The 120750-nt window shown below is 41.8% G+C and overlaps 4 non-coding genes and 5 pseudogenes across 4 annotated transcripts; 3 read left to right on the forward strand and 6 right to left on the reverse strand.

Annotated features, from left to right (window-relative positions):
- Positions 1 to 710: 710 nt before the first annotated feature.
- LOC140285401 (U2 spliceosomal RNA) lies at positions 711 to 887 on the reverse strand (annotated as a pseudogene).
- A 14918-nt stretch (positions 888 to 15805) lies between these two features.
- LOC140285393 (U2 spliceosomal RNA) lies at positions 15806 to 15982 on the reverse strand (annotated as a pseudogene).
- Positions 15983 to 41631: 25649 nt separating this feature from the next.
- On the forward strand, positions 41632 to 41822 carry LOC140285441 (U2 spliceosomal RNA). The gene has a single exon (XR_011910479.1). It is a non-coding gene; the product is annotated as a U2 spliceosomal RNA (small nuclear RNA).
- An 11405-nt stretch (positions 41823 to 53227) lies between these two features.
- On the reverse strand, positions 53228 to 53404 carry LOC140285394 (U2 spliceosomal RNA; annotated as a pseudogene).
- Positions 53405 to 58377: 4973 nt separating this feature from the next.
- LOC140285458 (U2 spliceosomal RNA) lies at positions 58378 to 58568 on the forward strand. The gene has a single exon (XR_011910495.1). It is a non-coding gene; the product is annotated as a U2 spliceosomal RNA (small nuclear RNA).
- Positions 58569 to 77794: 19226 nt separating this feature from the next.
- Positions 77795 to 77971, reverse strand: LOC140285402 (U2 spliceosomal RNA; annotated as a pseudogene).
- Positions 77972 to 82926: 4955 nt separating this feature from the next.
- Positions 82927 to 83117, forward strand: LOC140285466 (U2 spliceosomal RNA). The gene has a single exon (XR_011910502.1). It is a non-coding gene; the product is annotated as a U2 spliceosomal RNA (small nuclear RNA).
- An 8775-nt stretch (positions 83118 to 91892) lies between these two features.
- LOC140285397 (U2 spliceosomal RNA) lies at positions 91893 to 92069 on the reverse strand (annotated as a pseudogene).
- A 14072-nt stretch (positions 92070 to 106141) lies between these two features.
- Positions 106142 to 106332, reverse strand: LOC140285443 (U2 spliceosomal RNA). The gene has a single exon (XR_011910481.1). It is a non-coding gene; the product is annotated as a U2 spliceosomal RNA (small nuclear RNA).
- Positions 106333 to 120750: the final 14418 nt, after the last annotated feature.

Genomic DNA, 120750 nt, shown 5'->3' on the forward strand with positions numbered 1-120750 from the left:
TTGTAGCCGAACACATCCACTCCTGCTTTTGATGATGTATGGTATGGCATTCGAACCTACTTGTTGCCCGCTTTTCATTAATTATGGGTGGACATTCACACCTTGTCGCAGCCAAACACCCTGTTTCGATCATGTATGGTTGGACATTCGCACCTTTTCTCACCCGCTTTTTGCAAACTATGGTCGGCCATTCACAGCTTCCTCTCCACCATACTTGTATGGTGGGATATTCACACCCACTTGCATCCGAAGACCTCCGCCCCCACTTTTGTTGATATTTAGTCGGTCATTCGCACCTTACCCGCTTTTGGCAAACTATGGCCTTCTTGCAGCCAAAAACCTCTGATCTCGCTTTTGATGATGTAAGGTTGGGCATTCAGACCTTGCTTCACCTGCTTTTCACCAAATATAGTCGGACATTCACACCTTCTTGCAGCCGAACACTTCCGCTCCACCTTTTAGTTTTCTATGGGGCATTCACACCTTTATTTTCACCGCATTTTATAAAAACACCACAGGAACACCGTATTGAGGCTTTGTTCTGACCGCTCATTCGGTGTCGCGTTTCTTTCAAGCATTTCTCCTGGTTAGCCCGCACTCGGCTCGCTCCCAGAGCCGTGTTAAAGTCTACTTTGCATTCACTCTCTTTTCTCAGCAGACTAAAAGAAACTTCCATCCTGCACCGCTGTTAGCTTTTTCACAAGAGCAGAGGAGAGCGCACCGTTCCCAGCGGCACTGCAGCACCGGGTCGATGCTTGGAGTGAACGGAGCAAGCTCCTTTTTCAACTCCTATTGATAAAAATCCATTTAATATGTAGTCCTTGCATAGACATATCACATATTAAACTGATAAGTACAGATGGATTATGTGCAATTAGTAAAGAGAGTAGAGGACGATCTCTCTCGTTGGAAGTCCTTACCTATATCACTTATGGGGAGAGTTACAACCATTAAAATGATGATACTACCAAAAGTTAACTATTTATTCTCAATGATCCCCATAAAACCATCTGCTACTTGGTTTAAGTCACTAGATTCATGCATCTCCAAATTTCTGTGGAAAAACAAACCACCACGTATTAGTTTAAAAACCCTACAGAAGACCAAGGACAGTGGTGGATTAGATTTACCTCATTTTCAGCACTATTCCTTAGCCAATAGGTTACAATATATATAAAAATGGTTTAAACCTTGTTGTTGTCACAGTTCCCAGAGACGTTGTAATCGTTGAGGATTCTATATTCACCCCCTCATTAGAGGCACGTGTTGCAGATTGATGACACTGAATCTTCTTCTCTGTTCATTGCTGGCATCATTCCCAGCATCGTAAGTGTTCGTGGCATTGTTAGCCTCTTCTTCTGGATCTTGATATCGAGCATCCTTTTGTATTTCTGGTTTGTAAGTCCTCTCTCTTCGTTCACCGGAGTCTTCGTCTCTTTGTCCTTGAGTTTGGTGATTTTTTCTTCTTTTGAGGCCTTGACACAGTGTGACAGGTGATACCACATGGGAGATCCTTTAACTTGGACTGCTGTCCCTGTGCTGCGAAATGGCTGTGCTGCTCAAATGGTCTCTCCTTCATCATATACACAGTTATTTATACATCACCTTCCACCATGAAGCGTTGTCCCTTTTTGTTTCTCTCTTTGTTCTTAAAATGCTGTTATAAATGTCTAAACCAATCCATTAAACTAGATCATTTTGGCAGTAAAGCGATCTACGATGTGCTTGGTCGCAAAGCTGCTCATCTGTGGTAAACAGCTCTTCAGAAAGGCATTCTTCAATTGATTTCACTCATTTTATGTAATAATTTTGTGATTTCCTACAAAACTACACTTCTTCTCCCATCTGTCTGAGTATTTAATATTGTCTGGGTCCCGTTAAAACATGTATTTTTCCCATCTAATTCCTTGTTTGCTTTAAAACAAGTATTCCCCATTTTCTATCCCTTCAGTAGCCAACCAGTTTGTATGGAGTACACTGGAGCAACTTGACTGATCAGTAAAACACTGCTTTTGTTGTCAACGCAAGGCTTCCCCCGTCGGTTGTTTCACTGAGACACTACTGAGTAACTACAACTCAACACAGTTTATACACATAACATTCATATACATACTAACAAACAAACAAACAATAATTTATTGCAATTTTCTCATCTCTGTTTGAACGTACACCCAGGTAAATATTCCTGTAGTCTTCTCATACCGACTATGGACCCATTCATTGTTTAACTTCACTGTTTTGCAAATCCTAATTGAATATTACACATTGACATTGAACTTTACTGGATAAGCAGGTCTTCATTGCATTCAGCAGCCTATATGTGAGCATTTATGTGTAAGCTGTTCTTCTTTGCATTTATCAGCAGCAAGCAATTCTTCACTGCACATGCATATGTAAATAGTAAAACAATTCCAATGTGTTAGCGAAACCTTCTATATCACAGTGGTTTCTAAGGTCTATTTTAAGTTCTTTGCCATCAGTGAGATGACATTGTTTACAAAGTGTGTCAAATTATCACTGAAGATCTTTTCAGGAATTTCAAATCTAGAAATGAGTTATTTTACGCGTGATTTTGCTACTGAGAGTGCATCTGCTTGTGCACATGGAAATATTTCAGACCATTTGGTAAAAACCTCTGTTGTCACTGAGCAGAATCGTTTCCCTTAACATTAATTTAGTTCAATGAAATCTACAAAATAATGAAATAATGAAATCCAAACAAATATGTTGAAAAAGATACACTGGCTTAGGGAATTATCTTCGTTTTGGTCTTAGATTGCCCTGTGGAATGTATTTTGCACATATTTGACCTGCTAGACAAAACTTTATTCATTTATTTATTCTAAAAAAATGTTTTTAATAATTAGTAAAACCATATGCTGTAAAAACCTGGTTCATTATTGCTTCCATCCCTCCTGTTGAGACATGACATGGTCCGTGGCTCAATACTGCAGCATATTTAAACAAATTCTTTGGCAGTATGGTTTTCCTTCCGGTCATTCATACGAGTCTATTGTAGATGGCAATTGAATAACATCTAATAATGCTAAAATATTTGTAGTTTATACATTTAGCTGTGGATGTCAACATACCTGTTTTTCCAATGCTGTGTTAACACATGTACAGTTGAGAAGGCATACTGACTGTCAGTGTAAACGTTAACAACCTTTTTGTTATTTAATTTACAAGCTTCAGTTAAAGCTACCAATTCGACTGCTTGAACAGAGTAATTTTTTGTTAGTGGTTGTTTTAAGAAAACTTCAGTTTCTGTTACTACTGCAAATCCTGTAGCATTTGTGCCATCAGGGTTTTTTTCCTTGATCTGTTGAATAAATATAGTTATTTCTGCATTTTCATAATGTATATCAGTTAAGTCTGGCCTGGGTAAAACACTGATGGTTATTTCTGACATGCAATCATGAGGCTTTCCATCTGTGGGGTAGGTAGCAGTGTGGATGGATTAAGTGTAGCACATCTCTCGACAACAAGGTGTGGCTGTGAAAGAAGAACTGTTATGTAGGAGAGATGTCTGGTAAAGATATTTTGTTAAGTAACCATATCACAGCCACTGCATGAGGTACCTTAAGTGTTAATGGGTGAAATAACACCATTGTTGTTGATGCCTGCACTGCCAATGGCTTCTGGCCATTGATTCAAAAGTACGATCTCGTCCCTTTTTCCCCTTTCAGTGGACACTGGCCCCTAATTACCGCAATTCAGCAGGGGGTCTTTCATTAGGAGTACTGGACTCCCCCGTGCACGGTTTCAGCTCCGACCCTGGACAGCGGAAAAAACGTTGAGATCTGGTTTGAGGACCCAATTGTTGAGAAAAGTCTCTCAATGAGACTCAGAGTTGCTGGAGTCAGTTAATGCAAAGGTTTAATCTTGCAGCAAGTTCAAGAATGTGTGTGTGTATGGGTGTATGTGTGCGAACGTGTGTGAGTTTGTGTGTGTGAGAGTTTAAAGAACCTGTAATCCACAGGCAGGCCTTAACTAGTATGGCACGGGTCCAGCCTGTCTCATCTTTTTTGGAAGGTCCAGCGCTCGGCCGTAACCCTTCTGTCTGTTTGGACTCTCACATACATTCGGTTAATCATAGAAAAACGAGAACAAAACTTTTTAGCCCCTTAAATTCATAAAACAGACATGGTGCAGTTATTTCCATTCTAGAAAATAAGAGTAATCACCACCATTCCTATAAATTCTGGATATTCTAACAATCTGAATCTTTTTTGAATGTTCGATGAAGCCCTTTGCTGTTCTGTTTAGAGACTCAGCTGATCATAAACCAAGTTTTGCTCTTGAACCAAGCTTCTAAACTCTTCACCTTTTTCATTTCTCAGTTAGTATTCACTTTAAAACTGATTAAAAGAAAAATTAAATGAATGCCTATCAACAAATGTGGGATCTAAACTCTAGTGCTTCCTCTAAAATAATTTCCTTTCTCAATTCAGAAATGTGTGTGTGTAAGTCACAACACCCGTGACACCAAAACGGCTTTCTTTTCTCTCTTTTCTCTACACTCTGCACTGTGAGCACACACAACAAATCAGAAAGGCTTTTTTCTCTCTTTTCTACATTATGGACTGTGGGGACACAAAACCGCTCTCTCTTTTTTTTTTTTTGATTGTGTGCCAGGGCGTTGTCTCACGTATTAGATTATGCTTAAGATACGAATGAGTTTATCAGTCACATCAGAATCCATACATACTGATCCTCCCGTAATAAAATGGTCGGATCTTATCAAACACACTTTGTTTCTTGTGACAAGTCAGCGAAACAGCGTATACACGTCAAGACACTGAATCAAGTTTGCCACAAGAACTCATAAGTTTGGCAGTATTGCTCTGCCGTCAGCAATCATACACCCATTTTATTTTCATGAGACATGTGCAGGCACCTGTTCATCTACTGTTCTATCACTATGAATTAGTTTATCTATTATCAATAAGGATACTTCTACAACTACTATCAAAGTATGTCCGGACTTCTTATGTTGTCAGTTGCTATATATGAATAAGTGGGTTGCTACTGAAAAGCATTAAGCATGTCACACAGCCCAAACATGTAACATTCAACAGGACACTTACGCAACACATTCAAATCAAACAGTCAGACAACATACAAGAACCTATACCCCAGCCGGCATTGCTCCCTGCCTATTTTCCTACAACTCACTATGTGTGCGCACACCTTTATTCACAAACTCTTCAACTTATACTCTTTTACCGAAGCTGCTACAGCTCGATTGGACAAATACCCTTAGATCCTATTTCGGTGAATTTGACATCTGCCTTGCATGTAACAGATTAGCGGTTTAGCAGTTTTAATTTAGTTTGAGTGAAGGAATTCATTTTATAGCAAAATCCGAAATCGTGAAGAACTCATGGAAGTAAGCTTATTCTCGGATTCCTGAATCTTTAGATTTGCTCTTTGTTTTACTGCAAAGTACAACGTTGAGCAGCATTTAGTCGGTGCGAATGACCGACTAAATATCAACAAAAGTGGGGGCGGAGGTGTTTGGCTGCGACAAGGTGTGAATGTCCACCCATAATTAATGAAAAGCGGGCAACAAGTAGGTTCGAATGCCCAACCATACATCATCAAAAGAAGAAGTGGATGTGTTCGGCTACAAGAAGGTTTGAATGTCCGAGCATAGTTTGTAAAAAGCGGGTAAGAAAAGGTTCGAATGCCTGAACATACATCATCAAAAGCAGGACTGGATGTGTTCGGCTACAAGAAGGTTTGAATGTCCGACCATAGTTGGTAAAAAGTGGGTATGAAAAGGTTCGAATGCCCAAAATCGGCTGAAAAAAACTGTGTTCGGCTGCAAAAAGGTGTGAATGTTTGACTAAAGTTTGTAAGACAAGGTTCGAATGCCTGACAATGTATGGTCAAAAGCGGGAGCGGAGGTATTCAGCTGCAAGAAGGTCTAAATGTCCATCATTAATTGCTAGAAAACATGAAAGAAAATTTTCGAAAATCAATCTGCATATGATCATAAGTGGGAGAGGAGGTGTTCAGCTGCAAGAAGGTGTGAATGTCCTACCATAATTGCTGAAAAATGTGTTAGAAACGGTAGGAATGCCGGACCATACATCATCAAAAGCTAGAGAGGTGGTGTTCGGCTGCAAGTAGGTGTGAATGTCTGACTAAAGTTCAAATATATTAACAAAAGCGGGAGGAGAGGTCTTCGGATGAGTGGTTGAGAATTTCCAACCATAATCTATAAAATGCGGTGAAAAAAAAGGTGTGATAGAAACCTAAAAGGTGGAGCGGAAGTGTTCGGCTGCAAGAAGGTGTGAATGTCCGTCTATAGTTGGTGAAAAGCAGGAAAAGCAAGGTCTGAATGCCCAATCTTACATCATCAAAAGCGAGATCAGAGGTGTTTGGCTGCAAGAAAACGGGTAAGGTGTGAATGACCGACTAAATATCAACAAAAGTGGGGGCGGAGATCTTCGGATGCAAGTGGGTGTGAATATCCCACCATACAAGTATGGTGGAGAGGAAGCTGTGAATGTCCGACCATGGTTTGTAAAACGCGGGTAAGACAAGGTGCGAATGTCCGACAATGTATGATCAAAAGAGGGAGCGGAGGTGTTCGGCTGCAAGGTCTGAATTTCCAACCATAATTTGTAAACACCGTTGAAGAAAAGCCTCGAAAGCCCGACTATACACCATCAAAAGCGGGAGCAGAGGTGTTCAGCTGCAAGAAGGTCTGAATGTCCACCAATAATTACTGAAAAATGGGTAAGAAAAGGTGTGAATGCCCAACTATACATCATCAAAAGCAGAAGTGGATGTGTTCGGCCACAAGAAGGTTTGAATGTCCGACCATAGTTTGTAAAAGGCGGGTAAGAAAAGGTTTGAATGCCCGAACATACACAATCAAAAGAGGGAGCGGAGGTGTTTCGCTGCAAGAAGGTGTGAATGTCCGAGCATAGTTTGTAAAAAGTGGGTAAGAAAAGGTTCGAATGCCCGAACATACACCATCAAAAGAGGGAGCGGAGGTGTTCCGCTGTAAGAAGGTGTGAATGTCCAACCATAGTTGGTAAAAAGCGGGTAAGAAAAGGTTAAAATACCCGACTCTACACAATCAATAGCGGGAGCGGAGTTGTTCGGCTAAAAGAAGGTGTGAAAGTCCGACCATGGTTTGTAAAAAGCGGGTAAGAAAAGGTTCGAATGCAAAAATATACACCATCAAAAGCGGAAGCCGAGGTGTTCGGCTGCAAGTAGGTCTGAATGTCCACCCATAATTAATGAAAAGCGGGCAACAAGTAGGTTCGAATGCCCAACCATACATCAACAAAAGCAGGAGTGGATGTGTTTGGCTACAAGAAGGTTTGAATGTCCGAGCATTGTTTGTAGAAAGCGGGTAAGAAAAGGTGCGAATGCCCGACAATGTATGATCAAAAGAGGGAGTGGAGGTTTTCGGCTACAAGAAGGTTTGAATGTCCAACCATAGTTTGTAAAAAGCGGGTAAGAAAAGGTGCGAATGCCCGAAAATACACCATCAAAAGAGGGAGCGGAGGTGTTCCGCTGTAAGATGGTGCGAATGTCCGACCATAGTTGGTAAAAAGCGGGTAAGAAAAGGTTCGAATGCCTGAATATATACCATCAAAAGCGGAAATGGAGGTGTTCGGCTGCAAGAAGGTGTGAACGTCCGACAAAAGTTTGTAAAAAGCAGTTAAGAAAAGGTTAGAATATCCAACCAAACATAATCAAAAGTGGGAGCAGAGCTGTTCGACTGCAAATAGGTGTGAATGTCCACCCATAATTCCTGAAAAATGGGTAAGAAAAGGTGCGAATGCCCAACCATACATCATCAAAAGAAGAAGTGGATGTGTTCTGCTACAAGAAGGTTTGAATGTCCGACCATAGTTTGTAAAAAGTGGGTAAGAAAAAGTTCGAATGCCCGAACATACACCATCAAAAGAGGGAGCGGAGGTGTTCCGCTGTAAGACGGTGTGAAAGTCCGACCATAATTGGTAAAAAGCGGGTAAGAAAAGGTTAAAATACCCGACTGTACACAATCAATAGCAGGAGCGGAGTTGTTCGGCTACAAGAAGGTGTGAAAGTCCGACCATGGTTTGTAAAACGCGGGTAAGACAAGGTGCGAATGCCCGACAATGTATGATCAAAAGAGGGAGCGGAGGTGTTCGGCTGCAAGGTCTGAATTTCCAACCATAATTTGTAAACACCGTTGAAGAAAAGCCTCGAAAGCCCGACTATACACCATCAAAAGCGGGAGCAGAGGGGTTCAGCTGCAAGAAGGTCTGAATGTCCACCAATAATTACTGAAAAATGGGTAAGAAAAGGTGTGAATGCCCAACTATACATCATCAAAAGCAGAAGTGGATGTGTTCGGCCACAAGAAGGTTTGAATGTCCGACCATAGTTTGTAAAAAGCGGGTAAGAAAAGGTTCGAATGCCCGAACATACACAATCAAAAGAGGGAGCGGAGGGGTTTCGCTGCAAGAAGGTGTGAATGTCCGAGCATAGTTTGTAAAAAGTGGGTAAGAAAAGGTTCGAATGCCAAAATATACACCATCAAAAACGGAAGCCGAGGTGTTCGGCTGCAAGTAGGTGTGAATGTCAGATCATAATTTGCAAAAAGCTGATGAGAAAGGTGTGAATGACCGACAATAATTACTGAAAAATGTGTTAGAAAAGGTAAGAATGCCGGACTATTCATCATCAAAAGCAGAGAAGAGGTGTTCGGATGCAAGAAGCTGTGAATGTCCAGCCATAATTACTCAAAAACGGGTAAGAAAAGGTAGTATTGCCAGACCATAAATGATCAAAACAGCGAGCGGAGGTGTTCCGCTGTAAGAAGGTGTGAATGTCCGACCATAATTGGTAAAAAGCGGGTAAGAAAAGGTTAAAATACCCGACTGTACACAATCAATAGCGGGAGCGGAGTTGTTTGGCTACTAAAAGGTGTGAAAGTCCGACCATACATCCTCAAAAGCAGAACTGGATGTGTTCGGATACAAGAAGGTTTGAATGTCCGACCATAGTTTGTAAAAAGCGGGTAAGAAAAGGTTCGAATGCCCAAACATACACCATCAAAAGAGGGAGCGGAGGTGTTCCGCCATAAGAAGGTGTGAATGTCCGACCGTAGTTGGTAAAAAGTGGGTAAGAAAAGGTTAAAATACCCGACTGCACACAATCAATAGCGGGAGCGAATGTGTTCGGCTACAAGAAGGTGTGAAAGTCCGACCATGTATTGTAAAAAGCGGGTAAGAAAAGGTGCGAATGCCCGACAATGTATGATCAAAAGAGGGAGCGGAGGTTTTCGGCTAAAAGAAGGTCTGAATGTCCAACCATAATTTGTAAAAACCGGGGAAGAAAAGGCTTGAAAGCCCAACTATACACCATCAAAAGCGGGAGCAGAGGGGTTCAGCTGCAAGAAGGTCTGAATGTCCATCAATAATTGCTAGAAAACATGAAAGAAAATTTTCGAATATCAAACCGCACATGATCATAAGTGGGAGCGGAGGTGTTTAGCTGCAAGAAGGTGTGAATGTCCACCCATAATTCCTCAAAAATGGGTAAAAAAAAAGGTGCGAATGCCCAACCATACATCATCAAAAGCAGGTGTGAATGTCAGATCATAATTTGCAAAAACCTGATGAGAAATGGTGAGAATGCCCGACTATACACCATCAAATGCGGGAGCGGAGGTGTTCGGCTGTGAGTAGGTGTGAATGTCCGACCATACTTGCTGAAAAATATGACAAAGCAGTTTTCACTTGGTTTGAGTGAAGGATTTCATTTTATATCAAAATCCGAAATTGTGTAGAACTCGTGGAAATAAGTTTATTCTCGGATTCCTAAAGGTTTAGTGTTGTTCTTTGGTATACTGCAAAGTAATACTTTTTATTTTGTTGAAACCGATTCAGACATGGATAAATATCAAGGACAAAGCAGTTTTAACTTGGTTTGAGTGAAGGAATTCATTTTATATCAAAATCCGAAATTGTGTAGAACTCGTGGAAATAAGTTTATTCTCGGATTCCTAAAGGTTTAGTGTTGTTCTTTAGTATACTGCAAAGTAATACTTTCTATTTTGTTGAAACCGATTAAGTTAAAACTGCTTTGTCCTTCATATTTATCCATGTCATAATAGCTTTAAACAAAAAAGAACGTTGTACTTTGCAGGATAGGAAAGAACAACTCTAAACCTTTTCAGGAATCCGAGAATAAGCTTCTTATCACCAGTTCTACACAATTTCGGATTTTGATATAAAATGAATTCCTTCACTCAAACCAAGTTAAAACTGCTTTGTCCTTCATATTTATCCATGTCTGAATAGGTTTCAACAAAAAAGAAAGTATTAATTTGCAGTATACCAAAGAACAACACTAAACCTTTAGGAATCCGAGAATAAGCTTCTTATCACCAGTTCTACACAATTTCGGATTTTGATATAAAATGAATTCCTTCACTCAAACCAAGTTAAAACTGCTTTGTCCTTAATATTTATCCATGTCTGAATAGGTTTCAACAAAAAAGAAAGTATTACTTTGCAGTATACCAAAGAACAACACTAAACCTTTAGGAATCCGAGAATAAGCTTCTTATCACCAGTTCTACACAATTTCAGATTTTGATATAACATGAATTCCTTCACTCAAACCAAGTTAAAACTGCTTTGTCCTTAATATTTATCCATGTCTGAATAGGTTTCGACAAAAAAGAAAGTATTACTTTACAGTATACCAAAGAACAACACTAAACCTTTAGGAATCCGAGAATAAGCTTCTTATCACCAGTTCTACACAATTTCGGATTTTGATATAAAATGAATTCCTTCACTCAAACCAAGTTAAAACTGCTTTGTCCTTCATATTTATCCATGTCTGAATGGGTTTCAACAAAATAGAAAGTATTACTTTGCAGTATACCAAAGAACAACACTAAACCTTTAGGAATCCGAGAATAAGCTTCTTTTCACCAGTTCTACACAATTTCGGATTTTGATATAAAATGAATTCCTTCACTCAAACCAAGTGAAAACTGCTTTGTCATATTTTTCAGCAAGTATGGTCGGACATTCACACCTACTCACAGCCGAACACCTCCGCTCCCGCATTTGATGGTGTATAGTCGGGCATTCTCACCATTTCTCATCAGGTTTTTGCAAATTATGATGACATTCATACCTGCTTTTGATGTTGTATGGTTGGGCATTCGCACCTTTTTTTACCGATTTTTCAGGAATTATGGGTGGACATTCACACCATCTTACAGCTGAACACCTCCTCTCCCGCATATGATCATGTGCGGTTTGATATTCGAAAAATTTTCTTTCATGTTTTCTAGCAATTATTGATGGACATTGAGACCTTCTTGCAGCTGAACACCTCTGCTCCCGCTTTTGATGGTGTATAGTTGGGCTTTCGAGCCTTTTCTTCCCCGGTTTTTACAAATTATGGTTGGACATTCAGACCTTCTTGCAGCCGAAAACCTCCGCTACTTCTTTTGATCATACATTGTCGGGCATTCGCACCTTTTCTTAACCACTTTTTACAAAACATGGTTGGACTTTCACACTTTCTTGTAGCCGAACACATCCCTTCCCGCTATTGATTGTGTACAGTCGGGTATTTTAACCTTTTCTTACCCGCTTTTTACCAACTACGGTCGGACATTCACACCTTCTTATGGCGGAACACCTCCGCTCCCTCTTTTGATGGTGTAGGTTCGGGCATTCGAACCTTTTCTTACCCGCTTTTTACAAACTATGCTCGGACATTCAAACCTTCTTGTAGCCGAACACATCCAGTCCTGCTTTTGATGATGTATGGTTGGGCATTCGCACCTTTTTTTTTACCCATTTTTGAGGAATTATGGGTGGACATTCACACCTTCTTGCAGCTGAACACCTCCTCTCCCACTTATGATCATGTGCGGTTGGATATTCGAACATTTTTTTTCATGTTTTCTAGCAATTATTGATGGACATTCAGACCTTCTTGCAGCTGAACACCTCCACTCCCGCTTTTGATGCTGTATAGTCGGGCTTCCGAGCCTTTTCTTCCCCGGTTTTTACAAATTATGGTTGGACATTTGGACCTTCTTGCAGCCGAAAACCTCCGTTCCCTCTTTTGATCATATATTGTCGGGCATTCGCACCTTTTCTTACCCGCTTTTTACAAACCATGGTCGGACTTTCACACCTTTTAGTAGCCAAACAACTCCGCTCCCGCTATTGATTGTGTACAGTCAGGTATTTTAACCTTTTCTTACCCGCTTTTTACCAATTTTGGTGGGACATTCACACCTTCTTACAGCGGAACACCTCCGCTCCCTGTTTTGATCATTTATGGTCTGGCAATACTACCTTTTCTTACCCGTTTTTGAGTTATTATGGCTGGACATTCACAGCTTCTTGCAGCCGAACACCTCTTCTCCGGCTTTTGATGATGAATGGTCCGGCATTCTTACCTTTTCTAACACATTTTTCAGCAATTATTGTCGGTCATTCACACCTTTCTCATCAGCTTTTTACAAATTATGATCTGACATTCACACCTACTTGCAGCCGAACACCTCGGCTTCCGCTTTTGATGGTGTATATTTTGGCATTCAAACCTTTTCTTACCCGCTTTTTACAAACCATGGTCGGACTTTCATACCTTCTTTTAGCCGAACAACTCCGCTCCCGCTATTGATTGTGTAGAGTTGGGTATTTTAGCCTTTTCTTACCCGCTTTTTACCAACTATGGTCGGACATTCACACCTTCTTACAGCGGAACACCTCCGCTCCCTCTTTTGATGGTGTATGTTCTGGCATTCGAACCTTTTCTTACCCACTTTTTACAAACTATGCTCGGACATTTACACCTTCTTGCAGTGAAACACCTCCGCTCCCTCTTTTGATTGTGTATGTTCGGGCATTCGAACCTTTTCTTACCCGCCTTTTACAAACTATGGTCGGACATTTAAACCTTCTTGTGGCCGAACACATCCACTTCTGCTTGTGATGATGTATAGTTGGGCATTCACACCTTTTCTTACCCATTTTTCAGTAATTATTGGTGGACATTCAGACCTTCTTGCAGCTGAACACCTCCGCTCCCGCTTTTGATGGTGTATAGTCGGGCTTTCGAGCCTTTTCTTCAACGGTGTTTACAAATTATGGTTGGAAATTCAGACCTTGCAGCCGAACAACTCCGCTCCCTCTTTTGATCATACATTGTCGGGCATTCGCACCTTGTCTTACCCGCTTTTTACAAACCATGGTCTGACTTTCACACCTTCTTGTAGCCGAACAACTCCGCTCCCGCTATTGATTGTGTACAGTCCGTTTTTTTAACCTTTTCTTACCCGCTTTTTACCAACTATGGTCGGACATTCGCAGCATCTTACAGCGGAACACCTCCGCTCCCTCTTTTGATGGTGTATGTTCGGGCATTCGAACTTTTTCTTACCCGCTTTTTACAAACTATGGTTGGACATTCAAACCTTCTTGTAGCAGAACGCATCCACTTCTTCTTTTGATGATGTATGGTTGGGCATGCGCACCTTTTCTTACCCATTTTTCAGGAATTATGGGTGGATATTCACACCTACTTGCAGTCGAACAGCTCTGCTCCCACTTTTGATTATGTTTGGTTGGATATTCGAACCTTTTCTTAACTGCTTTTTACAAACTTTGGTCGGACGTTCACACCTTCTTGCAGCCGAACACCTCCGCTTCCGCTTTTGATGGTATATATTCGGGCATTCGAACCTTTTCTTACCCACTTTTTACCAACTATGGTCGGACATTCACACCGTCTTTCAAGTGTAACACCTCCACTCCCTCTTTTGATGGTGTATGTTCGGGCATTCGCACCTTTTCTTACCCGCTTTTTACAAACTATGGTCGTACATTCAAACCTTCTTGTAGCCGAAAACCTCCACTCCCTCTTTTGATCATACTTTGTCGGGCATTCGCACCTTTTCTTACCCGCTTTTTACAAACTATGCTCGGACATTCAAACCTTCTTGTAGCCAAACACATCTACTCCTGCTTTTGTTGATGTATGGTTGGGCATTCGAACCTACTTGTTGCCCGCTTTTCATTAATTATGGGTGGACATTCACACCTTGTCACAGCCAAACACCTCCGCTCCCTGTTTTGATCATGTATGGTTGGACATTCGCACCTTTTCTCACCCGCTTTTTGCAAACTATGGTCGGCCATTCACAGCTTCCTCTCCACCATACTTGTATGGTGAGATATTCACACCCACTTGCATCCGAAGATCTCCGCCCCCACTTTTGTTGATATTTAGTTGGTCATTCACACCTTACCCGTTTTCTTGCCGCCAAACACCTCTGATCTCGCTTTTGATGATGTAAGATTGGGCATTCAGACCTTGCTTTTCCTGCTTTTCACCAACTATAGATGGACATTCACACCTTCTTGCAGCCGAACACTTCCGCTCCACCTTTTAGGTTTCTATCACACCTTTTATTTCACCGCATTTTATAGATTATGGTTGGAAATTCTCAACCACTCATCCGAAGACCTCTCCTCCCGCTTTTGTTAATATATTTGAACTTTAGTCAGACATTCACACCTACTTGTAGCCGAACACCACCTCTCTAGCTTTTGATGAGGTATGGTCCGGGATTCTTACCGTTTCTAACACATTTTTCAGCAATTATGGTAGGATATTCACACCTTCTTGCAGCTGAACACCTCCTCTCCCACTTATGATCATGTGCGGATTGATTTTCGAAAATTTTCTTTCATGTTTTCTAGCAATTAATTATGGACATTTAGACCTTCTTGCAGCTGAACACCTCCGCTCCCGCTTTTGATCATACATTGTCAGGCATTCGCACCTTGTCTTACCCGCTTTTTACAAACTTTAGTCGAACATTCACACCTTTTTGCAGCCGAACACAGTTTTTTGCAGCCGAATTTGGGCATTCGCACCTTTTCATACCCACTTTTTACCAACTATGGTCGGACATTCACACCGTCTTAAAGCGGAACACCTCCGCTCCCTCTTTTGATGGTGTATGTTCGGGCATTCGAACCTTTTCTTACCCGCTTTTTACAAACTATGCTCGGACATTCAAACCTTCTTGTAGCCGAACACATCCACTCCTGCTTTTGATGATGTATGGTATGGCATTCGAACCTACTTGTTGCCCGCTTTTCATTAATTATGGGTGGACATTCACACCTTGTCGCAGCCAAACACCCTGTTTTGATCATGTATGGTTGGACATTCGCACCTTTTCTCACCCGCTTTTTGCAAACTATGGTCGGCCATTCACAGCTTCCTCTCCACCATACTTGTATGGTGGGATATTCACACCCACTTGCATCCGAAGACCTCCGCCCCCACTTTTGTTGATATTTAGTCGGTCATTCGCACCTTACCCGCTTTTGGCAAACTATGGCCTTCTTGCAGCCAAAAACCTCTGATCTCGCTTTTGATGATGTAAGGTTGGGCATTCAGACCTTGCTTCACCTGCTTTTCACCAAATATAGTCGGACATTCACACCTTCTTGCAGCCGAACACTTCCTTCCGCTCCACCTTTTAGTTTTCTATGGGGCATTCACACCTTTATTTTCACCGCATTTTATAAAAACACCACAGGAACACCGTATTGAGGCTTTGTTCTGACCGCTCATTCGGTGTCGCGTTTCTTTCAAGCATTTCTCCTGGTTAGCCCGCACTCGGCTCGCTCCCAGAGCCGTGTTAAAGTCTACTTCGCATTCACTCTCTTTTCTCAGCAGACTAAAAGAAACTTCCATCCTGCACCGCTGTTAGCTTTTTCACAAGAGCAGAGGAGAGCGCACCGTTCCCAGCGGCACTGCAGTACCGGGTCGATGCTTGGAGTGAACGGAGCAAGCTCCTTTTTCAACTCCTATTGATAAAAATCCATTTAATATGTAGTCCTTGCATAGACATATCACATATTAAACTGATAAGTACAGATGGATTATGTGCAATTAGTAAAGAGAGTAGAGGACGATCTCTCTCGTTGGAAGTCCTTACCTATATCACTTATGGGGAGAGTTACAACCATTAAAATGATGACACTACCAAAAGTTAACTATTTGTTCTCAATGATCCCCATAAAACTATCTGCTACTTGGTTTAAGTCACTAGATTCATGCATCTCCAAATTTCTGTGGAAAAACAAACCACCACGTATTAGTTTAAAAACCCTACAGAAGACCAAGGACAGTGGTGGATTAGATTTACCTAATTTTCAGCACTATTCCTTAGCCAATAGGTTACAATATATATCAAAATGGTTTAAACCTTGTTGTTGTCACAGTTCCCAGAGACGTTGTAATCGTTGAGGATTCTATATTCACCCCCTCATTAGAGGCACGTGTTGCAGATTGATGACACTGAATCTTCTTCTCTGTTCATTGCTGGCATCATTCCCAGCATCGTAAGTGTTCGTGGCATTGTTAGCCTCTTCTTCTGGATCTTGATATCGAGCATCCTTTTGTATTTCTGGTTTGTAAGTCCTCTCTCTTCGTTCACCGGAGTCTTCGTCTCTTTGTCCTTGAGTTTGGTGATTTTTTCTTCTTTTGATGCCTTGACACAGTGTGACAGGTGATACCACGTGGGAGATCCTTTAACTTGGACTGCTGTCCCTGTGCTGCGAAATGGCTGGGCTGCTCAAATGGTCTCTCCTTCATCATATACACAGTTATTTATACATCACCTTCCACCATGAAGCGTTGTCCCTTTTTGTTTCTCTCTTTGTTCTTAAAATGCTGTTATGCATGTCTAAACCAATCCATTAAACTAGATCATTTTGGCAGTAAAGCGATCTACAATGTGCTTGGTCGCAAAGCTGCTCATCTGTGGTAAACAGCTCTTCAGAAAGGCATTCTTCAATTGATTTCACTAATTTTATGTAATAATTTTGTGATTTCCTACAAAACTACACTTCTTCTCCCATCTGTCTGAGTATTTAATATTGTCTGGGTCCCGTTAAAACATGTATTTTTCCCATCTAATTCCTTGTTTGCTTTAAAACAAGTATTCCCCATTTTCTATCCCTTCAGTAGCCAACCAGTTTGTATGGAGTACACTGGAGCAACTTGACTGATCAGTAAAACACTGCTTTTGTTGTCACCGCAAGGCTTCCCCCGTCGGTTGTTTCACTGAGACACTACTGAGTAACTACAACTCAACACAGTTTATACACATAACATTCATATACATACTAACAAACAAACAAACAATAATTTATCGCAATTTTCTCATCTCTGTTTGAACGTACACCCAGGTAAATATTCCTGTAGTCTTCTCATACCGACTATGGACCCATTCATTGTTTAACTTCACTGTTTTGCAAATCCTAATTGAATATTACACATTGACATTGAACTTTACTGGATAAGCAGGTCTTCATTGCATTCAGCAGCCTATATGTGAGCATCTATGTGTAAGCTGTTCTTCTTTGCATTTATCAGCAGCAAGCAATTCTTCACTGCACATGCATATAAATAGTAAAACAATTCCAATGTGTTAGCGAAACCTTCTATATCACAGTGGTTTCTAAGATCTATTTTAAGTTCTTTGCCATCAGTGAGATGACATAGTTTACAAAGTGTGTCAAATTATCACTGAAGATCTTTTCAGGAATTTCAAATCTAGAAATGAGTTATTTTACGCGTGATTTTGCTACTGAGAGTGCATCTGCTTGTGCACATGGAAATATTTCAGACCATTTGGTAAAAACCTCTGTTGTCACTGAGCAGAATCGTTTCCCTTAACATTAATTTAGTTCAATGAAATCTACACAATAATGAAATAATGAAATCCAAACAAATATGTTGAAAAAGATACACTGGCTTAGGGAATTATCTTCGTTTTGGTCTTAGATTGCCCTGTGGAATGTATTTTGCACATATTTGACCTGCTAGACAAAACTTTATTCATTTATTTATTCTAAAAAAAAAATTCAATAATTAGTAAAACCATATGCTGTAAAAACCTTGTTCATTATTGCTTCCATCCCTCCTGTTGAGACATGACATGGTCCGTGGCTCAATACTGCAGCATATTTAAACAAATTCTTTGGCAGTATGGTTTTCCTTCCGGTCATTCATACGAGTCTATTGTAGATGGCAATTGAATAACATCTAATAATGCTAAAATATTTGTAGTTTATACATTTAGCTGTGGATGTCAACATACCTGTTTTTCCAATGCTGTGTTAACACATGTACAGTTGAGAAGGCATACTGACTGTCAGTGTAAACGTTAACAACCTTTTTGTTATTTAATTTACAAGCTTCAGTTAAAGCTACCAATTCGACTGCTTGAACAGAGTAATTTTTTGGTAGTGGTTGTTTTAAGAAAACTTCAGTTTCTGTTACTACTGCAAATCCTGTAGCATTTGTGCCATCAGGGTTTTTTGCTTGACCTGTTGAATAAATATAGTTATTTCTGCATTTTCATAACGTATATCAGTTAAGTCTGGCCTGGGTAAAACACTGATGGTTATTTCTGACATGCAATCATGAGGCTTTCCATCTGTGGGGTAGGTAGCAGTGTGGATGGATTAAGTGTAGCACATCTCTCGACAACAAGGTGTGGCTGTGAAAGAAGAACTGTTATGTAGGAGAGATGTCTGGTAAAGATATTTTGTTAAGTAACCATATCACAGCCACTGCATGAGGTACCTTAAGTGTTAATGGGTGAAATAACACCATTATTGTTGATGCCTGCACTGCCAATGGCTTCTGGCCATTGATTCAAAAGTACGATCTCGTCCCTGTTTCCCCCTTTCAGTGGACACTTGCCCCTAATTACCGCAATTCAGCAGGGGGTCTTTCATTAGGAGTACTGGACTCCCCCGTGCACGGTTTCAGCTCCGACCCTGGAAAGCGGAAAAAACGTTGAGATCTGGTTTGAGGACCCAATTGTTGAGAAAAGTCTCTCAATGAGACTCAGAGTTGCTGGAGTCAGTTAATGCAAATGTTTAATCTTGCAGCAAGTTCAAGAATGTGTGTGTGAATGGGTGTATGTGTGCGAACGTGTGTGAGTTTGTGTATGTGAGAGTTTAATGAACCTGTTATCCACAGGCAGGTCTTAACTAGTATGGCACAGGTCCAGCCTGTCTCATCTTTTTTGGAAGGTCCAGCGCTCGGCCGTAACCCTTCTGTCTGTTTGGACTCTCACATACATTCGGTTAATCATAGAAAAACGAGAACAAAACTTTTTAGCCCCTTAAATTCATAAAACAGACATGGTGCAGTTATTTCCATTCTAGAAAATAAGAGTAATCACCACCATTCCTATAAATTCTGGATATTCTAACAATCTGAATCTTTTTTAAATGTTCGATGAAGCCCTTTGCTGTTCTGTTTAGAGACTCAGCTGATCATAAACCAAGTTTTGCTCTTGAACCAAGCTTCTAAACTCTTCACCTTTTTCATTTCTCAGTTAGTATTCACTTTAAAACTGATTAAAAGAAAAATTAAATGAATGCCTATCAACAAATGTGGGATCTAAACTCTAGTGCTTTCTCTAAAATAATTTCCTTTCTCAATTCAGAAATGTGTGTGTGTAAGTCACAACACCCGTGACACCAAAACGGCTTTCTTTTCTCTCTTTTCTCTACACTCTGCACTGTGAGCACACACACCAAATCAGAAAGGCTTTTTTCTCTCTTTTCTACATTATGGACTGTGGGGACACAAAACCGCTCTCTCTCTTTTTTTTTTTGATTGTGTGCCAGGGCGTTGTCTCACGTATTAGATTATGCTTAAGATACGAATGGGTTTATCAGTCACATCAGAATCCGTACATACTGATCCTCCCGTAATAAAATGGTCGGATCTTATCAAACACACTTTGTTTCTTGTGACAAGTCAGCGAAACAGCGTATACACGTCAAGACACTGAATCAAGTTTGCCACAAGAACTCATAAGTTTGGCAGTATTGCTCTGCCGTCAGCAATCATACACCCATTTTATTTTCATGAGACATGTGCAGGCACCTGTTCATCTACTGTTCTATCACTATGAATTAGTTTATCTATTATCAATAAGGATACTTCTACAACTACTATCAAAGTATGTCTTCTTATGTTGTCAGTTGCTATATATGAATAAGTGGGTTGCTACTGAAAAGCATTAAGCATGTCACACAGCCCAAACATATAACATTTCAGGACACACCACACAGTTAACAACCACAGTGAAGCGTGTCAAAGCCCAAACATGTAACATTCAACAGGACACTTACACAACACATTCAAATCAAACAGTCAGACAACATACAAGAACATATACCCCAGCCGGGTAGGAAGGTCCAGCGCTCGGCCGTAACCCTTCTGTCTGTTTGGACTCTCACATACATTCGGTTAATCATAGAAAAACGAGAACAAAACTTTTTAGCCCCTTAAATTCATAAAACAGACATGATAGTCTGAGACGATAGGACTGCTTTTTAGTTTTTATTTGAATAAAAGAGGGTTTCCCGGTTGTGTCATTAGTGAGACAGAGATTTCATGGGTAAGTGAAACTTTTGAAGCAGTCCGAAGAAGTGTGAAGTACTCCGAAGAAGTGTGAGTACAGATTAAGGTCCTCATTGGAGACGTCCTTTGAGTGAAGGAATATATTTCCCCATTCCAAGTCTGAGAATGGGAAACAGTAGGTCTCAGACTTTTGACCCTACCGGGGGACCTAAGCATGATGAAATGAAAAAGACATATGGTCCAGAGGTTTTCCACCAGAAGGTTCTTTTAGTATGTTAGAAATAAGAAAATTAGAAGAAAAGTTTTGCAAATATGAGAAAGAGATGAAGCAAAAAAAAAGAAAATTAAGTTTAAATAAGAAGTAAGAAAGGTATAGAATTTTGGAAAAAATAAAGTGTATTAAGAGAAAGAAAGGAAAATGTTAAACAAATGCCATGACGGAATGATGATAATAATTTAGTATTAGCTGTGCCGGATCCAGACCTGGACTCCTGCCCTCCACAACGCCTGCAACAACAACAGCCAGCCCTGCCACAAGCCTCTGGCTCTCGGGAAGAAGGGACTTCTTCCATCCTCCCTCGGGAAGAAATTCCATCATTCTCACAACATCAGCTACATAGGTCTGATGATGAGGAAAAGGAAGACGTTTGGTTCTCCAGCGTACCTGCCCAAGAACTTTTAACGCAAGTGACAAAAATCCTTTACCCACAATCTGGACTTCAGAGATCTAAACGTGAGAAAAAACAAAACCAGATTCAAACCATGCCTATGGTTAAAGTTGCAGTTCCCACTGGACCATTACTGGTTTATCGACCCTGGACTGAGACTGACATCATGGAAGCATAACAATGCTTACCAGATCCAGAGATTTCTGGACCCCATTTTGCTGACGAGTTGCGAGATTTCTGCGCACAATTCTGCCCGACTGGGGTTGAATTGCGTCGCATATTGGCAAAAAAGTTCAAACCGTCCGACCTCTGCAAAATAGAGGCCAGTATGCTACAACTGGATTTGCGACCTACCAACAGTGAACGAGGACATAATGATAACGCTCAATATGAAGCAGCCAACCAAAGACTGTGTCAAGCCATCACCACTCAATTTCCAACTAAAATCAATATGTCCCACATTTACACCTGCAAACAGAAACCTGGTGAAGGGACTGATGATTTTGTACACCGCATCCTTGAGGAAGTCAGCAAGCACAGCGGTCATCAGAGACCAAGGGATTTGGGTAATGAATCAGGACCATGGGAGAGTATTGCATGCAATGCAATAATTAAAGGCCTCATGCCAGATGTCGCCACTGAAGTAAAGAACATTTACGTGGGATGGTGTGAGGGTCCTCGTTTGGCTGACGTTCGCCGATATGCTCGCCATGCTCATAACCAAATTGAGACGCGTAAGACAACCAAAAGGGACAAGTGTGAAAAGGAGCTGCATTTGGCAGCCATGACCATGTATTACGCAGTTGGTGTAAACAGAGGACGAGGCCGAAGTCGAAGACGTGGACGTGTGGGATCAGAGCTATGATCCGAATATTTGTTTTTACTGTGGCCAGACTGGACACTGGAAGAAGGACTGTCCACAGCTGAAAAGTGATGAAATTGGGCAAAAGGCTGACTGAGGGTGGGAGGCAGGTTCTGGACGTCACGCAGCAGCGGAGCCTCCACTAATGGGTGATAGCACAAACACACTCACACATTTTTCCTGCTCTGTGTAGTGAAGAAACGCTTGCCGACTGTGATTCACGTAGTAAAGTTTTGCATGCTATTTCCGTCCTAGAGCAAAGATATTTCTCTCAGAATATGGGAACTTATGTTCATCAGTAGTGACGTCAGGGGAGTTTTATTGTCCTCCAAAGTTAAGTGGAAACCACGTTTACTCTATGTCTGCCTCAGGCCAGGTTGTGAAGGAGAAAATGACAATGCCCATTGCGTGTTGTCACTCCCGATGAGCTCTCCTTCAAACACTCATTTTTGTTATCAGAGTTGTGTCCCATTAACCTGATGGGCTGTGATCTCATGTGTAAATTAGGCATTATTTTAACTTCTACACCAGAGGGTGTTAAGGTTATGTTACAGCCTGACAAAGTTTTCACAGCAGTGCAGTTTGATTCATCGGCACTTACATATGCTTATGAGTGGAAACTTCCCAGCTCTCCTTTTTCACAACAACTAGTGGAAGAAGCAAAAGTGTTAGTTTCACCCCTTTCTGATTTCATGCAACCTACTGATTTGCACTGCACATCACACATTTCTTTGGGGCCTGACAATGACTATGAGAAGAAGTGAAAAAATATGTGCGCCTACTTTATTGGCTGTGTCGCTCACTCCAGAGCACTTCGATTTTTTTAATGTTTGTGGTACTCGCCCTCACATTTCCTTGGCCAAAAGTACACACTGGCAGTGACAAGGTGTGGGAGAGTTTGTTGCTACATGTCAGAAATAAATGGAGTGGACTGTTTCACCTGCTGATCCAAATTTGATGTTTTCTGAACGATTGTCAGCATACAAAAAAACATTTTTGAGTACAATGCATTGTCAAAGAACTGTGGACTTAATTCCTACCACAGAATCACATTTTGAAGCATGTTTTTTATCTGAAACAGATTTGTCTTCGATACCCATGTTGGCTGAAGTGCCCAATGATCTTTGGGCTAAGAGCAAATATGATGTGGGGTTGATAAAAGGCTGTGAACCAGTAATTGTCACCCCTAAATCAGACTTTTGTCCATGTAAAAAACAGTACCCTTTTAAGCCTGAAGCAATTAAAGGGATTAAACCTGTTTTTCAATCTTTTCAGAAAACAGGCGTTATTGTTCCTTTTGAAAATTCACCTGTGCTTACTCCATTGTTTCCTGTTAAAAAGATTAAAGATGCTGGCCAGCCAGATGAATGGCGTTTTGTACAGGATCTCCAAGCGGTGAATGCTGCAGTTCAGCCACATGCTCCTACTGTGCCCAACCCACACACTATTTTGTCTCAAATTACATCAGATGCACAGTTTTTCTCAGTGGTTGACTTGTCGCCAGTGCACCCTGATAGCCCATTTTGGTTTGCTTTTTAGTTTGAAGGGAGATCTTGGACTTTTACCCGGTTATGCCAGGGGTACTGTGAAAGTCCCACTATTTACAATGCTGCCCTCAAAGCTAGTCTGGATTAACTTCAATCAACCACAGGCTCTGCTCTTTTGCAGTATGTGGATGACATCCTTTTATGTGGTCCATCTAAACAACAGTGTGAAAAAGACAGTGAATCTGTTGAAACATCTTCCTTCTTATGGCCATAAAGCCAGCCTTTCTAAATTACAGTTTGTACAGGACGAAGTCACCTTTTTGGGTCATGTGATTTCTAAGGATGGGCGCTCACTTTCTCCTAAACGTGTTGCTGCAGTTCAGATCATTCCTAAACCGGTTACTAAAAAACAGCTTATGTCATTCTTAGGTATAACATCTTACTGCAGGAACTTTATTCCTAACTACTCTTTTCTCGAAGCTCTCTTAGGTGCTCTTATCCATGGTAAAGGCAGCTGCAGTTCTGACATGCAGCTCCAGTCAGCTGATCGTGTTCCATGGACTCCTGAGGCTGAATCAGCCTTTAGTGAGCTTAAGCTGGCTCTTCAAACAGCACCGACACTTGGCATTCCAGATCCTCATAAACCTTTCATACAGGCAGTTGATGAGAAGCATGGTTGTATGACATCTGTTCTTATGCAGGAACATGGGGCAGGCAAAGGCCAGTGGCTCATTTCTCAGCAAAACTGGACTCTGTGGCTGCAGGCCTGCCTGGTTGTCTTCGTGCTGTTGCAGCTGCAGAGAAAGCTGTCCTGGCCTCCCAAGATATTGTGGGCTACGCTAATTTGACTGTTTTGGTTCCTCATACTGTTGCCATTATTCTTCTCGAGCAGAAAACTTCACATCTTTCAACTGCTTGTTGGCTCAGATACACCTCTGTGCTCCGTGATATGCCAAATGTCACTGTTAAACGTTGTACTGTTCTGAATCCTGCTACTTTGCTTCCGACTCCTGAGGATGGGGAGCCTCATGACTGTGAAGCTGTTTTGGAACAAGTTTGTACACCCCGACCTGAACTTTTAGAGACTCCTCTTCCAAACTCTGACATGATTCTTTTTGTAGATGGATCAGCTTTGCGTGATCCAGCCACAGGTACTAACTGTGTTTGGTTTGCAGTATGTTCTTCACATGACACTTTGTTGTCTGGTTCTCTTCCTAAACATTTCTCTGCTCAAACTACTGAGCTTATTGCACTTACTGAAGCTTGTAAGTTGGCAGCTGGTAAGTCTGTCACTATTTACACAGATTCCAGATATGCTTTTGGTGTTGTTCATGACTTTGGTGCGCTGTGGAAACACAGGCATTTCCTTAAATCAGATGGTAAAACTATTCTGAACTCCAAGCAGGTTTCTGATCTTCTTGATGCGATCCTTTTGCCTACAGCAATCTCGGTCTGTAAGTGTGCGGCTCACACTAACTCAGACAATCCTGTTGCTTGTGGCAATGCCAGAGCTGATGCTGCAGCTAAGCAAGCAGCTAAATCTTTTCCTGTTTTCGCTTCCCTCTCTTTGCAGGCAGAAGACTCCCTCACAGATCTCCATGCTTTGCAAACTTTTGCCTCTGCAGATGAAATTTGGTCCTCTGGACGCATTTGGTCCTCTGTGGGTGCAACTTATATGGATGGTGTTTGGATGGGACCTGATGGTAAACCCTGTCTACCTAAACATTTTTTTCCTCATTTTTCAAAATTGACACATGGGTTGGACCATGTGTCAAAAGGGGGGATGCTGAATGCACTCACTGCTCAGTGGTTCACAAAAGGGTTCAGTTCATATGCGCAAAAATACTGTCAGTCATGTATGGTTTGTGCCACACATAATGTAGGAAAGGCATTACACACATCGCAAGTTGCACACCCTCCATCAGAGAAACCTTTTGAACATTTGATGATGGATTTTGTTGAACTCACACCAGCTGAAGGAAAGAAATATGCACTAGTAATAGTGGACGTGTTTAGTAAATGGGTTGAAGTTTTCCCTGCAAAACATGCAAACAGTAATGCAGTGACTAAAGCACTGCTAAACAGAAATCATTCCTAGATGGGGCATTCCAGAGAAGATCAGCAGTGATAATGGCACACATTTTGTAAACACTGCATTGACTGAGGTTGGTAAATTCCTGGGAATAACCTTGCGCACACATTGTGCTTATCATCCACAGAGTGGAGGTGCTGTGGAAAGAGAAAATGGTACATTAAAGTCCAAGTTAGCCAAATGTTGTGAAGAAACAGGTCTGCCATGGACAAAAACATTACCTATTGTGCTTACCTACATGAGAATGAGAATCAGAGCTCAAGTGAATCTCAGCCCATTTGAAATTTTATTTGGCAGACCTCCTAACCTGGGATTGGGACCTGTAACCAGACCCCTCCCTTCCACAACTGTTTGTGATGATGCTATGTTGTCTTACTGTCGAAACCTTTCCACTGTTCTATCTCAAGTTTCACAGACAGTAAAAGCAGCCCTTCCAGCCACAGAAAACACACCACTCCAACCAGATGACAGGTGGTGAAGGAACTTCGCAGGAAACATTGGAAGTCCAAACGTTGGCAAGGCCCGTTCCAGGTGCTACTGGTCACTCATACAGCTGTTAAAGTTGCAGAGAGAGCAACCTGGATTCATGCCAGTCACTGTAAGAAGGTACCAGAACCAGTAGATGACTTCCACCCTGACATACATCAGCCTAACCAACACGCCTGGAAGGACAAAGATAAGAGTCAGCAGTAAAAGCTGTACTCCACCGGTGTGTTAAGTGCTAGTAACCTCTGACACCGAAGATTGAAACATCCTTACTGAGACCTGTGATGAAGATGATCATACACATGCTGTGAACCATGGAAGAAACTGTTTGTTGTTTGTATTTTCTTATTTGTAACCAGCATGTGCACCAGCATGTGCACATTTGTGTGTGGCACAAACCATACATGACTGACAGTATTTTTGCGCATATGAACTGAACCCTTTTGTGAACCACTGAGCAGTGAGTGCATTCAGCATCCCTCCTTTTGACACATGGTTCAACCCATGTGTCAATTTTGAAAAATGAGGAAAAAAATGTTTAGGTAGACAGGGTTTACCCTCAGGTCCCATCCAAACACCATCCATATAAGTTGCACCCACAGAGGACCAAATGCGTCCAGAGGACCAAATTTCATCTGCAGAGGCAAAAGTTTGCAAAGCATGGAGATCTGTGAGGGAGTCTTCTGCCTGCAAAGAGGGGGAAGCAAAAACAGGAAAAAAATTAGCTGCTTGCTTAGCTGCAGCATCAGCTCTGGCATTACCACAAGCAACAGGATCGTCTGAGTTAGTGTGAGCCGCACACTTACAGACCGAGATTGCTGTAGGCAAATGGATCGCATCAAGAAGATCAGAAACCTGCTTGGAGTTCAGAATAGGGCGGCTGTAGCTCAGGAGGAAGAGCAGTCGCCCACCAATCGGTGGTTCGACTCTGGCTTCCCCAGGATACATGTCGAAGCGTCCTTGGGCAAGACACTGAACCCCACGTTGCTCCCCCAGTGTATCATTGGGGGTATGAATGTGTGTGAATGCTTAGAAAGCACGTAGTTATCCCCTAAGACGTGCTGTATGAATGTGTGTGAGTGGGGTGAATGCGGCATGTAGTGAAGCGCTTTGAGTGGTCAGCTAGACTAGAAAAGCGCTATACAAGTACAAGTCCATTTACCATTTACCATTTACCATCTGATTTAAGGAAATGCCTCTGTTTCCACAGCGCACCAAAGTCATGAACAACACCAAAAGCATATCTGGAATCTGTGTAAATAGTGACAGACTTACCAGCTGCCAACTTACAAGCTTCAGTAAGTGCAATAAGTTCAGTAGTTTGAGCGGAGAAATGTTTAGGAAGAGAACCAGACAACAAAGTGTCATGTGAAGAACATACTGCAAACCAAACACAGTTAGTACCTGTGGCTGGATCACGCAAAGCTGATCCATCTACAAAAAGAATCATGTCAGAGTTTGGAAGAGGAGTCTCTAAAAGATCAGGTCGGGGTGTACAAACTTGTTCCAAAACAGCTGAGGCTCCCCATCCTCAGGAGTCGGAAGCAAAGTAGCAGGATTCAGAACAGTACAACGTTTAACAGTGACATTTGGCATATCACAGAGGTGTATCTGAGCCAACGAGCAGTTGAAAGATGTGAAGTTTTCTGCTCGAGAAGAATAAAGGCAACAGCATGAGGAACCAAAACAGTCAAATTAGCGTAGCCCACAATATCTTGGGAGGCCAGGACAGCTTTCTCTGCAGCTGCAACAGCACGAAGACAACCAGGCAGGCCTGCAGCCACAGAGTCCAGTTTTGCTGAGAAATGAGCCACTGGCCTTTGCCTGCCCCATGTTCCTGCATAAGAACAGATGTCATACAACCATGCTTCTCATCAACTGCCTGTATGAAAGGTTTATGAGGATCTGGAATGCCAAGTGTTGGTGCTGTTTGAAGAGCCAGCTTAAGCTGACTAAAGGCTGGAGCTGCATGTCAGAACTGCAGCTGCCTTTACCATGGATAAGAGCACCTAAGAGAGCTTCGAGAAAAGAGTAGTTAGGAATAAAGTTCCTGCAGTAAGATGTTATACCTAAGAATGACATAAGCTGTTTTTTAGTAACCGGTTTAGGAATGATCTGAACTGCAGCAACACGTTTAGGAGAAAGTGAGCGCCCATCCTTAGAAATCACATGACCCAAAAAGGTGACTTCGTCCTGTACATACTGTAACTTAGAAAGGCTGGCTTTATGGCCATAAGAAGGAAGATGTTTCAACAGATTCACTGTCTTTTTCACACTGTTGTTTAGATGGACCACATAAAAGGATGTCATCCACATACTGCAAAAGAGCAGAGCCTGTGGTTGATTGAAGTTAATCCAGACTAGCTTTGAGGGCAGCATTGTAAATAGTGGGACTTTCACAGTACCCCTGGCATAACCGGGTAAAAGTCCAAGATCTCCCTTCAAACTAAAAAGCAAACCAAAATGGGCTATCAGGGTGCACTGGCGACAAGTCAACCACTGAGAAAAACTGTGCATCTGATGTAATTTGAGACAAAATAGTGTGTGGGTTGGGCACAGTAGGAGCATGTGGCTGAACTGCAGCATTCACCGCTTGGAGGTCCTGTACAAAACGCCATTCATCTGGCTGGCCAGCATCTTTAATCTTTTTAACAGGAAACAATGGAGTAAGCACAGGTGAATTTTCAAAAGGAACAATAACGCCTGTTTTCTGAAAAGATTGAAAAACAGGTTTAATCCCTTTAATTGCTTCAGGCTTAAAAGGGTATTGTTTTTTACATGGACAAAAGTCTGATTTAGGGGTGACAATTACTGGTTCACAGCCTTTTATCAACCCCACATCATATTTGCTCTTAGCCCAAAGATCATTGGGCACTTCAGCCAACATGGGTATCGAAGACAAATCTGTTTCAGATAAAAAACATGCTTCAAAATGTGATTCTGTGGTAGGAATTAAGTCCACAGTTCTTTGACAATGCATTGTACTCAAAAATGTTTTTTTGTATGCTGACAATCGTTCAGAAAACATCAAATTTGGATCAGCAGGTGAAACGGTCCACTCCATTTCTTTCTGACATGTAGCAACAAACTCTCCCACACCTTGTCACTGCCAGTGTGTACATTTGGCCAAGGAAATGTGAGGGCGAGTACCACAAACATTAAAAAAATCGAAGTGCTCTGGAGTGAGCGACACAGCCAATAAAGTAGGCGCACATATTTTTTCACTTCTTCTCATAGTCATTGTCAGGCCCCGAAGAAATGTGTGATGTGCAGTGCAAATCAGTAGGTTGCATGAAATCAGAAAGGGGTGAAACTAACGCTTTTGCTTCTTCCACTAGTTGTTGTGAAAAAGGAGAGCTGGGAAGTTTCCACTCATAAGCATATGTAAGTGCCGATGAATCAAACTGCACTGCTGTGAAAACTTTGTCAGGCTGTAACATAACCTTAACACTCTCTGGTGTAGAAGTTAAAATAATGCCTAATTTACACATGAGATCACAGCCCATCAGGTTAATGGGACACAACTCTGATAACAAAAATGAGTGTTTGAAGGAGAGCTCATCGGGAGTGACAACACGCAATGGGCATTGTCATTTTCTCCTTCACAACCTGGCCTGAGGCAGACATACAGTAAACGTGGTTTCCACTTAACTTTTGAGGACAATCAAACTCCCCTGACGTCACTACTGATGAACATAAGTTCCTATATTCTGAAAGAAATATCTTTGCTCTAGGACGGAAATAGCATGCAAAACTTTACTACGTGAATCACAGTCGGCAAGCGTTTCTTCACTACACAGAGCAGGAAAAATGTGTGAGTGTGTTTGTGCTATCACCCATCAGTGGAGGCTCCGCTGCCGCGTGACGTCCAGAACCTGCCTCCCACCCTCAGTCAGCCTTTTGCCCAATTTCATCACTTTTCAGCTGTGGACAGTCCTTCTTCCAGTGTCCAGTCTGGCCACAGTAAAAACAAATATTCGGATCATAGCTCTGGCGTGGCCCATTTCGACCTCCTCTCCCACACGTCCACGTCTTCAACTTCGGCCTCGTCCTCTGTTTACACCAACTGCGTAATACATGGTCATGGCTGCCAAATGCAGCTCCTTTTCACACTTGTCCCTTTTGGTTGTCTTACGCGTCTCAACTTGGTTATGAGCATGGCAAACATATCGGCGAACGTCAGCCAAACGAGGACCCTCACACCATCCCACGTAAATGTTCTTTACTTCAGTGGCGACATCTGGCATGAGGCCTTTAATTATTGCATTGCATGCAATACTCTCCCATGGTCCTGATTCATTACCCAAATCCCTTGGTCTCTGATGACCGCTGTGCTTGCTGACTTCCTCAAGGATGCGGTGTACAAAATCATCAGTCCCTTCACCGGGTTTCTGTTTGCAGGTGTAAATGTGGGACATATTGATTTTGGTTGGAAATTGAGTGGTGATGGCTTGACACAGTCTTTGGATGGCTGCTTCATATTGAGCGTTATCATTATGTCCTCGTTCACTGTTGGTAGGTCGCAAATCCAGTTGTAGCATACTGGCCTCTATTTTGCAGAGGTCGGTCGGTTTGAACTTTTTTGCCAATGTGCGACGCAATTCAACCCCAGTCGGGCAGATTGTGCGCAGAAATCTCGCAACTCGTCAGCAAAATGGGGTCCAGAAATCTCTGGATCTGGTAAGCATTGTTATGCTTCCATGATGTCAGTCTCAGTCCAGGGTCGATAAACCAGTAATGGTCCAGTGGGAACTGCAACTTTAACCATAGGCATGGTTTGAATCTGGTTTTGTTTTTTCTCACGTTTAGATCTCTGAAGTCCAGATTGTGGGTAAAGGATTTTTGTCACTTGCGTTAAAAGTTCTTGGGCAGGTACGCTGGAGAACCAAACGTCTTCCTTTTCCTCATCATCAGACCTATGTAACTGATGTTGTGAGAATGATGGAATTTCTTCCAGAGGGAGGATGGAAGAAGTCCCTTCTTCCCGAGAGGCTTGTGGCAGGGCTGGCTGTTGTTGTTGCAGGGCAGGAGTCCAGGTCTGGATCCGGCACAGCTAATACTAAATTATTATCATCATTCCGTCATGGCATTTGTTTAACATTTTCCTTTCTTTCTCTTAATACACTTTATTTTTTCCAAAATTCTATACCTTTCTTACTTCTTATTTAAACTTAATTTTCTTTTTTTTGCTTCATCTCTTTCTCATATTTGCAAAACTTTTCTTCTAATTTTCTTATTTCTAACATACTAAAAGAACCTTCAGGTGGAAAACCTCTGGACCATATGTCTTTTTCATTTCATCATGCTTAGGTCCCCCGGTAGGGTCAAAAGTCTGAGACCTACTGTTTCCCATTCTCAGACTTGGAATGGGGAAATATATTCCTTCACTCAAAGGACGTCTCCAATGAGGACCTTAATCTGTACTCACACTTCTTCGGAGTACTTCACACTTCTTCGGACTGCTTCAAAAGTTTCACTTACTCATGAAATCTCTGTCTCACTGATGACACAACCGGGAAACACTCTTTTATTCAAATAAAAACTAAAAAGCAGTCCTATCGTCTCAGACTATCATATTTCAAAAATGATCCCAGCGCTGGTATTCAAGAAAAGGACCTGCCAGTCCTCTCTCTCAGAAAAGGCCTTGGAGGTATGAGGCTGGAACAGCTACTTCAGTCCAGGCTGGCCATGCACTGCGATCCGGTCCAGAGACACCAGTCGAGGGATCCTGTTCGTGACGCCAAAATTGTGGTGGAAATTTAGTAACGCACAGAGTCAGTTATTTTCTTCTGAGGAGATAAGAGGCTTTAATAATAATATCTTGAAAGAGAGAACAACACAGTACAGAATACAGAGTTGCTCTGACCACTGAAGCAAAAACACAGTTATATTGCCCGCTCATCACGTCATCTGTCTTTGGTTGATAGTTGATTGTTCTTCTAACTTTCCTCCCCAACCATCAGTTTAGGTTACCCAAAAGGAGTGTATTGCTCCATCACAAGTATGCTTCTTTCACATACAGGGTAATATGAAGAATTTTATGCCTGAAACCTATTTAGACATGCAAAAATATGAAGGACAAAGCAGTTTTAACTTGGTTTGAGTGAAGGAATTCATTTTATATCAAAATCCGGAATTGTGCATTATGGCAGCAGAATTGTAGTCTGAATACCTTTATGCCAAACAGATTTGCTTTGCCAAGGGAAGTTTTATAAATGTTTATTGTTTATGTTTACAATATATAAACTAGCAGAATAATTAATTCATCCTCCTGGTCCCTCCCACCCCGGAGAGGGCAGCCAGAGACTGGCTGCAATAGGCATCCCCGCTACCTGGGACCCAACACAGGGCAGGAGGGCCTGATGTCCACCAGGCTCGGGGCCTGCAGTCACCATATTCCGGGAGCTACTGTACCCCCAGAAGGAACCCATCCCGCCCCACCCCACTCAACCCAACCCCACCCCGGAGGACCTCTACAAAAACAAACAAACAACAACAAAAATCAAACAAACAAACAAACAAATCACCCGGTCACACCAGTCGCAGCAGCGAGACCCACCATCACCCAGGCCCCCCCCAACAGGGGAAAAGCACACCCCCACACAGACCCCCTCCCCCTCACCGCACGCCCCAACACCCTAAAAAAAATAACCACCTGCGGACACCTTGGAGTTCCCAGAGCAACAAGGCCGGCACCAGGATCTGCACCAACCCACGCATATTGTGGCATGTCCAGGGCAACCCAGACCCCCCAGGCACAGGCAGGGCCCCGCCCCGGGCGCAAGGCAGCGGCAAGCCACCAGGTCCAGGCCCAGCTCCACCACCCACGCCAGAGCGGCCCGGTCACCCGGTACAGAGCCAGCAGCCACCACCCCAAGGCCCCTAAGGGACCCCGCCCCACACCGCAAGACAGCCCCACCCGCAAGCCCCCAAAACTGCCCTCCAAGCCCGACACACAGTCCCCCCCAGCAATGAACAACCCGGTCCCCACGACCCGAGAGACCACCAGACGCCCGAAGCCACACAGCCCCCCCCAGCACACACCCAACCGCCCAGAGCGACGGGACAGCAACCCACCACCAACACTATGTGATCAAGCTAATCAGAGGGGACCAGAGAGAATTAAATTCAGCCAATTGATGTTTTGAGGAGGCAGACATTGTTTCCATGCTAATATAATCTAAAAGAAAATTTCTAAACTGGTTAATACACAGATTGTTCTTCGCTTTCCAGTTCATGAGAATAGTTTTCTTTGCTATACATAACACTGTGAGGATCATGTGTGCTAAGCTAAATTCCACGTTGATGTTGTCTAAGTCACCCAGTATGCACAGTGTGGGGCATGCAGGAATGCTACACTTTAGCCATGTTGATAGGTCCGCACAGACTTCAAGCCAGAACTTCTGGACAGGCACACAAAACCACAAAGCGTGTGCATAATCATCAGGTGTGTTATCTGTGCAATGTGAGCAGATGTTTGAGTGTGTTAGACCCATCCTGAACATCCTTTGTCCTGTATAGTGTGTTCTATGAAGAATTTTGTATTGTATGAGCTGTAAATTAGGATTTTGAGTCATTCTGAAGGTGTTCAAACATATTTGTGGCCAGAAGCTATGACTAGAACTGATGGATAAATCTGCCTCCCATTTTGAGGACGGTAGAGACATTGTGTCATCTATCTTAGACAATAATTTATATATTTTTGATAGTAGTTTTGGGGTGCAGATGCTTAGAAATTCTGCTACCCTAATCGGGAGTTGTAAGTCTGGTTGGTGGAGGATATATTTCTTTGTTATTATAGACTTAAGTTGTTGATATTCTAGGAATTTATTGCTGCCTATCTCATGTTGTGATATGAGCTCATCAAATGAAATAAAATGTCCATTTTGGATTATATGTTCCAGATGTTTGATTCCTTTGATCTTCCACAGAGTAAAGTTTAGCATTTTTTTGTTTTGCAGGATGTCAGGATTGTTCCAGATGGGTGTAAGCTTACACGGGACAAGTGAAGACTTTGTTATTTTAAGAAATTCCCACCAGGCTGTCAGAGAGGTGCTGATGTTAATGCTTTTGAAACATTTGTGATTTTTTACGTTTTGACTAATAAGTGGCAGGTCAGAGATTTCCAGATTATCACACAATGCTTGTTCTATATTTATCCATGTTCATCTATTGGGCTAGGTTTAAACCATTTTGATATATACTGTAACCTATTGGCTAAGGAATAGTGCTGAAAATTAGGTAAATCTAATCCACCACTGTCCTTGGTCTTCTGTAGGGTTTTTAAACTAATACGTGGTGGTTTGTTTTTCCACGGAAATTTGGAGATGCATGAATCTAGTGACTTAAACCAAGTAGCAGGTTGGTTTTATGGGGATCATTGAGAACAAATAGTTAACTTTTGGTAGTATCATCATTTTAATGGTTGTAACTCTCCCCATAAGTGATATAGGTAAGGACTTCCAACGAGAGAGATTGTCCTCTACTGTCTTTAATAATTGCACATAAATTAGCTTTGTTAGCTCTGAGAGCCTGGAGGAAATGTTTATGCCTAAATATCTAATCTTTCCTGACTGTAAAGTGATCGCAGGTATATTCTGGACCCTACAGTTAATGGGCAGAACTGTGGTCTTAGACCAATTGATAGAGTAGTCAGAAAGTGCTGAGAATTTATTTATGAGTGTGATCGTGAGTGAGAGACGTCTGTGAGTTCTGAAGGAAAAGTAATACATCATCAGCATAAAGACTTATTTTATGCTCAATATTTTGGGGTTGGATGTCTTTAATATTTCTATCTTGTCTGATAGCAGCTGCTAAAGGTTTGATGAAAATAGCAAAAAGTGAGGGAGAAAGTGAGCAACCCTGTCTTGTACTTCTCTGCAGACTGAAGCTTGGAGAAGTTTGATCATTTGTCCTGACACTTGCATTTGGGGAGTCAGTTATTTTCTTGTGAGGAGATAAGAGACTTTAATAATAATATATTGCAAGAGAGAACAACACAGTACAGAATACAGAGTTGCTCTGACCACTGAAGCAAAAACACACAGTTATATTGCCCGCTCATCACGTCATCTGTTTTTGGGTATAATTGATTGTTCTTCTAACTTTCCTCCCCAACCATCAGTTGAGGTTACCCAGACACACTCGTAAATACCAGCCTAACCCTGTCCCCCCTAAAGTGCAGCTATCTCATTATAACAAGCCCACCATTGTAAAGAGGAATTTAAGAAAACAGGGCAGGGTGGTACCTTGCAGCTCGGTCATTTGCAGGTTATACACAGTAACACTCAATACAATGCATATAAGAATTATTTTCCATTACATTCCTCCCTTTTGATTATAATAATACCATTATATTAATCAACCCAAAAGAAACAAGGAAAATAATAACTTTATCTGTAAAACATCAGCCTGCAGTTGCACACAACGTGAGTTTAAAATGCAGGCATCATAGTAATAAAGGGTCCAATGATAAACAATCAAAACATGAACAATTAAACATGATTATCTTCATCCCTCTCTAAGTCAGCGTCACTAGAGGAAAAATTTTGAAAGCAAGAAAGTTATTTGAGTCATTTGGTCTTTTTCACACTGTTGTTTAGATGGACTACATAAAATGATGTCATCCACATACTGCAAAAGAGCAGAGCCTGTGGTTGATTGAAGTTAATCCAGACTAGCTTTGAGGGCAGCATTGTAAATAGTGGGACTTTCACAGTACCCCTGGCATAACCGGGTAAAAGTCCAAGATCTCCCTTCAAACTAAAAAGCAAACCAAAATGGGCTATCAGGGTGCACTGGCGACAAGTCAACCACTGAGAAAAACTGTGCATCTGATGTAATTTGAGACAAAATAGTGTGTGGGTTGGGCACAGTAGGAGCATGTGGCTGAACTGCAGCATTCACCGCTTGGAGGTCCTGTACAAAACGCCATTCATCTGGCTGGCCAGCATCTTTAATCTTTTTAACAGGAAACAATGGAGTAAGCACAGGTGAATTTTCAAAAGGAACAATAACGCCTGTTTTCTGAAAAGATTGAAAAACAGGTTTAATCCCTTTAATTGCTTCAGGCTTAAAAGGGTATTGTTTTTTACATGGACAAAAGTCTGATTTAGGGGTGACAATTACTGGTTCACAGCCTTTTATCAACCCCACATCATATTTGCTCTTAGCCCAAAGATCATTGGGCACTTCAGCCAACATGGGTATCGAAGACAAATCTGTTTCAGATAAAAAACATGCTTCGAAATGTGATTCTGTGGTAGGAATTAAGTCCACAGTTCTTTGACAATGCATTGTACTCAAAAATGTTTTTTTGTATGCTGACAATCATTCAGAAAACATCAAATTTGGATCAGCAGGTGAAACAGTCCACTCCATTTCTTTCTGACATGTAGCAACAAACTCTCCCACACCTTGTCACTGCCAGTGTGTACGTTTGGCCAAGGAAATGTGAGGGCGAGTACCACAAACATTAAAAAAATCTAAATGCTCTGGAGTGAGCGACACAGCCAATAAAGTAGGCGCACATATTTTTTCACTTCTTCTCATAGTCATTGTCAGGCCCCAAAGAAATGTGTGATGTGCAGTGCAAATCAGTAGGTTGCATGAAATCAGAATGGGGTGAAACTAACGCTTTTGCTTCTTCCACTAGTTGTTGTGAAAAAGGAGAGCTGGGAAGTTTCCACTCATAAGCATATGTAAGTGCCGATGAATCAAACTGCACTGCTGTGAAAACTTTGTCAGGCTGTAACATAACCTTAACACCCTCTGGTGTAGAAGTTAAAATAATGCCTAATTTACACATGAGATCACAGCCCATCAGGTTAATGGGACACAACTCTGATAACAAAAATGAGTGTTTGAAGGAGAGCTCATCGGGAGTGACAACACGCAATGGGCATTGTCATTTTCTCCTTCACAACCTGGCCTGATGCAGACATACAGTAAACGTGGTTTCCACTTAACTTTGGAGGACAATCAAACTCCCCTGACGTCACTACTGATGAACATAAGTTCCTATATTCTGAGAGAAATATCTTTGCTCTAGGACGGAAATAGCATGCAAAACTTTACTACGTGAATCACAGTCGGCAAGCGTTGCTTCACTACACAGAGCAGGAAAAATGTGTGAGTGTGTTTGTGCTATCACCCATTAGTGGAGGCTCCGCTGCCGCGTGACGTCCAGAACCTGCCTCCCACCCTCAGTCAGCCTTTTGCCCAATTTCATCACTTTTTAGCTGTGGACAGTCCTTCTTCCAGTGTCCAGTCTGGCCACAGTAAAAACAAATATTCGGATCATAGCTCTGGCGTGGCTCCTCTCCCACACGTCCACGTCTTCGACTTCGGCCTCGTCCTCTGTTTACACCAACTGCGTAATACATGGTCATGGTTGCCACATGCAGCTCCTTTTCACACTTGTCCCTTTTGGTTGTCTTACGCGTCTCAACTTGGTTCTGAGCATGGCGAGCATATCGGCGAACGTCAGCCAAACGAGGACCCTCACACCATCCCACGTAAATGTTCTTTACTTCAGTGGCGACATCTATATAATATTGTCTGGGTCCCGTTAAAACATGTATTTTTCCCATCTAATTCCTTGTTTGCTTTAAAACAAGTATTCCCCATTTTCTATCCCTTCAGTAGCCAACCAGTTTGTATGGAGTACACTGGAGCAACTTGACTGATCAGTAAAACACTGCTTTTGTTGTCACCGCAAGGCTTCCCCCGTCGGTTGTGTCACTGAGACACTACTGAGTAACTACAACTCAACACAGTTTATACACATAACATTCATATACATACTAACAAACAAACAAACAATAATTTATCGCAATTTTCTCATCTCTGTTTGAACGTACACCCAGGTAAATATTCCTGTAGTCTTCTCATACCGACTATGGACCCATTCATTGTTTAACTTCACTGTTTTGCAAATCCTAATTGGATATTACACATTGACATTGAACTTTACTGGATAAGCAGGTCTTCATTGCATTCAGCAGCCTATATGTGAGCATTTATGTGTAAGCTGTTCTTCTTTGCATTTATCAGCAGCAAGCAATTCTTCACTGCACATGCATATGTAAATAGTAAAACAATTCCAATGTGTTAGCGAAACCTTCTATATCACAGTGGTTTCTAAGGTCTATTTTAAGTTCTTTGCCATCAGTGAGATGACATTGTTTACAAAGTGTGTCAAATTATCACTGAAGATCTTTTCAGGAATTTCAAATCTAGAAATGAGTTATTTTACGCGTGATTTTGCTACTGAGAGTGCATCTGCTTGTGCACATGGAAATATTTCAGACCATTTGGTAAAAACCTCTGTTGTCACTGAGCAGAATCGTTTCCCTTAACATTAATTTAGTTCAATGAAATCTACAAAATAATGAAATAATGAAATCCAAACAAATATGTTGAAAAAGATACACTGGCTTAGGGAATTATCTTCGTTTTGGTCTTAGATTGCCCTGTGGAATGTATTTTGCACATATTTGACCTGCTAGACAAAACTTTATTCATTTATTTATTCTAAAAAAATGTTTTTAATAATTAGTAAAACCATATGCTGTAAAAACCTGGTTCATTATTGCTTCCATCCCTCCTGTTGAGACATGACATGGTCCGTGGCTCAATACTGCAGCATATTTAAACAAATTCTTTGGCAGTATGGTTTTCCTTCCGGTCATTCATACGAGTCTATTGTAGATGGCAATTGAATAACATCTAATAATGCTAAAATATTTGTAGTTTATACATTTAGCTGTGGATGTCAACATACCTGTTTTTCCAATGCTGTGTTAACACATGTACAGTTGAGAAGGCATACTGACTGTCAGTGTAAACGTTAACAACCTTTTTGTTATTTAATTTACAAGCTTCAGTTAAAGCTACCAATTCGACTGCTTGAACAGAGTAATTTTTTGGTAGTGGTTGTTTTAAGAAAACTTCAGTTTCTGTTACTACTGCAAATCCTGTAGCATTTGTGCCATCAGGGTTTTTTGCTTTGATCTGTTGAATAAATATAGTTATTTCTGCATTTTCATAATGTATATCAGTTAAGTCTGGCCTGGGTAAAACACTGATGGTTATTTCTGACATGCAATCATGAGGCTTTCCATCTGTGGGGTAGGTAGCAGTGTGGATGGATTAAGTGTAGCACATCTCTCGACAACAAGGTGTGGCTGTGAAAGAAGAACTGTTATGTAGGAGAGATGTCTGGTAAAGATATTTTGTTAAGTAACCATATCACAGCCACTGCATGAGGTACCTTAAGTGTTAATGGGTGAAATAACACCATTATTGTTGATGCCTGCACTGCCAATGGCTTCTGGCCATTGATTCAAAAGTACGATCTCGTCCCTTTTTCCCCTTTCAGTGGACACTGGCCCCTAATTACCGCAATTCAGCAGGGGGTCTTTCATTAGGAGTACTGGACTCCCCCGTGCACGGTTTCAGCTCCGACCCTGGACAGCGGAAAAAACGTTGAGATCTGGTTTGAGGACCCAATTGTTGAGAAAAGTCTCTCAATGAGACTCAGAGTTGCTGGAGTCAGTTAATGCAAAGGTTTAATCTTGCAGCAAGTTCAAGAATGTGTGTGTGTATGGGTGTATGTGTGCGAACGTGTGTGAGTTTGTGTGTGTGAGAGTTTAAAGAACCTGTAATCCACAGGCAGGCCTTAACTAGTATGGCACGGGTCCAGCCTGTCTCATCTTTTTTGGAAGGTCCAGCGCTCGGCCGTAACCCTTCTGTCTGTTTGGACTCTCACATACATTCGGTTAATCATAGAAAAACGAGAACAAAACTTTTTAGCCCCTTAAATTCATAAAACAGACATGGTGCAGTTATTTCCATTGTAGAAAATAAGAGTAATCACCACCATTCCTATAAATTCTGGATATTCTAACAATCTGAATCTTTTTTAAATGTTCGATGAAGCCCTTTGCTGTTCTGTTTAGAGACTCAGCTGATCATAAACCAAGTTTTGCTCTTGAACCAAGCTTCTAAACTCTTCACCTTTTTCATTTCTCAGTTAGTATTCACTTTAAAACTGATTAAAAGAAAAATTAAATGAATGCCTATCAACAAATGTGGGATCTAAACTCTAGTGCTTCCTCTAAAATAATTTCCTTTCTCAATTCAGAAATGTGTGTGTGTAAGTCACAACACCCGTGACACCAAAACGGCTTTCTTTTCTCTCTTTTCTCTACACTCTGCACTGTGAGCACACACAACAAATCAGAAAGGCTTTTTTCTCTCTTTTCTACATTATGGACTGTGGGGACACAAAACCGCTCTCTCTTTTTTTTTTTTTGATTGTGTGCCAGGGCGTTGTCTCACGTATTAGATTATGCTTAAGATACGAATGAGTTTATCAGTCACATCAGAATCCATATATACTGATCCTCCCGTAATAAAATGGTCGGATCTTATCAAACACACTTTGTTTCTTGTGACAAGTCAGCGAAACAGCGTATACACGTCAAGACACTGAATCAAGTTTGCCACAAGAACTCATAAGTTTGGCAGTATTGCTCTGCCGTCAGCAATCATACACCCATTTTATTTTCATGAGACATGTGCAGGCACCTGTTCATCTACTGTTCTATCACTATGAATTAGTTTATCTATTATCAATAAGGATACTTCTACAACTACTATCAAAGTATGTCCGGACTTCTTATGTTGTCAGTTGCTATATATGAATAAGTGGGTTGCTACTGAAAAGCATTAAGCATGTCACACAGCCCAAACATATAACATTTCAGGACACACCACACAGTTAACAACCACAGTGAAGCGTGTCAAAGCCCAAACATGTAACATTCAACAGGACACTTACATAACACATTCAAATCAAACAGTCAGACAACATACAAGAACCTATACCCCAGCCGGCATTGCTCCCTGCCTATTTTCCTACAACTCACTATGTGTGTGCACACCTTTATTCACAAACTCTTCAACTTATACTCTTTTACCGAAGCTGCTACAGCTCGATTGGCCAAATACCCTTAGATCCTATTTCGGTGAATTTGACATCTGCCTTGCATGTAACAGATTAGCGGTTTAGCAGTTTTAATTTAGTTTGAGTGAAGGAATTCATTTTATAGCAAAATCCGAAATCGTGAAGAACTCATGGAAGTAAGCTTATTCTCGGATTCCTGAATCTTTAGATTTGCTCTTTGTTTTACTGCAAAGTACAACGTTGAGCAGCACTAATGAGTTGTTTCTATTTTTGGCAGGCTTTACCTTTGCGGATAAAGCCCTTTCTGTCTGTGCAAAAGAAATCTTGTTACTGTGCAGAGTGACTTCTCTGAGTAGAGTCGCCTTACTTGTTGCGACTGTGCCAATGTTCGAAGCTGGAGTGCAAAGTTGTTGCTTGAATGGTGCTCGCTGGAGCGTGCGGTAGTGTAAAGTTATACCATTTAAAAGGGCTGAAGAGTGCTCAGTGCAGCGGGTGGGCCGAGGTGCAAAGTGACACTATGGCCATAAAAAGAACACCGCTACAAGTGCGCATTGTGCCAGGAAGGGCCCTCGGACGTGAACCAGTGGACAGTTATCGCTTCTCGGCCTTTTGGCTAAGATCAAGTGTAGTATCTGTTCTTATCAGTTTAATGTCTGATGTGTCCTCTATGCGAGGACTACATATTAAATGGATTTGTATCAATAGGAGTTGAAAAAGGAGCTTGCTCCGTTCACTCCAAGCATCGACCCGGTACTGTAGTGCCCCTGGGAACGGTGCGCTCTCCTCTGCTCTTGTGAAAAAGCAAACAGCGGTGCAGGATGGAGGTTTCAGGGAGCCCAAGATGAAACTTTCTTTTAGTCTGCTAAGAAAAGAGAGTGAATGCGAAGTAGACTTTAACACGGCCCTGGGAGCGAGCCGAGTGCGGGCTAACCAGGCGAATTGCTTGAAAGAAACGCGACACCGAATGAGCGGTCAGAACAAAGCCTCAATACGGTGTTCCTGTGGTGTTTTTATAAAATGCGGTGAAAAAAAAGGTGTGAATGCCCCATAGAAAACTAAAAGGTGGAGCGGAAGTGTTCGGCTGCAAGAAGGTGTGAATGTCCGACTATATTTGGTGAAAAGCAGGTGAAGCAAGGTCTGAATGCCCAACCTTACATCATCAAAAGCGAGATCAGAGGTTTTTGGCTGCAAGAAGGCCATAGTTTGCCAAAAGTGGGTAAGGTGCGAATGACCGACTAAATATCAACAAAAGTGGGGGCGGAGGTCTTCGGATGCAAGTGGGTGTGAATATCCCACCATAGAAGTATGGTGGAGAGGAAGCTGTGAATGGCCGACCATAGTTTGCAAAAAGCGGGTGAGAAAAGGTGCGAATGTCCAACCATACATGATCAAAACAGGGAGCGGAGGTGTTTGGCTGCGACAAGGTGTGAATGTCCACCCATAATTAATGAAAAGCGGGCAACAAGTAGGTTCGAATGCCATACCATACATCATCAAAAGCAGGAGTGGATGTGTTCGGCTACAAGAAGGTTTGAATGTCCGAGCATAGTTTGTAAAAAGCTGGTAAGAAAAGGTTCGAATGCCTGAACATACATCATCAAAAGCAGGACTGGATGTGTTCGGCTACAAGAAGGTTTGAATGTCCGACCATAGTTGGTAAAAAGTGGGTATGAAAAGGTTCGAATGCCCAAGTTCGGCTGAAAAAAACTGTGTTCGGCTGCAAAAAGGTGTGAATGTTTGACTAAAGTTTGTAAGACAAGGTTCGAATGCCTGACAATGTATGATCAAAAGCTGGAGCGGAGGTGTTCAGCTGCAAGAAGGTCTAAATGTCCATCATTAATTGCTAGAAAACATGAAAGAAAATTTTCGAAAATCAATCTGCACATGATCATAAGTGGGAGAGGAGGTGTTCAGCTGCAAGAAGGTGTGAATGTCCTACCATAATTGCTGAAAAATGTGTTAGAAACGGTAAGAATGCCGGACCATACATCATCAAAAGCTAGAGAGGTGGTGTTCGGCTGCAAGTAGGTGTGAATGTCTGACTAAAGTTCAAATATATTAACAAAAGCGGGAGGAGAGGTCTTCCGATGAGTGGTTGAGAATTTCCAACCATAATCTATAAAATGCGGTGAAAAAAAAGGTGTGATAGAAAACTAAAAGGTGGAGCGGAAGTGTTCGGCTGCAAGAAGGTGTGAATGTCCGTCTATAGTTGGTGAAAAGCAGGAAAAGCAAGGTCTGAATGCCCAATCTTACATCATCAAAAGCGAGATCAGAGGTGTTTGGCTGCAAGAAAACGGGTAAGGTGTGAATGACCGACTAAATATCAACAAAAGTGGGGGCAGAGGTCTTCGGATGCAAGTGGGTGTGATTATCCCACCATACAAGTATGGTGGAGAGGAAGCTGTGAATGTCCGACCATGGTTTGTAAAACGCGGGTAAGACAAGGTGCGAATGTCCGACAATGTATGATCAAAAGAGGGAGCGGAGGTGTTCGGCTGCAAGGTCTGAATTTCCAACCATAATTTGTAAACACCGTTGAAGAAAAGCCTCGAAAGCCCGACTATACACCATCAAAAGCGGGAGCAGAGGTGTTCAGCTGCAAGAAGGTCTGAATGTCCACCAATAATTACTGAAAAATGGGTAAGAAGAGGTGTGAATGCCCAACTATACATCATCAAAAGCAGAAGTGGATGTGTTCGGCCACAAGAAGGTTTGAATGTCCGAGCATAGTTTGTAAAAGGCGGGTAAGAAAAGGTTTGAATGCCCGAACATACACCATCAAAAGAGGGAGCGGAGGTGTTCCGCTGTAAGAAGGTGTGAATGTCCAACCATAGTTGGTAAAAAGCGGGTAAGAAAAGGTTAAAATACCCGACTCTACACAATCAATAGCGGGAGCGGAGTTGTTCGGCTAAAAGAAGGTGTGAAAGTCCGACCATGGTTTGTAAAAAGCGGGTAAGAAAAGGTTCGAATGCAAAAATATACACCATCAAAAGCGGAAGCCGAGGTGTTCGGCTGCAAGTAGGTCTGAATGTCCACCCATAATTAATGAAAAGCGGGCAACAAGTAGGTTCGAATGCCCAACCATACATCAACAAAAGCAGGAGTGGATGAGTTTGGCTACAAGAAGGTTTGAATGTCCAACCATAGTTTGTAAAAAGCGGGTAAGAAAAGGTGCGAATGCCCGAAAATACACCATCAAAAGAGGGAGCGGAGGTGTTCCGCTGTAAGATGGTGCGAATGTCCGACCATAGTTGGTAAAAAGCGGGTAAGAAAAGGTTCGAATGCCCGAATATATACCATCATAAGCGGAAGCGGAGGTGTTCGGCTGCAAGAAGGTGTGAACATCCGACCAAAGTTTGTAAAAAGCAGTTAAGAAAAGGTTTGAATATCCAACCAAACATAATCAAAAGTGGGAGCAGAGCTGTTCGACTGCAAGTAGGTGTGAATTTCCACCCATAATTCCTGAAAAATGGGTAAGAAAAGGTGCGAATGCCCAACCATACATCATCAAAAGAAGAAGTGGATGTGTTCTGCTACAAGAAGGTTTGAATGTCCGACCATAGCTCGTAAAAAGTGGGTAAGAAAAAGTTCGAATGCTCGAACATACACCATCAAATTTGGGAGCGGAGGTGTTCCGCTGTAAGACGGTGTGAATGTCCGACCATAATTGGTAAAAAGCGGGTAAGAAAAGGTTAAAATACCCGACTGTACACAATCAATAGCGGGAGCGGAGTTGTTCGGCTAAAAGAAGGTGTGAAAGTCCGACCATGGTTTGTAAAACGCGGGTAAGACAAGATGCGAATGCCCGACAATGTATGATCAAAAGAGGGAGCGGAGGTGTTCGGCTGCAAGGTCTGAATTTCCAACCATAATTTGTAAACACCGTTGAAGAAAAGCCTCGAAAGCCCGACTATACACCATCAAAAGCGGGAGCAGAGGTGTTCAGCTGCAAGAAGGTCTGAATGTCCACCAATAATTACTGAGAAATGGGTAAGAAAAGGTGTGAATGCCCAACTATACATCATCACAAGCAGAAGTGGATGTGTTCGGCCACAAGAAGGTTTGAATGTCCGACCATAGTTTGTAAAAGGCGGGTAAGAAAAGGTTTGAATGCCCGAACATACACAATCAAAAGAGGGAGCGGAGGTGTTTCGCTGCAAGAAGGTGTGAATGTCCGAGCATAGTTTGTAAAAAGTGGGTAAGAAAAGGTTCGAATGCCAGAACATACACCATCAAAAGAGGGAGCGGAGGTTTTCCGCTGTAAGAAGGTGTGAATGTCCGACCATAGTTGGTAAAAAGCGGGTAAGAAAAGGTTAAAATACCCGACTCTACACAATCAATAGCGGGAGCGGAGTTGTTCGGCTAAAAGAAGGTGTGAAAGTCCGACCATGGTTTGTAAAAAGCGGGTAAGAAAAGGTTCGAATGCAAAAATACACACCATCAAAAGCGGAAGCCGAGGTGTTCGGCTGCAAGTAGGTGTGAATGTCCACCCATAATTAATGAAAAGCGGGCAACAAGTAGGTTCGAATGCCCAACCATACATCAACAAAAGCAGGAGTGGATGTGTTTGGCTACAAGAAGGTTTGAATGTCCGAGCATAGTTTGTAAAAAGCGGGTAAGAAAAGGTGCGAATGCCCGACAATGTATGATCAAAAGAGGGAGCGGAGGTGTTCCGCTGTAAGATGGTGCGAATGTCCGACCATAGTTGGTAAAAAGCGGGTAAGAAAAGGTTCGAATGCCCGAATATATACCATCATAAGCGGAAGCGGAGGTGTTTGGCTGCAAGAAGGTGTGAACGTCCGACCAAAGTTTGTAAAAAGCAGTTAAGAAAAGGTTCGAATATCCAACCAAACATAATCAAAAGTGGGAGCAGAGCTGTTCGACTGCAAGTAGGTGTGAATTTCCACCCATAATTCCTGAAAAATGGGTAAGAAAAGGTGCGAATGCCCAACCATACATCATCAAAAGAAGAAGTGGATGTGTTCTGCTACAAGAAGGTTTGAATGTCCGACCATAGCTTGTAAAAAGTGGGTAAGAAAAAGTTCGAATGCTCGAACATACACCATCAAATTTGGGAGCGGAGGTGTTCCGCTGTAAGACGGTGTGAATGTCCGACCATAATTGGTAAAAAGCGGGTAAGAAAAGGTTAAAATACCCGACTGTACACAATCAATAGCGGGAGCGGAGTTGTTCGGCTACAAGAAGGTGTGAAAGTCCGACCATGGTTTGTAAAACGCGGGTAAGACAAGGTGCGAATGCCCGACAAGGTATGATCAAAAGAGGGAGCGGAGGTGTTCGGCTGCCAGGTCTGAATTTCCAACCATAATTTGTAAACACCGTTGAAGAAAAGCCTCGAAAGCCCGACTATACACCATCAAAAGCGGGAGCAGAGGTGTTCAGCTGCAAGAAGGTCTGAATGTCCACCAATAATTACTGAGAAATGGGTAAGAAAAGGTGTGAATGCCCAACTATACATCATCACAAGCAGAAGTGGATGTGTTCGGCCACAAGAAGGTTTGAATGTCCGACCATAGTTTGTAAAAGGCGGGTAAGAAAAGGTTTGAATGCCCGAACATACACAATCAAAAGAGGGAGCGGAGGTGTTCCGCCATAAGAAGGTGTGAATGTCCGACCGTAGTTGCTAAAAAGTGGGTAAGAAAAGGTTAAAATACCCGACTGTACACAATCAATAGCGGGAGCGAATGTGTTCGGCTACAAGAAGGTGTGAAAGTCCGACCATGTTTTGTAAATAGCGGGTAAGAAAAGGTGCGAATGCCCGACAATGTATGATCAAAAGAGGGAGCGGAGGTTTTCGGCTAAAAGAAGGTCTGAATGTCCAACCATAATTTGTAAAAACCGGGGAAGAAAAGGCTCGAAAGCCCGACTATACACCATCAAAAGCGGGAGCAGAGGGGTTCAGCTGCAAGAAGGTCTGAATGTCCATCAATAATTGCTAGAAAACATGAAAGAAAATTTTCGAATATCAAACCGCACATGATCATAAGTGGGAGCGGAGGTGTTTAGCTGCAAGAAGGTGTGAATGTCCACCCATAATTCCTCAAAAATGGGTAAAAAAAAAGGTGCGAATGCCCTACCATACATCATCAAAAGCAGGACTGGATGTGTTCGGCTACAAGGTTTGAATGTCCGAGCATAGTTTGTTAAAAGCGGGTAAGAAAAGGTTCGAATGCCCGAACATACACCATCAAAAGAGGGAGCGGAGGTGTTCAGCCATAAGAAGGTGTGAATGTCCGACCGTAGTTGGTAAAAAGCGGGTAAGAAAAGGTTAAAATGGCCGTCTGTACACAATCAATAGCGGGAAGGGATGTGTTCGGCTACAAGAAGGTGTGAAAGTCCGACCATGTTTTGTAAAAAGCGGTTAAGAAAAGGTGTGAATGCCCGACAATGTATGATCAAAAGAGGGAGCGGATGTTTTCGGCTGCAAGAAGGCCTGAATGTCCAACCATAATTTGTAAAAACCGGGGAAGAAAAGGCTCGGAAGCCCGACTATACACCATCAAAAGCGGGAGCAGAGGTGTTCAGCTGCAAGAAGGTCTCAATGTCCATCAATAATTGCTAAAAAACATGAAAGAAAATTTTCGAATATCAAACCGCACATGATCATATGCGGGAGAGGAGGTGTTCAGCTGCAAGAAGGTGTGAATGTCCACCCATAATTCCTGAAAAATGGGTAAAAAAAGGTGCGAATGCCCAACCATACATCATCAAAAGCAGGTGTGAATATCAGATCATAATTTGCAAAAACCTGATGAGAAATGGTGAGAATGCCCGACTATACACCATCAAATGCGGGAGCGGAGGTGTTCGGCTGTGAGTAGGTGTGAATGTCCGACCATACTTGCTGAAAAATATGACAAAGCAGTTTTCACTTGGTTTGAGTGAAGGATTTCATTTTATATAGAAATCCGAAATTGTGTAGAACTCGTGGAAATAAGTTTATTCTCGGATTCCTAAAGGTTTAGTGTTGTTCTTTGGTATACTGCAAAGTAATACTTTTTATTTTGTTGAAACCGATTCAGACATGGATAAATATCAAGGAAAAAGCAGTTTTAACTTGGTTTGAGTGAAGGAATTCATTTTATATCAAAATCCGAAATTGTGTAGAACTCGTGGAAATAAGTTTATTCTCGGATTCCTAGAGGTTTAGTGTTGTTCTTTGGTATACTGCAAAGTAATACTTTCTATTTTGTTGAAACCGATTAAGTTAAAACTGCTTTGTCCTTCATATTTATCCATGTCATAATAGCTTTAAACAAAAAAGAACGTTGTACTTTGCAGGATAGGAAAGAACAACACTAAACCTTTAGGAATCCGAGAATAATCTTCTTTTCACGAGTTCTACACAATTTCGGATTTTGATATAAAATGAATGCCTTCACTCAAACCAAGTTAAAACTGCTTTGTCCTTCATATTTATTCATGTCTAAATAGCTTTAAACAAAAAAGAACGTTGTACTTTGCAGGATAGGAAAGAACAACTCTAAACCTTTTCAGGAATCCGAGAATAAGCGTCGATTGACGAGTTCTACACAATTTCGGATTTTGATATAAAATGAATTCGTTCACTCAAACCAAGTTAAAACTGCTTTTGTCCTTCATATTTATCCATGTCTGAATAGGTTTCAACAAAAAAGAAAGAATTACTTTGCAGTATACCAAAGAACAACACTAAACCTTTAGAAATCCGAAAATAAGCTTCTTATCACCAGTTCTACACAATTTCGGATTTTGATATAAAATGAATTCCTTCACTCAAACCAAGTTAAAACTGCTTTGTCCTTAATATTTATCCATGTCTGAATAGGTTTCAACAAAAAAGAAAGTATTACTTTGCAGTATACCAACGAACAACACTAAACCTTTAGGAATCCGAGAATAAGCTTCTTTTCACCAGTTCTACACAATTTTGGATTTTGATATAAAATGAATTCCTTCACTCAAACCAAGTTAAAACTGCTTTGTCCTTCATATTTATCCATGTCTGAATGGGTTTCAAAAATAGAAAGTATTACTTTGCAGTATACCAAAGAACAACACTAAACCTTTAGGAATCCGAGAATAAGCTTCTTTTCACCAGTTCTACACAATTTTGGATTTTGATATAAAATGAATTCCTTCACTCAAACCAAGTTAAAACTGCTTTGTCCTTCATATTTATCCATGTCTGAATCGGTTTCAACAAAATAGAAAGTATTACTTTGCAGTATACCAAAGAACAACACTAAACCTTTAGGAATCCGAGAATAAACTTATTTCCACGAGTTCTACACAATTTCGGATTTTGATAGAAAATGAATTCCTTCACTCAAACCAAGTGAAAACTGCTTTGTCATATTTTTCAGCAAGTATGGTCGGACATTCACACCTACTCACAGCCGAACACCTCCGCTCCCGCATTTGATGGTGTATAGTCGGGCATTCTCACCATTTCTCATCAGGTTTTTGCAAATTATGATCTGACATTCACACCTGCTTTTGATGTTGTATGGTTGGGCATTCGCACCTTTTTTTTACCCATTTTTCAGGAATTATGGGTGGACATTCACACCATCTTGCAGCTGAACACCTCCTCTCCCGCATATGATCATGTGCAGTTTGATATTCGAAAATTTTCTTTCATGTTTTCTAGCAATTATTGATGGACATTGAGACCTTCTTGCAGCTGAACACCTCCGCTCCCGCTTTTGATGATGTATAGTCGGGCTTTCGAGCCTTTTCTTCCCCGGTTTTTACAAATTATGGTTGGACATTCAGACCTTCTTGCAGCCGAAAACCTCCGCTCCCTCTTTTGATCATACATTGTCGGGCATTCGCACCTTTTCTTAACCACTTTTTACAAAACATGGTTGGACTTTCACACTTTCTAGTAGCCGAACACATCCCTTCCCGCTATTGATTGTGTACAGTCGGGTATTTTAACCTTTTCTTACCCGCTTTTTACCAACTACGGTCGGACATTCACACCGTCTTACAGCGGAACACCTCCGCTCCCTCTTTTGATGGTGTAGGTTCGGGCATTCGAACCTTTTCTTACCCGCTTTTTACAAACTATGCTCGGACATTCAAACCTTCTTGTAGCCGAACACATCCAGTCCTGCTTTTGATGATGTATGGTTGGGCATTCGCACCTTTTTTTTTACCCATTTTTGAGGAATTATGGGTGGACATTCACACCTTCTTGCAGCTGAACACCTCCTCTCCCACTTATGATCATGTGCGGTTGGATATTCGAACATTTTTTTTCATGTTTTCTAGCAATTATTGATGGACATTCAGACCTTCTTGCAGCTGAACACCTCCGCTCCCGCTTTTGATGGTGTATAGTCGGGCTTCCGAGCCTTTTCTTCCCCGGTTTTTACAAATTATGGTTGGACATTTAGACCTTCTTGCAGCCGAAAACCTCCGTTCCCTCTTTTGATCATACATTGTCCGGCATTCGCAACTTTTCTTACCCGCTTTTTACAAACCATGGTCGGACTTTCACACCTTTTAGTAGCCAAACAACTCCGCTCCCGCTATTGATTGTGTACAGTCGGGTATTTTAACCTTTTCTTACCCGCTTTTTACCAATTATGGTGGGACATTCACACCTTCTTACAGCGGAACACCTCCGCTCCCTGCTTTGATCATTTATGGTCTGGCAATACTACCTTTTCTTACCCGTTTTTGAGTTATTATGGCTGGACATTCACAGCTTCTTGCAGCCGAACACCTCTTCTCCCGCTTTTGATGATGAATGGTCCGGCATTCTTACCTTTTCTAACACATTTTTCAGCAATTATTGTTGGTCATTCACACCTTTCTCATCAGCTTTTTACAAATTATGATCTGACATTCACACCTACTTGCAGCCGAACACCTCGGCTTCCGCTTTTGATGGTGTATATTTTGGCATTCGAACCTTTTCTTACCCGCTTTTTACAAACCATGGTCGGACTTTCATACCTTCTTTTAGCCGAACAACTCCGCTCCCGCTATTGATTGTGTAGAGTTGGGTATTTTAGCCTTTTCTTACCCGCTTTTTACCAACTATGGTCGGACATTCACACCTTCTTACAGCGGAACACCTCCGCTCCCTCTTTTGATGGTGTATGTTCTGGCATTCGAACCTTTTCTTACCCACTTTTTACAAACTATGCTCAGACATTCACACCTTCTTGCAGTGAAACACCTCCGCTCCCTCTTTTGATGGTGTATGTTCGGGCATTCGCACCTTTACTTACCCGCTTTTTACAAACTATGGTCGTACATTCAAACCTTGTAGCCGAAAACCTCCACTCCCTCTTTTGATCATACTTTGTCGGGCATTCGCACCTTTTCTTACCCGCTTTTTACAAACTATGCTCGGACATTCAAACCTTCTTGTATCCAAACACATCCACTCCTGCTTTTGTTGATGTATGGTTGGGCATTCGAACCTACTTGTTGCCCGCTTTTCATTAATTATGGGTGGACATTCACACCTTGTCACAGCCAAACACCTCCGCTCCCTCTTTTGATCATGTATGGTTGGACATTCGCACCTTTTCTCACCCGCTTTTTGCAAACTATGGTCGGCCATTCACAGCTTCCTCTCCACCATACTTGTATGGTGGGATATTCACACCCACTTGCATCCGAAGATCTCCGCCCCCACTTTTGTTGATATTTAGTCGGTCATTCACACCTTACCTGTTTTCTTGCCGCCAAACACCTCTGATCTCGCTTTTGATGATGTAAGATTGGGCATTCAGACCTTGCTTTTCCTGCTTTTCACCAACTATAGATGGACATTCACACCTTCTTGCAGCCGAACACTTCCGCTCCACCTTTTAGGTTTCTATCACACCTTTTTTTTCACCGCATTTTATAGATTATGGTTGGAAATTCTCAACCACTCATCCGAAGACCTCTCCTCCCGCTTTTGTTAATATATTTGAACTTTAGTCAGACATTCACACCTACTTGTAGCCGAACACCACCTCTCTAGCTTTTGATGAGGTATGGTCCGGGATTCTTACCGTTTCTAACACATTTTTCAGCAATTATGGTAGGATATTCACACCTTCTTGCAGCTGAACACCTCCTCTCCCACTTATGATCATGTGCGGATTGATTTTCGAAAATTTTCTTTCATGTTTTCTAGCAATTAATTATGGACATTTAGACCTTCTTGCAGCTGAACACCTCCGCTCCCGCTTTTGATCATACATTGTCAGGCATTCGCACCTTGTCTTACCCGCTTTTTACAAACTTTAGTCGAACATTCACACCTTTTTGCAGCCGAACACAGTTTTTTGCAGCCGAATTTGGGCATTCGCACCTTTTCATACCCACTTTTTACCAACTATGGTCGGACATTCACACCGTCTTACAGCGGAACACCTCCGCTCCCTCTTTTGATGGTGTAGGTTCGGGCATTCGAACCTTTTCTTACCCGCTTTTTACAAACTATGCTCGGACATTCAAACCTTCTTGTAGCCGAACACATCCACTCCTGCTTTTGATGATGTATGGTATGGCATTCGAACCTACTTGTTGCCCGCTTTTCATTAATTATGGGTGGACATTCACACCTTGTCGCAGCCAAACACCCTGTTTCGATCATGTATGGTTGGACATTCGCACCTTTTCTCACCCGCTTTTTGCAAACTATGGTCGGCCATTCACAGCTTCCTCTCCACCATACTTGTATGGTGGGATATTCACACCCACTTGCATCCGAAGACCTCCGCCCCCACTTTTGTTGATATTTAGTCGGTCATTCGCACCTTACCCGCTTTTGGCAAACTATGGCCTTCTTGCAGCCAAAAACCTCTGATCTCGCTTTTGATGATGTAAGGTTGGGCATTCAGACCTTGCTTCACCTGCTTTTCACCAAATATAGTCGGACATTCACACCTTCTTGCAGCCGAACACTTCCTTCCGCTCCACCTTTTAGTTTTCTATGGGGCATTCACACCTTTATTTTCACCGCATTTTATAAAAACACCACAGGAACACCGTATTGAGGCTTTGTTCTGACCGCTCATTCGGTGTCGCGTTTCTTTCAAGCATTTCTCCTGGTTAGCCCGCACTCGGCTCGCTCCCAGAGCCGTGTTAAAGTCTACTTCGCATTCACTCTCTTTTCTCAGCAGACTAAAAGAAACTTCCATCCTGCACCGCTGTTAGCTTTTTCACAAGAGCAGAGGAGAGCGCACCGTTCCCAGCGGCACTGCAGTACCGGGTCGATGCTTGGAGTGAACGGAGCAAGCTCCTTTTTCAACTCCTATTGATAAAAATCCATTTAATATGTAGTCCTTGCATAGACATATCACATATTAAACTGATAAGTACAGATGGATTATGTGCAATTAGTAAAGAGAGTAGAGGACGATCTCTCTCGTTGGAAGTCCTTACCTATATCACTTATGGGGAGAGTTACAACCATTAAAATGATGATACTACCAAAAGTTAACTATTTGTTCTCAATGATCCCCATAAAACCATCTGCTACTTGGTTTAAGTCACTAGATTCATGCATCTCCAAATTTCTGTGGAAAAACAAACCACCACGTATTAGTTTAAAAACCCTACAGAAGACCAAGGACAGTGGTGGATTAGATTTACCTCATTTTCAGCACTATTCCTTAGCCAATAGGTTACAATATATATCAAAATGGTTTAAACCTTGTTGTTGTCACAGTTCCCAGAGACGTTGTAATCGTTGAGGATTCTATATTCACCCCCTCATTAGAGGCACGTGTTGCAGATTGATGACACTGAATCTTCTTCTCTGTTCATTGCTGGCATCATTCCCAGCATCGTAAGTGTTCGTGGCATTGTTAGCCTCTTCTTCTGGATCTTGATATCGAGCATCCTTTTGTATTTCTGGTTTGTAAGTCCTCTCTCTTCGTTCACCGGAGTCTTCGTCTCTTTGTCCTTGAGTTTGGTGATTTTTTCTTCTTTTGATGCCTTGACACAGTGTGACAGGTGATACCACATGGGAGATCCTTTAACTTGGACTGCTGTCCCTGTGCTGCGAAATGGCTGTGCTGCTCAAATGGTCTCTCCTTCATCATATACACAGTTATTTATACATCACCTTCCACCATGAAGCGTTGTCCCTTTTTGTTTCTCTCTTTGTTCTTAAAATGCTGTTATAAATGTCTAAACCAATCCATTAAACTAGATCATTTTGGCAGTAAAGCGATCTACAATGTGCTTGGTCGCAAAGCTGCTCATCTGTGGTAAACAGCTCTTCAGAAAGGCATTCTTCAATTGAGTTCACTCATTTTATGTAATAATTTTGTGATTTCCTACAAAACTACACTTCTTCTCCCATCTGTCTGAGTATTTAATATTGTCTGGGTCCCGTTAAAACATGTATTTTTCCCATCTAATTCCTTGTTTGCTTTAAAACAAGTATTCCCCATTTTCTATCCCTTCAGTAGCCAACCAGTTTGTATGGAGTACACTGGAGCAACTTGACTGATCAGTAAAACACTGCTTTTGTTGTCACCGCAAGGCTTCCCCCGTCGGTTGTTTCACTGAGACACTACTGAGTAACTACAACTCAACACAGTTTATACACATAACATTCATATACATACTAACAAACAAACAAACAATAATTTATCGCAATTTTCTCATCTCTGTTTGAACGTACACCCAGGTAAATATTCCTGTAGTCTTCTCAGACCGACTATGGACCCATTCATTGTTTAACTTCACTGTTTTGCAAATCCTAATTGAATATTACACATTGACATTGAACTTTACTGGATAATCAGGTCTTCATTGCATTCAGCAGCCTATATGTGAGCATTTATGTGTAAGCTGTTCTTCTTTGCATTTATCAGCAGCAAGCAATTCTTCACTGCACATGCATATGTAAATAGTAAAACAATTCCAATGTGTTAGCGAAACCTTCTATATCACAGTGGTTTCTAAGGTCTATTTTAAGTTCTTTGCCATCAGTGAGATGACATTGTTTACAAAGTGTGTCAAATTATCACTGAAGATCTTTTCAGGAATTTCAAATCTAGAAATGAGTTATTTTACGCGTGATTTTGCTACTGAGAGTGCATCTGCTTGTGCACATGGAAATATTTCAGACCATTTGGTAAAAACCTCTGTTGTCACTGAGCAGAATCGTTTCCCTTAACATTAATTTAGTTCAATGAAATCTACAAAATAATGAAATAATGAAATCCAAACAAATATGTTGAAAAAGATACACTGGCTTAGGGAATTATCTTCGTTTTGGTCTTAGATTGCCCTGTGGAATGTATTTTGCACATATTTGACCTGCTAGACAAAACTTTATTCATTTATTTATTCTAAAAAAATGTTTTTAATAATTAGTAAAACCATATGCTGTAAAAACCTGGTTCATTATTGCTTCCATCCCTCCTGTTGAGACATGACATGGTCCGTGGCTCAATACTGCAGCATATTTAAACAAATTCTTTGGCAGTATGGTTTTCCTTCCGGTCATTCATACGAGTCTATTGTAGATGGCAATTGAATAACATCTAATAATGCTAAAATATTTGTAGTTTATACATTTAGCTGTGGATGTCAACATACCTGTTTTTCCAATGCTGTGTTAACACATGTACAGTTGAGAAGGCATACTGACTGTCAGTGTAAACGTTAACAACCTTTTTGTTATTTAATTTACAAGCTTCAGTTAAAGCTACCAATTCGACTGCTTGAACAGAGTAATTTTTTGGTAGTGGTTGTTTTAAGAAAACTTCAGTTTCTGTTACTACTGCAAATCCTGTAGCATTTGTGCCATCAGGGTTTTTTTCCTTGATCTGTTGAATAAATATAGTTATTTCTGCATTTTCATAACGTATATCAGTTAAGTCTGGCCTGGGTAAAACACTGATGGTTATTTCTGGCTTTCCATCTGTGGGGTAGGTAGCAGTGTGGATGGATTAAGTGTAGCACATCTCTCGACAACAAGGTGTGGCTGTGAAAGAAGAACTGTTATGTAGGAGAGATGTCTGGTAAAGATATTTTGTTAAGTAACCATATCACAGCCACTGCATGAGGTACCTTAAGTGTTAATGGGTGAAATAACACCATTATTGTTGATGCCTGCACTGCCAATGGCTTCTGGCCATTGATTCAAAAGTACGATCTCATCCCTTTTTCCCCCTTTCAGTGGACACTGGCCCCTAATTACCGCAATTCAGCAGGGGGTCTTTCATTAGGAGTACTGGACTCCCCCGTGCACGGTTTCAGCTCCGACCCTGGACAGCGGAAAAAACGTTGAGATCTGGTTTGAGGACCCAATTGTTGAGAAAAGTCTCTCAATGAGACTCAGAGTTGCTGGAGTCAGTTAATGCAAAGGTTTAATCTTGCAGCAAGTTCAAGAATGTGTGTGTGTATGGGTGTATGTGTGCGAACGTGTGTGAGTTTGTGTGTGTGAGAGTTTAAAGAACCTGTTATCCACAGGCAGGCCTTAACTAGTATGGCACGGGTCCAGCCTGTCTCATCTTTTTTGGAAGGTCCAGCGCTCGGCCGTAACCCTTCTGTCTGTTTGGACTCTCACATACATTCGGTTAATCATAGAAAAACGAGAACAAAACTTTTTAGCCCCTTAAATTCATAAAACAGACATGGTGCAGTTATTTCCATTCTAGAAAATAAGAGTAATCACCACCATTCCTATAAATTCTGGATATTCTAACAATCTGAATCTTTTTTAAATGTTCGATGAAGCCCTTTGCTGTTCTGTTTAGAGACTCAGCTGATCATAAACCAAGTTTTGCTCTTGAACCAAGCTTCTAAACTCTTCACCTTTTTCATTTCTCAGTTAGTATTCACTTTAAAACTGATTAAAAGAAAAATTAAATGAATGCCTATCAACAAATGTGGGATCTAAACTCTAGTGCTTCCTCTAAAATAATTTCCTTTCTCAATTCAGAAATGTGTGTGTGTAAGTCACAACACCCGTGACACCAAAACGGCTTTCTTTTCTCTCTTTTCTCTACACTCTGCACTGTGAGCACACACAACAAATCAGAAAGGCTTTTTTTCTCTCTTTTCTACATTATGGACTGTGGGGACACAAAACCGCTCTCTCTTTTTTTTTTTTTTGATTGTGTGCCAGGGCGTTGTCTCACGTATTAGATTATGCTTAAGATACGAATGAGTTTATCAGTCACATCAGAATCCATACATACTGATCCTCCCGTAATAAAATGGTCGGATCTTATCAAACACACTTTGTTTCTTGTGACAAGTCAGCGAAACAGCGTATACACGTCAAGACACTGAATCAAGTTTGCCACAAGAACTCATAAGTTTGGCAGTATTGCTCTGCCGTCAGCAATCATACACCCATTTTATTTTCATGAGACATGTGCAGGCACCTGTTCATCTACTGTTCTATCACTATGAATTAGTTTATCTATTATCAATAAGGATACTTCTACAACTACTATCAAAGTATGTCCGGACTTCTTATGTTGTCAGTTGCTATATATCAATAAGTGGGTTGCTACTGAAAAGCATTAAGCATGTCACACAGCCCAAACATATAACATTTCAGGACACACCACACAGTTAACAACCACAGTGAAGCGTGTCAAAGCCCAAACATGTAACATTCAACAGGACACTTACACAACACATTCAAATCAAACAGTCAGACAACATACAAGAACCTATACCCCAGCCGGCATTGCTCCCTGCCTATTTTCCTACAACTCACTATGTGTGCGCACACCTTTATTCACAAACTCTTCAACTTATACTCTTTTACCGAAGCTGCTACAGCTCGATTGGCCAAATACCCTTAGATCCTATTTCGGTGAATTTGACATCTGCCTTGCATGTAACAGATTAGCGGTTTAGCAGTTTTAATTTAGTTTGAGTGAAGGAATTCATTTTATAGCAAAATCCGAAATCGTGAAGAACTCATGGAAGTAAGCTTATTCTCGGATTCCTGAATCTTTAGATTTGCTCTTTGTTTTACTGCAAAGTACAACGTTGAGCAGCACTAATGAGTTGTTTCTATTTTTGGCAGGCTTTACCTTTGCGGATGAAGCCCTTTCTGTCTGTGCAAAAGAAATCTTGTTACTGTGCAGAGTGACTTCTCTGAGTAGAGTCGCCTTACTTGTTGCGACTGTGCCAATGTTCGAAGCTGGAGTGCAAAGTTGTTGCTTGAATGGTGCTCGCTGGAGCGTGCGGTAGTGTAAAGTTATACCATTTAAAAGGGCTGAAGAGTGCTCAGTGCAGCGGGTGGGCCGAGGTGCAAAGTGACACTATGGCCATAAAAAGAACACCGCTACAAGTGCGCATTGTGCCAGGAAGGGCCCTCGGACGTGAACCAGTGGACAGTTATCGCTTCTCGGCCTTTTGGCTAAGATCAAGCGTAGTATCTGTTCTTATTAGTTTAATGTCTGATGTGTCCTCTATGCGAGGACTACATATTAAATGGATTTGTATCAATAGGAGTTGAAAAAGGAGCTTGCTCCGTTCACTCCAAGCATCGACCCGGTACTGTAGTGCCCCTGGGAACGGTGCGCTCTCCTCTGCTCTTGTGAAAAAGCAAACAGCGGTGCAGGATGGAAGTTTCAGGGAGCCCAAGATGAAACTTTCTTTTAGTCTGCTGAGAAAAGAGAGTGAATGCGAAGTAGACTTTAACACGGTTCTGGGAGCGAGCCGAGTGCGGGCTAACCAGGAGAATTGCTTGAAAGAAACGCGACACCGAATGAGCGGTCAGAACAAAGCCTCAATACGGTGTTCCTGTGGTGTTTTTATAAAATGCGGTGAAAAAAAAGGTGTGAATGCCCCATAGAAAACTAAAAGGTGGAGCGGAAGTGTTCGGCTGCAAGAAGGTGTGAATGTCCGACTATATTTGGTGAAAAGCAGGTGAAGCAAGGTCTGAATGCCCAACCTTACATCATCAAAAGCGAGATCAGAGGTTTTTGGCTGCAAGAAGGCCATAGTTTGCCAAAAGTGGGTAAGGTGCGAATGACCGACTAAATATCAACAAAAGTGGGGGCGGAGGTCTTCGGATGCAAGTGGGTGTGAATATCCCACCATAGAAGTATGGTGGAGAGGAAGCTGTGAATGGCCGACCATAGTTTGCAAAAAGCGGGTGAGAAAAGGTGCGAATGTCCAACCATACATGATCAAAACAGGGAGCGGAGGTGTTTGGCTGCGACAAGGTGTGAATGTCCACCCATAATTAATGAAAAGCGGGCAACAAGTAGGTTCGAATGCCCAACCATACATCATCAAAAGCAGGAGTGGATGTGTTCGGCTACAAGAAGGTTTGAATGTCCGAGCATAGTTTGTAAAAAGCGGGTAAGAAAAGGTTCGAATGCCTGAACATACATCATCAAAAGCAGGACTGGATGTGTTCGGCTACAAGAAGGTTTGAATGTCCGACCATAGTTGGTAAAAAGTGGGTATGAAAAGGTTCGAATGCCCAAAATCGGCTGAAAAAAACTGTGTTCGGCTGCAAAAAGGTGTGAATGTTTGACTAAAGTTTGTAAGACAAGGTTCGAATGCCTGACAATGTATGATCAAAAGCGGGAGCGGAGGTATTCAGCTGCAAGAAGGTCTAAATGTCCATCATTAATTGCTAGAAAACATGAAAGAAAATTTTCGAAAATCAATCTGGATATGATCATAAGTGGGAGAGGAGGTGTTCAGCTGCAAGAAGGTGTGAATGTCCTACCATAATTGCTGAAAAATGTGTTAGAAACGGTAGGAATGCCGGACCATACATCATCAAAAGCTAGAGAGGTGGTGTTCGGCTGCAAGTAGGTGTGAATGTCTGACTAAAGTTCAAATATATTAACAAAAGCGGGAGGAGAGCTCTTCGGATGAGTGGTTGAGAATTTCCAACCGTAATCTATAAAATGCGGTGAAAAAAAAGGTGTGATAGAAACCTAAAAGGTGGAGCGGAAGTGTTCGGCTGCAAGAAGGTGTGAATGTCCGTCTATAGTTGGTGAAAAGCAGGAAAAGCAAGGTCTGAATGCCCAATCTTACATCATCAAAAGCGAGATCAGAGGTGTTTGGCTGCAAGAAAACGGGTTAGATGTGAATGACCGACTAAATATCAACAAAAGTGGGGGCGGAGATCTTCGGATGCAAGTGGGTGTGAATATCCCACCATACAAGTATGGTGGAGAGGAAGCTGTGAATGTCCGACCATGGTTTGTAAAACGCGGGTAAGACAAGGTGCGAATGTCCGACAATGTATGATCAAAAGAGGGAGCGGAGGTGTTCGGCTGCAAGGTCTGAATTTCCAACCATAATTTGTAAACACCGTTGAAGAAAAGCCTCGAAAGCCCGACTATACACCATCAAAAGCGGGAGCAGAGGTGTTCAGCTGCAAGAAGGTCTGAATGTCCACCAATAATTACTGAAAAATGGGTAAGAAAAGGTGTGAATGCCCAACTATACATCATCAAAAGCAGAAGTGGATGTGTTCGGCCACAAGAAGGTTTGAATGTCCGACCATAGTTTGTAAAAGGCGGGTAAGAAAAGGTTTGAATGCCCGAACATACACAATCAAAAGAGGGAGCGGAGGTGTTTCGCTGCAAGAAGGTGTGAATGTCCGAGCATAGTTTGTAAAAAGCGGGTAAGAAAAGGTTCGAATGCAAAAATATACACCATCAAAAGCGGAAGCCGAGGTGTTCGGCTGCAAGTAGGTCTGAATGTCCACCCATAATTAATGAAAAGCGGGCAACAAGTAGGTTCGAATGCCCAACCATACATCAACAAAAGCAGGAGTGGATGTGTTTGGCTACAAGAAGGTTTGAATGTCCGAGCATAGTTTGCAAAAAGCGGGTAAGAAAAGGTGCGAATGCCCGACAATGTATGATCAAAAGAGGGAGTGGAGGTTTTCGGCTACAAGAAGGTTTGAATGTCCAACCATAGTTTGTAAAAAGCGGGTAAGAAAAGGTGCGAATGCCCGAACATACACCATCAAAAGAGGGAGCGGAGGTGTTCCGCTGTAAGATGGTGCGAATGTCCGACCATAGTTGGTAAAAAGCGGGTAAGAAAAGGTTCGAATGCCCGAATATATACCATCATAAGCGGAAGCGGAGGTGTTCGGCTGCAAGAAGGTGTGAACGTCCGACCAAAGTTTGTAAAAAGCAGTTAAGAAAAGGTTCGAATATCCAACCAAACATAATCAAAAGTGGGAGCAGAGCTGTTCGACTGCAAGTAGGTGTGAATTTCCACCCATAATTCCTGAAAAATGGGTAAGAAAAGGTGCGAATGCCCAACCATACATCATCAAAAGAAGAAGTGGATGTGTTCTGCTACAAGAAGGTTTGAATGTCCGACCATAGCTTGTAAAAAGTGGGTAAGAAAAAGTTCGAATGCTCGAACATACACCATCAAAATTGGAAGCGGAGGTGTTCCGCTGTAAGACGGTGTGAATGTCCGACCATAATTGGTAAAAAGCGGGTAAGAAAAGGTTAAAATACCCGACTGTACACAATCAATAGCGGGAGCGGAGTTGTTCGGCTACAAGAAGGTGTGAAAGTCCGACCATGGTTTGTAAAACGCGGGTAAGACAAGGTGCGAATGCCCGACAATGTATGATCAAAAGAGGGAGCGGAGGTGTTCGGCTGCCAGGTCTGAATTTCCAACCATAATTTGTAAACATCGTTGAAGAAAAGCCTCGAAAGCCCGACTATACACCATCAAAAGCGGGAGCAGAGGTGTTCAGCTGCAAGAAGGTCTGAATGTCCACCAATAATTACTGAGAAATGGATAAGAAAAGGTGTGAATGCCCAACTATACATCATCACAAGCAGAAGTGGATGTGTTCGGCCACAAGAAGGTTTGAATGTCCGACCATAGTTTGTAAAAGGCGGGTAAGAAAAGGTTTGAATGCCCGAACATACACAATCAAAAGAGGGAGCGGAGGTGTTTCGCTGCAAGAAGGTGTGAATGTCCGACCATAGTTTGTAAAAAGTGGGTAAGAAAAGGTTCGAATGCCAGAACATACACCATCAAAAGAGGGAGCGGAGGTTTTCCGCTGTAAGAAGGTGTGAATGTCCAACCATAGTTGGTAAAAAGCGGGTAAGAAAAGGTTAAAATACCCGACTCTACACAATCAATAGCGGGAGCGGAGTTGTTCGGCTAAAAGAAGGTGTGAAAGTCCGACCATGGTTTGTAAAAAGCGGGTAAGAAAAGGTTCGAATGCAAAAATATACACCATCAAAAGCGGAAGCCGAGGTGTTCGGCTGCAAGTAGGTCTGAATGTCCACCCATAATTAATGAAAAGCGGGCAACAAGTAGGTTCGAATGCCCAACCATACATCAACAAAAGCAGGAGTGGATGTGTTTGGCTACAAGAAGGTTTGAATGTCCGAGCATAGTTTGTAAAAAGCGGGTAAGAAAAGGTGCGAATGCCCGACAATGTATGATCAAAAGAGGGAGTGGAGGTTTTCGGCTACAAGAAGGTTTGAATGTCCAACCATAGTTTCTAAAAAGCGGGTAAGAAAAGGTGCGAATGCCCGAAAATACACCATCAAAAGAGGGAGCGGAGGTGTTCCGCTGTAAGATGGTGCGAATGTCCGACCAAAGTTTGTAAAAACCAGTTAAGAAAAGGTTCGAATATCCAACCAAACATAATCAAAAGTGGGAGCAGAGCTGTTCGACTGCAAGTAGGTGTGAATTTCCACCCATAATTCCTGAAAAATGGGTAAGAAAAGGTGCGAATGCCTAACCATACATCATCAAAAGAAGAAGTGGATGTGTTCTGCTACAAGAAGGTTTGAATGTCCGACCATAGCTTGTAAAAAGTGGGTAAGAAAAAGTTCGAATGCTCGAACATACACCATCAAAATTGGGAGCGGAGGTGTTCCGCTGTAAGACGGTATGAATGTCCGACCATAATTGGTAAAAAGCGGGTAAGAAAAGGTTAAAATACCCGACTGTACACAATCAATAGCGGGAGCGGAGTTGTTCGGCTACAAGAAGGTGTGAAAGTCCGACCATGGTTTGTAAAACGCGGGTAAGACAAGGTGCGAATGCCCAACAATGTATGATCAAAAGAGGGAGCGGAGGTGTTCGGCTGCAAGGTCTGAATTTCCAACCATAATTTGTAAACACCGTTGAAGAAAAGCCTCGAAAGCCCGACTATACACCATCAAAAGCGGGAGCAGAGGTGTTCAGCTGCAAGAAGGTCTGAATGTCCACCAATAATTACTGAGAAATGGATAAGAAAAGGTGTGAATGCCCAACTATACATCATCACAAGCAGAAGTGGATGTGTGCGGCCACAAGAAGGTTTGAATGTCCGACCATAGTTTGTAAAAGGCGGGTAAGAAAAGGTTTAAATGCCCGAACATACACAATCAAAAGAGGGAGCGGAGGTGTTTCGCTGCAAGAAGGTGTGAATGTCCGAGCATAGTTTGTAAAAAGTGGGTAAGAAAAGGTTCGAATGCCAGAACATACACCATCAAAAGAGGGAGCGGAGGTTTTCCGCTGTAAGAAGGTGTGAATGTCCGACCATAGTTGGTAAAAAGCGGGTAAGAAAAGGTTCGAATGCCCGAATATATACCATCAAAAGCGGAAACGGAGGTGTTCGGCTGCAAGAAGGTGTGAACGTCCGACCAAAGTTTGTAAAAAGCAGTTAAGAAAAGGTTCGAATATCCAACCAAACATAATCAAAAGTGGGAGCAGAGCTGTTCGACTGCAAGTACGTGTGAATGTCCACCCATAATTCCTGAAAAATGGGTAAGAAAAGGTGCGAATGCCCAACCATACATCATCAAAAGAAGAAGTGGATGTGTTCTGCTACAAGAAGGTTTGAAGGTCCGACCATAGTTTGTAAAAAGTGGGTAAGAAAAAGTTTGAATGCCCGAACATACACCATCAAAAGAGGGAGCGGAGGTGTTCCGCTGTAAGACGGTGTGAAAGTCCGACCATAATTGGTAAAAAGCGGGTAAGAAAAGGTTAAAATACCCGACTCTACACAATCAATAGCGGGAGCGGAGTTGTTCGGCTACAAGAAGGTGTGAAAGTCCGACCATGGTTTGTAAAACGCGGGTAAGACAAGGTGCGAATGCCCGACAATGTATGATCAAAAGAGGGAGCGGAGGTGTTCGGCTGCAAGGTCTGAATTTCCAACCAATAATTACTGAAAAATGGGTAAGAAAAGGTGTGAATGCCCAACTATACATCATAAAAAGCAGAAGTGGATTTGTTCGGCCACAAGAAGATTTGAATGTCCGACCATAGTTTGTGAAAAGCGGGTAAGAAAAGGTTCGAATGCCCGAACATACACAATCAAAAGAGGGAGCGGAGGGGTTTCGCTGCAAGAAGGTGTGAATGTCCGAGCATAGTTTGTAAAAAGTGGGTAAGAAAAGGTTCGAATGCCAAAATATACACCATCAAAAACGGAAGCCGAGGTGTTCGGCTGCAAGTAGGTGTGAATGTCAGATCATAATTTGCAAAAAGCTGATGAGAAAGGTGTGAATGACCGACAATAATTACTGAAAAATGTGTTAGAAAAGGTAAGAATGCCGGACTATTCATCATCAAAAGCAGAGAAGAGGTGTTCGGATGCAAGAAGCTGTGAATGTCCAGCCATAATTACTCAAAAACGGTTAAGAAAAGGTAGTATTGCCAGACCATAAATGATCAAAACAGGGAGCGGAGGTGTTCCGCTGTAAGAAGGTGTGAATGTCCGACCATAATTGGTAAAAAGCGGGAAAGAAAAGGTTAAAATACCCGACTGTACACAATCAATAGCGGGAGCGGAGTTGTTTGGCTACTAAAAGGTGTGACAGTCCGACCATACATCCTCAAAAGCAGAACTGGATGTGTTCGGCTACAAGAAGGTTTGAATGTCCGACCATAGTTTGTAAAAAGCGGGTAAGAAAAGGTTCGAATGCCCAAACATACACCATCAAAAGTGGGAGCGGATGTGTTCCGCCATAAGAAGGTGTGAATGTCCAACCGTAGTTGCTAAAAAGTGGGTAAGAAAAGGTTAAAATACCCGACTGTACACAATCAATAGCGGGAGCGAATGTGTTCGGCTACAAGAAGGTGTGAAAGTCCGACCATGTTTTGTAAATAGCGGGTAAGAAAAGGTGCGAATGCCCGACAATGTATGATCAAATGAGGGAGCGGAGGTTTTCGGCTAAAAGAAGGTCTGAATGTCCAACCATAATTTGTAAAAACCGGGGAAGAAAAGGCTCGAAAGCCCGACTATACACCATCAAAAGCGGGAGCAGAGGGGTTCAGCTGCAAGAAGGTCTGAATGTCCATCAATAATTGCTAGAAAACATGAAAGAAAATTTTCGAATATCAAACCGCACATGATCATAAGTGGGAGCGGAGGTGTTTAGCTGCAAGAAGGTGTGAATGTCCACCCATAATTCCTCAAAAATGGGTAAAAAAAAAAGGTGCGAATGCCCAACCATACATCATCAAAAGCAGGACTGGATGTGTTCGGCTACAAGGTTTGAATGTCCGAGCATAGTTTGTTAAAAGCGGGTAAGAAAAGGTTCGAATGCCCGAACATACACCATCAAAAGAGGGAGCGGAGGTGTTCAGCTGCAAGAAGGTCTGAATGTCCATCAATAATTGCTAGAAAACATGAAAAAAAATGTTCGAATATCCAACCGCACATGATCATAAGTGGGAGAGGAGGTGTTCAGCTGCAAGAAGGTGTGAATGTCCACCCATAATTCCTCAAAAATGGGTAAAAAAAAAGGTGCGAATGCCCAACCATACATCATCAAAAGCAGGACTGGATGTGTTCGGCTACAAGGTTTGAATGTCCGAGCATAGTTTGTTAAAAGCGGGTAAGAAAAGGTTCGAATGCCCGAACATACACCATCAAAAGAGGGAGCGGAGGTGTTCCGCCATAAGAAGGTGTGAATGTCCGACCGTAGTTGGTAAAAAGCGGGTAAGAAAAGGTTAAAATGGCCGTCTGTACACAATCAATAGCGGGAAGGGATGTGTTCGGCTACAAGAAGGTGTGAAAGTCCGACCATGTTTTGTAAAAAGCGGTTAAGAAAAGGTGTGAATGCCCGACAATGTATGATCAAAAGAGGGAGCGGAGGTTTTCTGCTGCAAGAAGGTCTGAATGTCCAACCATAATTTGTAAAAACCGGGGAAGAAAAGGCTCGGAAGCCCGACTATACACCGTCAAAAGCGGGAGCAGAGGTGTTCAGCTGCAAGAAGGTCTCAATGTCCATCAATAATTGCTAAAAAACATGAAAGAAAATTTTCGAATATCAAACCGCACATGATCATATGTGGGAGAGGAGGTGTTCAGCTGCAAGAAGGTGTGAATGTCCACCCACAATTCCTGAAAAATGGGTAAAAAAAGGTGCGAATGCCCAACCATACATCATCAAAAGCAGGTGTGAATGTCAGATCATAATTTGCAAAAACCTGATGAGAAATGGTGAGAATGCCCGACTATACACCATCAAATGCGGGAGCGGAGGTGTTCGGCTGTGAGTAGGTGTGAATGTCCGACCATACTTGCTGAAAAATATGACAAAGCAGTTTTCACTTGGTTTGAGTGAAGGATTTCATTTTATATAGAAATCCGAAATTGTGTAGAACTCGTGGAAATAAGTTTATTCTCGGATTCCTAAAGGTTTAGTGTTGTTCTTTGGTATACTGCAAAGTAATACTTTTTATTTTGTTGAAACCGATTCAGACATGGATAAATATCAAGGAAAAAGCAGTTTTAACTTGGTTTGAGTGAAGGAATTCATTTTATATCAAAATCCGAAATTGTGTAGAACTCGTGGAAATAAGTTTATTCTCGGATTCCTAAAGGTTTAGTGTTGTTCTTTGGTATACTGCAAAGTAATACTTTCTATTTTGTTGAAACCGATTAAGTTAAAACTGCTTTGTCCTTCATATTTATCCATGTCATAATAGCTTTAAACAAAAAAGAACGTTGTACTTTGCAGGATAGGAAAGAACAACACTAAACGTTTAGGAATCCGAGAATAATCTTCTTTTCACGAGTTCTACACAATTTCGGATTTTGATATAAAATGAATTCCTTCACTCAAACCAAGTTAAAACTGCTTTGTCCTTCATATTTATTCATGTCTAAATAGCTTTAAACAAAAAAGAACGTTGTACTTTGCAGGATAGGAAAGAACAACTGTAAACCTTTTCAGGAATCCGAGAATAAGCGTCGATTGACGAGTTCTACACAATTTCGGATTTTGATATAAAATGAATTCCTTCACTCAAACCAAGTTAAAACTGCTTTGTCCTTAATATTTATCCATGTCTGAATAGGTTTCAACAAAAAAGAAAGTATTACTTTGCAGTATACCAAAGAACAACACTAAACCTTTAGGAATCCGAGAATAAGCTTCTTTTCACCAGTTCTACACAATTTTGGATTTTGATATAAAATGAATTCCTTCACTCAAACCAAGTTAAAACTGCTTTGTCCTTCATATTTATCCATGTCTGAATGGGTTTCAACAAAATAGAAAGTATTACTTTGCAGTATACCAAAGAACAACACTAAACCTTTAGGAATCCGAGAATAAGCTTCTTTTCACCAGTTCTACACAATTTTGGATTTTGATATAAAATGAATTCCTTCACTCAAACCAAGTTAAAACTGCTTTGTCCTTCATATTTATCCATGTCTGAATCGGTTTCAACAAAAAAGAAAGTATTACTTTGCAGTATACCAAAGAACAACACTAAACCTTTAGGAATCCGAGAATAAGCTTCTTTTCACCAGTTCTACACAATTTTGGATTTTGATATAAAATGAATTCCTTCACTCAAACCAAGTTAAAACTGCTTTGTCCTTCATATTTATCCATGTCTGAATCGGTTTCAACAAAATAGAAAGTATTACTTTGCAGTATACCAAAGAACAACACTAAACCTTTAGGAATCCGAGAATAAACTTATTTCCACGAGTTCTACACAAATTCGGATTTTGATATAAAATGAATTCCTTCACTCAAACCAAGTGAAAACTGCTTTGTCATATTTTTCAGCAAGTATGGTCGGACATTCACACCTACTCACAGCCGAACACCTCCGCTCCCGCATTTGATGGTGTATAGTCGGGCATTCTCACCATTTCTCATCAGGTTTTTGCAAATTATGATCTGACATTCACACATGCTTTTGATGTTGTATGGTTGGGCATTCGCACCTTTTTTTACCCATTTTTCAGGAATTATGGGTGGACATTCACACCATCTTGCAGCTGAACACCTCCTCTCCCGCATATGATCATGTGCGGTTTGATATTCGAAAATTTTCTTTCATGTTTTCTAGCAATTATTGATGGACATTGAGACCTTCTTGCAGCTGAACACCTCTGCTCCCGCTTTTGATGGTGTATAGTCGGGCTTTCGAGCCTTTTCTTCCCCGGTTTTTACAAATTATGGTTGGACATTCAGACCTTCTTGCAGCCGAAAACCTCCGCTCCCTCTTTTGATCATACATTGTCGGGCATTCGCACCTTTTCTTAACCACTTTTTACAAAACATGGTCGGACTTTCACACTTTCTTGTAGCCGAACACATCCCTTCCCGCTATTGATTGTGTACAGTCGGGTATTTTAACCTTTTCTTACCCGCTTTTTACCAACTACGGTCGGACATTCACACCTTCTTATGGCGGAACACCTCCGCTCCCTCTTTTGATGGTGTAGGTTTGGGCATTCGAACCTTTTCTTACCCGCTTTTTACAAACTATGCTCGGACATTCAAACCTTCTTGTAGCCGAACACATCCAGTCCTGCTTTTGATGATGTATGGTTGGGCATTCGCACCTTTTTTTTTTACCCATTTTTGAGGAATTATGGGTGGACATTCACACCTTCTTGCAGCTGAACACCTCCTCTCCCACTTATGATCATGTGCGGTTGGATATTCGAACATTTTTTTTCATGTTTTCTAGCAATTATTGATGGACATTCAGACCTTCTTGCAGCTGAACACCTCCGCTCCCGCTTTTGATGGTGTATAATCGGGCTTCCGAGCCTTTTCTTCCCCGGTTTTTACAAATTATGGTTGGACATTTAGACCTTCTTGCAGCCGAAAACCTCCGTTCCCTCTTTTGATCATACATTGTCCGGCATTCGCAACTTTTCTTACCCGCTTTTTACAAACCATGGTCGGACTTTCACACCTTTTAGTAGCCAAACAACTCCGCTCCCGCTATTGATTGTGTACAGTCGGGTATTTTAACCTTTTCTTACCCGCTTTTTACCAATTATGGTGGGACATTCACACCTTCTTACAGCGGAACACCTCCGCTCCCTGTTTTGATCATTTATGGTCTGGCAATACTACCTTTTCTTACCCGTTTTTGAGTTATTATGGCTGGACATTCACAGCTTCTTGCAGCCGAACACCTCTTCTCCCGCTTTTGATGATGAATGGTCCGGCATTCTTACCTTTTCTAACACATTTTTCAGCAATTATTGTTGGTCATTCACACCTTTCTCATCAGCTTTTTACAAATTATGATCTGACATTCACACCTACTTGCAGCCGAACACCTCGGCTTCCGCTTTTGATGGTGTATATTTTGGCATTCGAACCTTTTCTTACCCGCTTTTTACAAACCATGGTCGGACTTTCATACCTTCTTTTAGCCGAACAACTCCGCTCCTGCTATTGATTGTGTAGAGTTGGGTATTTTAGCCTTTTCTTACCCGCTTTTTACAAACTATGGTCGGACATTCACACCTTCTTACAGCGGAACACCTCCGCTCCCTCTTTTGATGGTGTATGTTCTGGCATTCGAACCTTTTCTTACCCACTTTTTACAAACTATGCTCGGACATTCACACCTTCTTGCAGTGAAACACCTCCGCTCCCTCTTTTGATTGTGTATGTTCGGGCATTCGAACCTTTTCTTACCCGCCTTTTACAAACTATGGTCGGACATTCAAACCTTCTTGTGGCCGAACACATCCACTTCTGCTTGTGATGATGTATAGTTGGGCATTCACACCTTTTCTTACCCATTTTTCAGTAATTATTGGTGGACATTCAGACCTTCTTGCAGCTGAACACCTCCGCTCCCGCTTTTGATGGTGTATAGTCGGGCTTTCGAGCCTTTTCTTCAACGGTGTTTACAATTTATGGTTGGAAATTCAGACCTTGCAGCCGAACACCTCCGCTCCCTCTTTTGATCATACATTGTCGGGCATTCGCACCTTGTCTTACCCGCTTTTTACAAACCATGGTCGGACTTTCACACCTTCTTGTAGCCGAACAACTCCGCTCCCGCTATTGATTGTGTACAGTCCGGTTTTTTAACCTTTTCTTACCCGCTTTTTACCAACTATGGTCGGACATTCCCAGCATCTTACAGCGGAACACCTCCGCTCCCTCTTTTGATGGTGTATGTTCGGGCATTCGAACTTTTTCTTACCCACTTTTTACAAACTATGGTCGGACATTCAAACCTTCTTGTAGCAGAACACATCCACTTCTTCTTTTGATGATGTATGGTTGGGCATTCGCACCTTTTCTTACCCATTTTTCAGGAATTATGGGTGGATATTCACACCTACTTGCAGTCGAACAGCTCTGTACCCACTTTTGATTATGTTTGGTTGGATATTCGAACCTTTTCTTAACTGCTTTTTACAAACTTTGGTCGGACGTTCACACCTTCTTGCAGCCGAACACCTCCGCTTCCGCTTTTGATGGTATATATTCGGGCATTCGAACCTTTTCTTACCCACTTTTTACCAACTATGGTCGGACATTCACACCGTCTTTCAAGTGTAACACCTCCGCTCCCTCTTTTGATGGTGTATGTTCGGGCATTCGCACCTTTTCTTACCCGCTTTTTACAAACTATGGTCGTACATTCAAACCTTGTAGCCGAAAACCTCCACTCCCTCTTTTGATCATACTTTGTCGGGCATTCGCACCTTTTCTTACCCGCTTTTTACAAACTATGCTCGGACATTCAAACCTTCTTGTAGCCAAACACATCCACTCCTGCTTTTGTTGATGTATGGTTGGGCATTCGAACCTACTTGTTGCCCGCTTTTCATTAATTATGGGTGGACATTCACACCTTGTCACAGCCAAACACCTCCGCTCCCTGTTTTGATCATGTATGGTTGGACATTCGCACCTTTTCTCACCCGCTTTTTGCAAACTATGGTCGGCCATTCACAGCTTCCTCTCCACCATACTTGTATGGTGGGATATTCACACCCACTTGCATCCGAAGATCTCCGCCCCCACTTTTGTTGATATTTAGTCGGTCATTCACACCTTACCCGTTTTCTTGCCGCCAAACACCTCTGATCTCGCTTTTGATGATGTAAGATTGGGCATTCAGACCTTGCTTTTCCTGCTTTTCACCAACTATAGATGGACATTCACACCTTCTTGCAGCCGAACACTTCCGCTCCACCTTTTAGGTTTCTATCACACCTTTTTTTTCACCGCATTTTATAGATTATGGTTGGAAATTCTCAACCACTCATCCGAAGAGCTCTCCTCCCGCTTTTGTTAATATATTTGAACTTTAGTCAGACATTCACACCTACTTGTAGCCGAACACCACCTCTCTAGCTTTTGATGAGGTATGGTCCGGGATTCTTACCGTTTCTAACACATTTTTCAGCAATTATGGTAGGATATTCACACCTTCTTGCAGCTGAACACCTCCTCTCCCACTTATGATCATGTGCGGATTGATTTTCGAAAATTTTCTTTCATGTTTTCTAGCAATTAATTATGGACATTTAGACCTTCTTGCAGCTGAACACCTCCGCTCCCGCTTTTGATCATACATTGTCAGGCATTCGCCACTTGTCTTACCCGCTTTTTACAAACTTTAGTCGAACATTCACACCTTTTTGCAGCCGAACACAGTTTTTTGCAGCCGAATTTGGGCATTCGCACCTTTTCATACCCACTTTTTACCAACTATGGTCGGACATTCACACCGTCTTACAGCGGAACACCTCCGCTCCCTCTTTTGATGGTGTATGTTCGGGCATTCGAACCTTTTCTTACCCGCTTTTTACAAACTATGCTCGGACATTCAAACCTTCTTGTAGCCGAACACATCCAGTCCTGCTTTTGATGATGTATGGTTGGGCATTCGCACCTTTTTTTTTACCCATTTTTGAGGAATTATGGGTGGACATTCACACCTTCTTGCAGCTGAACACCTCCTCTCCCACTTATGATCATGTGCGGTTGGATATTCGAACATTTTTTTTCATGTTTTCTAGCAATTATTGATGGACATTCAGACCTTCTTGCAGCTGAACACCTCCGCTCCCGCTTTTGATGGTGCATAGTCGGGCTTCCGAGCCTTTTCTTCCCCGGTTTTTACAAATTATGGTTGGACATTTAGACCTTCTTGCAGCCGAAAACCTCCGTTCCCTCTTTTGATCATACATTGTCCGGCATTCGCAACTTTTCTTACCCGCTTTTTACAAACCATGGTCGGACTTTCACACCTTTTAGTAGCCAAACAACTCCGCTCCCGCTATTGATTGTGTACAGTCGGGTATTTTAACCTTTTCTTACCCGCTTTTTACCAATTATGGTGGGACATTCACACCTTCTTACAGCGGAACACCTCCGCTCCCTGTTTTGATCATTTATGGTCTGGCAATACTACCTTTTCTTACCCGTTTTTGAGTTATTATGGCTGGACATTCACAGCTTCTTGCAGCCGAACACCTCTTCTCCCGCTTTTGATGATGAATGGTCCGGCATTCTTACCTTTTCTAACACATTTTTCAGCAATTATTGTTGGTCATTCACACCTTTCTCATCAGCTTTTTACAAATTATGATCTGACATTCACACCTACTTGCAGCCGAACACCTCGGCTTCCGCTTTTGATGGTGTATATTTTGGCATTCAAACCTTTTCTTACCCGCTTTTTACAAACCATGGTCGGACTTTCATACCTTCTTTTAGCCGAACAACTCCGCTCCTGCTATTGATTGTGTAGAGTTGGGTATTTTAGCCTTTTCTTACCCGCTTTTTACCAACTATGGTCGGACATTCACACCTTCTTACAGCGGAACACCTCCGCTCCCTCTTTTGATGGTGTATGTTCTGGCATTCGAACCTTTTCTTACCCACTTTTTACAAACTATGCTCGGACATTCACACCTTCTTGCAGTGAAACACCTCCGCTCCCTCTTTTGATTGTGTATGTTCGGGCATTCGAACCTTTTCTTACCCGCCTTTTACAAACTATGGTCGGACATTCAAACCTTCTTGTGGCCGAACACATCCACTTCTGCTTGTGATGATGTATAGTTGGGCATTCACACCTTTTCTTACCCATTTTTCAGTAATTATTGGTGGACATTCAGACCTTCTTGCAGCTGAACACCTCCGCTCCCGCTTTTGATGGTGTATAGTCGGGCTTTCGAGCCTTTTCTTCAACGGTGTTTACAAATTATGGTTGGAAATTCAGACCTTGCAGCCGAACACCTCCGCTCCCTCTTTTGATCATACATTGTCGGGCATTCGCACCTTGTCTTACCCGCTTTTTACAAACCATGGTCGGACTTTCACACCTTCTTGTAGCCGAACAACTCCGCTCCCGCTATTGATTGTGTACAGTCCGGTTTTTTAACCTTTTCTTACCCGCTTTTTACCAACTATGGTCGGACATTCGCAGCATCTTACAGCGGAACACCTCCGCTCCCTCTTTTGATGGTGTATGTTCGGGCATTCGAACCTTTTCTTACCCGCTTTTTACAAACTATGCTCGGACATTCAAACCTTCTTGTAGCCGAACACATCCAGTCCTGCTTTTGATGATGTATGGTTGGGCATTCGCACCTTTTTTTTTACCCATTTTTGAGGAATTATGGGTGGACATTCACACCTTCTTGCAGCTGAACACCTCCTCTCCCACTTATGATCATGTGCGGTTGGATATTCGAACATTTTTTTTCATGTTTTCTAGCAATTATTGATGGACATTCAGACCTTCTTGCAGCTGAACACCTCCGCTCCCGCTTTTGATGGTGTATAGTCGGGCTTCCGAGCCTTTTCTTCCCCGGTTTTTACAAATTATGGTTGGACATTTAGACCTTCTTGCAGCCGAAAACCTCCGTTCCCTCTTTTGATCATACATTGTCCGGCATTCGCAACTTTTCTTACCCGCTTTTTACAAACCATGGTCGGACTTTCACACCTTTTAGTAGCCAAACAACTCCGCTCCCGCTATTGATTGTGTACAGTCGGGTATTTTAACCTTTTCTTACCCGCTTTTTACCAATTATGGTGGGACATTCACACCTTCTTACAGCGGAACACCTCCGCTCCCTGTTTTGATCATTTATGGTCTGGCAATACTACCTTTTCTTACCCGTTTTTGAGTTATTATGGCTGGACATTCACAGCTTCTTGCAGCCGAACACCTCTTCTCCCGCTTTTGATGATGAATGGTCCGGCATTCTTACCTTTTCTAACACATTTTTCAGCAATTATTGTTGGTCATTCACACCTTTCTCATCAGCTTTTTACAAATTATGATCTGACATTCACACCTACTTGCAGCCGAACACCTCGGCTTCCGCTTTTGATGGTGTATATTTTGGCATTCAAACCTTTTCTTACCCACTTTTTACAAACCATGGTCGGACTTTCATACCTTCTTTTAGCCGAACAACTCCGCTCCTGCTATTGATTGTGTAGAGTTGGGTATTTTAGCCTTTTCTTACCCGCTTTTTACCAACTATGGTCGGACATTCACACCTTCTTACAGCGGAACACCTCCGCTCCCTCTTTTGATGGTGTATGTTCTGGCATTCGAACCTTTTCTTACCCACTTTTTACAAACTATGCTCGGACATTCACACCTTCTTGCAGTGAAACACCTCCGCTCCCTCTTTTGATTGTGTATGTTCGGGCATTCGAACCTTTTCTTACCCGCCTTTTACAAACTATGGTCGGACATTCAAACCTTCTTGTGGCCGAACACATCCACTTCTGCTTGTGATGATGTATAGTTGGGCATTCACACCTTTTCTTACCCATTTTTCAGTAATTATTGGTGGACATTCAGACCTTCTTGCAGCTGAACACCTCCGCTCCCGCTTTTGATGGTGTATAGTCGGGCTTTCGAGCCTTTTCTTCAACGGTGTTTACAAATTATGGTTGGAAATTCAGACCTTGCAGCCGAACACCTCCGCTCCCTCTTTTGATCATACATTGTCGGGCATTCGCACCTTGTCTTACCCGCTTTTTACAAACCATGGTCGGACTTTCACACCTTCTTGTAGCCGAACAACTCCGCTCCCGCTATTGATTGTGTACAGTCCGGTTTTTTAACCTTTTCTTACCCGCTTTTTACCAACTATGGTCGGACATTCGCAGCATCTTACAGCGGAACACCTCCGCTCCCTCTTTTGATGGTGTATGTTCGGGCATTCGAACTTTTTCTTACCCACTTTTTACAAACTATGGTCGGACATTCAAACCTTCTTGTAGCAGAACACATCCACTTCTTCTTTTGATGATGTATGGTTGGGCATTCGCACCTTTTCTTACCCATTTTTCAGGAATTATGGGTGGATATTCACACCTACTTGCAGTCGAACAGCTCTGTACCCACTTTTGATTATGTTTGGTTGGATATTCGAACCTTTTCTTAACTGCTTTTTACAAACTTTGGTCGGACGTTCACACCTTCTTGCAGCCGAACACCTCCGCTTCCGCTTTTGATGGTATATATTCGGGCATTCGAACCTTTTCTTACCCACTTTTTACCAACTATGGTCGGACATTCACACCGTCTTTCAAGTGTAACACCTCCGCTCCCTCTTTTGATGGTGTATGTTCGGGCATTCGCACCTTTTCTTACCCGCTTTTTACAAACTATGGTCGTACATTCAAACCTTGTAGCCGAAAACCTCCACTCCCTCTTTTGATCATACTTTGTCGGGCATTCGCACCTTTTCTTACCCGCTTTTTACAAACTATGCTCGGACATTCAAACCTTCTTGTAGCCAAACACATCCACTCCTGCTTTTGTTGATGTATGGTTGGGCATTCGAACCTACTTGTTGCCCGCTTTTCATTAATTATGGGTGGACATTCACACCTTGTCACAGCCAAACACCTCCGCTCCCTGTTTTGATCATGTATGGTTGGACATTCGCACCTTTTCTCACCCGCTTTTTGCAAACTATGGTCGGCCATTCACAGCTTCCTCTCCACCATACTTGTATGGTGGGATATTCACACCCACTTGCATCCGAAGATCTCCGCCCCCACTTTTGTTGATATTTAGTCGGTCATTCACACCTTACCCGTTTTCTTGCCGCCAAACACCTCTGATCTCGCTTTTGATGATGTAAGATTGGGCATTCAGACCTTGCTTTTCCTGCTTTTCACCAACTATAGATGGACATTCACACCTTCTTGCAGCCGAACACTTCCGCTCCACCTTTTAGGTTTCTATCACACCTTTTTTTTCACCGCATTTTATAGATTATGGTTGGAAATTCTCAACCACTCATCCGAAGACCTCTCCTCCCGCTTTTGTTAATATATTTGAACTTTAGTCAGACATTCACACCTACTTGTAGCCGAACACCACCTCTCTAGCTTTTGATGAGGTATGGTCCGGGATTCTTACCGTTTCTAACACATTTTTCAGCAATTATGGTAGGATATTCACACCTTCTTGCAGCTGAACACCTCCTCTCCCACTTATGATCATGTGCGGATTGATTTTCGAAAATTTTCTTTCATGTTTTCTAGCAATTAATTATGGACATTTAGACCTTCTTGCAGCTGAACACCTCCGCTCCCGCTTTTGATCATACATTGTCAGGCATTCGCCACTTGTCTTACCCGCTTTTTACAAACTTTAGTCGAACATTCACACCTTTTTGCAGCCGAACACAGTTTTTTGCAGCCGAATTTGGGCATTCGCACCTTTTCATACCCACTTTTTACCAACTATGGTCGGACATTCACACCGTCTTACAGCGGAACACCTCCGCTCCCTCTTTTGATGGTGTATGTTCGGGCATTCGAACCTTTTCTTACCCGCTTTTTACAAACTATGCTCGGACATTCAAACCTTCTTGTAGCCGAACACATCCACTCCTGCTTTTGATGATGTATGGTATGGCATTCGAACCTACTTGTTGCCCGCTTTTTATTAATTATGGGTGGACATTCACACCTTGTCGCAGCCAAACACCCTGTTTCGATCATGTATGGTTGGACATTCGCACCTTTTCTCACCTGCTTTTTGCAAACTATGGTCGGCCATTCACAGCTTCCTCTCCACCATACTTGTATGGTGGGATATTCACACCCACTTGCATCTGAAGACCTCCGCCCCCACTTTTGTTGATATTTAGTCGGTCATTCGCACCTTACCCGCTTTTGGCAAACTATGGCCTTCTTGCAGCCAAAAACCTCTGATCTCGCTTTTGATGATGTAAGGTTGGGCATTCAGACCTTGCTTCACCTGCTTTTCACCAAATATAGTCGGACATTCACACCTTCTTGCAGCCGAACACTTCCGCTCCACCTTTAAGTTTTCTATGGGGCATTCACACCTTTATTTTCACCGCATTTTATAAAAACACCACAGGAACACCGTATTGAGGCTTTGTTCTGACCGCTCATTCGGTGTCGCGTTTCTTTCAAGCATTTCTCCTGGTTAGCCCGCACTCGGCTCGCTCCCAGAGCCGTGTTAAAGTCTACTTCGCATTCACTCTCTTTTCTCAGCAGACTAAAAGAAACTTCCATCCTGCACCGCTGTTAGCTTTTTCACAACAGCAGAGGAGAGCGCACCGTTCCCAGCGGCACTGCAGCACCGGGTCGATGCTTGGAGTGAACGGAGCAAGCTCCTTTTTCAACTCCTATTGATAAAAATCCATTTAATATGTAGTCCTTGCATAGACATATCACATATTAAACTGATAAGTACAGATGGATTATGTGCAATTAGTAAAGAGAGTAGAGGACGATCTCTCTCGTTGGAAGTCCTTACCTATATCACTTATGGGGAGAGTTACAACCATTAAAATGATGATACTACCAAAAGTTAACTATTTGTTCTCAATGATCCCCATAAAACCATCTGCTACTTGGTTTAAGTCACTAGATTCATGCATCTCCAAATTTCTGTGGAAAAACAAACCACCACGTATTAGTTTAAAAACCCTACAGAAGACCAAGGACAGTGGTGGATTAGATTTACCTCATTTTCAGCACTATTCCTTAGCCAATAGGTTACAATATATATCAAAATGGTTTAAACCTTGTTGTTGTCACAGTTCCCAGAGACGTTGTAATCGTTGAGGATTCTATATTCACCCCCTCATTAGAGGCACGTGTTGCAGATTGATGACACTGAATCTTCTTCTCTGTTCATTGCTGGCATCATTCCCAGCATCGTAAGTGTTCGTGGCATTGTTAGCCTCTTCTTCTGGATCTTGATATCGAGCATCCTTTTGTATTTCTGGTTTGTAAGTCCTCTCTCTTCGTTCACCGGAGTCTTCGTCTCTTTGTCCTTGAGTTTGGTGATTTTTTCTTCTTTTGATGCCTTGACACAGTGTGACAGGTGATACCACATGGGAGATCCTTTAACTTGGACTGCTGCCCCTGTGCTGCGAAATGGCTGTGCTGCTCAAATGGTCTCTCCTTCATCATATACACAGTTATTTATACATCACCTTCCACCATGAAGCGTTGTCCCTTTTTGTTTCTCTCTTTGTTCTTAAAATGCAGCTTATGCATGTCTAAACCAATCCATTAAACTAGATCATTTTGGCAGTAAAGCGATCTACAATGTGCTTGGTCGCAAAGCTGCTCATCTGTGGTAAACAGCTCTTCAGAAAGGCATTCTTCAATTGATTTCACTCATTTTATGTAATAATTTTGTGATTTCCTACAAAACTACACTTCTTCTCCCATCTGTCTGAGTATTTAATATTGTCTGGGTCCCGTTAAAACATGTATTTTTCCCATCTAATTCCTTGTTTGCTTTAAAACAAGTATTCCCCATTTTCTATCCCTTCAGTAGCCAACCAGTTTGTATGGAGTACACTGGAGCAACTTGACTGATCAGTAAAACACTGCTTTTGTTGTCACCGCAAGGCTTCCCCCGTCGGTTGTTTCACTGAGACACTACTGAGTAACTACAACTCAACACAGTTTATACACATAACATTCATATACATACTAACAAACAAACAAACAATAATTTATCGCAATTTTCTCATCTCTGTTTGAACGTACACCCAGGTAAATATTCCTGTAGTCTTCTCATACCGACTATGGACCCATTCATTGTTTAACTTCACTGTTTTGCAAATCCTAATTGAATATTACACATTGACATTGAACTTTACTGGATAAGCAGGTCTTCATTGCATTCAGCAGCCTATATGTGAGCATTTATGTGTAAGCTGTTCTTCTTTGCATTTATCAGCAGCAAGCAATTCTTCACTGCACATGCATATGTAAATAGTAAAACAATTCCAATGTGTTAGCGAAACCTTCTATATCACAGTGGTTTCTAAGGTCTATTTTAAGTTCTTTGCCATCAGTGAGATGACATTGTTTACAAAGTGTGTCAAATTATCACTGAAGATCTTTTCAGGAATTTCAAATCTAGAAATGAGTTATTTTACGCGTGATTTTGCTACTGAGAGTGCATCTGCTTGTGCACATGGAAATATTTCAGACCATTTGGTAAAAACCTCTGTTGTCACTGAGCAGAATCGTTTCCCTTAACATTAATTTAGTTCAATGAAATCTACAAAATAATGAAATAATGAAATCCAAACAAATATGTTGAAAAAGATACACTGGCTTAGGGAATTATCTTCGTTTTGGTCTTAGATTGCCCTGTGGAATGTATTTTGCACATATTTGACCTGCTAGACAAAACTTTATTCATTTATTTATTCTAAAAAAATGTTTTTAATAATTAGTAAAACCATATGCTGTAAAAACCTGGTTCATTATTGCTTCCATCCCTCCCGTTGAGACATGACATGGTCCGTGGCTCAATACTGCAGCATATTTAAACAAATTCTTTGGCAGTATGGTTTTCCTTCCGGTCATTCATACGAGTCTATTGTAGATGGCAATTGAATAACATCTAATAATGCTAAAATACTTGTAGTTTATACATTTAGCTGTGGATGTCAACATACCTGTTTTTCCAATGCTGTGTTAACACATGTACAGTTGAGAAGGCATACTGACTGTCAGTGTAAACGTTAACAACCTTTTTGTTATTTAATTTACAAGCTTCAGTTAAAGCTACCAATTCGACTGCTTGAACAGAGTAATTTTTTGGTAGTGGTTGTTTTAAGAAAACTTCAGTTTCTGTTACTACTGCAAATCCTGTAGCATTTGTGCCATCAGGGTTTTTTTCCTTGATCTGTTGAATAAATATAGTTATTTCTGCATTTTCATAACGTATATCAGTTAAGTCTGGCCTGGGTAAAACACTGATGGTTATTTCTGGCTTTCCATCTGTGGGGTAGGTAGCAGTGTGGATGGATTAAGTGTAGCACATCTCTCGACAACAAGGTGTGGCTGTGAAAGAAGAACTGTTATGTAGGAGAGATGTCTGGTAAAGATATTTTGTTAAGTAACCATATCACAGCCACTGCATGAGGTACCTTAAGTGTTAATGGGTGAAATAACACCATTATTGTTGATGCCTGCACTGCCAATGGCTTCTGGCCATTGATTCAAAAGTACGATCTCGTCCCTTTTTCCCCCTTTCAGTGGACACTGGCCCCTAATTACCGCAATTCAGCAGGGGGTCTTTCATTAGGAGTACTGTGCACGGTTTCAGCTCCGACCCTGGACAGCGGAAAAAACGTTGAGATCTGGTTTGAGGACCCAATTGTTGAGAAAAGTCTCTCAATGAGACTCAGAGTTGCTGGAGTCAGTTAATGCAAAGGTTTAATCTTGCAGCAAGTTCAAGAATGTGTGTGTGTATGGGTGTATGTGTGCGAACGTGTGTGAGTTTGTGTGTGTGAGAGTTTAAAGAACCTGTTATCCACAGGCAGGCCTTAACTAGTATGGCACGGGTCCAGCCTGTCTCATCTTTTTTGGAAGGTCCAGCGCTCGGCCGTAACCCTTCTGTCTGTTTGGACTCTCACATACATTCGGTTAATCATAGAAAAACGAGAACAAAACTTTTTAGCCCCTTAAATTCATAAAACAGACATGGTGCAGTTATTTCCATTCTAGAAAATAAGAGTAATCACCACCATTCCTATAAATTCTGGATATTCTAACAATCTGAATCTTTTTTAAATGTTCGATGAAGCCCTTTGCTGTTCTGTTTAGAGACTCAGCTGATCATAAACCAAGTTTTGCTCTTGAACCAAGCTTCTAAACTCTTCACCTTTTTCATTTCTCAGTTAGTATTCACTTTAAAACTGATTAAAAGAAAAATTAAATGAATGCCTATCAACAAATGTGGGATCTAAACTCTAGTGCTTCCTCTAAAATAATTTCCTTTCTCAATTCAGAAATGTGTGTGTGTAAGTCACAACACCCGTGACACCAAAACGGCTTTCTTTTCTCTCTTTTCTCTACACTGTGAGCACACACAACAAATCAGAAAGGCTTTTTTCTCTCTTTTCTACATTATGGACTGTGGGGACACAAAACCGCTCTCTCTTTTTTTTTTTTTGATTGTGTGCCAGGGCGTTGTCTCACGTATTAGATTATGCTTAAGATACGAATGAGTTTATCAGTCACATCAGAATCCATACATACTGATCCTCCCGTAATAAAATGGTCGGATCTTATCAAACACACTTTGTTTCTTGTGACAAGTCAGCGAAACAGCGTATACACGTCAAGACACTGAATCAAGTTTGCCACAAGAACTCATAAGTTTGGCAGTATTGCTCTGCCGTCAGCAATCATACACCCATTTTATTTTCATGAGACATGTGCAGGCACCTGTTCATCTACTGTTCTATCACTATGAATTAGTTTATCTATTATCAATAAGGATACTTCTACAACTACTATCAAAGTATGTCCGGACTTCTTATGTTGTCAGTTGCTATATATGAATAAGTGGGTTGCTACTGAAAAGCATTAAGCATGTCACACAGCCCAAACATATAACATTTCAGGACACACCACACAGTTAACAACCACAGTGAAGCGTGTCAAAGCCCAAACATGTAACATTCAACAGGACACTTACACAACACATTCAAATCAAACAGTCAGACAACATACAAGAACCTATACCCCAGCCGGCATTGCTCCCTGCCTATTTTCCTACAACTCACTATGTGTGCGCACACCTTTATTCACAAACTCTTCAACTTATACTCTTTTACCGAAGCTGCTACAGCTCGATTGGCCAAATACCCTTAGATCCTATTTCGGTGAATTTGACATCTGCCTTGCATGTAACAGATTAGCGGTTTAGTAGTTTTAATTTAGTTTGAGTGAAGGAATTCATTTTATAGCAAAATCCGAAATCGTGAAGAACTCATGGAAGTAAGCTTATTCTCGGATTCCTGAATCTTTAGATTTGTTCTTTCTTTTACTGCAAAGTACAACGTTGAGCAGCACTAATGAGTTGTTTCTATTTTTGGCAGCCTTTACCTTTGCGGATGAAGCCCTTTCTGTCTGTGCAAAAGAAATCTTATTACTGTGCAGAGTGACTTCTCTGAGTAGAGTCGCCTTACTTGTTGTGACTGTGCCAATGTTCGAAGCTGGAGTGCAAAGTTGTTGCTTGAATGGTGCTCGCTGGAGCGTGCGGTAGTGTAAAGTTATACCATTTAAAAGGGCTGAAGAGTGCTCAGTGCAGCGGGTGGGCCGAGGTGCAAAGTGACACTATGGCCATAAAAAGAACACCGCTACAAGTGCGCATTGTGCCAGGAAGGGCCCTCGGACGTGAACCAGTGGACAGTTATCGCTTCTCGGCCTTTTGGCTAAGATCAAGTGTAGTATCTGTTCTTATCAGTTTAATGTCTGATGTGTCCTCTATACGAGGACTACATATTAAATGGATTTGTATCAATAGGAGTTGAAAAAGGAGCTTGCTCCGTTCACTCCAAGCATCGACCCGGTACTGTAGTGCCCCTGGGAACGGTGCGCTCTCCTCTGCTCTTGTGAAAAAGCAAACAGCGGTGCAGGATGGAAGTTTCAGGGAGCCCAAGATGAAACTTTCTTTTAGTCTGCTGAGAAAAGAGAGTGAATGCGAAGTAGACTTTAACACGGCTCTGGGAGCAAGCCGAGTGCGGGCTAACCAGGAGAATTGCTTGAAAGAAACGCGACACCGAATGAGCGGTCAGAACAAAGCCTCAATACGGTGTTCCTGTGGTGTTTTTATAAAATGCGGTGAAAAAAAAGGTGTGAATGCCCCATAGAAAACTAAAAGGTGGAGCGGAAGTGTTCGGCTGCAAGAAGGTGTGAATGTCCGACTATATTTGGTGAAAAGCAGGTGAAGCAAGGTCTGAATGCCCAACCTTACATCATCAAAAGCGAGATCAGAGGTTTTTGGCTGCAAGAAGGCCATAGTTTGCCAAAAGTGGGTAAGGTGCGAATGACCGACTAAATATCAACAAAAGTGGGGGCGGAGGTCTTCGGATGCAAGTGGGTGTGAATATCCCACCATAGAAGTATGGTGGAGAGGAAGCTGTGAATGGCCGACCATAGTTTGCAAAAAGCGGGTGAGAAAAGGTGCGAATGTCCAACCATACATGATCAAAACAGGGAGCGGAGGTGTTTGGCTGCGACAAGGTGTGAATGTCCACCCATAATTAATGAAAAGCGGGCAACAAGTAGGTTCGAATGCCCAACCATACATCATCAAAAGCAGGAGTGGATGTGTTCGGCTACAAGAAGGTTTGAATGTCCGAGCATAGTTTGTAAAAAGCTGGTAAGAAAAGGTTCGAATGCCTGAACATACATCATCAAAAGCAGGACTGGATGTGTTCGGCTACAAGAAGGTTTGAATGTCCGACCATAGTTGGTAAAAAGTGGGTATGAAAAGGTTCGAATGCCCAAGTTCGGCTGAAAAAAACTGTGTTCGGCTGCAAAAAGGTGTGAATGTTTGACTAAAGTTTGTAAGACAAGGTTCGAATGCCTGACAATGTATGATCAAAAGCGGGAGCGGAGGTGTTCAGCTGCAAGAAGGTCTAAATGTCCATCATTAATTGCTAGAAAACATGAAAGAAAATTTTCGAAAATCAATCTGCACATGATCATAAGTGGGAGAGTAGGTGTTCAGCTGCAAGAAGGTGTGAATGTCCTACCATAATTGCTGAAAAATGTGTTAGAAACGGTAAGAATGCCGGACCATACATCATCAAAAGCTAGAGAGGTGGTGTTCGGCTGCAAGTAGGTGTGAATGTCCGACTATATTTGGTGAAAAGCAGGTGAAGCAAGGTCTGAATGCCCAACCTTACATCATCAAAAGCGAGATCAGAGGTTTTTGGCTGCAAGAAGGCCATAGTTTGCCAAAAGTGGGTAAGGTGCGAATGACCGACTAAATATCAACAAAAGTGGGGGCGGAGGTCTTCGGATGCAAGTGGGTGTGAATATCCCACCATAGAAGTATGGTGGAGAGGAAGCTGTGAATGGCCGACCATAGTTTGCAAAAAGCGGGTGAGAAAAGGTGCGAATGTCCAACCATACATGATCAAAACAGGGAGCGGAGGTGTTTGGCTGCGACAAGGTGTGAATGTCCACCCATAATTAATGAAAAGCGGGCAACAAGTAGGTTCGAATGCCCAACCATACATCATCAAAAGCAGGAGTGGATGTGTTCGGCTACAAGAAGGTTTGAATGTCCGAGCATAGTTTGTAAAAAGCTGGTAAGAAAAGGTTCGAATGCCTGAACATACATCATCAAAAGCAGGACTGGATGTGTTCGGCTACAAGAAGGTTTGAATGTCCGACCATAGTTGGTAAAAAGTGGGTATGAAAAGGTTCGAATGCCCAAGTTCGGCTGAAAAAAACTGTGTTCGGCTGCAAAAAGGTGTGAATGTTTGACTAAAGTTTGTAAGACAAGGTTCGAATGCCTGACAATGTATGATCAAAAGCGGGAGCGGAGGTGTTCAGCTGCAAGAAGGTCTAAATGTCCATCATTAATTGCTAGAAAACATGAAAGAAAATTTTCGAAAATCAATCTGCACATGATCATAAGTGGGAGAGGAGGTGTTCAGCTGCAAGAAGGTGTGAATGTCCTACCATAATTGCTGAAAAATGTGTTAGAAACGGTAAGAATGCCGGACCATACATCATCAAAAGCTAGAGAGGTGGTGTTCGGCTGCAAGTAGGTGTGAATGTCTGACTAAAGTTCAAATATATTAACAAAAGCGGGAGGAGAGGTCTTCGGATGAGTGGTTGAGAATTTCCAACCATAATCTATAAAATGCGGTGAAAAAAAAGGTGTGATAGAAACCTAAAAGGTGGAGCGGAAGTGTTCGGCTGCAAGAAGGTGTGAATGTCCGTCTATAGTTGGTGAAAAGCAGGAAAAGCAAGGTCTGAATGCCCAATCTTACATCATCAAAAGCGAGATCAGAGGTGTTTGGCGGCAAGAAAACGGGTAAGGTGTGAACGACCGACTAAATATCAACAAAAGTGGGGGCGGAGGTCTTCAGATGCAAGTGGGTGTGAATATCCCACCATACAAGTATGGTGGAGAGGAAGCTGTGAATGTCCGACCATGGTTTGTAAAACGCGGGTAAGACAAGGTGCGAATGTCCGACAATGTATGATCAAAAGAGGGAGCGGAGGTGTTTGGCTGCAAGGTCTGAATTTCCAACCATAATTTGTAAACACCGTTGAAGAAAAGCCTCGAAAGCCCGACTATACACCATCAAAAGCGGGAGCAGAGGTGTTCAGCTGCAAGAAGGTCTGAATGTCCACCAATAATTACTGAAAAATGGGTAAGAAGAGGTGTGAATGCCCAACTATACATCATCAAAAGCAGAAGTGGATGTGTTCGGCCACAAGAAGGTTTGAATGTCCGACCATAGTTTGTAAAAGGCGGGTAAGAAAAGGTTTGAATGCCCGAACATACACAATCAAAAGAGGGAGCGGAGGTGTTTCGCTGCAAGAAGGTGTGAATGTCCGAGCATAGTTTGTAAAAAGCGGGTAAGAAAAGGTTCGAATGCCCGAACATACACCATCAAAAGAGGGAGCGGAGGTGTTCCGCTGTAAGAAGGTGTGAATGTCCAACCATAGTTGGTAAAAAGCGGGTAAGAAAAGGTTAAAATACCCGACTCTACACAATCAATAGCGGGAGCGGAGTTGTTCGGCTAAAAGAAGGTGTGAAAGTCCGACCATGGTTTGTAAAAAGCGGGTAAGAAAAGGTTCGAATGCAAAAATATACACCATCAAAAGCGGAAGCCGAGGTGTTCGGCTGCAAGTAGGTCTGAATGTCCACCCATAATTAATGAAAAGCGGGCAACAAGTAGGTTCGAATGCCCAACCATACATCAACAAAAGCAGGAGTGGATGTGTTTGGCTACAAGAAGGTTTGAATGTCCGAACATAGTTTGTAAAAAGCGGGTAAGAAAAGGTGCGAATGCCCGACAATGTATGATCAAAAGAGGGAGTGGAGGTTTTCGGCTACAAGAAGGTTTGAATGTCCAACCATAGTTTGTAAAAAGCGGGTAAGAAAAGGTGCGAATGCCCGAAAATACACCATCAAAAGAGGGAGCGGAGGTGTTCCGCTGTAAGATGGTGCGAATGTCCGACCATAGTTGGTAAAAAGCGGGTAAGAAAAGGTTCGAATGCCCGAATATATACCATCATAAGCGGAAGCGGAGGTGTTCGGCTGCAAGAAGGTGTGAACGTCCGACCAAAGTTTGTAAAAAGCAGTTAAGAAAAGGTTCGAATATCCAACCAAACATAATCAAAAGTGGGAGCAGAGCTGTTCGACTGCAAGTAGGTGTGAATTTCCACCCATAATTCCTGAAAAATGGGTAAGAAAAGGTGCGAATGCCCAACCATACATCATCAAAAGAAGAAGTGGATGTGTTCTGCTACAAGAAGGTTTGAATGTCCGACCATAGCTTGTAAAAAGTGGGTAAGAAAAAGTTCGAATGCTCGAGCATACACCATCAAAATTGGGAGCGGAGGTGTTCCGCTGTAAGACGGTGTGAATGTCCGACCATAATTGGTAAAAAGCGGGTAAGAAAAGGTTAAAATACCCGACTGTACACAATCAATAGCGGGAGCGGAGTTGTTCGGCTACAAGAAGGTGTGAAAGTCCGACCATGGTTTGTAAAACGCGGGTAAGACAAGGTGCGAATGCCCGACAATGTATGATCAAAAGAGGGAGCGGAGGTGTTCGGCTGCAAGGTCTGAATTTCCAACCATAATTTGTAAACACCGTTGAAGAAAAGCCTCGAAAGCCCGACTATACACCATCAAAAGCGGGAGCAGAGGTGTTCAGCTGCAAGAAGGTCTGAATGTCCACCAATAATTACTGAGAAATGGGTAAGAAAAGGTGTGAATGCCCAACTATACATCATAAAAAGCAGAAGTGGATGTGTTCGGCCACAAGAAGGTTTGAATGTCCGACCATAGTTTGTAAAAAGCGGGTAAGAAAAGGTTCGAATGCCCGAACATACACAATCAAAAGAGGGAGCGGAGGGGTTTCGCTGCAAGAAGGTGTGAATGTCCGAGCATAGTTTGTAAAAAGTGGGTAAGAAAAGGTTCGAATGCCAAAATATACACCATCAAAAACGGAAGCCGAGGTGTTCGGCTGCAAGTAGGTGTGAATGTCAGATCATAATTTGCAAAAAGCTGATGAGAAAGGTGTGAATGACCGACAATAATTACTGAAAAATGTGTTAGAAAAGGTAAGAATGCCGGACTATTCATCATCAAAAGCAGAGAAGAGGTGTTCGGATGCAAGAAGCTGTGAATGTCCAGCCATAATTACTCAAAAACGGGTAAGAAAAGGTAGTATTGCCAGACCATAAATGATCAAAACAGGGAGCGGAGGTGTTCCGCTGTAAGAAGGTGTGAATGTCCGACCATAATTGGTAAAAAGCGGGTAAGAAAAGGTTAAAATACCCGACTGTACACAATCAATAGCGGGAGCGGAGTTGTTTGGCTACTAAAAGGTGTGAAAGTCCGACCATACATCCTCAAAAGCAGAACTGGATGTGTTCGGCTACAAGAAGGTTTGAATGTCCGACCATAGTTTGTAAAAAGCGGGTAAGAAAAGGTTCGAATGCCCAAACATACACCATCAAAAGAGGGAGTGGAGGTGTTCCGCCATAAGAAGGTGTGAATGTCCGACCGTAGTTGGTAAAAAGTTGGTAAGAAAAGGTTAAAATACCCGACTGCACACAATCAATAGCGGGAGCGAATGTTTTCGGCTACAAGAAGGTGTGAAAGTCCGACCATGTTTTGTAAAAAGCGGGTAAGAAAAGGTGCGAATGCCCGACAATGTATGATCAAAAGAGGGAGCGGAAGTTTTCGGCTAAAAGAAGGTCTGAATGTCCAACCATAATTTGTAAAAACTGGGGAAGAAAAGGCTTGAAAGCCCGACTATACACCATCAAAAGCGGGAGCAGAGGTGTTCAGCTGCAAGAAGGTCTGAATGTCCATCAATAATTGCTAGAAAACGTGAAAGAAAATTTTCGAATATCAAACCGCATATGATCATAAGTGGGAGCGGAGGTGTTTAGCTGCAAGAAGGTGTGAATGTCCACCCATAATTCCTCAAAAATGGGTAAAAAAAAAAGGTGCGAATGCCCAACCATACATCATCAAAAGCAGGTGTGAATGTCAGATCATAATTTGCAAAAACCTGATGAGAAATGGTGAGAATGCCCGACTATACACCATCAAATGCGGGAGCGGAGGTGTTCGGCTGTGAGTAGGTGTGAATGTCCGACCATACTTGCTGAAAAATATGACAAAGCAGTTTTCACTTGGTTTGAGTGAAGGATTTCATTTTATATCAAAATCCGAAATTGTGTAGAACTCGTGGAAATAAGTTTATTCTCGGATTCCTAAAGGTTTAGTGTTGTGCTTCTTATCACCAGTTCTACACAATTTCGGATTTTGATATAAAATGAATTCCTTCACTCAAACCAAGTTAAAACTGCTTTGTCCTTCATATTTATCCATGTCTGAATAGGTTTCAACAAAAAAGAAAGTATTACTTTGCAGTATACCAAAGAACAACACTAAACCTCTAGGAATCCGAGAATAAGCTTCTTATCGCCAGTTCTACACAATTTCGGATTTTGATATAAAATGAATTCCTTCACTCAAACCAAGTTAAAACTGCTTTGTCCTTAATATTTATCCGTGTCTGAATAGGTTTCAACAAAAAAGAAAGTATTACTTTACAGTATACCAAAGAACAACACTAAACCTTTAGGAATCCGAGAATAAGCTTCTTATCACCAGTTCTACACAATTTCGGATTTTGATATAAAATCAATTCCTTCACTCAAACCAAGTTAAAACTGCTTTGTCCTTAATATTTATCCATGTCTGAATAGGTTTCAACAAAAAAGAAAGTATTACTTTGCAGTATACCAAAGAACAACACTAAACCTTTAGGAATCCGAGAATAAGCTTCTTATCGCCAGTTCTACACAATTTCGGATTTTGATATAAAATGAATTCCTTCACTCAAACCAAGTTAAAACTGCTTTGTCCTTAATATTTATCCGTGTCTGAATAGGTTTCAACAAAAAAGAAAGTATTACTTTACAGTATACCAAAGAACAACACTAAACCTTTAGGAATCCGAGAATAAGCTTCTTATCACCAGTTCTACACAATTTCGGATTTTGATATAAAATGAATTCCTTCACTCAAACCAAGTTAAAACTGCTTTGTCCTTCATATTTATCCATGTCTGAATGGGTTTCAACAAAATAGAAAGTATTACTTTGCAGTATACCAAAGAACAACACTAAACCTTTAGGAATCCGAGAATAAACTTATTTCCACGAGTTCTACACAATTTCGGATTTTGATATAAAATGAATTCCTTCACTCAAACCAAGTGAAAACTGCTTTGTCATATTTTTCAGCAAGTATGGTCGGACATTCACACCTACTCACAGCCGAACACCTCCGCTCCCGCATTTGATGGTGTATAGTCGGGCATTCTCACCATTTCTCATCAGGTTTTTGCAAATTATGATGACATTCACACCTGCTTTTGATGTTGTATGGTTGGGCATTCGCACCTTTTTTTACCCATTTTTCAGGAATTATGGGTGGACATTCACACCATCTTACAGCTGAACAACTCCTCTCCCGCATATGATCATGTGCGGTTTGATATTCGAAAAATTTTCTTTCATGTTTTCTAGCAATTATTGATGGACATTGAGACCTTCTTGCAGCTGAACACCTCTGCTCCCGCTTTTGATGGTGTATAGTTGGGCTTTCGAGCCTTTTCTTCCCCGGTTTTTAAAAATTATGGTTGGACATTCAGACCTTCTTGCAGCCGAAAACCTCCGCTCCCTCTTTTGATCATACATTGTTGGGCATTCGCACCTTTTCTTAACCACTTTTTACAAAACATGGTTGGACTTTCACACTTTCTTGTAGCCGAACACATCCCTTCCCGCTATTGATTATGTACAGTCGGGTATTTTAACCTTTTCTTACCCGCTTTTTACCAACTACGGTCGGACATTCACACTTTCTTATGGCGGAACACCTCCGCTCCCTCTTTTGATGGTGTAGGTTCGGGCATTCGAACCTTTTCTTACCCGCTTTTTACAAACTATGCTCGGACATTCAAACCTTCTTGTAGCCGAACACATCCAGTCCTGCTTTTGATGATGTATGGTTGGGCATTCGCACCTTTTTTTTTTACCCATTTTTGAGGAATTATGGGTGGACATTCACACCTTCTTGCAGCTGAACACCTCCTCTCCCACTTATGATCATGTGCGGATTGATTTTCGAAAATTTTCTTCCATGTTTTCTAGCAATTAATTATGGACATTTAGACCTTCTTGCAGCTGAACACCTCCGCTCCCGCTTTTGATCATACATTGTCAGGCATTCGCACCTTGTCTTACCCACTTTTTACCAACTATGGTCGGACATTCACACCGTCTTACAGCGGAACACCTCCGCTCCCTCTTTTGATGGTGTATGTTCGGGCATTCGAACCTTTTCTTACCCGCTTTTTACAAACTATGCTCGGACATTCAAACCTTCTTGTAGCCGAACACATCCACTCCTGCTTTTGATGATGTATGGTATGGCATTCGAACCTACTTGTTGCCCGCTTTTCATTAATTATGGGTGGACATTCACACCTTGTCGCAGCCAAACACCCTGTTTCGATCATGTATGGTTGGACATTCGCACCTTTTCTCACCCGCTTTTTGCAAACTATGGTCGGCCATTCACAGCTTCCTCTCCACCATACTTGTATGGTGGGATATTCACACCCACTTGCATCCGAAGACCTCCGCCCCCACTTTTGTTGATATTTAGTCGGTCATTCGCACCTTACCCGCTTTTGGCAAACTATGGCCTTCTTGCAGCCAAAAACCTCTGATCTCGCTTTTGATGATGTAAGGTTGGGCATTCAGACCTTGCTTCACCTGCTTTTCACCAAATATAGTCGGACATTCACACCTTCTTGCAGCCGAACACTTCCGCTCCACCTTTTAGTTTTCTATGGGGCATTCACACCTTTATTTTCACCGCATTTTATAAAAACACCACAGGAACACCGTATTGAGGCTTTGTTCTGACCGCTCATTCGGTGTCGCGTTTCTTTCAAGCATTTCTCCTGGTTAGCCCGCACTCGGCTCGCTCCCAGAGCCGTGTTAAAGTCTACTTCGCATTCACTCTCTTTTCTCAGCAGACTAAAAGAAACTTCCATCCTGCACCGCTGTTAGCTTTTTCACAAGAGCAGAGGAGAGCGCACCGTTCCCAGCGGCACTGCAGTACCGGGTCGATGCTTGGAGTGAACGGAGCAAGCTCCTTTTTCAACTCCTATTGATAAAAATCCATTTAATATGTAGTCCTTGCATAGACATATCACATATTAAACTGATAAGTACAGATGGATTATGTGCAATTAGTAAAGAGAGTAGAGGACGATCTCTCTCGTTGGAAGTCCTTACCTATATCACTTATGGGGAGAGGTACAACCATTAAAATGATGATACTACCAAAAGTTAACTATTTGTTCTCAATGATCCCCATAAAACTATCTGCTACTTGGTTTAAGTCACTAGATTCATGCATCTCCAAATTTCTGTGGAAAAACAAACCACCACGTATTAGTTTAAAAACCCTACAGAAGACCAAGGACAGTGGTGGATTAGATTTACCTCATTTTCAGCACTATTCCTTAGCCAATAGGTTACAATATATATCAAAATGGTTTAAACCTTGTTGTTGTCACAGTTCCCAGAGACGTTGTAATCGTTGAGGATTCTATATTCACCCCCTCATTAGAGGCACGTGTTGCAGATTGATGACACTGAATCTTCTTCTCTGTTCATTGCTGGCATCATTCCCAGCATCGTAAGTGTTCGTGGCATTGTTAGCCTCTTCTTCTGGATCTTGATATCGAGCATCCTTTTGTATTTCTGGTTTGTAAGTCCTCTCTCTTCGTTCACCGGAGTCTTCGTCTCTTTGTCCTTGAGTTTGGTGATTTTCTCTTCTTTTGATGCCTTGACACAGTGTGACAGGTGATACCACATGGGAGATCCTTTAACTTGGACTGCTGTCCCTGTGCTGCGAAATGGCTGTGCTGCTCAAATGGTCTCTCCTTCATCATATACACAGTTATTTATACATCACCTTCCACCATGAAGCGTTGTCCCTTTTTGTTTCTCTCTTTGTTCTTAAAATGCTGTTATAAATGTCTAAACCAATCCATTAAACTAGATCATTTTGGCAGTAAAGCGATCTACAATGTGCTTGGTCGCAAAGCTGCTCATCTGTGGTAAACAGCTCTCCAGAAAGGCATTCTTCAATTGATTTCACTCATTTTATGTAATAATTTTGTGATTTCCTACAAAACTACACTTCTTCTCCCATCTGTCTGAGTATTTAATATTGTCTGGGTCCCGTTAAAACATGTATTTTTCCCATCTAATTCCTTGTTTGCTTTAAAACAAGTATTCCCCATTTTCTATCCCTTCAGTAGCCAACCAGTTTGTATGGAGTACAGTGGAGCAACTTGACTGATCAGTAAAACACTGCTTTTGTTGTCACCGCAAGGCTTCCCCCGTCGGTTGTTTCACTGAGACACTACTGAGTAACTACAACTCAACACAGTTTATACACATAACATTCATATACATACTAACAAACAAACAAACAATAATTTACAATAATTTGAACGTACACCCAGGTAAATATTCCTGTAGTCTTCTCATACCGACTATGGACCCATTCATTGTTTAACTTCACTGTTTTGCAAATCCTAATTGGATATTACACATTGACATTGAACTTTACTGGATACGCAGGTCTTCATTGCATTCAGCAGCCTATATGTGAGCATTTATGTGTAAGCTGTTCTTCTTTGCATTTATCAGCAGCAAGCAATTCTTCACTGCACATGCATATGTAAATAGTAAAACAATTCCAATGTGTTAGCGAAACCTTCTATATCACAGTGGTTTCTAAGGTCTATTTTAAGTTCTTTGCCATCAGTGAGATGACATTGTTTACAAAGTGTGTCAAATTATCACTGAAGATCTTTTCAGGAATTTCAAATCTAGAAATGAGTTATTTTACGCGTGATTTTGCTACTGAGAGTGCATCTGCTTGTGCACATGGAAATATTTCAGACCATTTGGTAAAAACCTCTGTTGTCACTGAGCAGAATCGTTTCCCTTAACATTAATTTAGTTCAATGAAATCTACAAAATAATGAAATAATGAAATCCAAACAAATATGTTGAAAAAGATACACTGGCTTAGGGAATTATCTTCGTTTTGGTCTTAGATTGCCCTGTGGAATGTATTTTGCACATATTTGACCTGCTAGACAAAACTTTATTCATTTATTTATTCTAAAAAAATGTTTTTAATAATTAGTAAAACCATATGCTGTAAAAACCTGGTTCATTATTGCTTCCATCCCTCCTGTTGAGACATGACATGGTCTGTGGCTCAATACTGCAGCATATTTAAACAAATTCTTTGGCAGTATGGTTTTCCTTCCGGTCATTCATACGAGTCTATTGTAGATGGCAATTGAATAACATCTAATAATGCTAAAATATTTGTAGTTTATACATTTAGCTGTGGATGTCAACATACCTGTTTTTCCAATGCTGTGTTAACACATGTACAGTTGAGAAGGCATACTGACTGTCAGTGTAAACGTTAACAACCTTTTTGTTATTTAATTTACAAGCTTCAGTTAAAGCTACCAATTCGACTGCTTGAACAGAGTAATTTTTTGGTAGTGGTTGTTTTAAGAAAACTTCAGTTTCTGTTACTACTGCAAATCCTGTAGCATTTGTGCCATCAGGGTTTTTTTCCTTGATCTGTTGAATAAATATAGTTATTTCTGCATTTTCATAATGTATATCAGTTAAGTCTGGCCTGGGTAAAACACTGATGGTTATTTCTGACATGCAATCATGAGGCTTTCCATCTGTGGGGTAGGTAGCAGTGTGGATGGATTAAGTGTAGCACATCTCTCGACAACAAGGTGTGGCTGTGAAAGAAGAACTGTTATGTAGGAGAGATGTCTGGTAAAGATATTTTGTTAAGTAACCATATCACAGCCACTGCATGAGGTACCTTAAGTGTTAATGGGTGAAATAACACCATTGTTGTTGATGCCTGCACTGCCAATGGCTTCTGGCCATTGATTCAAAAGTACGATCTCGTCCCTTTTTCCCCTTTCAGTGGACACTGGCCCCTAATTACCGCAATTCAGCAGGGGGTCTTTCATTAGGAGTACTGGACTCCCCCGTGCACGGTTTCAGCTCCGACCCTGGACAGCGGAAAAAACGTTGAGATCTGGTTTGAGGACCCAATTGTTGAGAAAAGTCTCTCAATGAGACTCAGAGTTGCTGGAGTCAGTTAATGCAAAGGTTTAATCTTGCAGCAAGTTCAAGAATGTGTGTGTGTATGGGTGTATGTGTGCGAACGTGTGTGAGTTTGTGTGTGTGAGAGTTTAAAGAACCTGTAATCCACAGGCAGGCCTTAACTAGTATGGCACGGGTCCAGCCTGTCTCATCTTTTTTGGAAGGTCCAGCGTTCGGCCGTAACCCTTCTGTCTGTTTGGACTCTCACATACATTCGGTTAATCATAGAAAAACGAGAACAAAACTTTTTAGCCCCTTAAATTCATAAAACAGACATGGTGCAGTTATTTCCATTCTAGAAAATAAGAGTAATCACCACCATTCCTATAAATTCTGGATATTCTAACAATCTGAATCTTTTTTAAATGTTCGATGAAGCCCTTTGCTGTTCTGTTTAGAGACTCAGCTGATCATAAACCAAGTTTTGCTCTTGAACCAAGCTTCTAAACTCTTCACCTTTTTCATTTCTCAGTTAGTATTCACTTTAAAACTGATTAAAAGAAAAATTAAATGAATGCCTATCAACAAATGTGGGATCTAAACTCTAGTGCTTCCTCTAAAATAATTTCCTTTCTCAATTCAGAAATGTGTGTGTGTAAGTCACAACACCCGTGACACCAAAACGGCTTTCTTTTCTCTCTTTTCTCTACACTCTGCACTGTGAGCACACACAACAAATCAGAAAGGCTTTTTTCTCTCTTTTCTACATTATGGACTGTGGGGACACAAAACCGCTCTCTCTTTTTTTTTTTTTGATTGTGTGCCAGGGCGTTGTCTCACGTATTAGATTATGCTTAAGATACGAATGAGTTTATCAGTCACATCAGAATCCATACATACTGATCCTCCCGTAATAAAATGGTCGGATCTTATCAAACACACTTTGTTTCTTGTGACAAGTCAGCGAAACAGCGTATACACGTCAAGACACTGAATCAAGTTTGCCACAAGAACTCATAAGTTTGGCAGTATTGCTCTGCCGTCAGCAATCATACACCCATTTTATTTTCATGAGACATGTGCAGGCACCTGTTCATCTACTGTTCTATCACTATGAATTAGTTTATCTATTATCAATAAGGATACTTCTACAACTACTATCAAAGTATGTCTTCTTATGTTGTCAGTTGCTATATATGAATAAGTGGGTTGCTACTGAAAAGCATTAAGCATGTCACACAGCCCAAACATATAACATTTCAGGACACACCACACAGTTAACAACCACAGTGAAGCGTGTCAAAGCCCAAACATGTAACATTCAACAGGACACTTACACAACACATTCAAATCAAACAGTCAGACAACATACAAGAACCTATACCCCAGCCGGCATTGCTCCCTGCCTATTTTCCTACAACTCACTATGTGTGCGCACACCTTTATTCACAAACTCTTCAACTTATACTCTTTTACCGAAGCTGCTACAGCTCGATTGGACAAATACCCTTAGATCCTATTTCGGTGAATTTGACATCTGCCTTGCATGTAACAGATTAGCGGTTTAGCAGTTTTAATTTAGTTTGAGTGAAGGAATTCATTTTATAGCAAAATCCGAAATCGTGAAGAACTCATGGAAGTAAGCTTATTCTCGGATTCCTGAATCTTTAGATTTGCTCTTTGTTTTACTGCAAAGTACAACGTTGAGCAGCATTTAGTCGGTGCGAATGACCGACTAAATATCAACAAAAGTGGGGGCGGAGGTCTTCGGATGCAAGTGGGTGTTAATATCCCACCATAGAAGTATGGTGGAGAGGAAGCTGTGAATGGCCGACCATAGTTTGCAAAAAGCGGGTGAGAAAAGGTGCGAATGTCCAACCATACATGATCAAAACAGGGAGCGGAGGTGTTTGGCTGCGACAAGGTGTGAATGTCCACCCATAATTAATGAAAAGCGGGCAACAAGTAGGTTCGAATGCCCAACCATACATCATCAAAAGCAGGAGTGGATGTGTTCGGCTACAAGAAGGTTTGAATGTCCGAGCATAGTTTGTAAAAAGCGGGTAAGAAAAGGTTCGAATGCCTGAACATACATCATCAAAAGCAGGACTGGATGTGTTCGGCTACAAGAAGGTTTGAATGTCCGACCATAGTTGGTAAAAAGTGGGTATGAAAAGGTTCGAATGCCCAAAATCGGCTGAAAAAAACTGTGTTCGGCTGCAAAAAGGTGTGAATGTTTGACTAAAGTTTGTAAGACAAGGTTCGAATGCCTGACAATGTATGGTCAAAAGCGGGAGCGGAGGTATTCAGCTGCAAGAAGGTCTAAATGTCCATCATTAATTGCTAGAAAACATGAAAGAAAATTTTCGAAAATCAATCTGCATATGATCATAAGTGGGAGAGGAGGTGTTCAGCTGCAAGAAGGTGTGAATGTCCTACCATAATTGCTGAAAAATGTGTTAGAAACGGTAGGAATGCCGGACCATACATCATCAAAAGCTAGAGAGGTGGTGTTCGGCTGCAAGTAGGTGTGAATGTCTGACTAAAGTTCAAATATATTAACAAAAGCGGGAGGAGAGGTCTTCGGATGAGTGGTTGAGAATTTCCAACCATAATCTATAAAATGCGGTGAAAAAAAAGGTGTGATAGAAACCTAAAAGGTGGAGCGGAAGTGTTCGGCTGCAAGAAGGTGTGAATGTCCGTCTATAGTTGGTGAAAAGCAGGAAAAGCAAGGTCTGAATGCCCAATCTTACATCATCAAAAGCGAGATCAGAGGTGTTTGGCTGCAAGAAAACGGGTAAGGTGTGAATGACCGACTAAATATCAACAAAAGTGGGGGCGGAGGTCTTCGGATGCAAGTGGGTGTGAATATCCCACCATACAAGTATGGTGGAGAGGAAGCTGTGAATGTCCGACCATGGTTTGTAAAACGCGGGTAAGACAAGGTGCGAATGTCCGACAATGTATGATCAAAAGAGGGAGCGGAGGTGTTCGGCTGCAAGGTCTGAATTTCCAACCATAATTTGTAAACACCGTTGAAGAAAAGCCTCGAAAGCCCGACTATACACCATCAAAAGCGGGAGCAGAGGTGTTCAGCTGCAAGAAGGTCTGAATGTCCACCAATAATTACTGAAAAATGGGTAAGAAAAGGTGTGAATGCCCAACTATACATCATCAAAAGCAGAAGTGGATGTGTTCGGCCACAAGAAGGTTTGAATGTCCGACCATAGTTTGTAAAAGGCGGGTAAGAAAAGGTTTGAATGCCCGAACATACACAATCAAAAGAGGGAGCGGAGGTGTTTCGCTGCAAGAAGGTGTGAATGTCCGAGCATAGTTTGTAAAAAGTGGGTAAGAAAAGGTTCGAATGCCCGAACATACACCATCAAAAGAGGGAGCGGAGGTGTTCCGCTGTAAGAAGGTGTGAATGTCCAACCATAGTTGGTAAAAAGCGGGTAAGAAAAGGTTAAAATACCCAACTCTACACAATCAATAGCGGGAGCGGAGTTGTTCGGCTAAAAGAAGGTGTGAAAGTCCGACCATGGTTTGTAAAAAGCGGGTAAGAAAAGGTTCGAATGCAAAAATATACACCATCAAAAGCGGAAGCCGAGGTGTTCGGCTGCAAGTAGGTCTGAATGTCCACCCATAATTAATGAAAAGCGGGCAACAAGTAGGTTCGAATGCCCAACCATACATCAACAAAAGCAGGAGTGGATGTGTTTGGCTACAAGAAGGTTTGAATGTCCGAGCATTGTTTGTAGAAAGCGGGTAAGAAAAGGTGCGAATGCCCGACAATGTATGATCAAAAGAGGGAGTGGAGGTTTTCGGCTACAAGAAGGTTTGAATGTCCAACCATAGTTTGTAAAAAGCGGGTAAGAAAAGGTGCGAATGCCCGAAAATACACCATCAAAAGAGGGAGCGGAGGTGTTCCGCTGTAAGATGGTGCGAATGTCCGACCATAGTTGGTAAAAAGCGGGTAAGAAAAGGTTCGAATGCCCGAATATATACCATCAAAAGCGGAAACGGAGGTGTTCGGCTGCAAGAAGGTGTGAACGTCCGACAAAAGTTTGTAAAAAGCAGTTAAGAAAAGGTTAGAATATCCAACCAAACATAATCAAAAGTGGGAGCAGAGCTGTTCGACTGCAAATAGGTGTGAATGTCCACCCATAATTCCTGAAAAATGGGTAAGAAAAGGTGCGAATGCCCAACCATACATCATCAAAAGAAGAAGTGGATGTGTTCTGCTACAAGAAGGTTTGAATGTCCGACCATAGTTTGTAAAAAGTGGGTAAGAAAAAGTTCGAATGCCCGAACATACACCATCAAAAGAGGGAGCGGAGGTGTTCCGCTGTAAGACGGTGTGAAAGTCCGACCATAATTGGTAAAAAGCGGGTAAGAAAAGGTTAAAATACCCGACTGTACACAACCAATAGCAGGAGCGGAGTTGTTCGGCTACAAGAAGGTGTGAAAGTCCGACCATGGTTTGTAAAACGCGGGTAAGACAAGGTGCGAATGCCCGACAATGTATGATCAAAAGAGGGAGCGGAGGTGTTCGGCTGCAAGGTCTGAATTTCCAACCATAATTTGTAAACACCGTTGAAGAAAAGCCTCGAAAGCCCGACTATACACCATCAAAAGCGGGAGCAGAGGGGTTCAGCTGCAAGAAGGTCTGAATGTCCACCAATAATTACTGAAAAATGGGTAAGAAAAGGTGTGAATGCCCAACTATACATCATCAAAAGCAGAAGTGGATGTGTTCGGCCACAAGAAGGTTTGAATGTCCGACCATAGTTTGTAAAAAGCGGGTAAGAAAAGGTTCGAATGCCCGAACATACACAATCAAAAGAGGGAGCGGAGGGGTTTCGCTGCAAGAAGGTGTGAATGTCCGAGCATAGTTTGTAAAAAGTGGGTAAGAAAAGGTTCGAATGCCAAAATATACACCATCAAAAACGGAAGCCGAGGTGTTCGGCTGCAAGTAGGTGTGAATGTCAGATCATAATTTGCAAAAAGCTGATGAGAAAGGTGTGAATGACCGACAATAATTACTGAAAAATGTGTTAGAAAAGGTAAGAATGCCGGACTATTCATCATCAAAAGCAGAGAAGAGGTGTTCGGATGCAAGAAGCTGTGAATGTCCAGCCATAATTACTCAAAAACGGGTAAGAAAAGGTAGTATTGCCAGACCATAAATGATCAAAACAGCGAGCGGAGGTGTTCCGCTGTAAGAAGGTGTGAATGTCCGACCATAATTGGTAAAAAGCGGGTAAGAAAAGGTTAAAATACCCGACTGTACACAATCAATAGCGGGAGCGGAGTTGTTTGGCTACTAAAAGGTGTGAAAGTCCGACCATACATCCTCAAAAGCAGAACTGGATGTGTTCGGATACAAGAAGGTTTGAATGTCCGACCATAGTTTGTAAAAAGCGGGTAAGAAAAGGTTCGAATGCCCAAACATACACCATCAAAAGAGGGAGCGGAGGTGTTCCGCCATAAGAAGGTGTGAATGTCCGACCGTAGTTGGTAAAAAGTGGGTAAGAAAAGGTTAAAATACCCGACTGCACACAATCAATAGCGGGAGCGAATGTGTTCGGCTACAAGAAGGTGTGAAAGTCCGACAATGTATTGTAAAAAGCGGGTAAGAAAAGGTGCGAATGCCCGACAATGTATGATCAAAAGAGGGAGCGGAGGTTTTCGGCTAAAAGGTCTGAATGTCCATCAATAATTGCTAAAAAACATGAAAGAAAATTTTCGAATATCAAACCGCACATGATCATAAGTGGGAGCGGAGGTGTTTAGCTGCAAGAAGGTGTGAATGTCCACCCATAATTCCTCAAAAATGGGTAAAAAAAAAGGTGCGAATGCCCAACCATACATCATCAAAAGCAGGTGTGAATGTCAGATCATAATTTGCAAAAACCTGATGAGAAATGGTGAGAATGCCCGACTATACACCATCAAATGCGGGAGCGGAGGTGTTCGGCTGTGAGTAGGTGTGAATGTCCGACCATACTTGCTGAAAAATATGACAAAGCAGTTTTCACTTGGTTTGAGTGAAGGATTTCATTTTATATCAAAATCCGAAATTGTGTAGAACTCGTGGAAATAAGTTTATTCTCGGATTCCTAAAGGTTTAGTGTTGTTCTTTGGTATACTGCAAAGTAATACTTTTTATTTTGTTGAAACCGATTCAGACATGGATAAATATCAAGGACAAAGCAGTTTTAACTTGGTTTGAGTGAAGGAATTCATTTTATATCAAAATCCGAAATTGTGTAGAACTCGTGGAAATAAGTTTATTCTCGGATTCCTAAAGGTTTAGTGTTGTTCTTTAGTATACTGCAAAGTAATACTTTCTATTTTGTTGAAACCGATTAAGTTAAAACTGCTTTGTCCTTCATATTTATCCATGTCATAATAGCTTTAAACAAAAAAGAACGTTGTACTTTGCAGGATAGGAAAGAACAACTCTAAACCTTTTCAGGAATCCGAGAATAAGCTTCTTATCACCAGTTCTACACAATTTCGGATTTTGATATAAAATGAATTCCTTCACTCAAACCAAGTTAAAACTGCTTTGTCCTTCATATTTATCCATGTCTGAATAGGTTTCAACAAAAAAGAAAGTATTAATTTGCAGTATACCAAAGAACAACACTAAACCTTTAGGAATCCGAGAATAAGCTTCTTATCACCAGTTCTACACAATTTCGGATTTTGATATAAAATGAATTCCTTCACTCAAACCAAGTTAAAACTGCTTTGTCCTTAATATTTATCCATGTCTGAATAGGTTTCAACAAAAAAGAAAGTATTACTTTGCAGTATACCAAAGAACAACACTAAACCTTTAGGAATCCGAGAATAAGCTTCTTATCACCAGTTCTACACAATTTCAGATTTTGATATAAAATGAATTCCTTCACTCAAACCAAGTTAAAACTGCTTTGTCCTTAATATTTATCCATGTCTGAATAGGTTTCAACAAAAAAGAAAGTATTACTTTACAGTATACCAAAGAACAACACTAAACCTTTAGGAATCCGAGAATAAGCTTCTTATCACCAGTTCTACACAATTTCGGATTTTGATATAAAATGAATTCCTTCACTCAAACCAAGTTAAAACTGCTTTGTCCTTCATATTTATCCATGTCTGAATGGGTTTCAACAAAATAGAAAGTATTACTTTGCAGTATACCAAAGAACAACACTAAACCTTTAGGAATCCGAGAATAAGCTTCTTTTCACCAGTTCTACACAATTTCGGATTTTGATATAAAATGAATTCCTTCACTCAAACCAAGTGAAAACTGCTTTGTCATATTTTTCAGCAAGTATGGTCGGACATTCACAACTACTCACAGCCGAACACCTCCGCTCCCGCATTTGATGGTGTATAGTCGGGCATTCTCACCATTTCTCATCAGGTTTTTGCAAATTATGATGACATTCACACCTGCTTTTGATGTTGTATGGTTGGGCATTCGCACCTTTTTTTACCGATTTTTCAGGTTTTATGGGTGGACATTCACACCATCTTACAGCTGAACACCTCCTCTCCCGCATATGATCATGTGCGGTTTGATATTCGAAAAATTTTCTTTCATGTTTTCTAGCAATTATTGATGGACATTGAGACCTTCTTGCAGCTGAACACCTCTGCTCCCGCTTTTGATGGTGTATAGTTGGGCTTTCGAGCCTTTTCTTCCCCGGTTTTTACAAATTATGGTTGGACATTCAGACCTTCTTGCAGCCGAAAACCTCCGCTCCTTCTTTTGATCATACATTGTCGGGCATTCGCACCTTTTCTTAACCACTTTTTACAAAACATGGTTGGACTTTCACACTTTCTTGTAGCCGAACACATCCCTTCCCGCTATTGATTGTGTACAGTCGGGTATTTTAACCTTTTCTTACCCGCTTTTTACCAACTACGGTCGGACATTCACACCTTCTTATGGCGGAACACCTCCGCTCCCTCTTTTGATGGTGTAGGTTCGGGCATTCGAACCTTTTCTTACCCGCTTTTTACAAACTATGCTCGGACATTCAAACCTTCTTGTAGCCGAACACATCCAGTCCTGCTTTTGATGATGTATGGTTGGGCATTCGCACCTTTTTTTTTACCCATTTTTGAGGAATTATGGGTGGACATTCACACCTTCTTGCAGCTGAACACCTCCTCTCCCACTTATGATCATGTGCGGTTGGATATTCGAACATTTTTTTTCATGTTTTCTAGCAATTATTGATGGACATTCAGACCTTCTTGCAGCTGAACACCTCCACTCCCGCTTTTGATGGTGTATAGTCGGGCTTCCGAGCCTTTTCTTCCCCGGTTTTTACAAATTATGGCTGGACATTTAGACCTTCTTGCAGCCGAAAACCTCCGTTCCCTCTTTTGATCATACATTGTCGGGCATTCGCACCTTTTCTTACCCGCTTTTTACAAACCATGGTCGGACTTTCACACCTTTTAGTAGCCAAACAACTCCGCTCCCGCTATTGATTGTGTACAGTCGGGTATTTTAACCTTTTCTTACCCGCTTTTTACCAATTTTGGTGGGACATTCACACCTTCTTACAGCGGAACACCTCCGCTCCCTGTTTTGATCATTTATGGTCTGGCAATACTACCTTTTCTTACCCGTTTTTGAGTTATTATGGCTGGACATTCACAGCTTCTTGCAGCCGAACACCTCTTCTCCGGCTTTTGATGATGAATGGTCCGGCATTCTTACCTTTTCTAACACATTTTTCAGCAATTATTGTCGGTCATTCACACCTTTCTCATCAGCTTTTTACAAATTATGATCTGACATTCACACCTACTTGCAGCCGAACACCTCGGCTTCCGCTTTTGATGGTGTATATTTTGGCATTCGAACCTTTTCTTACCCGCTTTTTACAAACCATGGTCGGACTTTCATACCTTCTTTTAGCCGAACAACTCCGCTCCCGCTATTGATTGTGTAGAGTTGGGTATTTTAGCCTTTTCTTACCCGCTTTTTACCAACTATGGTCGGACATTCACACCTTCTTACAGCGGAACACCTCCGCTCCCTCTTTTGATGGTGTATGTTCTGGCATTCGAACCTTTTCTTACCCACTTTTTACAAACTATGCTCGGACATTTACACCTTCTTGCAGTGAAACACCTCCGCTCCCTCTTTTGATTGTGTATGTTCGGGCATTCGAACCTTTTCTTACCCGCCTTTTACAAACCATGGTCGGACATTTAAACCTTCTTGTGGCCGAACACATCCACTTCTGCTTGTGATGATGTATAGTTGGGTCCGCTCCCTCTTTTGATTGTGTATGTTCGGGCATTCAAACCTTTTCTTACCCGCCTTTTACAAACTATGGTCGGACATTCAAACCTTCTTGTGGCCGAACACATCCACTTCTGCTTTTGATGATGTATAGTTGGGCATTCACACCTCTTCTTACCCATTTTTCAGTAATTATTGGTGGACATTCAGACCTTCTTGCAGCTGAACACCTCTGCTCCCGCTTTTGATGGTGTATAGTCGGGCTTTCGAGGCTTTTCTTCAACGGTGTTTACAAATTATGGTGGGATATTCACACCCACTTGCATCCGAAGACCTCCGCCCCCACTTTTGTTGATATTTAGTCGGTCGTTCACACCTTACCCGTTTTCTTGCAGCCAAACACCTCTGATCTCGCTTTTGATGATGTAAGATTGGGCATTCAGACCTTGCTTTTCCTGCTTTTCACCAACTATAGACGGACATTCACACCTTCTTGCAGCCGAACACTTCCGCTCCACCTTTTAGGTTTCTATCACACCTTTTTTTTCACCGCATTTTATAGATTATGGTTGGAAATTCTCAACCACTCATCCGAAGACCTCTCCTCCCGCTTTTGTTAATATATTTGAACTTTAGTCAGACATTCACACCTACTTGCAGCCGAACACCACCTCTCTAGCTTTTGATGATGTATGGTCCGGCATTCTTACCGTTTCTAACACATTTTTCAGCAATTATGGTAGGACATTCACACCTTCTTGCAGCTGAACACCTCCTCTCCCACTTATGATCATGTGCAGATTGATTTTCGAAAATTTTCTTTCATGTTTTCTAGCAATTAATGATGGACATTTAGACCTTCTTGCAGCTGAACACCTCCGCTCCCGCTTTTGATCATACATTGTCAGGCATTCGAACCTTGTCTTACAAACTTTAGTCAAACATTCACACCTTTTTGCAGCCGAACACAGTTTTTTTCAGCCGAACTTGGGCATTCGAACCTTTTCATACCCACTTTTTACCAACTATGGTCGGACATTCAAACCTTCTTGTAGCCGAACACATCCAGTCCTGCTTTTGATGATGTATGTTCAGGCATTCGAACCTTTTCTTACCAGCTTTTTACAAACTATGCTCGGACATTCAAACCTTCTTGTAGCCGAACACATCCACTCCTGCTTTTGATGATGTATGGTATGGCATTCGAACCTACTTGTTGCCCGCTTTTCATTAATTATGGGTGGACATTCACACCTTGTCGCAGCCAAACACCTCCGCTCCCTGTTTTGATCATGTATGGTTGGACATTCGCACCTTTTCTCACCCGCTTTTTGCAAACTATGGTCGGCCATTCACAGCTTCCTCTCCACCATACTTCTATGGTGGGATATTCACACCCACTTGCATCCGAAGACCTCCGCCCCCCCTTTTGTTGATATTTAGTCGGTCATTCGCACCTTACCCACTTTTGGCAAACTATGGCCTTCTTGCAGCCAAAAACCTCTGATCTCGCTTTTGATGATGTAAGGTTGGGCATTCAGACCTTGCTTCACCTGCTTTTCACCAAATATAGTCGGACATTCACACCTTCTTGCAGCCGAACACTTCCGCTCCACCTTTTAGTTTTCTATGGGGCATTCACACCTTTTTTTTCACCGCATTTTATAAAAACACCACAGGAACACCGTATTGAGGCTTTGTTCTGACCGCTCATTCGGTGTCGCGTTTCTTTCAAGCAATTCGCCTGGTTAGCCCGCACTCGGCTCGCTCCCAGAGCTGTGTTAAAGTCTACTTCGCATTCACTCTCTTTTCTCAGCAGACTAAAAGAAAGTTTCATCTTGGGCTCCCTGAAACCTCCATCCTGCACCGCTGTTTGCTTTTTCACAAGAGCAGAGGAGAGCGCACCGTTCCCAGGGGCACTACAGTACCGGGTCGATGCTTGGAGTGAACGGAGCAAGCTCCTTTTTCAACTCCTATTGATACAAATCCATTTAATATGTAGTCCTCGCATAGAGGACACATCAGACATTAAACTGATAAGAACAGATACTACACTTGATCTTAGCCAAAAGGCCGAGAAGCGATAACTGTCCACTGGTTCACGTCCGAGGGCCCTTCCTGGCACAATGCGCACTTGTAGCGGTGTTCTTTTTATGGCCATAGTGTCACTTTGCACCTCGGCCCACCCGCTGCACTGAGCACTCTTCAGCCCTTTTAAATGGTATAACTTTACACTACCGCACGCTCCAGCGAGCACCATTCAAGCAACAACTTTGCACTCCAGCTTCGAACATTGGCACAGTCGCAACAAGTAAGGCGACTCTACTCAGAGAAGTCACTCTGCACAGTAACAAGATTTCTTTTGCACAGACAGAAAGGGCTTCATCCGCAAAGGTAAAGCCTGCCAAAAATAGAAACAACTCATTAGTGCTGCTCAACGTTGTACTTTGCAGTAAAAGAAAGAGCAAATCTAAAGATTCAGGAATCCGAGAATAAGCTTACTTCCATGAGTTCTTCACGATTTCGGATTTTGCTATAAAATGAATTCCTTCACTCAAACTAAATTAAAACTGCTAAACCGCTAATCTGTTACATGCAAGGCAGATGTCAAATTCACCGAAATAGGATCTAAGGGTATTTGGCCAATCGAGCTGTAGCAGCTTCGGTAAAAGAGTATAAGTTGAAGAGTTTGTGAATAAAGGTGTGCACACACATAGTGAGTTGTAGGAAAATAGGCAGGGAGCAATGCCGGCTGGGGTATAGGTTCTTGTATGTTGTCTGACTGTTTGATTTGAATGTGTTGTGTAAGTGTCCTGTTGAATGTTACATGTTTGGGCTTTGACACGCTTCACTGTGGTTGTTAACTGTGTGGTGTGTCCTGAAATGTTATATGTTTGGGCTGTGTGACATGCTTAATGCTTTTCAGTAGCAACCCACTTATTCATATATAGCAACTGACAACATAAGAAGTCCGGACATACTTTGATAGTAGTTGTAGAAGTATCCTTATTGATAATAGATAAACTAATTCATAGTGATAGAACAGTAGATGAACAGGTGCCTGCACATGTCTCATGAAAATAAAATGGGTGTATGATTGCTGACGGCAGAGCAATACTGCCAAACTTATGAGTTCTTGTGGCAAACTTGATTCAGTGTCTTGACGTGTATACGCTGTTTCGCTGACTTGTCACAAGAAACAAAGTGTGTTTGATAAGATCCGACCATTTTATTACGGGAGGATCAGTATATATGGATTCTGATGTGACTGATAAACTCATTCGTATCTTAAGCATAATCTAATACGTGAGACAACGCCCTGGCACACAATCAAAAAAAAAAAAAGAGAGAGCGGTTTTGTGTCCCCACAGTCCATAATGTAGAAAAGAGAGAAAAAAGCCTTTCTGATTTGTTGTGTGTGCTCACAGTGCAGAGTGTAGAGAAAAGAGAGAAAAGAAAGCCGTTTTGGTGTCACGGGTGTTGTGACTTACACACACACATTTCTGAATTGAGAAAGGAAATTATTTTAGAGGAAGCACTAGAGTTTAGATCCCACATTTGTTGATAGGCATTCATTTAATTTTTCTTTTAATCAGTTTTAAAGTGAATACTAACTGAGAAATGAAAAAGGTGAAGAGTTTAGAAGCTTGGTTCAAGAGCAAAACTTGGTTTATGATCAGCTGAGTCTCTAAACAGAACAGCAAAGGGCTTCATCGAACATTTAAAAAAGATTCAGATTGTTAGAATATCCAGAATTTATAGGAATGGTGGTGATTACTCTTATTTTCTACAATGGAAATAACTGCACCATGTCTGTTTTATGAATTTAAGGGGCTAAAAAGTTTTGTTCTCGTTTTTCTATGATTAACCGAATGTATGTGAGAGTCCAAACAGACAGAAGGGTTACGGCCGAGCGCTGGACCTTCCAAAAAAGATGAGACAGGCTGGACCCGTGCCATACTAGTTAAGGCCTGCCTGTGGATTACAGGTTCTTTAAACTCTCACACACACAAACTCACACACGTTCGCACACATACACCCATACACACACACATTCTTGAACTTGCTGCAAGATTAAATCTTTGCATTAACTGACTCCAGCAACTCTGAGTCTCATTGAGAGACTTTTCTCAACAATTGGGTCCTCAAACCAGATCTCAACGTTTTTTCCGCTGTCCAGGGTCGGAGCTGAAACCGTGCACGGGGGAGTCCAGTACTCCTAATGAAAGACCCCCTGCTGAATTGCGGTAATTAGGGGCCAGTGTCCACTGAAAGGGGAAAAAGGGACGAGATCGTACTTTTGAATCAATGGCCAGAAGCCATTGGCAGTGCAGGCATCAACAATAATGGTGTTATTTCACCCATTAACACTTAAGGTACCTCATGCAGTGGCTGTGATATGGTTACTTAACAAAATATCTTTACCAGACATCTCTCCTACATAACAGTTCTTCTTTCACAGCCACACCTTGTTGTCGAGAGATGTGCTACACTTAATCCATCCACACTGCTACCTACCCCACAGATGGAAAGCCTCATGATTGCATGTCAGAAATAACCATCAGTGTTTTACCCAGGCCAGACTTAACTGATATACATTATGAAAATGCAGAAATAACTATATTTATTCAACAGATCAAAGAAAAAAACCCTGATGGCACAAATGCTACAGGATTTGCAGTAGTAACAGAAACTGAAGTTTTCTTAAAACAACCACTACCAAAAAATTACTCTGTTCAAGCAGTCGAATTGGTAGCTTTAACTGAAGCTTGTAAATTAAATAACAAAAAGGTTGTTAACGTTTACACTGACAGTCAGTATGCCTTCTCAACTGTACATGTGTTAACACAGCATTGGAAAAACAGGTATGTTGACATCCACAGCTAAATGTATAAACTACAAATATTTTAGCATTATTAGATGTTATTCAATTGCCATCTACAATAGACTCGTATGAATGACCGGAAGGAAAACCATACTGCCAAAGAATTTGTTTAAATATGCTGCAGTATTGAGCCACGGACCATGTCATGTCTCAACAGGAGGGATGGAAGCAATAATGAACCAGGTTTTTACAGCATATGGTTTTACTAATTATTAAAAACATTTTTTTAGAATAAATAAATGAATAAAGTTTTGTCTAGCAGGTCAAATATGTGCAAAATACATTCCACAGGGCAATCTAAGACCAAAACGAAGATAATTCCCTAAGCCAGTGTATCTTTTTCAACATATTTGTTTGGATTTCATTATTTCATTATTTTGGAGATTTTATTGAACTAAATTAATGTTAAGGGAAACGATTCTGCTCAGTGACAACAGAGGTTTTTACCAAATGGTCTGAAATATTTCCATGTGCACAAGCAGATGCACTCTCAGTAGCAAAATCACGCGTAAAATAACTCATTTCTAGATTTGAAATTCCTGAAAAGATCTTCAGTGATAATTTGACACACTTTGTAAACAATGTCATCTCACTGATGGCAAAGAACTTAAAATAGACCTTAGAAACCACTGTGATATAGAAGGTTTCGCTAACACATTGGAATTGTTTTACTATTTACATATGCATGTGCAGTGAAGAATTGCTTGCTGCTGATAAATGCAAAGAAGAACAGCTTACACATAAATGCTCACATATAGGCTGCTGAATGCAATGAAGACCTGCTTATCCAGTAAAGTTCAATGTCAATGTGTAATATCCAATTAGGATTTGCAAAACAGTGAAGTTAAACAATGAATGGGTCCATAGTCGGTATGAGAAGACTACAGGAATATTTACCTGGGTGTACGTTCAAACAGAGATGAGAAAATTGCGATAAATTATTGTTTGTTTGTTTGTTAGTATGTATATGAATGTTATGTGTATAAACTGTGTTGAGTTGTAGTTACTCAGTAGTGTCTCAGTGAAACAACCGACGGGGGAAGCCTTGCGGTGACAACAAAAGCAGTGTTTTACTGATCAGTCAAGTTGCTCCAGTGTACTCCATACAAACTGGTTGGCTACTGAAGGGATAGAAAATGGGGAATACTTGTTTTAAAGCAAACAAGGAATTAGATGGGAAAAATACATGTTTTAACGGGACCCAGACAATATTATATAGATGTCGCCACTGAAGTAAAGAACATTTACGTGGGATGGTGTGAGGGTCCTCGTTTGGCTGACGTTCGCCGATATGCTCGCCATGCTCAGAACCAAGTTGAGACGCGTAAGACAACCAAAAGGGACAAGTGTGAAAAGGAGCTGCATGTGGCAACCATGACCATGTATTACGCAGTTGGTGTAAACAGAGGACGAGGCCGAAGTCGAAGACGTGGACGTGTGGGAGAGGAGCCACGCCAGAGCTATGATCCGAATATTTGTTTTTACTGTGGCCAGACTGGACACTGGAAGAAGGACTGTCCACAGCTAAAAAGTGATGAAATTGGGCAAAAGGCTGACTGAGGGTGGGAGGCAGGTTCTGGACGTCACGCGGCAGCGGAGCCTCCACTAATGGGTGATAGCACAAACACACTCACACATTTTTCCTGCTCTGTGTAGTGAAGCAACGCTTGCCGACTGTGATTCACGTAGTAAAGTTTTGCATGCTATTTCCGTCCTAGAGCAAAGATATTTCTCTCAGAATATAGGAACTTATGTTCATCAGTAGTGACGTCAGGGGAGTTTGATTGTCCTCCAAAGTTAAGTGGAAACCACGTTTACTGTATGTCTGCCTCAGGCCAGGTTGTGAAGGAGAAAATGACAATGCCCATTGCGTGTTGTCACTCCCGATGAGCTCTCCTTCAAACACTCATTTTTGTTATCAGAGTTGTGTCCCATTAACCTGATGGGCTGTGATCTCATGTGTAAATTAGGCATTATTTTAACTTCTACACCAGAGGGTGTTAAGGTTATGTTACAGCCTGACAAAGTTTTCACAGCAGTGCAGTTTGATTCATCGGCACTTACATATGCTTATGAGTGGAAACTTCCCAGCTCTCCTTTTTCACAACAACTAGTGGAAGAAGCAAAAGCGTTAGTTTCACCCCTTTCTGATTTCATGCAACCTGCTGATTTGCACTGCACATCACACATTTCTTTGGGGCCTGACAATGACTATGAGAAGAAGTGAAAAAATATGTGCGCCTACTTTATTGGCTGTGTCGCTCACTCCAGAGCACTTCGATTTTTTTAATGTTTGTGGTACTCGCCCTCACATTTCCTTGGCCAAACGTACACACTGGCAGTGACAAGGTGTGGGAGAGTTTGTTGCTACATGTCAGAAAGAAATGGAGTGGACTGTTTCACCTGCTGATCCAAATTTGATGTTTTCTGAACGATTGTCAGCATACAAAAAAATATTTTTGAGTACAATGCATTGTCAAAGAACTGTGGACTTAATTCCTACCACAGAATCACATTTTGAAGCATGTTTTTTATCTGAAACAGATTTGTCTTCGATACCCATGTTGGCTGAAGTGCCCAATGATCTTTGGGCTAAGAGCAAATATGATGTGGGGTTGATAAAAGGCTGTGAACCAGTAATTGTCACCCCTAAATCAGACTTTTGTCGATGTAAAAAACAATACCCTTTTAAGCCTGAAGCAATTAAAGGGATTAAACCTGTTTTTCAATCTTTTCAGAAAACAAGCGTTATTGTTCCTTTTGAAAATTCACCTGTGCTTACTCCATTGTTTCCTGTTAAAAAGATTAAAGATGCTGGCCAGCCAGATGAATGGCGTTTTGTACAGGACCTCCAAGCGGTGAATGCTGCAGTTCAGCCACATGCTCCTACTGTGCCCAACCCACACACTATTTTGTCTCAAATTACATCAGATGCACAGTTTTTCTCAGTGGTTGACTTGTCGCCAGTGCACCCTGATAGCCCATTTTGGTTTGCTTTTTAGTTTGAAGGGAGATCTTGGACTTTTACCCGGTTATGCCAGGGGTACTGTGAAAGTCCCACTATTTACAATGCTGCCCTCAAAGCTAGTCTGGATTAACTTCAATCAACCACAGGCTCTGCTCTTTTGCAGTATGTGGATGACATCCTTTTATGTGGTCCATCTAAACAACAGTGTGAAAAAGACAGTGAATCTGTTGAAACATCTTCCTTCTTATGGCCATAAAGCCAGCCTTTCTAAATTACAGTTTGTACAGGACGAAGTCACCTTTTTGGGTCATGTGATTTCTAAGGATGGGCGCTCACTTTCTCCTAAACGTGTTGCTGCAGTTCAGATCATTCCTAAACCGGTTACTAAAAAACAGCTTATGTCATTCTTAGGTATAACATCTTACTGCAGGAACTTTATTCCTAACTACTCTTTTCTCGAAGCTCTCTTAGGTGCTCTTATCCATGGTAAAGGCAGCTGCAGTTCTGACATGCAGCTCCAGCCTTTAGTCAGCTTAAGCTGGCTCTTCAAACAGCACCAACACTTGGCATTCCAGATCCTCATAAACCTTTCATACAGGCAGTTGATGAGAAGCATGGTTGTATGACATCTGTTCTTATGCAGGAACATGGGGCAGGCAAAGGCCAGTGGCTCATTTCTCAGCAAAACTGGACTCTGTGGCTGCAGGCCTGCCTGGTTGTCTTCGTGCTGTTGCAGCTGCAGAGAAAGCTGTCCTGGCCTCCCAAGATATTGTGGGCTACGCTAATTTGACTGTTTTGGTTCCTCATGCTGTTGCCTTTATTCTTCTCGAGCAGAAAACTTCACATCTTTCAACTGCTCGTTGGCTCAGATACACCTCTGTGATATGCCAAATGTCACTGTTAAACGTTGTACTGTTCTGAATCCTGCTACTTTGCTTCCGACTCCTGAGGATGGGGAGCCTCATGACTGTGAAGCTGTTTTGGAACAAGTTTGTACACCCCGACCTGATCTTTTAGAGACTCCTCTTCCAAACTCTGACATGATTCTTTTTGTAGATGGATCAGCTTTGCGTGATCCAGCCACAGGTACTAACTGTGTTTGGTTTGCAGTATGTTCTTCACATGACACTTTGTTGTCTGGTTCTCTTCCTAAACATTTCTCTGCTCAAACTACTGAGCTTATTGCACTTACTGAAGCTTGTAAGTTGGCAGCTGGTAAGTCTGTCACTATTTACACAGATTCCAGATATGCTTTTGGTGTTGTTCATGACTTTGGTGCGCTGTGGAAACACAGGCATTTCCTTAAATCAGATGGTAAAACTATTCTGAACTCCAAGCAGGTTTCTGATCTTCTTGATGCGATCCTTTTGCCTACAGCAATCTCGGTCTGTAAGTGTGCGGCTCACACTAACTCAGACAATCCTGTTGCTTGTGGCAATGCCAGAGCTGATGCTGCAGCTAAGCAAGCAGCTAAATCTTTTCCTGTTTTCGCTTCCCTCTCTTTGCAGGCAGAAGACTCCCTCACAGATCTCCATGCTTTGCAAACTTTTGCCTCTGCAGATGAAATTTGGTCCTCTGGACGCATTTGGTCCTCTGTGGGTGCAACTTATATGGATGGTGTTTGGATGGGACCTGATGGTAAACCCTGTCTACCTAAACATTTTTTTCCTCATTTTTCAAAATTGACACATGGGTTGGACCATGTGTCAAAAGGGGGAATGCTGAATGCACTCACTGCTCAGTGGTTCACAAAAGGGTTCAGTTCATATGCGCAAAAATACTGTCAGTCATGTATGGTTTGTGCCACACATAATGTAGGAAAGGCATTACACACATCGCAAGTTGCACACCCTCCATTAGAGAAACCTTTTGAACATTTGATGATGGATTTTGTTGAACTCACACCAGCTGAAGGAAAGAAATATGCACTAGTAATAGTGGACGTGTTTAGTAAATGGGTTGAAGTTTTCCCTGCAAAACATGCAAACAGTAATGCAGTGACTAAAGCACTGCTAAACAGAAATCATTCCTAGATGGGGCATTCCAGAGAAGATCAGCAGTGATAATGGCACACATTTTGTAAACACTGCATTGACTGAGGTTGGTAAATTCCTGGGAATAACCTTGCGCACACATTGTGCTTATCATCCACAGAGTGGAGGTGCTGTGGAAAGAGAAAATGGTACATTAAAGTCCAAGTTAGCCAAATGTTGTGAAGAAACAGGTTTGCCATGGACAAAAACATTACCTATTGTGCTTACCTACATGAGAATGAGAATCAGAGCTCAAGTGAATCTCAGCCCATTTGAAATTTTATTTGGCAGACCTCCTAACCTGGGATTGGGACCTGTAACCAGACCCCTCCCTTCCACAACTGTTTGTGATGATGCTATGTTGTCTTACTGTCGAAACCTTTCCACTGTTCTATCTCAAGTTTCACAGACAGTAAAAGCAGCCCTTCCAGCCACAGAAAACACACCACTCCAACCAGATGACAGGTGGTGAAGGAACTTCGCAGGAAACATTGGAAGTCCAAACGTTGGCAAGGCCCGTTCCAGGTGCTACTGGTCACTCATACAGCTGTTAAAGTTGCAGAGAGAGCAACCTGGATTCATGCCAGTCACTGTAAGAAGGTACCAGAACCAGTAGATGACTTCCACCCTGACATACATCAGCCTAACCAACACGCCCGGAAGGACAAAGATAAGAGTCAGCAGTAAAAGCTGTACTCCACCGGTGTGTTAAGTGCTAGTAACCTCTGACACCGAAGATTGAAACATCCTTACTGAGACCTGTGATGAAGATGATCATACACATGCTGTGAACCATGGAAGAAACTGTTTGTTGTTTGTATTTTCTTATTTGTAACCAGCATGTGCACATTGTATCTTGATTTCACAGGAAGCAATAATACAGGGCTGCTGTATTTTTCCCTGTGTGAAAGGCCTCATTGTATGTATCTCACCAAATGATTCAAATGACTCAAAGAACTTTTTTGCTTTCAAAATTTTTCCTCTAGTGACGCTGACTTAGAGAGGGATGAAGATAATCATATTTAATTGTTCATGTTTTGATTGTTTATCATTGGACCCTTTATCACTATGATGCCTGCATTTTAAACTCACGTTGTGTGCAAATGCAGGCTGATGTTTTACAGATAAAGTTATTATTTTCCTTGTTTCTTTTGGGTTGATTAATATAATGGTATTATTATAATCAAAAGGGAGGAATGTAATGGAAAATAATTCTTATATGCATTGCATTGAGTGTTACTGTGTATAACCTGCAAAACACTGAGCTGCAAGGTACCACCCTGCCCTGTTTTCTTAAATTCCTCTTTACAATGGTGGGCTTGTTATTATGAGATAGCTGCACTTTAGGGGGGACAGGGTTAGGCTGGTATTTACGAGTGTGTCTGGGTAACCTCAACTAATGGTTGGGGAGGAAAGTTAGAAGAACAATCAACTATACCCAAAAACAGATGACGTGATGAGTGGGCAATATAACTGTGTGTTTTTGCTTCAGTGGTCAGAGCAACTCTGTATTCTGTACTGTGTTGTTCTCTCTTGCAAGATATTATTATTAAAGCCTCTTATCTCCTCAAAAGAAAATAACTGACTCCCCAAGTGCAAGTGTCAGGACAAATGATCAAACTTCTCCAAGCTTCAGTCTGCAGAGAGGTACAAGACAGGGTTGCCCACTTTCGCCCTCACTTTTTGCTATTTTCATCGAACCTTTAGCAGCTGCTATCAGACAAGATAGAAATATTAAAGGCATCCAACCCCAAAATATTGAGCATAAAATAAGTCTTTATGCTGATGATGTATTACTTTTCCTTCAGAACTCACAAACGTCTCTCACTCACACGATCACACTCATAAATAAATTCTCAGCACTTTCTGACTACTCTATCAATTGGTCTAAGACCACAGTTCTGCCCATTAACTATAGGGACCAGAATATACCTGCGATCACTTTACAGTCAGGAAATATTAGATATTTAGGAATAAACATTTCCTCCAGGCTCTCAGGGCTAACAAAGCTAAATTATGTGCAATTATTAAAGACAGTAGAGGACGATCTCTCTCGTTTGAAGTCCTTACCTATATCACTTATGGGGAGAGTTACAACCATTAAAATGATGATACTACCAAAAGTTAACTATTTGTTCTCAATGATCCCCATAAAACCATCTGCTACTTGGTTTAAGTCACTAGGTTCATGCATCTCCAAATTTCTGTGGAAAAACAAACCACCACGTATTAGTTTAAAAACCCTACAGAAGACCAAGGACAGGGTGGATTAGATTTACCTAATTTTCAGCACTATTCCTTAGCCAATAGGTTACAGTATATATCAAAATGGTTTAAACCTAGCCCAATAGATGAACCATGGATAAATATAGAACAAGCATTGTGTGATAATCTGGAAATCTCTGACCTGCCACTTATTAGTCAAAACGTAAAAAATCACAAATGTTTAAAAAGCATTAACATCAGCACCTCTCTGACAGCCTGGTGGGAATTTCTTAAAATAACATAGTCTTCACTTGTCCCGTGTAAGCTTACACCCATCTGGAACAATCCTGACATCCTGCAAAACAAAAAAATGCTAAACTTTACTCTCTGGAAGATCAAAGGAATCAAACATCTGGAACATATAATCCAAAATGGACATTTTATTTTATTTGATGAGCTCATATCACAACATGAGATAGGCAGCAATAAATTCCTAGAATATCAAAAACTTAAGTCTATAATAAAAAAGAAATATATCCTCCACCAACCAGACTTACAACTCCCGATTAGGGTAGTAGAATTTCTAAGCATCTGCACCCCAAAACTACTATCAAAAATATATAAATTATTGTCTAAGATAGATGACACAATGTCTCTACCGTCCTCAAAATGGGAGGCAGATTTATCCATCAGTTCTAGTCATAGCTTCTGGCCACATATATGTTTGAACACCTTCAGAATGACTCGAAATCCTAATTTACAGCTCATACAATACAAAATTCTTCATAGAACACACTATACAGGACAAAGGATGTTCAGGATGGGTTTAACACACTCAAACATCTGCTCACATTGCACAGATAACACACCTGATGATTATGCACACGCTTTGTGGTTTTGTGTGCCTGTCCAGAAGTTCTGGCTTGAAGTCTGTGCGGACCTATCAACATGACTAAAGTGTAGCATTCCTGCATGCCCCACACTGTGCATACTGGGTGACTTAGACAACATCAACGTGGAATTTAGCTTAGCACACATGATCCTCACAGTGTTATGTATAGCAAAGAAAACTATTCTCATGAACTGGAAAGCGAAGAACAATCTGTGTATTAACCAGTTTAGAAATTTTCTTTTAGATTATATTAGCATGGAAACAATGTCTGCTTCCTCAAAACATCAATTGGCTGAATTTAATTCTCTCTGGTCCCTTCTGATTAGCTTGATCACATAGTGGTGGTGGTGGGTTGCTGTCCCGTCGCTCTGGGCGGTTGGGTGTGTGCTGGGGGGGGCTGTGTGGCTTCGGGCGTCTGGTGGTCTCTCGGGTCGTGGGGAAATACAGCAGCCCTGTATTATTGCTTCCTGTGAAATCAAGATACAATGTGCACATGCTGGTTACAAATAAGAAAATACAAACAACAAACAGTTTCTTCCATGGTTCACAGCATGTGTATGATCATCTTCATCGCTGGTCTCAGTAAGGATGTTTCAATCTTCGGTGTCAGAGGTTACTAGCACTTAACACACCGGTGGAGTACAGCTTTTACTGCTGACTCTTATCTTTGTCCTTCCGGGCGTGTTGGTTAGGCTGATGTATGTCAGGGTGGAAGTCATCTACTGGTTCTGGTACCTTCTTACAGTGACTGGCATGAATCCAGGTTGCTCTCTCTGCAACTTTAACAGCTGTGTGAGTGACCAGTAGCACCTGGAACGGGCCTTGCCAACGTTTGGACTTCCAATGTTTCCTGCGAAGTTCCTTCACCACCTGTCATCTGGTTGGAGTGGTGTGTTTTCTGTGGCTGGAAGGGCTGCTTTTACTGCCTGTGAAACTTGAGATAGAACAGTGGAAAGGTTTCGACAGTAAGACAACATAGCATCATCACAAACAGTTGTGGAAGGGAGGGGTCTGGTTACAGGTCCCAATCCCAGGTTAGGAGGTCTGCCAAATAAAATTTCAAATGGGCTGAGATTCACTTGAGCTCTGATTCTCATTCTCATGTAGGTAAGCACAATAAGTAATGCTTTTGTCCATGGCAGACCTGTTTCTTCACAACATTTGGCTAACTTGGACTTTAATGTACCATTTTCTTTTTCCACAGCACCTCCACTCTGTGGATGATAAGCACAATGTGTGCGCAAGCTTATTCCCAGGAATTTACCAACCTCAGTCAATGCAGTGTTTACAAAATGTGTGCCATTATCACTGCTGATCTTCTCTGGAATGCCCCATCTAGGAATGATTTCTGTTTAGCAGTGCTTTAGTCACTGCATTACTGTTTGCATGTTTTGCAGGGAAAACTTCAACCCATTTACTAAACACGTCCACTATTACTAGTGCATATTTCTTTCCTTCAGCTGGTGTGAGTTCAACAAAATCCATCATCAAATGTTCAAAAGGTTTCTCTGGTGGAGGGTGTGCAACTTGCGATGTGTGTAATGCCTTTCCTACATTATGTGTGGCACAAACCATACATGACTGACAGTATTTTTGCGCATATGAACTGAACCCTTTTGTGAACCACTGAGCAGTGAGTGCATTCAGCATCCCTCCTTTTGACACATGGTTCAACCCATGTGTCAATTTTGAAAAATGAGGAAAAAAATGTTTAGGTAGACAGGGTTTACCCTCAGGTCCCATCCAAACACCATCCGTATGAGTTGCACCCACAGAGGACCAAATGCGTCCAGAGGACCAAATTTCATCTGCAGAGGCAAAAGTTTGCAAAGCATGGACATCTGTGAGGGAGTCTTCTGCCTGCAAAGAGAGGGAAGCAAAAACAGGAAAAAAATTAGCTGCTTGCTTAGCTGCAGCATCAGCTCTGGCATTACCACAAGCAACAGGATCGTCTGAGTTAGTGTGAGCCGCACACTTACAGACCGAGATTGCTGTAGGCAAATGGATCGCATCAAGAAGATCAGAAACCTGCTTGGAGTTCAGAATAGTTTTACCATCTGATTTAAGGAAATGCCTGTGTTTCCACAGCGCACCAAAGTCATGAACAACACCAAAAGCATATCTGGAATCTGTGTAAATAGTGACAGACTTACCAGCTGCCAACTTACAAGCTTCAGTAAGTGCAATAAGTTCAGTAGTTTGAGCGGAGAAATGTTTAGGAAGAGAACCAGACAACAAAGTGTCATGTGAAGAACATACTGCAAACCAAACACAGTTAGTACCTGTGGCTGGATCACGCAAAGCTGATCCATCTACAAAAAGAATCATGTCAGAGTTTGGAAGAGGAGTCTCTAAAAGATCAGGTCGGGGTGTACAAACTTGTTCCAAAACAGCTTCACAGTCATGAGGCTCCCCATCCTCAGGAGTCGGAAGCAAAGTAGCAGGATTCAGAACAGTACAACGTTTAACAGTGACATTTGGCATATCACGGAGCACAGAGGTGTATCTGAGCCAACAAGCAGTTGAAAGATGTGAAGTTTTCTGCTCGAGAAGAATAATGGCAACAGTATGAGGAACCAAAACAGTCAAATTAGCGTAGCCCACAATATCTTGGGAGGCCAGGACAGCTTTCTCTGCAGCTGCAACAGCACGAAGACAACCAGGCAGGCCTGCAGCCACAGAGTCCAGTTTTGCTGAGAAATGAGCCACTGGCCTTTGCCTGCCCCATGTTCCTGCATAAGAACAGATGTCATACAACCATGCTTCTCATCAACTGCCTGTATGAAAGGTTTATGAGGATCTGGAATGCCAAGTGTTGGTGCTGTTTGAAGAGCCAGCTTAAGCTGACTAAAGGCTGGAGCTGCATGTCAGAACTGCAGCTGCCTTTACCATGGATAAGAGCACCTAAGAGAGCTTCGAGAAAAGAGTAGTTAGGAATAAAGTTCCTGCAGTAAGATGTTATACCTAAGAATGACATAAGCTGTTTTTTAGTAACCGGTTTAGGAATGATCTGAACTGCAGCAACACGTTTAGGAGAAAGTGAGCGCCCATCCTTAGAAATCACATGACCCAAAAAGGTGACTTCGTCCTGTACAAACTGTAATTTAGAAAGGCTGGCTTTATGGCCATAAGAAGGAAGATGTTTCAACAGATTCACTGTCTTTTTCACACTGTTGTTTAGATGGACCACATAAAAGGATGTCATCCACATACTGCAAAAGAGCAGAGCCTGTGGTTGATTGAAGTTAATCCAGACTAGCTTTGAGGGCAGCATTGTAAATAGTGGGACTTTCACAGTACCCCTGGCATAACCGGGTAAAAGTCCAAGATCTCCCTTCAAACTAAAAAGCAAACCAAAATGGGCTATCAGGGTGCACTGGCGACAAGTCAACCACTGAGAAAAACTGTGCATCTGATGTAATTTGAGACAAAATAGTGTGTGGGTTGGGCACAGTAGGAGCATGTGGCTGAACTGCAGCATTCACCGCTTGGAGGTCCTGTACAAAACGCCATTCATCTG

The sequence above is a fragment of the Leuresthes tenuis genome, unplaced genomic scaffold (assembly GCF_036924035.1).
Source record: "Leuresthes tenuis unplaced genomic scaffold, fLeuTen1.0.hap1 SCAF_40, whole genome shotgun sequence".
Lineage (NCBI taxonomy): Eukaryota > Metazoa > Chordata > Actinopteri > Atheriniformes > Atherinopsidae > Leuresthes > Leuresthes tenuis.